The following is a 138,382-nucleotide window of genomic DNA, read 5'->3' as shown; positions in this document are numbered from 1 at the left end:
TGCTAGCACGGACGCTGCCCCGGCCGGAAGCAAGCGTGGTGCGAGGGAGCTTGTTACGGTCGTCCTGGAAACCGCTTCGGTGACGTCACCTCTGTAGATACCGTAGCCTCCGTGGGACAAAAAAACCTCCTACGCGTTTCGGGGCCTTATCGGCCTATAGTTTCCGGGCTCTGTTTTTGGACCCTTTTTGAATATTGCCACCACATTTGCCATGCGCCAATCCTGTTGAAAACTCCCTGTCAGTATAGAGTCCTTACATATCAGAAATAAGGGCCTGGCTATGGCATTACTTAATTCTCTTACGATACCGGAGTGTATGCCATCTGGTCCTGGCGATTTGTCTATTTTAATCTTTTTAAGACGCCGCTGTACTTTTTCCTGGGTCAGACAGGGAACTTTTAATGGGGAATTTACTTTTATATTCTGCATTTCATATGACAGTTTATTTTCCTCAGTGAATACAGTAGAGAATTAAATTTTTAATAGCTTTGCTTTCTCCTCATCATTCTCTGCAACTCCTCCCTGATTATTTATTTTATGCACCTATATAGCCCTACTATATTCCACAGCGCTTTACAGACATTAGCATCCAACTGTCCCCAATGGGGCTCACAATCTAAGGTCCCTATCAGGATGTCTTTGGAGTGTGGGAGGAAACCCACGCAAACACGGGGAGAACATACAAACTCCATGCAGATGTCGCCCTTGGTCGGATTCAAACCTAGGACCCCAGCGCTGCTAGGCACCAGTGCTAACCACTGAGCCACTGTGCTGCCCGTACTCTGTAGAGGGCCGAAACCTTTAGATTTATACATTTTACGATTTATATAATTGAAGAACATTTTAGGGTTAGTTTTGTCTCTTTGGCTGCTTTTCTTTGTTTTTTTTTACATATTCTATTTTTTTTCCTTATAGATTTTCGGTGCTTCCTCACTAGCCTCCTGTTTTAGTGATTTAAATGCTTTCTTTTTGTCATTTATTGCTTTCTTTACAGTTCTATTTATCCATATTGTTTTTCTTGTTCCTTAACCTTTTATTCCCAAAAGGTATGTACGTCTCACAATTATATTTTAGGATGCTTTTAAAAATATCCCATTTTGTGGCTGCATTTTTATTTTTGAGGACTTTGTCCCAGTTAGTTAGGCCTATGGCCTCTCTTAGGTGGCTAAATTTAGCTTTTTTGAAGTTTTCTATTTTTGTTCCTTCCTGAAGAAACACTCTTTTGAATGACAATTGGAATGTTATTACTTTATGGTCACTATTTCCCAGGTGTCCCACAACCTGCACATCTGTTGTTCTGTCAGGTCTATTGGTTAATACTAAGTCCATTATGGATGTCCCTCTAGTCGGGTCCTGAACCAGTTGGGAAAGGTAATTCTCATTGGTTATTGCCAAGAACCTGTTTCCTTTATGAGATATACAGGTTTCAGTTTCCGAGGCTATATCTGGGTAGTTGAAGTCCCCCATAATAACGACCTCATTATGATCCGCCGCCTCGTCTAGTAGCAGACTTAGGTGAATGAATTCAGTATTTATTTCTGCATCTTTAAAAACATTTAAAATTAGGAATCCGAAGTACGGTTTGGTACCGAGGTACCAGCCAGTAGCGAATTGATCCCCTGAAGTCTCGCGCAACTTCAGCTGAAAGGAACTTTGCCTCCACAGAGGTAATACATTTAAATGCTGTATGAAGACAGCAATAAAACGAATCGACTTCGGATCAATGATCCAAAGCTTGATTCGCTCAAGTAATAATAATGTTTTAAAATGCTTTCTGGGGTTTGTTTGGCTGTTATTAACTTTTATATATATTTTTTTTAAAGACTAAACAAACTCTAAATGCGAATCTGTCACCAATTCAACGCCTCCTCTATAGCACAATACTTTTCCTTCCTGGTAGCGTCTACAGCTTCGTTCTCCCTCCACACTTTGAATGAATCATAACCTAAAGCCTTAAAAGCTACAATAAAATAATTAGAAGAAAACCATATTCTTTACCATGGATTAGAATTATGTTGTGCCGTAGACTTTAGCGGCTTCTTTGTGGCATTGACCCGAGGAAATGAAAAAGCTTTTCTAATTGTGGCGTAGTTACACTTTCATTAGAAAATGCTATAGGGCAAGAACTTTTGTTTTGCAACCAGTCAAGCTACTCATAGACATTACACAGATAGTGACAGTTCTTGTTGGGAATTACTGCCAAATCTAATCTCTTTAAGGGCACGTGTACATCTTTAGGTGTTCATTCTTATGGGAAAATCCATAGACCAAGTTTGTGCTTAACCCCCTCAACCGTGTATTAATGAGAGGACCAATTTACCTGAAGAACTGATCTGGTGTCTGGGCCCACAACTGTCTGAGATGATGCACACAGGCTTTGCATAGCAGGATTATAATTCTCTAGCTTGAATGTGTTCATTCATGTTTTTAATGGGATAACAAGGAAATTGTTGAAACCAGAGTTCTCCCCTAGTAGTTAACCACATAGAGCCTCCATACACAAAAGAATTGTCCAAACTGATCCAATCCTGAGAGTATTAGACAGGGAAATTAACTGATACCAGAGGTGTCAGGCTTCATCTTACTCCCTATTGACAACACCTACATAGATAAATGTGCAGTCTGCCAAGCAAGTATAGGTATGGAGAAGATGGGAGGAATAGCTGTCAGTTGAACAAATATTTGGTTGAGAGCTATTGAAGGTGTACGGGGACTTTTATAACAAAACAACAACAAATACAGGTGCACTCTGCGGTCTCACTAAACCCTCAAACTGATTTTAAAATTGAGAGATTAGTCAACATGTCCTACGGTGTAGATCATGTCTAAGCCCGGGCACCACGTCAAGGTTTCTCAAGTAGCCCGGGACCTAACGCTCTCCTACCTGCGCCGTATGGGCGATACCAGGAGCCAGTGGGCAAATTACAGGAGCATGAGGCCGACTCACAAACAGCTCACCAGTTACCTCCAGCATGTAACCATGCTTGCAATGGGAGGAGGGAGGAGTCTGTGAGTCCCACTCAAGACTGACTGATATGGGCCTGGGCCATATCAGTCAGTCTTGAGTGGGACTCACAGACTCCTCCCTCCTCCCATTGCAAGCATGGTTACATGCTGGAGGTAACTGGTGAGCTGTTTGTGAGTCGGCCTCATGCTCCTGTAATTTGCCCACTGGCTCCTGGTATCGCCCATACGGCGCAGGTAGGAGAGCGTTAGGTCCCGGGCTACTTGAGAAACCTTGACGTGGTGCCCGGGCTTAGACATGATCTACACCGTAGGACATGTTGACTAATCTCTCAATTTTAAAATCAGTTTGAGGGTTTAGTGAGACCGCAGAGTGCACCTGTATTTGTTGTTGTTGTTTTGTTATATTGTTATATTGATTATTACATCCGCACTTGTTACCTTGTGTGAGATGTCTATTGTGGTACTTGTGGTTCGCCGCGGGCATCCTCCACCGTATGCATTTTGCTGGGGATCGCCATTAGCAACGGGCCACAAGTGCAGGATTTGCTCCCCTATATATATGCACGACTGCATGTGGGTTTGAGCACCTCCTGCTAATGCCACCTTGTCTTTTTTGGTTTGTATATATAGATTCCTGGAGGTGTATAAACTCCAATTCAAATGTGCCTGTTTTCCATCTACAGGCCACATTTAGGTGCACCTGTGAGGCCTGGGCCATATCAGTCAGTCTTGAGTGGGACTCACAGACTCCTCCCTCCTCCCATTGCAAGCATGGTTACATGCTGGAGGTAACTGGTGAGCTGTTTGTGAGTCGGCCTCATGCTCCTGTAATTTGCCCACTGGCTCCTGGTATCGCCCATACGGCGCAGGTAGGAGAGCGTTAGGTCCCGGGCTACTTGAGAAACCTTGACGTGGTGCCCGGGCTTAGACATGATCTACACCGTAGGACAAGTTGACTAATCTCTCAATTTTAAAATCAGTTTGAGGGTTTAGTGAGACCGCAGAGTGCACCTGTATTTGTTGTTGTTATATTGTTATATTGATTATTACATCCGCACTTGTTACCTTGTGTGAGATGTCTATTGTGGTACTTGTGGTTCGCCGCGGGCATCCTCCACCGTATGCATTTTGCTCGGGATCGCCATTAGCAACGGGCCACAAGTGCAGGATTTGCTCCCCTATATATATATATATGCACGACTGCATGTGGGTTTGAGCACCTCCTGCTAATGCCACCTTGTCTTTTTTGGTTTGTACGGGGACTTTTAGGAGTCATTTAGACCTCAATATAATTAATGTATGCAAGCACTTAGCTTGCTCTGCAGTGTATGAATATGTTGTCCAGACCCTGAGGTGACCATATTGGATCTCAATGATCTTGGGAAGACTAGCAAGATCACAACTGCTCTACAGAAACACTGGTTAAACATATTGTAGATGCTTCACAAAAGATAAGCCTATTTGATGAATCTCATTTTCTTTTACATGATACCGACAGTTGAGTGTATGTGCAGAGCTTACTTGGGGTAAGAGATGGCACCGTGATGCCCTATGGGAAGAGGACAAACTGATAGAGGAAGTGTGATGCACTGGGAAATGTTCTGCTGGAAAAACTTGAGTCGTGGCTTTCATACGGATGCCACGTTGACATGTACCAAATGCCTAAACATGGTTTCAGACCAAGTACAGCCCATGGCACCGGTGTTACCTAATGGCGGTGGCCTCTTTCAGCAGAATCATGTGCCCGGCCAAACACTGAAATGAACACAACAGAGTTTGAGGTTTTGCCTTGGCCTCAGATTCCCCAGATGTCAATCTGATCAAGCATCTGTGGGAAGTGCTGTAAAATTAGGTCGGATTCACAGAGACCTGCCAATCACAATTTATAGGACTTAAAGAAGACTTGTCACAGGATTTATTTTCTAAAACAAATACCTTCATCTGTAGTCCTCCAGCAGGTTCCCTCATGTTTTTTTTCTATGCATTAGCATAGTAGGTGCCAGAATAGAGCAGGGGTCATAGCAGCACAACGGAGGGGGCCAATCTGAGAAAAAAAAGCGCAATAGCATCTACTGGAGGAGGACTACAGATAAAGGTATTAGTTTTAGGGGGAACACTCCTGTAAAAGGCCCTCCTTAACATCTGCTGCTAAACTCTTGGTGCCAGATACCACAGGACTCCTTCACATGTCTTGTGGAGTCCATGCTTTGATGAATCTGAGTTTTTTTGGTGGGACGAGGAGGACCTACACAATATTAGAATGATGGTTTTAATATTAAGACTGGAAATAAAAATCAACATAACCTTGAAGTTCATAAAACCTTACAGTTATAATACTATCCTGAGCTGTGGAAGTTGTATATTTGTGATGGAAGGGTTGTGTTTAGGAGGAAGTAAAAACTGCAAGGACAAGTTAAGGAAGTGAGGAAAAGTAGTTCTCCTTAGATACATTGGGAGTTGACGTGTTAGAATTTAGATATTCAGCTTTTTCTGATGGACCAATCTTCAGATCAGGCCTTCTCATACAGTAGGTCAGGTAAGATATAGGTCAGAATTGACTGGCTTGTAATAAATTTCATTTATATGAGGAAAAACCTGCTTTTACACTATTTAGTCAAGGAATAGCCATTACTGTAATGTAGGGTGTGTAAATCTCATCAACACTTACCCAATATATAAACCAGCTGCACGGGGAATCCAGTAACAAAGTCAAGAGGGACTTCTAGATCATTGCTGGAAAAATTCATTTAGTGTTCTGGGGTTCTGTTAAAAATATAAATTCCTCCACCAATACAGATTTCTTAATTTATTTATGGAATATTTGCCAAACAAGTATTGAAGAACTATAATTACATTTTATAATGCTTTTATCATGCTTTGTTTTTATGGTGGGGATTTTCTGACTTGAACAAAATGTCATGAAGTTCATGTGTTTTATGGGAGGTATTATTTAAATTACATTTTTAACACCCCAAAAGTGAAGAAAAATGGTACAAACAAAATCCCATTGTTTGTAGTGTGTTTTAAATTTCACTGCACACTACAGAAGAGTGCAGCAAAAAAGTTGTGTTTTTCCTAAAAACTTTACATCCCTGATTCATCAAGACTGGCGAATGCTGCATCAGTCTTGATGGGGCCTGCCCTGCCAGATGAGGCCCAAATTACATGCCTCCTCTGGCAGTCAGTGTGCCAGAATAAGATCTATGGCAGCACAGCATTGCCGTAGATTTCAGTCATTATTTACACCAGTTTTTGGCATAAATAATGATGAATGGGCCAGGGCCGAAAGCTCCACCCCACACACCATGCCCCCTTTTAGTGAAAGTAACAAGGGCAGAGTTAAATGCAAATTGCGCCTAGAAAAGTCTCAAACACTTTGAAAAGTTGTAAATCTGTTGATTCACAACTTGTTTACGCCAAATAACTGAGTAGGGGGGAATAATTAATTTCTCCCTTTGTGCGAAACCCCCGTAATGGTCCTAACAAGCCTATCAAACCATGCAAAACTGATACATCTCACACTCTGCCTCCCACACTTCTTCTCAATGACCACTTTTGGGCAATGTTCTGCCTGTTGGGGAGGGAGCAGATGTATTACATATGGGGACTATGGACTGCTGACTGTAAATAACAAATGGCATATGCAGCATGATGCAGATACTTGGGCAATATGCTTTTAACCCCTGAATGACCATGCTTGAAAAGGCTTTATTGACCACTCTTTTACGATTTAGCACACGTGGTTTATTGGCCTAGATTATTTGTCATGGGCTAAAAAATGTTTTTCACCAAACATAAAGCTGTTTATTAATGTTTTTTTAGAGAAATTTAACATTTTGGAGTGTGGATGACTTTTTATTCAATGTCGAATAAGCAATTTGGATTTCTTTCCTGTTCTGCTGTTCACCGTTTGTTATAATTAAGTTTATACTTTAATAGCACAGGCATTTTGTGGCATTACAATACCTATGATCCTTATTTTATAGCTTTTTTTTTTTTTCTTTTAAATATGGAGAATGTTTACATATATTTTTTAAACTTTTTTTTTGTAAAGTCCCCGGTGAGGAGTTGAACCTTCAATCATCAGATCACTTCTCCGATACACTGCAGTTAAAGGGCTTCTGTCACTCCACTAAAGTGATTTTTTTTTTTTTTGGGCTAGTGAAATTAGTTATATTGCGATATATGACAATATAATTGTGTTACTTACTTTGATCCAGCAGTTTCTGCAAAAAACGAAGTTTTATCATATGTAAATTCGGTCTCTAACAGCAAGTAGGGCGTTTCAAAAATCGCGCGCCTCTGTTGATTCAGCGCAGGCGCTCTGAGATGAGGAGGCTCACTGAGGAAGTGCTGAGGAGACGAGCCTCCTCATCTCAGAGCGCCTGCGCCGAATCAACAGAGGCGCGCGATTTTTGAAATGCCGACAGGGCTGGCCGGAGGAGGAGATCCCGGCTGGCCCTGTCAATCAACACGACGAGGGGGCGGATTTCTGCAGCAGCTAGCAGCCGCCCTACTTGCTGTTAGAGACCGAATTTACATATGATAAAACTTCTTTTTTTGCAGAAACTGCTGGATCAAAGTAAGTAACACAATTATATTGTCATATATCGCAATATAACTAATTTCACTAGCCCAAAAAAAAAATATCACTTTAGTGGGGTGACAGAAGCCCTTTAATTACTATTGCAGCCTATGGGAATTTCATTATTTTCCACAGGCTCGAAGACCCCACAATGAATGACCCCGTCCCCCGTGCACGCTTTATGCAGGGGAGCTATTCCAGCCCCAGGAGAGCAGCGCTCCCAGAGAAAAAGCCTCTCTGATGCCGTGGACACAAAGGAATACAGCATCTGAGGGGTTATATGTCCATGATGAGCATTATCGCCTATCACAGACATTAGCTCTGTTTAAAACAGCAGAAACCTGGCGGCAATGGTGCCCACTTAGCTTCTTAACAGGTGCCATGTTCAAATGCCAAACTTCCGTTGTACATGTATGGTGGAGGTACTGCTCAGTTTTGGGTAAAGGTCTGTCCAACAGGAGGTTTTTTTCAGGCTGAATTTGGCCACTGGGGGGCTGCGTGGAAAGTCTCCCATTGTTTTCAAAGGGAGGCCTTGATTTATGTCCATAAATCATAACTGCACTGAAAATATTGGGAGCTGGTTTCCGCACGGCCACCCCTCGGCTTTCTGGCGTGGAATCTGTATGAAATTCAGCCTACAAACAACTCTGTGTGGATGAGCCCTAAGAAGTTAACTTACCCTTTGTCCTGTCCTTTCATTTGAAGCAGTAAGACTTGTTTCCCATGTTGATCTTAGCTGTTCCACTGTAAAATTAGCAAGTCTCCTTAATTTTAGAGAGGTCTTAAAGATTCCACTTGATAAGTAAACATTATGCAGTCACGTGCCCAATGAAACCCAAAAACAGACCCAATCTATATATGGAGAAGAAAAATTATTGTTCAGACAGCTGGCACTCACACTTGACTGTCTCAAAGAAAATAGAAAGCCTAATTATGTAAGCAGTCAAGGCGAGCCACTGCCAGTTAAGTTTGGAAGCTGGTTATAGGAATAAGCACGTACAAGGTGTCGACAGGGATATTGTATTTACTGCCATGTAAACAACTGCTGTGGTTGGTTTTCTACATAGGTTTGGCTGTGAGCGATGGTGACTTAAAGGGTTTGTGAAGAATTTTTAGTTACTCTAGCTTCTTCATAATGCTGTATAGTAAGGTTATCAATTTCTCTGTAATACACTAGATTTATACTGAATTTCTTAGGCTACATTCAGATCTTCTGGCAGGCTGTTCCGGCAGAGAACAGCCTGCTGGCATTCACCGTATCCAGCATTGCCGGATTCAACAGATCACTACTGGATTCCTACTGACTATAATGGTTTCCGGTGGTGATCTGGCTGCATTCCGGCATAAATGCCAGGTTTCGGCTGGACAAATACTGCTGCATGCAGCGTTTTTTGTCCATACGACAGCCGGAATTTATGCCGGATCAGACTGGCAGATGATCTCTAATGGAGATGTGAATGCAGCCTTAAAGGTTATCTGTCACTTCTGGCAGGACCTAATAAGTACAGTAATACATGTATAGAATACCTTACGCCGACTCCAGATCAGTAATTTGTATGTAAAAAAAATAAATAAAATAAAAATAAAAAAATGCAATCACAAAAAACTGAGAGGACTCCAGAAGTCCTCTTTATGCATTCTACGGCCATTTTGTGGGTACATAGATGAGGAAAATCAACATCACATTTATTGATCTGGAGTCAATGGCAGGTGTTCTATACATGTATTATTGTACTTAATAGGGCTTGCTGCGGGTGACAGATTCCCTTTAACCTATTCCCAACCAGCACCGTACATACGAAGAAGTAGGAAGTGATTTCCGGACCAGTCCTGTACATGTACGGTGCACTGATTGGATGGGCACAGGAGCTATATCTCACAGCCAGACCCCAGCTGCTGGCAGATTAATCCCTTAGATTCTGCTGTCAATGAGGACCGCTGCATTTAAGGGGTTTGCAGAGGGAGGGAGCTCCCTCTTTCACTCATTGGCTCTCCGTTATGTGATCGCAGAGTGCCAATGGTGCCTATGGTAGCCTGCGAAGCCCAGCTCCCACGCTGGATTTCATAGGTGAACTGTCAGTGCAAAACAGAGAGTTCTAATGCAGTACAATACAGCATTGTAATACATTGTAAAAGATCAGAACCTCAAAAGTTTAAGTAAAAAAAAAAAAAATTTGAAATATATAAAAAAAAAAAATTGTATGTACCAATGATAATGGCAACTTATCCCACAAAAAATAAGCCCTCCCAAAAGTCCTTTGAGAGAAAAATAATAAACGTATGGTTCTTATAAAATGCCTGTACTACCACCACTCATGCTGTCCGAGAGCAACATGGCTCCTGTAAACCTATCCAAAACTATGTGTTGCAAAAGCAAAAAGGTGGTATTTTTCTTCTTAACCCTGCAGAGTACCCAAACTGCAGTTGAGGTCCACTTTTATGGCATTTCTGTAACCACTGGAGCCCACCTAATAACTTAAGCTGCAAGGTGTATCTTATATGTGACATGCTGGGCACAGCACATAGGGCACTGGAATTTAATATCTGTGGAAAACTTGCAATTTTCATTTTGCAAAATACCTGTGGTGTCAAAATGCTCACTCCATCACTTGATAAAACAACTTAAGGGGTGTGCTTTCCAAAATGGGGTCACTTATAGGGCTTTTCCACTGTATGGGTACCTCAGGGCTCTGAAAATGTGATGTAGTACTTGAAAACCATTCCAGAAAAATCCATGATCTAAAGGTCAAATGGCACTCCTTCCCTTTTGAGCCCTGCCATGTGCCCATATAACAGTTTATGTCCCACAGGAATCGCCTTAAAGGGAATCTGTCGGCAGATTTGTACCTATGAAACTGGCTGAGTGCATGTGCGCAACATTGCTCCTAGAGGCTCATTTCATAGGTACAAATCTGCTGACAAACGTCCTTTAACAATTTCAGAAGTGTGGTGCAAGTCCCAGTTGGCACCAGCTGGGTGCAACATATTGGGCTTAATGGTAGAAAACTAGCAATTTTCATTTTGCATGGTTCCCATACATTAAAGGGGTTATCCCATCTTAGACAATGGGGGCATATTGTTAGTATATGCCCCCATTGTCTGATAGATGAGAGTCCCACCTCTGGGACCCGCACCTACCTTGAAGGGTGGAGTTTCCAAAATGGGGTCACTTCTCAGGGGTTCCATTTATTATTGCACCCTAGCGCCCCTACAGGTGTCAGCACAAGATGCATAAATCACAACATTGGGCCCGAAATGCATATGGTGCTCTTACTCGTGAGCCCTGTTTTTTGTCCAGGCACATGTAGGGTGTTTATAAAACCAGGAAGCACCGCATAATAAGATGGCTTACCTTTCCCATTGGCATACACTGGGCACAACATATTGGGTACTCATTTGCTATATTTGTGGAAAAATTGCAATTTTCACTTTGCATCATCTACTGTGCATTAATTTTTGCAAAACACCAGTAGGATCAAAATGCTCACTACACCCATTGGTAAATTCTGTGTGGGGTGCGATTTCTAAAATAGGGGCACTTTAATTTATTTAACCTCATAGCCTCTGCAGTTGTCGGTCAGTGCAGTATAAATAACCAATCTATGCCTCAAATGTACATGGTGCTCTCTGTCTTCTAAACCCTGTAGTGTGCCCAAACAGCAGTCTATTATTTAAACCCCTCAAAGTCAATTTAGAACTTAAAAGGGGTTCTGCAGTTTGTTTAAACTGATGATCGGCGGGGGTCCGACGCCCAAGGATAGATCATCAGTTTAAACAAACTGCAGAACCCCTTTAATTGGTCCTTTAAAAAGTCTGTTTTTGAAATTCTCTTGAAAATTTGTAAAATTGCTTCTAAAATTCTAGGCCTTTTAATGTCCTAAAAATAAAATGACATTTACAAAATTATGCAAACTTAATGTAAACATGGACTTACAGTATTTCATTTTTTCAACCGCATGTAACTATTTTGTGAGGAGTCGCTGTCTTAAAAGCAGAGAAAGCCAAATTTAGAAAATTGGGAATTATTCCACATTTTCTGTAAATGTAGGTAAAACATATCGACCAAATATTTACCACTAACAAGAAGTATGATGTGTCATGAGAAAATCTCAGAATCGCTTGGATAAGTAAGAGCATTCCAAACTAATTACTGCATAAAATGACCATTCAGATTTGCAAAAATTGGCTTGATCAGAAAGCTGAAAAAAAGTCTGTCTGTCTTGAACGGGTTTCCTACAGGATAGGTGATAAAGTAACAGACTGCAGATCAGACGGCTGTTAACCTGACCCCTGAGAATGGAGCCCACTTTAAAAATGGAATGGGAATATGAATTTCGATTCAGTGCTTTATTCACATCTATCGACTGCAAAAGCAATCTCTACATTAGCCCCATCAAAGTGAATGGAACAGTGGAATAATGCTGTAGGGTGGTCCAACAGGTAATGGCAAAACAGAGAATCCCCTTCCGGTAAGACCTTATTCACATCTATGTTGGGAGATCTGGCAGGCTATTCTGACACCGAGCAGTCTGCCGGATCGCTGTTGCCAGATTCTCCACTTCACCGCCAGATCCCCATTGACTAACGATTTCCAGCGATGATCCGGCCACTTTCCGACATGAATGGCAGGTTTTCGGACAGACAAAACCGTTGCAAGCAGGCAACCGAATCTCAAAAGGGATTCCGTCACCTCTTTTTACCCTATAGAGATGTGGACATGCACGGCTAGATCGCCGCTAGCATGTCTGCAATATACCTGTACCATATCTCTGAGTGGTTTTATTGAGTGTAAAAAATGATTTTTATATATAAATGTAAATCAGCCTGATAAGGAGCCCAAGGGGCTGTACTAACGTTCTGGAGCCCAGCCATGCCCCCCTGTGAAGGAGCCCAGCACCGCCTGTATTCAGAAATCTCCTCCTTGCTTACGAAGTCAGATCGATGCGAGCTCGCACAGTGTCGGCATAGTGTTCCTTTTCTGTGCTGGCATCAGCCTCAGGGAAGGAACTGTGCATCGTGAGATTACGGCGATCTGACTTTGTGAGCAAGGAGGAGATTCGTGGATACAGGTGGTGCTGGGCTCCTTCACAGGGGGCATGGCTGGGCTCCAGAACTGTTAGTACAGCCCATTGGGCTCCTTACCAGGCTGATTATATATATATATATATATATAAAAAAATCATTTTTTACACTCAATAAAACCACTCAGATATGGGACAGGTATAATGCGGACATGCTAGCGGCGATCTACCCGTGCATGTCCGCATCTCTATAGGGTAAAAAGAGGTGAAAGAATCCCTTTAACAAAGATGTGAACGTAGCCCAAGGCCCCACATATCACGGTTTATGGCATTTTGCAGTAAGACTCATATATCCAAGTAGGTTTTTTCTGTAAGCCCCAACCAGCTGAATGGGACAGTAGCAGAAATTTCTGCCGTATGTGAACATAGCCTCAAATAGGCATGTCTCATGAGTACCTGGAAAATTACCCTGCTATAATGGCTTTACGTGGACATTGGAAATCACAGAAGCAGTTTCGGTTGGAGTGCTTACACTTTATTGCAACTTCAATACACGTTGCCAATAGAAGAGGCACCTAAAATTACTATACATTTGTACATAAACTTAATAGTCACCAAACTTGAGCTCTGTCAATAAAAAGTAACTTAAGACAAACATTTTTCATATTATGTATTTATATTTACACGGTAAAGCAGTAACTATGAGGATCATACATATTAGAAACAATTAAAAAAAGTTAACTAAAAATGTACATCATTACACTCCTATGTATAGGTTTTTGTTTGCTTTTTCTTGTTTTTGCTTTTTTTATTTTTATTTTTTACACAGGTAAAAAGGCATATAAAAATTACTACAACAGGTTTTACTTTTTAGTATACAGATACATAGTGAATATATTTTAGGCACTTTCATTTGTTAATGTAAGCAATAGCTGGAGTAGAAAAAAAAAAAAAAAAAAAAACCTCCCCCCCCCCCCCCCAAAAAAAAGCCCATAAACCTCAAAAATAAAATAAAATGTATGTTCAAGACACTAACTGAACGGAACTGGTTAATCCCTTACCACAGATACAAAGAAATCAAATGGTTCTGAACAGAGTGGGAGAGCAGATGAAATGTATTAAAGGATATTATGATTCACTGTTCTTTCTGCGGAACAAAAAGCAAATGACAAAAGAAATCCCACATTAATATAGTAGAACAACTTCACTCATTGTAATATATTAATAGCAACCTTCCTTCCTCCATCCAAGCACTGGGGGGGGGGTCCAATGTCTGCAACCTTTGCAGTTCAGTGAAAAAAAATAACTTTCCAGTGATTCACGTCTTTATTATTTTTTTTTTCAGAATTAATATATATTTTTTTTCTCTTTGCCATGGCTGTGACTGGTACTGCAGCTTATCCCAATTCAAGTAAATGGTGCTGAGATGCAATACCATACGCAGCCAATGGACAAGGGTGGTGCGGATTCTGAAGGAACAAGCAGACCCTTTAGGCTACCTTCACATGCTGTGGAGAATGGCAAGTAACTGTATAAAAAGCTTTGCTTCAATCTTGCTCTGATGCTGAACTAAAAGCCCATTCTGGTTCGCCCCAATGCTGAGTCTGAGCTCACACACCCTTACATTTTACCCGCTTGTTCATAGTCTTTCCGAGCCTGGTCTGGAGATTTGCACTCTGCCGCTTTTCAGCCAGACAGTCGGCATTTCTGACGGAACAGGCTGCCGGATCGCCTAACGCGCCTTCACTCCTCCTCTACGTTCCATGTGGAGGGATAAAGATTTGCTATTGAAACATTACTATGAGTGGAGTTTTTTAAGCTAAGCTGAGGATAGGCGGCCAGTGACTGGCTAGGCTTAAGAATAGCAGACAGTAATATGACGAGAACTGTAGTGCAAAAAGTAGCCTATCCTTCTGGTAGGCCTTGTGAAAGCATCACTGCCGTATGATGAACACCGCATCCCTTACACCGCACATAAGACGCCATACCCCCAGACACACCAAATTTTCTCTATTACGTTCACATATGAACAAACCCAACCTGCTTAGTGTTGTTCCTCATCAATTAACGAGAGCATGTCACCATGAAATGCAGTGCAATCTCCAGGCAGCATGTTATATAGAGCAGGAGGAGCGGAGCAGATTGATTTATAGTTTTGAGGGAAAAGATTCAGTGTGGACTTACAAAACTGATCATTCTGGAAGCAAAGAGGACCTGTGGTCAGCTCTCTTTACAGGTCTGTTTTAGTAACTTCCCAAGATATAACAATTCTGGATAATCTTCTCAGAGCTGTGTGGTTCTTCTCTTATTACTCCTGGCAATGTATGGATCAACCGACAGCTGGGTGTTACCAAAGCCATTGTCAAAAAAGTGTCCCCCTACAGAATCTGACACTGATAAATCCATGCGGACAGCGACAGGACTGTATAGACACACTACCTGACTGGCAAGGAAAAATGGTAACGACCAATTATCAAATGATTGATAGATTTGCAGGAAGGACAACAGGACAAATGCTTCACAATTTTGCCCCCAAAGGTGTACTTTATTGCTTTGTACTCATTTTAAGCTAAAAATGATTTTTTCAATTGATATTTATTAAAAATGTCGAGCCTCTTTCTTTCTACAGCCCTGAGATTCTCCAGTAGCAGGCTCTGTATTTTTACTGCTTCCAGTTAGCTCAGCTGATGGCTCCCTATAAAACACTCATTATAGCTCAACTTTTATCTTACTGATAAGAATGGGGCTTAAATAAGTGTCTAGGACCATTTAGTAATTTACAGATGAGGTTTATTAGGCGATCAGCACAAACTGAAAGTAAAATTAAGCAAGACAAGCAGTTAACCCTTTGCGACAGAATGGCTCAATATTTATTTTTAATAAAGACCAAGTGAAAAAAATATTTTTAGCCCAAAATGAGTAAAATACAATCATAAAAACAAATTGCCCCCCCCCGGGAAGGTGTACATAACCTTTAAAGACTATGTCAGGAGAGCTGACAGATCTACTTTGAGCTCCAAGAAGGAAACCTGCAAGTCATGTTAGGGTCACATGCTCCTTAGATTAGGCCACTTTCAGACAGCCAGGATACGGATGCATTTCTGCACCCTGCAATGCAATACCTGCCCCAACTCACTCTAGGTAATCAGAAGTGGAGTTAGTGTACCATAGGCTTCTATGTGCTCAAACTCCAGTCCTGAGGAGTGTTGCGCCTGAAATACAAGCACACGAATCATGTCCGTCTGAACGCGGCCTAAATGTTCACACACCAATCACATTTGAGATATTATGAAACTTTTCCTATTAAAAGGGTCCTGTAATGAACAGAAAAACGGAGCACACAAACTGCAGTTGGCAATGAATGGGTTAAATGGACCTCTTGTACAGATTTTCCTAATGGGAAATTAGAATCCAAATCAAAATCTACTTGGCATAAAACAAAAATCTCTTTAAGACTAATGTCAATGTGCAATCAGAGGACGGGGAAAGGCATGCACCCGCTGGCAATTTACTGCAAAGAGAAGTTTATGGCAGGAACAGAAATGCCAACTTTAGGAAGCCAGTCCCCAGCTGCCTCGTAAAATTCAGATTGTACTATGCTAGTAAGCTAGAGCCGTCTCAAGATATATAGATTTATATATATTTATAAGTATATTTATACGTTCAAGATACAAAAATTATTTGGCTAAATCTTGCAATATAATTTTGTTTAATAGTAAAAAAAATAAAAATAAAATAAAAAATATAATAAGTAAAGTTTCCCCTTCTTCATTATATACAGGCCTCAAAGAAGACCGACAGAACAACAGCATCAATCTGTATGTGCCAAGGCTGCAAGTATCGTCGTCCCATCCCAAAAGTGCAGCCCCACGGACAGTAGTACTTGCAGATACATTGTGACATGGTTGGCCATCATTACAGGTTGGCAGGGTCTACAGGTATTTGTAGTTCCTCAACAGCTAGTTCACCTTCCAGCCCCGCTCAAGAAATCTCACACCACATTTCCCTTTGTACACTAAAAACACGGACTGTTTAGCGTCCCTTTAAATGTGCGAAGGCTTTGAGGCAGGGCTGAGCAACCTCCGACTCTCCAGCTGTGGTGAAACTACAACTCCTAGCACGCACACTCGCTTGACTGTTCTGGAAACACCCATAGAAGTGAATAAAGAATGCTGGGAGTTGTAGTTTCACAACAGCTGGAGTGCTGGAGGTTGCCGACTTTGGCTTTAAAGGGTCCGTTTTCACTGACACAATAGAAAACGGATCCGTCCTCCATTGACTTTCAATGGCGTTCAAGACGGATCCGTCTTGGCTATGTTAAAGATAATACAAACGGATCCGTTCTGAACGGATGCAGACGGTCGTATTATCTGAACGGATCCGTCCGTGACGAATCCGCACAAAACGCGAGTGTGAAAGTAGCCTTAGAGGTATGGCGCCCAGAGCCTCTCCTGCACAGCACCAGTGACTTCAGATTCTGTGAGGAGAGCCCCAGCAACACTGGAGGGGAACCCCAAACTTTACAAAATGGCTACAGACTGCTGGTCATAACGTTACCATTTGGAAGATTTCTAAAATGTAATCTAAGGCCGCATTCACATAATGCAGTTTTTCACTGCGTTTTCCTTAGCCAAAGCCATCGGAACAGCGTAAAGGAAGGTTCACGCCTCTCCTCTTTTCTGTACCCAGTCCCAGTTTTTCGCAAATAAAGAGGCATTCAAAAACTGCATCAAAACCGCACTATGTAAAAAAAAGGCCTGGCGGAAATGTGCTGATCTCCAACTAAAATCACCTTTTTAATGCTATTAAATGAAGTTATGAACAATTCCCTGCTGACTATAATACATGCAGCTGAAGCATCACTGAGGTGTGCCCCAAACCAGACATGGATCTCCGCTGGACAATCGGGATCTTAAAAAGGATGGATGAGATTAGAAGGGGCATGTCCGATTACAGCGCCACCCTTGTCTATGGGTTGTGTCTGGTATTGCAGATCAGCCCTTTTCACTTGAATGCGGATCAGACACGGATTCAAAATACTGTGGTGTGCATGAGAGCCAAGTGTGGAATGGTATAGTAAGGCGCTGCATTTCCTGCACACTGGCAATGACCCTTGGGAACTGCAATGTGCACTGGTAGGATGGAACTGGTTTATAGACGGAAGCCAGCCCAGCACCCTTCGTTATATATGGAGGATGCATATGGTTTCTACATCTTTGGATCCGTTTTTTAGGCCAAATATACAAGGCTTGCTCCCGCTTCCCATTCCTAGGAGGGGGCTGAGGCACAAGCTAATCAGCTGCAAACTTTAAAAAGGATTTTCCAGGACTTAAATATGGATGAAATATCCCCAGGATAGGTCCTCAATACCAGGTACCACCACCAACGAGTAGTTTGAAGGGGCTGCAGTACGCAGACAAGCACTGCAGCCTCTTCATAGTATTCGAAGCACCGTGCCGTGTATTGTAGCTCAGTCCTATTCACTTTAACGGGACTGAACTGCTCAAACCCCCCGTGACTGATGGACCTGAGATCATAGGCAGAGGTTGCAGCGACCACCAAATCACCATGGCTTATTCCAACAGCTGATTGGTCGGGGTGTTGGGAGTCGGACCATTACCCATCAGATATTGCTGACATATTCTAAATCAGGAAGTCCCAGAAAGCCCCTTTAAGATACTGGCCACCTTTAGGCTACCCCGTGAGATATATTCCAGCATGCTTGTTTTATCCGCTCTGCCAACCCACACCAGGCACTTCGCTTGTGGCGCTGAAGAATCTTCTTGTATAATACAAAATCAATGGTATATTTCAGAGGGAAATGAGGAGTTCTCCTAACCTGAATATTAAAACTTTCATCTCTAGGCAAAAAAGGTAAACATTTATTTGCCAATTTAGTGAGGCCAAATACAGACTCGATGCGATCGAGCCATGAGCTCTTCTACTGAAATTGACAAGAGCATCAAGGTAAAGGCTACTGTGGTATCGTCTTGTACCAACAGGTTGGGGCCAAGTGTACAGGAAAAACACAGCCAAACTGCAGCATGTTAAAGGGGACCTCCAGTGGGAGCTATAGTACCTATTCTGGTGTTTTTCTTGGACGCACCTTCACTTTTAGTGAGCATTAAGACAGGGCAAGATGGTATTGTTTGGGGGTTATGAGCTGGGACCCCCCCATCAATAACTGGGAAGATACCTGCGGTCCTCTACATGGCTCACAGGTCAGAGATTTCCATATCTCCAACCAGTTCTGCAGTCCCTGTCGTACTGGCGATCATAGTCTGGTCCTATCCACCATGCCTTGAATAAAAATGAAGGTACACCTTACAGGGCATCTGTCAGCAGATTTGTACCTATGACACTGGCTGACCTGTTACATGTGCGCTTGGCAGCTGAAGGCATCTGTGTTGGTCCCATTTTCATATGTACCTGCATTGCAGAGAAAAATGAAGTTTTAATATATGCAAATGGCCCTCTAGGAGCAATGGGGGCGTTGCTGTTACACCTAGAGGCTCTGCTCTCTCTGCAACTGCAGTGCTCTCTGCACTTTGATTGACAGGGCCAGGTATGATGATGTTTTCACTGCCTGGCCCTGTCAAAGTGGAAAGGTCATTTGCATATATTAAAACATCATTTTTCTCAGTAATGCGGGCACATATGAACATGGGACCAACACAGATGCCTTCAGATACCAAGCGCACATGTAACTGGTCAGTCAATTTCATGGGTACAAATCTGCTGACAGATGCCCTTTAAATCACCCCAGTGCTTCTTACCCGAGACACAAAGCCATGTCCAGAACATTACACGAGGACACAGTCTTTCACTTTTGAGCAACCACTCAACATTACCTAGACCAGAGAAGACATTATGGCGATACAGCAGACAGCCCTGTACACCCAGACTGTACTTCAGTACTAATCTTTTGGCCATCAATGCAACCCAAGGCAGATTACAAAAGTGCTATACTGCGCTATAATGTGGTGGCAAAGAGTCATAGGGAACTCGGAAAAGCAAGGAAAAAAAACAAAAAAAAAAACTTTAAAAAAAACAAAAAACCTCTTTGTATAAAAAAATTTGCAGCAAAGACAGTGCAAAGCAAATCCGTAGTATCGTTGTATGCTGGACCGTTATCATAAGGCAAGTATTTACAAGTTAGTGTCTTAAACTACAATGAGCTTGTCTAGAATAGAAAGAGGGACCTGTTAGACTGGCCATCACAAAAAAAAAACTAAAAAAGCACCTTGTGCCGTCTTACACCTCTTTGTGGTGCCTATTCACTCAAAAAGAAAAAAGGCAAAATGCATTTAAAAAATTGCGCAAAGGGAAACACGAGCCATTGCCCACAGCAACCAATAAAATCTCAGCTTTCATTTGTCCAAGGCAAGACATGGTTGGCCGTCACGCTACAGTTTCCCTTTGTGCGACTTTTCAGAAATCTTCCTAGTGTAAAAGGGGTGGGACACTTGCATCTAAAATACAATGCAAAAGGAAAGTGGATGTAAGGAAAATTCCAGATTATAGAGAAAAATAAGAAAAAAGGGGGAAAATAAAAAAGCCTAAGCTCTTACAGGCTGTCGACAGAAGTACATTATTACATACAGAACTGTGAACAGTAACACATTCTCTTAATATAAGAACTAGTAATTTGGCTACACCAGCTTAAGGGTCTCCCTAATTCTGGTCCGCCTCGCGAGTCTTCAGGAAGGAGCGAGCGGCTGAGAAATATCTATTATACAAACCGCAGAATACATGTTTTATCTACAATAGCTTTTTTCTTTTTTGTCAGCTGCCATTTTAATTTTCTGCAACATAACTTATACTACCGTGTCCAAAAGTGTAGTGTTTGGTAGGGCAAGAAAGTAAAAAAACACAACAAAAACAACAGAGACACCCAAACAAGCACACGGAGCAAATGGAAAAGAACTATCAAATAAACCGGAAGAAAAATGGATAACATGTTTAGGAAATTAGTAAAATATTCCATTCCCTTTCCATGAGAAACAAGAAAAACAAAACAAAAAATAAAATAAAATAAACTTTGTCAACCTCTATAGTCACCAGGATTATTAAAGGGACTGTAAGGAGAGCGTATATCATGACAACACCCACGACCCATGTAACTGAAGGGAGTGTTTATGTTCTTCTATTGTAGCAATTAATCCTTTATAAATTAAGAAAAAGCGGGGATATCGAATTAAAGTATGAAAAGGTGGGGAAAAAAAAACCCTGAAGGAAATGGTAATGGACATAAAATACTACATACGTATAAATAATTGGATTTTGGCATAATAGAGAAAGAGCAATACTGCATTATGGTACTCTTGTTACCCTAGGTTATAAGCACAGAATACCTGGCTGCAGATTAAAAAATTAGTTTAACATTAACCATTTTGCTTCCAGGGCTGTCCAACCCTCCTTTCTCTCATATGGCGTTTGCATACCACATCTCTGGAAGTGCCAAGACTATTTACAGGTGACGCAACGCGGCCGAAACGGCTCGACAGAATCGACATGTCCACATCCCATTCACACAGCTTAACTCAGGTTAAATGCCTTGTTACGTGTTTAGTGATACGGCTTTCCAAGCTGAAAGCGAGTTCGCTACGAACCGCCACTGAAATTCTTGTGGCTCGGTGCAGCTAGCTCGGAAGCTTGGGCCCCTGGCACCCATATTGTTGGGAGTGTTTCGTGCCAAATCGCTTCTTAGCAAACAGTTAACAGAAACACATGGTAGAACGTCCTGGCCCCGCACCCGTCAACCCACTGCTTTGTGTTTGCCGCCACAGCACCCGCACATGACACCACAGGTATAACAAGCTCGAAGAGGGAGGTAACAGCACATGCCTGGGGCAATGATTGACAAAGGGACGAGCAGCATCCACCGGAGGCAAAACTTTTCATCACTGGTGTCACACGAACAAGCATCTGTGTAGTCTCCTTCCGAGTCAGACATGCAGTGGTAAAGGACACAGTCTGCGAATCCCATGCAGCTGACCCGACGGATGCAGTTTCGGACCGAGTCTGGAGCATCCTGACATTTTCCCCGGCCATTTTCATCATGGTTAAACATGTCTCTGCAATATACACATCTGGACCTTTCGCCATCTTTTCTCCTGGACTTACATCGGCTGGGCTGTGTATTTATGACGGGGCCCTTAAGGTCCTTGCACGTGCCAAAGTCTGTGTGGTCTACGTACGGATAGTTGTAATCGTGTTTTGAGGATTCGTTTTTGGCAAACCGAACGTACGAGTCCGTGTTCTCGGTCTCCAAGTATTTGCGTTGGACTGGTGCCTGGCGGTAATCCTCATAACCGGTGAGCCAGTTTCTTTCCCTTGGGTTGATGCGGACAATCTCGTCATCGTCATCTGGAAAGCTGACATGACGAGGTGGTCTAGGTAATGACTGAAAGAGGTAGACCTTGGTTAGGAAGCCATCTTTGAGAAGTACAGTCCTCAGAGACAGACATTTAAAGAAACAAATTAGAGAAATCCACTCAACATAAATATGGATGAACAGGTTGCATGGAAGCTAATAGATACTGTACAAAAGGGCTCGACAAATCCTTAGGCGGCAGGTCGTCATGGCGATCAGGAATTTGATCCTGGCGCTTGGGTATTTGTCAGCCCGTTTTCAAAGGTGCATGGGCGACGGGTGCGGAGCGCCAGAGGGGGGCCTGTTCTGTCCAGAGGCAGCAGGAGTGGAGATAAGCGCCTCCGTTGTGGAAGCGCTCATCTCCATATTCATCTGTATCGCCGTCCTCAGGAGGAGCAGGGGAGAGGCGTCTCCCTTGCCCGTTCCTCTGATAGGCTACAGGCCTTAGGCCTGTAGCCTATCAGAGGAAGGTGCAGGCGGCGCAATGTCGTCATCGCTCTGCCTGAGCCGTACAGTGCGGGACACAGGCCGGAAGAGGCCTGCATCACATCACTGACAGCAGCATAAGGTAAGTATATGAGTTTATTGTCTTTATTATTTATAGTATACTGTGGCAAGAAGTGGGGTGGAGGCCCTATATACTGGCACAATATGGGGGGGGGGGGGCACTATGGAGAAGAGGGGAAGCACTATGGGGCCCTATATACTGGCACAATATGGGGTGCACTATGAAGAGGGGAAGCACTATGGGGGCCCTATATACTGGCACAATATGGGGGCACTATGGAGAAGAGGGGAAGTACTATGGTGGACCTATATACTGGCACAACATGGGGGGCACTATGAGAAGATGGGAAGCACTATGGGGGCCCTATATACTGGCACATTATGGGGAGCACTATATACTGGCACATTATGGGGGGCACTATGGAGAAGAGGGGAAGGAGCACTATGGGGGCATCTACTGGGGGCCCTATGTACTGGCATGCATTATTGGGGGGCTCTATAGAGAAGTGTGGGGGTGGGAGGAGCACTATGGGGGCATCTACTGGGGGCTTTATGACGCGGCTCCGCCTGGCTCCTAACTTTTTTAGCTGGCTCCTAAATTCCAAGGAAATTTGTCAAGCCCTGCCGTACAAAAAGGATATTAGATATAACTGCAATAAATACACACTCTTCACATAATCCTCTACATCAAAAGTCAGGGAAAATAGTCTGTAACCAACTTTTCATGATTTACACTGCTTACATTGCGTTCTTGCACACACAGGCACCAGAATTATGGTAACTTTCTTGTTTTGGTCAATTCTGTAAAGCTGCAAAAACGAGGTTATAATGGTATGCACATGAGAGCTTGCAAGTGCCCAGGGGCGGTGTTCTTGCTGTCAGTGCCCCGCCTCTAGGCGCTTTGCGTGCATAACTCCTCCCCAGTGTATTGTCTGGCTAGCCCTTTCATAATGTTACATGATCCTCTCTAGTTCCCGCACGTGCACAGTTCACTGCGGGGCCCGGGCATGTGCACTCAGATAACCACATTGCAGCTGCTGTCTCTGCCCGCTCCACCTCTTCCATCTTTGCCAATTTTGCGCCAGTAGCTGGCGCATGCGCACTGCTGCAAATAAAGCCGTTGCCCTCAGTGGTTATTGAAGAGCGGTTACCCGGGCCCGGAAATGAACTGTGTACACACATCATGAAAGGGCTGTCCAAACAATACAATGGGGCACAGTTAGGTGTGCAAAACGCCTAGGGGCCTGGGCACTTACAGCAAGAATTCCACCCCTGGGCGCTTACGAAGTTATAATGGCATGTAAATGAGGGCTAGCTTCTGCAGCATTACAAAATTGGACAAAAACAAGAAAAGTACAGTTATTATTGTGCGTGTGCAAGAACGCAATATAAGCAGTGTAAAACATGATAAGTTGGTGAAAAACACCACTTAAATATCTATTACGTTGTGCCTACAGCCCCTATGCAGACCTATGTCTCCTTTGTAACAGACTTGAAGACTGGTCCTTCAGCTACATTGACATCCATGAGTCCCTCAATTTTTGTTAAAGGGGTTACCCAGGAATGGATGATGACCTATCCTCCGGTCAAAGTCCCGACACTGCCGCGATTTTGCTGTTTCAGGGATCCGCTGCGCTTACTGGAAATCCGATGAGCGCAGCCGGTCCCCGGCAACTCTCCAACCACAGCGCCTGTGCTTGGTATTGCAGCTCAGCCCCATTCACTTTAATAGGGCTAAGCTGCGACTAGTTCATGTGAGCAATGTACAATGACGTCACATGGCCTAGGCCTCACAGAGCGACTGCCTATTCTAAGATCCGATTGTCAGGGGTGCCGGGAGTTACCGGATAACCTCTTTATCCTACCAAGTAAGAAAGGACAGAGAGTGGTCTGTATAACTGCAGGATCAGACTACACTGGGTTTGTTTGTAGTCTGTTACTATGGAGACACAGGGCAACCTATGAGCTGTGGATACAAAGCTATTTAAACGATTAGAAAAGTGGCTTCACTTTAGATGGAATTTGAACAATAAAACATAATTGTGACAGTGGAGCTTTCCATTATGTAGACAGTTGTATTCATTTCTAGACTATATTAATACCTACTTGTTCTGGAGGATAGTGTTCAGAGCTGTAGAAATCAATGTGACTCACGGTGCTGTATCGGCAACCACCACCAGTCAGAGGAGAGGAGATGGTCCTCACTGGTGCCTCTCTCTTCTGTGAGGAGTTTGAGGAGCTGTCTGTACCAGTCTGCAAATTGAAGAAAAGAAAGAATTGCATCATACAAATCACATTCTTGAGCTGGAAACATTTGAAAATTCCCGCAACTTGAACAAATAAGCTATAAAAGCAGCTTTAAAGGGGTTGTCCGCTTTACTCATATTGATGGCCTATCCTCAGGATTGGTCATCAATATCAGATCGGCGAGGGCCAGACTCCGTGCGAGCGCTGCCTTCTCTTCATTGTTTACCTGCTCACTGGTGGAACTTCAGCAGTGAGCAGTGTAATTCCACCCAAGCCGTCTTATGCGTTTCCATGGGACCTCTCCTTCCTATGAAGGAGCCCATAGAAGTGAGATGTAATTACACCTGCTCATCCTGCCGATCTGATATTGATGACCAACCCTGCTAGAGTATATGGCACTGTGCTTGGTAGCCTGTGAGGCGGCTGTAGCACCCAAGAGTGCTGTGGCCTCTTCAAAAAGCTGATTAATGGGGGTGCTGGCAGTCAAAAACCCCTTTGATGGATGCACCAAAAGAACTTTCTTGGCACATACAGTAAATGGACCCTCAAGACACAATGTGAAAAAACTGCCGAAGTGATCTCCCAAGGCAGGCAGGCATCCAAGAACACCACAAACTACAAGAGAATATGAAAAAGCATACCATGTAACAACTAATTAGGGTTTAGCATTTTTCTTTTTTTAAATATTGCAATAATAGTCTTGCCCGCCATATCAGACTTGGGTACATTGGGCTCAGCTGGTCAACCGATTCTGAAGGTCCACACTCCGACTACACAATACTTGCATGCCTACCTATATTACACTGCAGACTTTGTTGTTCATCACACATTCAGTGCATCATAAATGGGAACCTAGTGAGAAGGTAAAGTGGAGATGCCCTCTACTGAAGCTCACGGGCCCTTTTCTGATGGATCAGAACCTACATGCCTGGTAGTGGAGCTGTTGGTAAGGCTTTGGCAGAATATATATTCAATCAGGTGGTGTGACTGCATTTAATAGATAGACAAGAGGGTAAGGCCCCTTTCACACAAGCGAGTTTTCCGTGCGGGTGCAATGCGTGACATGAACGCATAGCACCCGCACTGAATCCGGACCCATTCATTTCATTGGGCCTGTGTACATGAGCGTTTTTTTTTTCACATAGAAGTGAATGGGGCTTTAGTAAAAAAAAACGCATTGCATCTAGAAGCAAGTGCGGATGAAATGCGTTTTTCACTGATGGTTGCTAGGAGATGTTGTTTGTAAACCTTCAGTTTTTTATCACGCATCACGCGCGTGAAAAACGCATTAAAGCGCATTGCACCCGCGCGGGAAAAACAACGCAATAGCAGACAAAACTGACTGAACTTGCTTGCAAAATGGTTTGAGTTTCACTGGACGCATCCGGACCTAACCCATCAGGCTCATGTGAAAGGGGCCTAAGACCTCCTCTATGTAATCCCATATGCTTGGAAGTAGTCACTAATTAAGGGTCATACAACCACAGGCCGAAGACTACTCCTTCTGGATGGCAAAACAGACCAACTCAAAACACTAATTCCCCACATACTTGACCCCCATTTTCAGCAGCCAGGCATTTCTGCAATTTTAAAATGAGTGATGATGACTTTCAAGATACCAGTCCTGGAGAATGCAGTCACATTCCAAGCATTTATCAAAGAGCCAGGAGAACAGAAGTTGGGTAGATATTTGCAGCTTGCAAACTATGAATCACAGCCTGCATTTCCAGAAACGCTATCATTTATAAGAACATCTGAGGCCCGGGCCACCAGCAGAGACCAGGAAGCATCCACCCCCATCCATAATGATAGCTGCTGGTAAACAAGGAATGGTTTTATCTAAAATAACCTCAATGCGCCAACACGTAGTCTTCACTGGATGATTTCCTAGGCTGGAATAATATAGAAGACAACTACAACTAGAGAAAACTTTCAGGCCATGCATCCCATTTGCATTCTGTCCAGCGTTCGAGAAAAACATCACAACCGGCAGGCTGCATTAATGATGCCTGCTCCGAGTAGAAGCTTAGGCTGGGTTCAGCAGTTTTGCTTGGGTCATTTTGGAAGTAATTTTGGGGTTTAATTGTTTTTGAAGGGAACCAGTCATCATTAAAATGCAATCGAATCCACCAGCATCACGTAATAGAGCATATTTTGGGCTATTCACATGAGTGTATTAGACGTATTAGGCTAGTTTCACACTACAGTTAAAATATTCTGGTATTGCCGGACACTGCCTTTCACCGCCGGAGACCATTGACAATAATGGAACCGGGCCTCTAGGATTCAGGCACTAATTCCCTGAAACAGGACCGTATGCCACTTGTAAGATTCACAGACCTGGGTATAAAATGATTTGCAGATCTTGTATTATTAGGAATGGCAATACTTCTACCGCAATATTTTTCATGCCGACATTTTGTGTTGGATGTAGAGCTGGCCTTTTTCCATTTTAGATTCACCAAAACATATCCAACTTAGGCCTGAATCAGAAGACAGTATTTTCCGTCCAATGGCCGACCTGACTAAGTCCGGACAGCACACAGAACCATTAAATTATATTTAATGCGGCTGAAATAGCACAGAGATAGTCATCGCTCATACAAGTTCCTGTTCCCAATACAAAATCACAATCTTAAATACATCCCATCTGTTAGTATGGTGTGTGTGTGTAGAAGACAAGCTCAATGCCATGAGGAAACCCACACAAGGAGAATAAACAGATTCCATGCAGATGTTCTTGGTGAGATTCCAATCCAGGACCCCAGAGACGGAAGGTAACAGTGAGGACCAATATGGGGTACAGTATGGTCCTGTGGCTTTCCACTTACAGATAAATAAATCTAAAATGTATTCAGTCCTCTAATACAAAGAAGATGCACAAAATCCTGGAATACCTGTGGAAAAATCCATACTCACCTGCTCCGTTCCAGCTCACTGCCTCTTCACTGGTCTTCTGGTCCCAGTCTTGTCAACATCCTTATAGATGGGGTCAGGTGCACCGCTGCAGCCAATGACCGGTCTCAGCAGCGATCCCCTTATAACTGCTGGGTCCTGTGGTTGAGAACACACCACCGCTGAGACCAGTTTGTGGCTGCAGCAGTGCACAATATTCAGTTTATGCAGACGTTGACAGAGGCAGGGAGCCAGAACAAAGTGGTAAGGAGCACGTGAGTGTGGATCTTAGGCTTCAAATTTAAAGAATAAAAAAGACAGCTCGTTTAAAGGTGTTGTATAGCAATTAAATACTGATGACCTATCCTGAGGATGGATCATCAATATCTGACCAGTGGGGATCAGACTCCCGACACCCCTGCTGCTCAGCTGTTTGAAGAGGAGGTTTTCAAACAGCTCATCGGCGGGAGTGTCAGGAGTTAGACCCCCATCGATCAGACACTGATGACCTATCCTAGTCTGAAAAGTTAAAAAAGCAACGCAACCCAAAGAGATTGCATTAAAATGTCTAAACAATGACCTGCAAATCACTGGTTTCCAGTAGCGTTACACGTCTACGGGACTGGCTGTCTTTCAGAATGATAGAAAAACAAATCTGTGGCGACTCCTAAACGTTGCTTGACGCAGGCATTTCCCACACTGCAGGCAGAGGTGGTATTTTAAGATCAGCCAGTGGTCACTTATAGATGCCTGAGATCACCACCCTGTATTTTCACTTGGAGCAGACCTTAAAATAGACGGCAACAGCTGATGCAACCGAAATGCCCAAAATATCCTTGTACTACGATTTTAAACCACAGGAAATAGCTTGACTGAACAATGCCAAGTGGAACACGAGATATTTTAATATTCACGGTGCCCTGAACCAGACCGGCAGCTCACTGGCCCAATGGGAATCGCATTACTCACCAAAGTGCCCCTCGCTGGAACACAACGCCCTTGGCTGCTCTTGGTTCACACCCGTGCGTTACTCTCTGCAGCTCTCGTCCGTGTAAATCGGGGATTACTGCAGAATCTAAAGAAGCTGGACTTAGATGTATAAGACGCCTTCACACGCGCCAGGTTTTGTGCATGATTTCTGCAAGCCGTATCGGATAAATGGAATTATTTGCTGCATGAGACTAGCCCCTTTATGTCTTATGGAATGGGGGCTCAGATTGTCAAGCCCTGTGCCTCTATTTTATCCTCTCCATGGTGGGACTTTCTGCTCATGTCCCAGTCATTTCACCGCAACGTCAGGGACAAAGGCGGATTTTACATAGGATTTCTGAGGCAGATTTCATTCCTAGCAATGAAAGGCCTCTTTCACACGAGTGAGTTTTCCAACTGGATGCGATGCGTGTAGTGAACGCACAGCATCCGGACTGAACCCTGACCCATTCATTTCGCGCATCATCTCTGGGTTCAGGAGGAAAAAACAAAAAACTCAGGATGTTCTATAGGGCAATTTCCAGGCACCAGCTGCGTGCGCGCACCGTATCACTTAAATGGGTCCACAAACCGGAAGATATGGAGTGGAGGGCTGCGGAAGCACTACCGCAAAAACATAAAAAAATAGAACATGCTCTATTTCTTGGCGGATGGATCAGGGACCCATTCAAGTTTTAAGGGTCTGCATCAATCATGCATTGGGGACCAAAATTTGCATGAGCCCATATTGTGTGTGTGTGTTTTTTTTTTTTTTTTTCAGTTTCTCAGTGACGCTGCATTCATTTTATAATTGGGAACCCAGTTTCAACCTGGAGCCAAAATCGTCACTAAGGCTACTTTCACATCTGCGTTTTCCCTTTTCCGGTATTGATCAGTCATAGGATCACAATAGCGGAGGAAAACGCTTTAGTTTTGTCCCCATTCATTGTCAATGGGGACGAAACTGAACTGAAGGGAACAGAGTGCGCCAGAATGCATTCCATTCCGTTTCATGGGTTCCCATGACGCACACAAAAGCGCTGCAAAAAGCATTTTTGAGCGCGTACTGGGATGAGGAGCAAGACGGATTCGGCATGACTCACAATTTAAGTCAATGGTGCCGTATCCGTTTTCTCTGACATGGAAGAAAACGGATCCATCCACCATTGACTCACAATGGTTTTAGAGACGGATCCGTCTTGGCTATTTTAGAGATAATACAACCGGATCCGTTGATAACAGATGCAGGCGGTTGTATTATCGTGATGGGAGCGTTTTTGCTGATCCGTGATGGATCCAGCAAAAACGCAAATGTGAAAGTGGCATAAATCGCTCCGCTTATCTTCCTAAACTAAGAAAATCCAAAACAGTTGTCTAAACAAAGAGGCAGTGGTGTAACCTAAATCTGTAGAGGGCCTCCCATTATTATGCATCATTTAGAATACTGGTCTCCTCAAATGGGGCCGAGGGACTGTACCTGCACCCGTTCTAGTAACACCCCTGCAAAGAGGAGGGGGGTAAGCAGCTGCATCATCCAACAACCCAGATATCTGCAGGAGGAGTCGAGGTCTGAACTAGGTCTCCTCTGCAGAAATCCTGCCTGTAAGGCCCAGGGCTGCTGCAGCGCTCACACTTGACTGTTTTCCAAGCTCCAGATGTCGGAGAGTCTTTCCGCACAACTGGGGAGTGCAGTTTTTTTTTTTGTGGGCTAGAGAGTGCACACTGCTGCTGGATACAATGATGCAATGTGTACATAGAGGAGAGATTCCAGCATTCCTATAGCTCCGTGACTCCCTCTCTGGCCACCGCTCTGTGCACTGAAAAGCGCTTCTAATCTGCTAACAGGAAGTTGTCAATCATCCCGCTGTCACCGGGCCAGCATCCACTGCTCCGCAGCAATTGTGTGCGCCGCCTGCACAGGGTGTCACCTTCACATCGCCACACACAACGGAAAGAAAGACACCGGGACCTCATGTCGCCAAATTTATCCAGGACCTCCACTGAAAATCAGGCGTTTGGTTGAACTTCTTCACACATCTTCCAAGTTAGGCTACTTTCACACCTGCGTTCGGTGCGGATCCGTCTTGTATCTGCACAGACGGATCCGCACCTGTAATGCAAACGCTTGTATCCGTTCAGAACGGATCTGTTGTTTTTTTTTTTAAAGAATAATGCAAAGTCTAAGTCTAAACGGATCCGTCCTGACTTACACTGAAAGTCAATGGGGGACGTTTTCAATTGCACCATATTATGTCAGTGAAAATGGATCCTTCCCATTGACTTACATTGTAAGTCAGGACTGATCCGTTTGACTCGGCATCGTCATCCCATTTCCGTTATGCAGGAGAGGACTCCCCTGCATAAAAGAAACGGGACTGATCCGTTTTGCAGCCCATAGACTTCTATTATGACGGAATGAATAACGGAAAGCCTCCAAAAGGCATTCAGTCATAGAATTGCGTTATGGTCCGTGGTAACGGAATCCATAACGCAATTCACCTTTTACCACCAAACGAAGCGTGAACGAATTTCATAACATGACCTAATCTCAATCAAGACCTGAAAATACTGTCTGAATATTCCCTCATAAAGACAACAGAGTAGTCGGGGCAGGTCGACTTTCACCATCCCTAGACATAGGGATTCATATATTTTCACCCCGCCAATTTTAATTTTTTTTTTCCAGAAAAATCTTTCTATATTCCGAGCTTTAATTGTACAAACGTTGCCATACCAGTAGTTTTTACGGTTTCCCTGATAATCGATCAGAACTTCTATGTAGACAGAACGCTTTATTAAGAGCGCAGACGCAGACCACAATGCAAATGGGATCTAGAGAGTCTTCATATTTAATGGGGGGGATTGGGGTGATGTTTTAGAGCAGGGGTGCACAACCTGCGGCCCGGGGGCCACATGCGGCCCTTGATACCATTCTGTGCGGCCCCTAACCATCTGGTAACAGACATGTATGCCTATGTCTTGTGGCTGCTCACATGTATTTTTCATGTATTTCTCCCATTAGATGGGAGTCCTGGAGGTATAACTAGACATTAATGGTATATAATGTGTGTTCAATATGCCATAAGTACAATATTTCAGTTGTTAATACACCTTTAAATTTTAATTTCGGCCCTCGTCATTGGTTCAGTCTGGCAATGTGGCCCCCAACCAGGAAACGTTGTGCACCCCTGTTTTAGAGGGTACCTATGCACCCTCTAGCCACACATTTTGCTTTTTAGAGTCGAGAGTCGGAGCCTTCTTGCAGCCTCCGTCACATAGACTCAGGTCACTTTCCGAAAAAAACTGCAGCTGCCAAAGCCAAACATTACAAACTGGAATCAGCAAAAAAAAAAATCTGCTGAAGAAAACAGGATGTTTGGTAAGAGAGTTAATAGAAACAAAGACAAGTAACATAACAAGTGTTGCCTGCTGGAGCCGGAGATGCGGATTCCATCTGAAGTCATTGAAAGGGGGGTGCAGTCATAAACAAGCGGAGGTCGGTGGCAATGCTTTATAGGATGGGTTAGCGGTCACGACTGCTGTATACAGGGATATTCTGCTAAAGTTCTGGCGGTGGCCAGTGCCGAGGAATAGGAATCTGTCAATCCTGTTGTAGAGACGTTTTACTACCAGCAGATTCGATCCTATATATGTGTCCCTGACAACTCTCCAATGGACATTTATACTATTCTGACAACTATGTCTTTGCTATATCGACAAGTGATTGATTCTATGTTACTCTGTGAACCCCTGGACGATATCGAACACCTTCCCAACCAGTTAGTTAGGTCTCAATGTGCCCAAGATGAAAAGTAAAGTACCGCCGCGAGCAGTATTGATTCAAAATATACTACCATTTTGTGTCCACAGCTCCTATGCAGATCTCTGTTTCCATGGTAACATACAAAAACTAAGTGTAGTCTTAGGCCTGTTTCACACATTTGTTGTGGCATTCTGGCAGAAAAATCTTAAAACTGGATCAGTGCCACTTAATACATCCGGATGCATCAGTTTCGTCCGGATCCGGCTGTATTAAATCTAAACTGAACAAAACAGATCTGGTATGAAAATCATTGTAAGTCAATGGGGGTGGGGGTCCGACACCTGGGACCCCCGCTGATCATCGCCGCGGTCTTCTCTCTGTTCAACAAGCGCCATACATTGCATAGTGGCTGTGCCTAGCATTGCAGCTCAGCCTCATTCACTTCAATAGGGCTGAGCTGCGCCTAGGCCACGTGACCGATGAATGTAATGACACGCGGCCTAGGGTAACCTGCGAGAAAACTGCAGCGCTACCGCCAGCATCAGTGCCTGCTCTAATAGCTGATCGGCGGCGGTCCCAAGTGTTAGACCTCCACCAATCAGATCCCAGGGACACAGGATCAATAAAATGGTTTAATACCTTTAAAAAGGACTATGAAATACCCGGCATACTACTCTTGGCCTATGTGAGCAAGCAGCCTAAAACTATAGCTCCAAAAATGCACATTTACTTGCCTGTTCTCAGAACTCCATAGAAATAAATGGAGCATGCTGGGAGTCATAGTTCCACCACACAGCTGGAGCGCTTAGCCATCATTGGTATAGGCCAGTGGTGGCTAATTTCCGGCACTCCAGCCGCGGTGTAACTACGACTCCCAGCATGCTCCATTCATTTTTATGGAGCTCTGAGAACAGCCTAGCGAGAGTACATCTTGGGAGTCATAGCTTTACCACAGCTATGTGGCGGAGGTTAGCCATCACAGGCCTATTCTATGGAGAATAAGCCAACTTACATGACTCCATGGAGGTGGGGTGTAGTATGTGCACTGACAGAGTTGCGCCCTCGCGGACAGGTGTAACGTTGCATTTTGGGAGGCGATCCAAGTAGCTCTTTATTAGGTCCTAGCTGTGCTGTATTACTTTACAGGTTTCACTTTAGCTCCGCACAGAGCCCTGTGCAGTTAGCACTAAGCAAATATAACCCGCCTTGTGGAAAACATAATCCTGACAGCAGATTGCATCGTCTCTTCCCGGAATCCACTAACCAAACCGGCTCTCGATGCAAAATGGGACTGGATGACACCCTTTCCTGCTTCACATGACTGTGGATCCTGTATAATTTCCTGCACCTTCAGGAAATCCTTCAGCACAGACTACAAATAACCTGCGTTATTATTCACGTATACTAGACGCTGCAGTATCGGGTATGTTCTGCCTTCTCTCAGGCTGGCCGCACTTCTCAGTGTCTGTCGGGGTATACTTTGGGGTTGATTTCCCAATGTATACCCCCCTGATGGATGCCACTATACATACAGTCCATCAGATCCTACATAGCACACAGTATACGTTTTTTTTACTGGATGAGACTGTATAAAATTCACTTATTGTGCCATTCCGTACGGCATAAAAAGTTATATGGCTGCATACCAGCCCAATGGGGGTGTCACAAATGTGCACGCGTTCAATAAGACAGGCCACGAGGGGCACTCTGGCAGTCACTTTACCCGTAACCTTGGATGGGACCTGTAAGAGGGAAATCCGCTTTCACCCTTGCTAATGCATTAGGCTACCAAGGAGCGAGGTGACCTGCCGAAACAAGTCAACACATCCACAAACGCCGCTGCTACTATCCGTCAGTACGGCCGACAGAACGCCACGGTTAGAAATGAACAGCACCCACAGGAAAGCACTGCGTTCTAGCATACCACAGACCTTCAATCGTAACACAGCAAAGCGGTACTTAGTGGGTGTGGGTACACTTAGAGCAGCAAGGAGTGACGTATTAAATTTAAAGAGGTTGTCTCATCTCGCTGTTAAGGCGAGATGAGAGAGTCCCCGACCGGGAAACAGCAGTGCGCTCCGGCGCGCTGCTGTATCAATAGCTCCCATTGCTGTGCATGAGAGCAACGGAAACGGTATAAGCTTGCTGTGCTGTTTCCGTAGCTTTCATGCACCGTAATATGGTGACCCCATTCTTGTTATAAGTGGGGATCCCAGCGGTAGGACTTGTGGCTAGGGGATAACGTTCTATAACCAGAACACTCCTTTAGAAGTAGTAAACGACAGTGTCGCCTAAACAAGCAAAACTAATATCTTCTGCCAGTGCAAGCTACTGGTTTTTAGGGTGACATTTCTTTGAAGATCTTGTGCGTGACTTGAACAAAATTCTGGTCTGACACACACACAAAAAGGCCAGCTCTGCCCCACTGCAAGTTTACTTTTCATACTGTTTGCATAAGGGAACACTGCGCTATTCATCGCCGCCTTGTGCTTCAAAGGCTCCACAGACACAGAACAGTGAGTTGCTTCATCGGCTTTAGTAGGGAAAGACAATAGGGCTGAAATTTCACAAGTCCAGGAGCAAGGCTGGAGACGTATAGGACTTTGACTGTGGAATCTTCACCAAACACCAAATTCATTGAGGCATGAAGAACGACCACCACCAGCATCACAAGAGGAAAACGCAGGCATTTTCAAAAGTGCCATCCTTCAATAAGTGAAAAAAGAGGGCGGCAATTTGTCAGTTTGTATGATGTGCTACAGATATAGTTGGCAAGTCTATGCAAAAGGAAGTTACTCCCATGTGAGCCCACTGTATTACCCGAGCAAGACTGATAAGCCTGGCCACTTGATTTACATAGAAAAAACTAAAATGGCCTGATTGGTGACTGCGAGGCTGTTCTGTGAGAGCAGACATTTGTTCTCATCGATGACCTAACCTGTGGTGGCGCTGCAGGGAAAAACACTTTCTGCTGAAACCTTATAAACATATTTTGATCGAGATACTCCTGGATAGCATCTCTTAGAAAACATTTGGTTTTCCCACAACAGATGTTAAACTTACCGGCCTATAGTTTTCGGGCTCTGTTTTAGACCCCTTTTTAAATATTGGCACCACATTGGCTAAGTGCCAAGTGTATGCCATCTGGATCCGGTGATTTGTCGGTTTTAACCTTTTAAAGATGCCGCTGTACTTCTTCCTGATCAAACGGGCCACATTTAATGGGGAGTTTATTTTGGGTCTGCACAATTACAAGAAAATATACTGAAAATAGAAGTATACTGGCTGACCATGACAGAGCATGAACAGCCCATGTACAACTAAGGGCACACCGGTTTGTAGGACTAGCCTTCGAGCTGGAAGTGCTAGAATTCATATGAGACCTGTGGAGTAAGTACAGCCATTCTTGCTCATAGAAGGCTACAGCTCCATCCCCTCCCCTATACTGTTCCATAAATCAATCTGGCAGGTAGCTGGGAAGCAGCTGCTAATGATAGCTTAACTCTGGAGCAGAGGAAGTCACCTTTTAACCTAGCCTGCTGTTGTTTGTCTTTTAAAACTGGGACAAAAGAACAGATGGGAAGAGAATGCCAACTGGTGAAAGAATCCGGTCAGAGAGGGTGACAAACCTGAAAGGACCCTCTAACACGCAACTCTCAGCACCACTACCCCGGCTTTCTCTGCAGCTCGACTGCCATGCAATGCACAGCTCATATAGGCAGGCTAATGAATTATTGGTTAGCTATGCAGTAGTCTCGTTCTATCCTTTCAAGTGCACTTGATATGCCTGCTGAGGAAGAAAGGGTGTTACATCTAGAAGGAAGCAGATGACTCACTGATTCAACAATACAGATAATACGCTCCTCCCTTGTATTGCCTTGACCTTGGTTGATCTGACCATTAAGATCATGTTCTCGTCAGCTTTTCAATGATTCATCTACTACAGCGGAGTGGAATGTGATGTTGCCTTAAAGGGAGAATGTTTTTTTTTTATTGAGCTACCAAAAGTGAAAAGGAGTTTAGCCTGATTACAAAGCCTAAGGGCCGTTTTCCACATGGCCGAATGCTCATTCCCTCCAATTTGTGTAAAGGTGCCACCGATCACACAACAAACGAACAGACTGTGCAGCTACTGCCCAGCACCTGCACATAAGAGGATGCCGCCAGGGACAGAAAAGAGGTCACACGAGTAAATACCATGACCACCAAAATCTTGGTGGCCATGGACGGGGAAGACACGGCTCACACTATTTACAAAGTCTATGGACAGGCAGTTTGGCCTTCTGACCATCTGCTGAGGTGAATGAAACATGTTCTTGCCACATTATATATATTATATACATACAGACATACTGTATATGATACCATATAATTCAATACCATATTTTACTCAAGCTGTGCATAAAAATTTATAAAAAGATATAAAACCATATGTTCATCTAAGGCTACTTTCACACTAGCGTTTTTGCTGGATCCGGCAGGGTCCAGTGAAACCGCTTCCGTTACTGATAATACAACCGCCTGCATCCGTTATGAACGGATCCGGTTGTATTATTTTAACATACCCAAGACAGATCCGGCATGAACTCCACTGAAAGTCAATGGAGGACGGATCAGTTTTCTATTGTGGCAGAGAAAACGGATCCGTCCTCATTGACTTGCATTAGGGGTCATGCCAGATCAGTCTTGCTCCACATCCTATGACGGAAAGCAAAATACAACATGTTGCGGTTTGCTCTCCAGTCTGGGAACGCAACTAAACTGAACAGAATGCATTTTGGAGCACTCCGTCCTGTTCAGTTCAGTTTTGTCCCCATTGACAATGAATGGGGACAAAACAAAAGCATTTTTTTCCGGTATTGAGACCCTATGACGTAACTCAATACCGGAAAACTTTAACACTAGTGTGAAAGCACCCTAAGGCCTCTTGCACACAAAACGTATTTTCATTCAGTGTCTGTTACTATTTTTTTTTTTTTTTTGTGGACCGTATACGGAACCATTCATTTCATAGGGTCCGCAAAAAAACAAAAACAAACAAAAAATAAAATATAAAAAACCCCACAATGTGCATTCCCGTATTTCCTTTCCGCAAAAAAAAAAAAAATAGAACATTACGGACAACGATATTACTGTTCTATGAAGGGCCAGCTGTTCCGTTCTGCAAAATATGGAATGCACATGGATGTCATCCGTATTTTTTGTGGACTGCAAAATACATAGTCGTGTGCAAAAGGCCTAAGGCTGAGTTCACACTTCAATTTGGTCAGTTATTTCCATCAGTAACTGTGAGCCAAAATCACCCATCAGGGGAGGGGGAAGAAACAAGCTTAAAGTGTACCTAACCTTTCAATAAACTTTGCTTTAATCAATAGTACAGTGAGTGTACATGAGGAATAACACTATTTCTGGCATTTGTAGCAGTTTTCCCCTGAGCATGCTGAATGTCTAGTTTGCAGTTCTCCCAGAGATGGTCGGTGGAGATTAGCGGTCATTCAGTGCACACAGAAAATAGAGGAGAATCTGCTTTCTAACCTTCTGTTACTCACTCAGAAGCAGCCCCAGGATCATGGAGGACATTACAGAGGTACTGACCTGTATGGCTGTGACTAAGCCTCTCCCCCACCAACTCCTCTGGCCTGAACTCAATCCTTTAGTAGTCCCAAACCTGAAGCAGATCGGCCGGTGTTCTGCCAGATTTCTATAGCTTGCCGAAAGTCTATAGCGGAAGTGACGTGGTGTGCTGCGCAAGCGCACAAGCGTACTTCAGCGAAGCATTCCTGCTGCCTCCACTGGAGCAGTTCGCACACCGCGCGTGCGCAGACTTAAGGTTATAGATTTCTTAAAGTGACAGTCATCTCCATTAATCTACATGAATTTGTACCCTCGCGGGCTCGCTTCGCTCGCCACGCATCGGGCTCGGCCTCGCTGCGCTCGGCATTTAGTAAAACTGACTCTATGCCGCCATTGATAGTAAAGAAGGAAACGGATGGTAAAGAAAGAGATGGATAGTCTCTTTCTTTACCATCCATTTCCTTCTTTACTATCAATGGCGGCATAGAGTTAGTTTTACTAAATGCCGAGCTCAGCGAGGCCGAGCCAGATGCGTGGCGAGCGAAGAGAGCCCGCGAGGGTACAAATTCATGTAGATGCTGTATTTTACTGGAGGTGACTGTCACTTTAAGGCGATGATTCGGATGATTTGTGGAAGTGCGCTTGTGCGCTTGCGCAGCGCACCACGTTACTTCCGCTATAGACTTTCGGCAAGCTATAGAAATCTGGCAGAACACCGGCACCACTCCTGTCAGTTTAATAATTGCTCAAATCCTACCGATCACAATCAACAACCTTATGTGTCACCCCCAATTCCCCATAGATTGTAAGCTCTTGCGAGCAGGGCCCTGACTCCTAGTGTTTCAGTTGCATATTAGTCAGTTAGTTTTGTTTCCTACATGAACCCTATGAATTTGTAAAGCGCTGCGGAATATGGTGGCGATATACAAATACATTTTAGTATAATATTATTGTGCTGTGATATAAACCTCCTATTGAGCTACAGAAGTCTCTTCGTCTGTGCCTGTCTCTTCTGTCTCACTCTCAACCAGACTTGTAGTGACATGTGTAATCTAATACTTCAGCAAAGCTGGTCCTATCCCGGACAGTTTTTAAGCATATTTCAAAGTTAAAAGAAATTAGCAAGGGGTAGTGGAAGAGAGGTAAACAGCCAATAACATGGGAGCGACATCTCACTGATAAGACGTATTACAAAGTTTCTTGTACTTGCTATTGATTTAAATCAAAGTTGTGTGAAAAGTTTTAAGGGTTACAGTCCCCGATCCATATATAAATCAAAACATAAAAACATTGCTGCAAAATTAAAACACAGGATTGCCATCAACATACATACACATATTATTGATAATAAAAATATATCTAAACAGGTCATCAACAAGGCACATTAGCCGAAACGCATCCTTGTATACATGATGTACTATTGGGAATACAATTAAAGCACAAGACTTTGAAGCAAGCTACAGTTGCAGGGATTTTCTTTTCACTTGATTGCAACGTTCATTAGGGACCAGGTGCTAACCGGATTTTTATATATATATATATATATATATATATATATATATATATATATATATATATATATATATATATATTTATTTTTTTATGTGTTTTTGGACAAGCAACCGACCAAAATGTCTGCCCCTGTAATCACAGCTTTTAACTCTCATATCTCCAGTTCTTAGGACTTCCAAAAATATTTACACCCATGTATGTGAGCTGCCTTTATAAGTGGCACCGTTATTCAAGCTGATTTTTAAGTTTAGCGCACCTTTAAGAAAAAAATGAAATAAAAAATTGAAACCATTTTGAAAACACGGTAATTACTTACTGCAAAAACATCATCGTCTCCAAGTTCTGTCTCATTATGGATTGTGGATGATGATGTTGTGGATCCTTAAAAAAATAAAAAACAGTACATGTAAGACTCTATGGTTTATTATAACAATTTAATAATAATAAACTACGCAAAGTTAATTCAGGAAAGAGCCTTTCCCTTATGAAACTGGGGTGTGGTAATCGCTCTCGATATATAACTACGAACAGTATACCTGTAGGGCAAGTAAATGCATACTGCCTAGCACACCCAAATAACACAAGTCACTTCTGCCTCGTCTTCTCATGGTGTGTTCGCGCATGCTGCAGGAATCGGATCGCGTTCGGCCTTCCACCCTAAACCTATCGCTTTACTTGTCAAGCACAGTTTTGCATTGTTAACAACAAAGTGTGTAGCTGTGCATAAAACATCTAATGTATGTAACAAAAAAAAAAGGGACTATAAAGGGCAATTAAAAAGAACCTATAAATGTGAAGAGTCAAAAAGTAGCAAAGGATCGGTCATCAGACTATGGGGAGCATAAAACGGAGAAAAAGGTGCTCAAAGCCTGTCACGCTGTTAGAAACCGTCCATTTTGGTTATAAATCTATAATGTTGAAGACTTCTCCGCACAGAGCAAAAGTTTAAGACACCTGACCTACTGATGGACCAGCACTGATGACATAGGGCTGGGATGTCAAATTGGTGACCCTCCAGCTGTTGAAAAACTACAACTCCCAGCATGCCCTGATAGCTGTGGGCTGTCTAGGCTTGAAGGAAGTTGCAGTTTTACAACAGCTGGAGCACCATGAGTGACATCCCTGACATAGGGGCTGTGAGAGTGCTGAGCTGCAACATCAAGAAATTGCAGATAATGAAGTAGAAGTGGCATGAATCCCAGGGCCTTGCAGGTTCCATGAAGATAGTACCATTTTATGGGTGAAATGAATGTATTTTGTGATTTTTAGCATCTTTTTTGGCACTTTATCTATGAGTCCCATGTGGCCAAGTCTGGGTCTTTGCAACTTGTAAGCAATGTTTCCATTCCCAGGATTTATGTGATGCACTTTTTATGATTTTAAGCACTTTTACCTTTTCTGTCTGTGTTTTTTGTTCAAAGGTTTTTGAGTAGACATTTGTGTGTGCAGCCAATGTGACTTCCACGTACCATCTTTTGTTTGCTGTCTCTATGACTAAACATGTGTTGTGTATAGTCATATTTTAGGTTTGGACTGGTGGGTCCACTTAAAGGGAACCTGTTACCATGAAAATGTGAAATAATCTGCAGGCAGCAGGTTATAGAGCAGGAGGAGCTGAGCAGATTGATATAGAGTTTTATGGGAAAAGATTCAGTAAAACTTGTATTTTATACATCTAAATTCCTGCTCATTCCGGGCTTTGAAGTCCAGGAGGCGGTCCTATCAGTGATTGACAGCTATCTCTGTATACACAGTCATAGAGGGAAGGCTGTCAATCACTGATAGGACCGCCTTCCGGACTTCAAAGCCCAGAATAAGCAGGAATTTAGATGTATAAAATACAAGTTTTACTGAATCTTTTCCCATAAAACTCTATTAATCTGCTCAGCTCCTCCTGCTCTATAACATGCTGCCTGTAGCTCAGACACCATGTTCAGCCTGACAGATTCCCTTGTACTGTGTCAGCTGCTCTGGATCATTAAAGTAGACTGACTATTTTAATCAGAAACTGAATGCAATGGAAAAAGAGGACCAAGTCCAGCATTGATGTAACATTAGGTTTGAACATGAAATTGCTAATCGGAAAGAAACGCATTCAAGTCCTTTGGCTCATTTATAAAGAGTTTAAAAAAACTAACAAAAAAAACCACAATGACCTTGACTCCAACTCGTCCTCCGCCAATAGCTGAGTAACGAATTTGGACGTTTAGTAAACCAGCATCTCCATTAATTTGAAAACACTTCATCGCGGGGAAGAGATGCCACAATAAGCGATATATTATCATGCTCATTAAAACTGTACCTTTCTTTTATCTGTTTGATAAACAGCAGTTTTTTTCATTATGAAAATGAGCACTTTGAGCACTCAGAGGTGGGGCTGAATATTCTGAGCACCGCTCTGTAACACACCCTGTGCTCTGCACACGCTCCCCGACCCTTGATTGACAGGGCTAGATATGCTGAGGGCAGAGCTTGGTCCTGGCTTATACATGTTTACTGTATATATGTGTATTATACACACTATGTACTATAGCTTCACCACACTGAGATCTACTCAAAAGCTAATCTACATATTACTGCTATGTTCACGGACAGATCTTAGGAGAGAATGTGAAGTTTTTTTCATCAGGTATTTTTTTTTCTTCCACATTTATTCCATAAGAAAAGTCTATGTCCTTATTACATTGGGAATAAAGTTTTATTTTTTATTTTTAAAGCTAATAAATATTACTGGTTTCTTCATAATCATGTATTGTGTCTATGAATAAAGCAGTAACACTATTCTCAGTATAGTAAGGCATTATTATTATATATTATAGCATAACCTTTTAATATGGTTTTGAATAAAATAAAAATAGAGAGAAAAAATAAATAAAAATGTATCTCTCTCCCGGGACTTGAACCAAGGATGTCTATACTCAAGGCCGACCACTATACCACTAGCATTACCACGTAGAGATGCTTGCTTTTCTATGCTTATCAGCTATCACATATGACTGGTGTCTGTATAATACATTCTGCCTGTGAACACAGCAGTAATATGTAGATTAGCTTTTGAGTAGATCTCAGTTGGGTGAAGCTATAGTAGAGTGTGTATAATACACATAGATACAGTAGATATGTATAAGCCAGGTCACAGCCCTCCCCTTAGCACAGGGATGTCAAACTCGTGGCCCTCCAGCTGTTGCAAAACTACAACTCCCATCATGCCTGGGCATACTGCAGCTATCAGGGAATGCTGGGAGTTGTAGTTTTGCAACATCTGGAGGGCCATGAGTTAGCATATATAGCCCCATCAATCAAGGGGAGGGGGGCGCGTGCAGAGCACAGGGGGTGTTACAGAGCAGTGCTTAGAATATTCAGCCCCGCCTCTGAGTGCTCAAATTGCTAATTTGCATATGAATAAAAACGCAGATATCTCTGCAGCCGTTTAACATACAGACAAAATAAAGGTACAGTTTTAATCAGCATGATGAGCCCTACCAGGCAGTATGTCTGGTTAATAGGGTTGATCCTGGTGACAGAGCCGCTTTAAAGGGGTTGTCCCATGAAAAATATTCTAGATTTCAAACCAGCACCTGGATCTGAATACTTTTGTAATTGCATGTAAAAAATGATAGCTACTTAGTTAAAATATATCTGTATAGCGCCACCTGCTGTTTTTTTTTTTTTTCTTCCTTATTTCTTTGTCCGGCTCACTGAGAAGGCCGCACATGCTCAGTTTCATCCTTCACGGGCTCCTGAGCTGTGATAGGGAGAGAGCTAAAGAAAGACAAGCCCCATGAGAAAGGACACTCCCTTTGAGATACCAGCTTGAAATAAATTTAGCAGAGCAATAAATGGGGAGATCTCTGGACCCATGTGAGGAACAGGGCTGGTTCTGGCTTTGTTAGAAAGAGATTGTCATGTTCTAGGTGATGTCCGATTTTCATTTTTTTACATTAATCATGGAAAAACCCCTTTAAGTCATTAAAGGGATATGCCAGCTTTAGGTAGCAACTTTTCACCAATACTGCACAGTGCCTAAAGAAAGAAATTCACTTGCCTGCTCCCCACCGCTCGGTGCAGCCCAGAGGCTCCTCTCAGCGATGCTTCCCAGGCATGCCAATGACTGGCCCGAGCGGTGACGTGTCCTAAACGGCAGATCACTACTGTGGCACGTGTCTCCTAGGCTACATGCACACAACATGAAGCTTATGCCGATTTCTGTGTGGATTTCCCCTGCTTTTCTGCACCAAATCCATGTGTTACTTGCTGATTTTGCTGTGGATTTTAACATGGATATGCCCCAGGTCTCATCCTTTGCATTGCAAAACGGACAAGAATAGGACATGCCATATTTTTTTTGCGGGGCCATGGAACGGAGCAACGGATGCGGACAGCACACTGAGTGCTGTCCGCATCTTTTGCGGCCCCACTGAAGTGAATGGGTTCGCATCTGAGCCGCCAAAACTGCAGCTCGGATGCGGACCACAAAAACAGTCGTGTGCATGAGGCCGTACCGTGCAATAGTGGCCAAAAGTAAAAAAGTTGCCTACAGCTAGAAAAACTTCTGGGTATTTCCTTACATTGCAGGTAAGAGCACATAAGATCCACACGAATTCCCGTGCGGATTTATGTGCATTTGTGCAGCATATTCGCACCAACATCTGCAATGTCTAAATGTGTTTTTTGGTGCGGATTTGATGCCGTTTTGCAGCAGATCTCACCCTTCCATTGTAAAGGAGTGAAATCTAAAACCTCAAACACAATTGACATGCTATTTAATGTGAAATCCGCGTGGCAGGTCAGTTTCGGCACAGAAAAAAAATTCTAAAAGTATGCATGAGATTAGTAGAATTTCATACACTTTGATGGTACTGTAATACGCTGCAGTTTTTCTGCACCGAAAACATGTGAGTGGCCTTAAAAAGTATGTATATATAGGTGATATCTGCCATTCTAATCCTGCTTGTAACCATAAGCAGATAACTGCAGTAAAGTGATGTGTACAGATGAAGAAGTGGCTCCTATAATTAGGCCTAGTGGCCAGTACGAAAGCTGCAGGATTTTTTTAAACTATAAATAGTGGCATGGAAAATTTAAAATAACCACTTAAAATTCTTTAAAAATAAGTATATCATAAAACCTTCATTCAAACAATAGTTAATTTCTTGTAATTTTTGGTAAGCCTAGGAAAAGACACAGGACCATCAAGTCCAGGGCAAAAAAAACACCTCTATGGAGGTGGATGCCAACTGTCCCATATTAAAAGGGGTTATCCAAGACAATAAAATGCTCCCCCATATGCCGGGCCGCTCCCCGTGCGTGGGTGATGCTAGGGAGGCTTGTCCCCGTCTGCCACTGGCTGCTCCCAAAGACCCCCTCCCCGTCACTGGAGGTTTTCATCCGCACATGGGGAGAAGCAGCAAGTCGCCGTGCGAGTACCAAGAGCGGCACGGGGAGCCAGGTAAGTATATTCATTGTAAGGGGCCTGGCATATGGGGGACATTTTATAGTCTTGGATAAAAAATACCTTCCCGACTTTATTAGACTAAATCAACTTCCCGTCTTCAGTAATCTGCGACTCCTAACCGGCACAATTTTTTTACATTCGACCTTGTTCAATGAATCGGCCATCAATACATGGCAGAGAGCTGCCTAGACTTAGTAATCTTACAGTAAGGGTACGTTCACACAGCAGATTTTAACGCTGCCAAAATCCATTGCGTACTCAGTGGCAGAAACCACCACAATTATTCACTGTGAAAGCCATGGAACTGCTTGCGCCCACTGAAAGGAGCAAAACCGCAAGCAGACATCTGTCCAGGCACAGCTCCAAGAAGAGACATTGGAGGAAGACACCACCAGTGGAATTTTGCCGCGGTGTCCTTAAGAACAGGCCCTAAATATTCCCAATCTATGTTGATGATGAAACTTTCTTTCCTCTACACATAGAGAATTCCCTTTTGTCATGGTTACAGGCATAGATATAAAAAGAAAGACCTCTATGTTATCCATTCATAGCTTAGGGTGATCTAATTACAGAGTAATCAAACCCAAGTTTCAAAACCTACCTCGACACTGCAATTAACCAATTTCTTTAATGACCTTGGTTGCCTTCTTCTGTGTCCACTCTAGTTCATCTATGTCCTTCTCATACACAAAAAAACTACGTTCTTGCCATTAGCTTTTGGACCTCTTTTGAGGTGTCCCATGTGTTTTTTTGCCTTGGCAGCAGCTGCCTGGCATTGGTCATTAAGCTAAAGTCTTACTGTCCACCAATACCCACAAGTCATTTTCAGTGTCAGTTTTCCAGTGTTTTTTACTGTTTAATGTTTCCTTGGCCCAAGCGCATGAATTTACATTTATCCACAATGAACTTCATTTGCCATTTCTCCGCCCATGCCTTCAGCTACCCCAAATCTCTCTGCAATGTCATACTATCCTCCTCCGTGTGGATTACACTGCAGAGCTTAGTATAATCTTCAAGGACTGAAATTCTACCATGGTAGCCTTATACAAGTTCACTAATACATATATTAAAAAGAATACTGACCCCTGTGGCACCCCACTGGTGACCCACTCTGAGGCTATACCATTAATAACCACCCTTAGTTACACAAACCTAATCCCATCATCCCTAATATATGTACCAACCTGGTGGTGTAGTATCAAACGACTTCAAAAGGTCTAGATACACAACATCCACGGCATTACCCTGGTCTAGTCTGGAACTTAACCTTCTCCTAGAAACTGATCAGGTTAGTGTGACAGGACAGATTCCTCATAAACCATGCTGATGCAGTGTTATTGTAGAGATACTCCAGGATATTATATCTAAGAAAACCTTCAAATATTTCATCCAGAGATCAAACTTACCCACCTATAGGTTAACCATGTATTTCTGGTATGGAAGTACAAAATTAGCTACTGTAAGGTATGTGGAATCCTCAGCAGTCTAAGGCCTCTTTCACACGGGCGTTGCGGGAAAATGTGCGGGTGCGTTGCGGGAACACGCACAATTTTTCCTCGCTAGTGCAAAACATTGTAATGCGTTTTGCACTCGTGTTAGAAAAATCGCGCATGTTTGGTACCCAAACCTGAACTTCTTCACAGAAGTTCGGGCTTGGGATCGGTGTTCTGTAGATTGCATTATTTTCTCTTATAACATGGTTATAAGGGAAAATAATAGCATTCTGAATACAGAATGCATAGTACAATAGCGCTGGAGGGGTTAAAAAAAAAAATATATAAAAAAATTTAACTCCGGTCATCACATGATCCACCACATGATCTTTTACCATGGTGATGGATCATGTGATGACCGGAGTGACGTCACCTCAGGTCCTGTTCCTCCACACAGCTAAGATGAAGACAGAAGGAGATGCCGGCTTCGCGATCAAGTAGACTAAGGGGAGTTACATTTTTTATATATTTTTATTTAACCCCTCCAGCGCTATTGTACTATGCATTCTGTATTCAGAATGCTATTATTTTCCCTTATAACCATGTTATAAGGGAAAATAATAATGATCGGGTCTCCATCCCGATAGTCTCCTAGCAACCGTGCGTGAAAATCACTTGCTTGCGATTTTCACGCAACCCCATTCATTTCTATGGGGCCTGCGTTACGTGAAAAACGCACAGAATAGAGCTTGCTGCGATTTTCAAGCAACGCATAAATGATACGTGAAAATCACTGCTCATGTGAACAGCCCCATAGAAATGAATGGGTCGGGATTCAGTGCGGGTGCAATGCGTTCAACTCACGCATTGCATCCGCGCGGAATACTCGCCCGTGTGAAATGGGCCTAAGGCTGATAATTGGATATCTGCTGTGGATTTGCAGTTGGTCATGGCCCCATGCAAGGATAATCCACATGTGGCTACAAACCACAGCAGCCACATGTGCGTTAGCTTCAAACAGCTAATCAACAGGGGTGGCGATAGTTGGACTTCCACTGATCACATATTGGTGACCTACCCTGAGGATAGGCCATCTATATTGAACTCCGGGAAAACCCCTTTAACGTAGTTGTCCCATCTCGTCGCCTCCACAGGTGTTACAGAAGCAGCGTAGCTTGACTACAATAGGAGTTAGAGTACCGGCGGAGGCCCGTGCAATAAGGTTAATCCACACGTGGCCACAAACCACAGTTTCCGCGCAGAATTCGCTTTATGGTAACACGTACCAGCTTTATTTTTCACGATGCAGATTTCAAATTCACGGTGGAAAATTTTGCAGCCTTATGAAGGGCAGTGAAGATTTTTCCACTGAAAACTATGGGAATACGTGCGGAAATCTGTATGAAAAATGTGCCAATGGAAGATGACGTTAAGTATTTTTCTCAGGCTGAGGATATATTTGCCCCGGAGCCGTCCTTCTCCAGCTGTAGACAGAACTTGCTCATAGCAGGAACTATTCAGCTTAAGTAAATAAGGGGATGTCATATAATACCCGAGCTTGTGTACTTCCATACTGGCGGTACACTTATGGTCTTAACACTCAGCACTGGCAAGAGAAGAGATTAATTGGCAGATTAATGCCCGGTTCGTTCCCCATCCTCGAGGGGTTTGTGTTTACTTTCTCCTTTCGTCATACACACAACAGACAACCTGGGCCGAAATTAGAAGAAAAAAAAAAAAGTCATCCTTTCTTTGCCTGCCAACGTTCATCCAGCTTTAGGGTTTTTCTAGTATCAGCAGCATGAAAAATGATCCGTGGAATGTGACGGATCGTGCAAGTTCCACACCCCAAGGCAAAGAATAGCAGGAATGCAGGTCTTAAGTTACATTACCTTCTGTGAGGTCTTCAATCGCCTTGCGTACTCCTCTGTCAAAGGCTCGTGCATCAGCAGGACTCTGAAAGGTGAGACCAAACCTCCTGTCGTCAACAGACCAGTGGTGGAAAGTTGGAGTTGCCTTCTGATACACTAAGTCCTTCTTTAAGTAGCATTCCAGCAACACCTAGCAGATTAATAAGAAAGAGGCAAATCAATGAGACAAAAAAAAAAAGGCGAACTTTACAGTCACCGGACATCTCCAGTCTAGAGAAAATAAGGATAGGAACAATTGATCGGTCAATACTGCTATTCAAAATGCATATTGCGAAAGGTGTCTATCAGGAGCAAGAGAAGGTATTCTGAATCTTAAAGGGGTTCTCAACATTGATGATTTGGACCTCTTATGTGCAGCACTAATCAGGCATTACTGCAGATAATAGTCCAGGATCATGGTGACCAATTCCATTAAAATATGGCACCGGCAGTGATTGAAGGGTAGCAAAACTTTTGATGAAAACACAGAAGCCCTGCTAAGATCGCTCTCGACTTTTTTGGCTTTCATCAGCTCTGTTCTTAAAACATGTGGACTACAGAGCCATAGAAAGTATAAGGGAAAGTATTTGGAATCTGTACTCCATGAGCCTGAAAAGCCAGATGCTTTGAGCAGCTCTTCTGCCCCTTTGTGCTTTCAACAAAGGTTTAGGTACACTATAAATTACATTTTTTGAGAATAAAACCACTGGAGGAGGCAATTAAGGACACCGTCGGGGACATGAGGAACAGAATAATCAGGTACTCCAGGTGATTAGAGGGGCAATAGGCACACATTTTTCATGGTTAACTCCATATCATACAATCCCCAAAAATTCTCAAGTCACTTTATTAAGCAGAATATATAACCAACTTAGAATACAATACTGTACAAAGCGGGTGCTCCAGAAGAACATCACTGGTAAGACTTTTCAGTTCCTTGTAAGGATATCTAGCATAGATGTTAGGGATATAATGATTACTACCAAAACATTTATCAACGTGTGTGCATGTTTTAAAAGTGTTTTCCTGGACTTTTATACTAATGACAGACCTTCTGGATTGGCGAGGGTCCAACTCCCAGGACCCCCATCGATCAGCTGCACCGATGCTCGCAGTAGTGTTGCGGCCTTCGCTCAGCTCACCAAGCAGAGCGCCGTACACTGGGGATAAGCTGCACCCAAGCCACGTGGCCAATGAATGTGGATTCACATGGCTACACAGAGAAGGCCACGGTGCCACTATGAGCGTTGGTGCCTTCTCAAACTGCTGATTGGTGGGTGGGTCCTACCCCCACCAGATACTGATGACCTATATCCAAAGGATAGGCCATTTGTATAAAAGTCCTGGGAAACCCTTTAAAAGAGCATGCGGGGATGACACCATCAATACATTACATACATGACCATAAAACAACTAGCACGGGTCAACTAAACATTTCTCCTACTGAAAGTGAAATGTATAAATCTGTATTACATGAATAGAGATAGCAGAGCAACCAATGAGTTCTAGTGAGCTGATGTCCATTGTCCACATGACAGCCCCTCTTCTCATGGAGAACAGACCACTATACACTGTACCTATACTCTAACAATGGTGCCAGGACAGGGAATCTAATTTCTCGTGGTGTTTCTCTCGGTATTGTGAGTAACTGCATTATCTGCAATCCTAATAATGAAGCAAAAATTCACCAAAAGGAAATCCATCGGAAAGGAACGAATCCTGACCAATTGTCATTACTGTAGCGTGATCATAATGTAACGCCCCCAAAATAAAGCACAAAGCATGGCTCAGTGTTGCAAAGATAGGAACATGTAATCCTGTCAAATTGTTCCCAGCCTGGTAAACCATGTGTGCGGTATTATCTAGGTGACCCCATTACAAATAAGCATTTCTAACGTTTTGAGAAAATCCCAGCTAAAAAAAGAATTCGCAGTAAATTATGTCTGTCGGACCCTTAAAGGGTCATTATCGTCTCCTACAATTATTGCATATTTCTAGGATATGCCATTACTTTTCGATTGGGGGGGTCCCGAGAATGATTCAGCGCTATGGTCCATTTGCAGTGGCACACTGACCACCCACTGTGCAGGGAAACCGCAACTCAGCGTCATTCAAAGTGCCCTAAACTGCTGGTGGTCGGAGTGCTACTTACTAATAATTCTTAGGATCGTTGGGGGCCCCAGGGTTCAGACCCCCATGATCATAAAATGACGACTGCACCCTGGCGGGAGCCCCCCCCCCTCCCCCACGTCTCTAGTACGGTAAGTAGCATGTTAAATCATAAAATAAATGGCAGTGCGAGAAAGCAAGAAAGAAAGAAACCGACATACAGGAGCGGGGAATTGCTACAGGCAAAAAAAAAAAAAAAAGAAAAAAACTTGCTTAAGCTATAGGTTAGGTTACTAAATAAAGGATTTTATAGGTGGGGTGTGTCAAGCCAAAATCACTCGCCCTTAGGGTTCAACAGCAGGACACACCTAGGGTGTGTATAACTCGGATACATGCATAATCCTGCTGGCAGAATTATACTTAAGGCTAGTTATAGCAAGCAAGTTCAATGCGAGAAACGCACTGCGTGTGTAAGCGCGATTCCCTCTTCTGACCGCCGCTCCTCGGACAGGATCTCATAGCATTAGAAAGATTTATAATACCGTGTGCTGCGACCCTGCCAGACCTGTATATACTGAATTACACTGACAGCATTATGTCAGAACGATTCTAGCAGGGACACACAGCATTATAAATCATTAAAATGCTGTGTGATCCTGTCAGAGCAGCAGGATCACGCAGGGAATCCCGCTTACACACGCAGCGCGTTACTCGTCTATAACTAGCCGCAGTCCTACTTCGAAGCGTTCCTTCCCGACAGTCGGCTGCTTGTTCATTGGGGGTGAAGCGCTGCATTTACATGTAGTGATCACCTCCACAGTATGAGGAACAGGAATCGCTTTTGCGATCGCTCGCCCTCATACGGCTGCATTGCTTCCGGGGCAGCAAATCGCTGTTTAGACCGCACAATCTGCTGCCCAGAAACAGTCATTTATGTGCGGACACTAATGATCACTTCACCCGACGAACGAGTGTTGCGCTTTGAGTGTTCATTCCCGAATATCGGCATGTCCAAATCCACCTTTAGCAGAGGACACTCGTAGTGAGAAGTTTTTTTTTATTTAGTATCCAGTACCGTTCCCGGGCCGGCCTGCAGCAATAACGACCCTCGCTAGCGAGCCGTCAGACTCCTGAACATCGACTCAAATAGGACAATCCTGGAAAACACTAAGGCTACCAGCACAATGCGCTGATTACTTTTCCACGCAGATTTTTGTGGGCAAAAACCGCAGTGTAATACAGTAGCAGTAACGTGTATGAGATTGCAGAAACATTAAGACAATTAGTTTTTTTTTTTTTTACACTTTGCTGCAAAAATTTACCTGCCGTGTGGATTGTGAAATTTGCTGTATGTAACTTTTTCTTGTGCAGATTTGACCTTTTTAAGTGGATGATAACTGCGGAAAATCCGCATCAATCCTGCACCCAAAATTCCATTAAAAAAAAAAAAACGCACAAAAACAAGATATATAGTGCAGATTTAGGTCAGTGGATAGGTTCTGCATATGCGCTGGGAAATGGTATGGGAAATACTCAGAGTACCCTTGTAGCGTCCACTGGGCTGGTATGTGTCAGTATACAGCATGCTTTACGGCTGTAGTCTGGGAGCATACCATTCCGTGAATCCGACCTATAAGTCAGATGTACGTCCTGATGTGTATGTCAAATGCCTTAAAAGGGGTTAGCAGAGTTAAAAGAATAAATGGCAGAGTATATTACAATACTATTAAAATGACATTCACTACGCCGAACCATCTGTTCCAGTGCCCTTGCCACCATATTGTAATGATTTGGCTGCAGCGATGACAGGTGTGACCGCTTCAGATAAAATCGCTAGTCTCATCCGTATATGGCCCAAAACATCTGAGGCCAGTGATAGCGGTACGTGACCACTGCAGCCAGACAGCTACGTCACTGCTGCAGCCTTGTACACAAGCTCTGTGAGGATGACCGGAGCTGCAGCAGTGGAAACGGCGAGGGAATAACAGGTCAGTATAGGCTCAATTATTATTTACTTTTTTATGACATTTAGTGGCTTTTGGAGAGTTTTTTTTTTTTTTTTAATAACTCTGACCCCTTTCATGGATAATTGTTATTTTCATAAGGAAGAAGCAGGAACGATCAGCGAAGCACTGTGCTCCTCCAGCAATGATAGAAAGCGGAGGCAGAGCCTGTAAACCGGCAGCGCCAGTGGGTAAAGTGCTCACACCACGATCTGCGCCGGTATTACGAGCAATTGGTTAAACCTACAAGAAGTTTTGCACGTCAGAACATATCTCCCCCGGACACTGGAGCAAAGCGCTAAAATGCAGCAGTCCGGAAAGCGCTAGTCAAATGCAAATGATTATATGAAAGTTCAAACGATAGTCACTCCGTCTAATACGCCTTTCGAGCCGCTGCCTCATTCACACCTCTGCGATGACATGCGTGGCAAGATGGTCAGCGGTGGAGAACGTTTTTTCATCCTTATGCCACGAACATGGCTAGGCTGAAAATTACAGGACATCTACCAGAGGTCCGTGAAAATCACTGACAGAACACAGATGCCATGGTTATCAGTGACCTGTAGACTCCAATGGGTGCGTTTGGTCTGCAAAGCAGTGCATGTCTCCGTGGTCTTTCCACAACACATTAAAATCAATGGGCAGGTGTGCAGTCCGTGATTCACGGATGTGCGAAAGAGGTCTTACATTTCTCACGAAGACAACCTAGCTTACACCCAAGTCAGGGAAAAAGGAATAAAGCGGCCCCTGGTTTACTCTGGGAGTCCTAGCCTTCTCACAAGCAGAAGGTAGTAATTAAAGGGCCTATGTCCTCCTGGATGCTTTACTTAACAGACCGTTTTATTTTACTTCAGCGCCTTTTCAGCGTACATTTCTATTATCACACACAATAGTGTGTTATGAAACCGCTCTGCTATGCTCCCTGAACAGGATACAACTGCAGCCAGTGAGCAAGCGCTGCCAAAAATGTATAACTATGTTTGATTTGGACACAGAAGGAAACTATTGCAAAAAGCACAACAAAAAAAGTCTCACAGTATTAGGCCTCTTTCACACTACAGTATGTCGATTTCAGTGTTTTGCGGTCCGTTTTTCACGGATCCGTTTTTTTTTTTGCTTCCGTTGTGTTTCTGTTTACGTTCCGTTTTTCCGTATGGCATATACAGTAATTACATAGAAAAAATTGGGCTGGGCATAACATTTTCAATAGATGGTTCATAAAAAACGGAACGGAAATCATACGGATGCGGACCCATTGAATTGAATCATGGACCGTGATTTGCGGGCAATAATAGGACTTGTTCTATCTCTGAACGGAATGGAAAAACAGAAACGGAATGCATACGGAGTACATTCTTTTTTTTGGACGGAACCATTGAAATGAATGGTTCCGTATACGGAACGCAAAAAACGGCCCGCAAAACGGAAACAAAAAACGGTAGTGTGAAAGAGGCCTTAGGGGAAGGCAGCAGTCATATACATAAAGGCCATCTAAATGGTATGACCACAAAAATAAAATAGTTTTTATTACCAATTTATCTTTTATTCGTTCTCCATGAATGAGAAAGTCACTTCTTCCGATGCCTTCTGGGTACACTTTTGAGACTCCAACCCGACTGATTCCGCCGCCTTCATGTGGTAACCAACCCCCGCTGGAGTCATCTCTGCTCATAACCACAGCCTTCACACGCACTATGTAGTTGTCACTATTGAACAGAGGAAAAAAAGAAAAAAGGTTAAAATAAGCAACAGGGAACAAACACTCACAGCAGATACATGGTGCACAGATAAAAGCCCTAAATGCACGCGTAATAAAACAATGCACTTAGAATACAAGTTTATGGTTTCTATGCCATGTAGGCTGGCACATGGCAACAGGCACCACCATGAAAATATTCAACTGGCAACCCCATCCATGATGTATCCCTATGATAACATACGATTAAACAGTTGTACTGGTTCACATAAAAAAAAAAAAAAATACACCAAAAACAGCCTATACACTATACATGGGATGATGTACCACAAATGTAATGATAGACCATAGACTACTGAAATAAATAGACTGCATATGTAATATAGGCACGTGCGTGGTCCTGGTTGATCCATGTCCTTTTTTTATGGGGGAACCACGTCCTAATGACTCAGAATGCCCCCTTAGGGTATCTAGAATAAGACTCGATCACCGAGTATTTTTTTGGCATGTTCAATCAAGATCATAGTGAAGATTTTATAGTCAGCTGTTAAAAAGCAAATTCCATATGGGCAAGCAATATGGCTTCACTTTGGCTACAGCTCTAACTTCAAGTCTACTAATCTATGGTACTTATGAGAGGAAAACCTGTTTAATAGGTTTTTCCTATGACTATTATGGCATCTTGATCTGTCAAGAGCCTCACCGATCCTCAGACTAAAAGGACTGCAGGGCCGGTTTAGTGGATGGGGCTGTAGTACAGTGTCCGGTGTAGGCAGTGATCTGCAGCGGCGGTTTAGTGGATGGGGCTGTAGTACAGTGTCCGGCGTAGGCAGTGATCTGCAGCGGGGGTTTAGTGGATGGGACTGTAGTACAGTGTCCGGCGTAGGCAGTGATCTGCAGCGGCGGTTTAGTGGATGGGGCTGTAGTACAGTGTCCGGCGTAGGCAGTGATCTGCAGCGGAGGTTTAGTGGATGGGACTGTAGTACAGTGTTCGGCGTAGGCAGTGATCTGCAGCGGGGGTTTAGTGGATGGGGCTGTAGTACAGTGTCCGGCGTAGGCAGTGATCTGCAGCGGGGGTTTAGTGGATGGGACTGTAGTACAGTGTCCGGCGTAGGCAGTGATCTGCAGCGGCGGTTTAGTGGATGGGGCTGTAGTACAGTGTCCGGTGTAGGCAGTGATCTGCAGCGGCGGTTTAGTGGATGGGGCTGTAGTACAGTGTCCGGTGTAGGCAGTGATCTGCAGCGGCGGTTTAGTGGATGGGGCTGTAGTACAGTGTCCGGCGTAGGCAGTGATCTGCAGCGGCGGTTTAGTGGATGGGGCTGTAGTACAGTGTCCGGTGTAGGCAGTGATCTGCAGCGGCGGTTTAGTGGATGGGGCTGTAGTACAGTGTCCGGTGTAGGCAGTGATCTGCAGCGGCGGTTTAGTGGATGGGGCTGTAGTACAGTGTCCGGTGTAGGCAGTGATCTGCAGCGGCGGTTTAGTGGATGGGGCTGTAGTACAGTGTCCGGTGTAGGCAGTGATCTGCAGCGGCGGTTTAGTGGATGGGGCTGTAGTACAGTGTCCGGTGTAGGCAGTGATCTGCAGCGGCGGTTTAGTGGATGGGGCTGTAGTACAGTGTCCGGTGTAGGCAGTGATCTGCAGCGGCGGTTTAGTGGATGGGGCTGTAGTACAGTGTCCAGTGTAGGCAGAGACCTGCAGCGCCGGTTTAGTGGATGGGGCTGTAGTACAGTGTCCGGTGTAGGCAGTGATCTGCAGCGGGGGTTTAGTGGATGGGGCTGTAGTACAGTGTCCGGTGTAGGCAGTGATCTGCAGCGGCGGTTTAGTGGATGGGGCTGTAGTACAGTGTCCGGTGTAGGCAGTGATCTGCAGCGGCGGTTTAGTGGATGGGGCTGTAGTACAGTGTCCAGTGTAGGCAGAGACCTGCAGCGCCGGTTTAGTGGATGGGGCTGTAGTACAGTGTCCGGTGTAGGCAGTGATCTGCAGCGGGGGTTTAGTGGATGGGACTGTAGTACAGTGTCCAGTGTAGGCAGAGACCTGCAGCGCCGGTTTAGTGGATGGGGCTGTAGTACAGTGTCCGGTGTAGGCTAGGCAGTGATCTGCAGCGCCGGTTTAGTAGATGGGGCAGTAGTATAGCATCCTGTGTAGGCAGAGACCTGCAGAGCTGGTTGAGGCTATGTTCACATCACCGTTATAGAGAACCGGCAGGTTGTTCAGGCACAGAGCAGCCTGCCGAATTCATTACTTCACCGCCGAATCCTCACCAACTGTAACAAAGCCAGGCAGTGATCCAGTCACTTTCTGGCATAAATGGCGCGTTTTGGCCAGACAAACCCTGTCGAATGCAACGTTTGTTTGTTTTTTGTCTGGTTGACAGTCGGATCTCCCTAACGGAAATGTAAACGAGGCCTTAGTGAATGGGGCTGTACTAGAGTGCCCTGCAGAGCTGGTTTAGAGGATAGTGCTGTAGCGTAGTATCCTACATAGGGAGTAGTTAGGAAAAGTTGTAAAGGGGCTAAATCCTGAAACTCAGAGCAGGGCAATTTTTTTGTGCTGGGAATTCCCTGTTACTTCCCACCTATAGAATGTGCCCATTCCTGTACGACTATCCCAGGGGCCACAGGGACTTCATGCACACGCCCTTATACATCTCCTTTCTTTAGGAGCTCCTCCTGGTTTCTGCAGAACGTCCGATTTATAGTTCATATAAACACTGAATGTAATTGTCAGAAAATCTGCACCAAAAGGACAGTTGGTGCAAATGAATGGAGCTTTTTATTACCCTCATTCACAGGTAGTGGGAAAAGAAACGGATTTCGGAGCATGCTGAGCATCAGATTCTAGGCATCAGTGTTATTCAGAGGGTGTCCGTCAACTGTGACCTAAATAAAGGGCCTGGCAGAGGAGTAGCGCAAATACTTTTAAGGCCCAGTCAGCCGCCAGTGTTTGCCACCATATTTCCATGCCCTGTACATACAAATTGAGTTGCTTTTCTCTTTGTACACAACAGGGATGCTCCCCCATTGAGAACGGCAGGAAATTAAGGATTACAGAAACCAAAAGTGTTTTGTAAAAGCAGCTGCTAAACAACATTGCCGAAGGCGTGCTTAGAGATGTCACCCTGCCCGAGAGCGGTGGAGAACTGCAAGGAACATACAGACTGCATACAGATCACGGAAGTAACGCAGGGAACTGGCTCTTTCCCTGCTCCACTCACCACTAAACCAAGCATATGAAATTCTCCGGTTGCTCACGATTCAACAGACGGCTCTCGTCCTCATTCTGTAAACAAATACAAAAGGGACGGCGAATTGCAATCTATTCAATAGTGTGAACCCAGCCTGACCTAGAAAGCAAACTATTGCCAGAATTTACTTGAATTTGCCTAGTTCGGTTAAATTTACAATTCTGCACAAAAACGGAGCACAGTGGCCCAGTGGTGGGCACCAAGGGGGGTGGTGGGGGAGGGGCTGGCACTGGGGTGGGGGAGAGCTGATGGCACTGGAACTGATGCACTTGGGCTGATCTCACAGGGGAGAACGAAGGGTGTTGGGGACTGATGGCAGGGGGTCTGATGAGTTTTTATAAAGGAAAACAGTCTATTAAATCATTTTTTCTTATTAGAATACTCGATTAATCGTAAAAAATAATAGTTTACTGCAGCCCTAATCTGCATGTTCTCCCCGTGTTTGTGTGCGTTTCCTCCGGGTATGCCAAAGACATACTGATAGGGAACTTAGATTGTGAGCCCCATTGGGGACAGTGTGATGCTGATGTCTGTAAAGCGCAGCAGAATATAGTAGTGCTATATAAAAAAGATAAAAAGCCTGTATACATGAGTTGGAAGCAGGTGGGACCAGTCAACCATCTAAGGGCTCGCTCACATCTCGTCATGTTGAGATTTCCAACACCAACATATCTGTCTTAGGGCACTTTCACACTTGCGTTATTCTTTTCCGGCATAGAAGTCCGTCCTAGGGGGCTCAATACCGGAAAAGAACTGATCAGGCATATCCCCATGCATTCTGAATGGAGAGTAATCCGTTCAGGATGCATCAGGATGTCTTCAGTTCAGTCGTTTTGACTGTTCAGGCAAAAGATAAAAACGCAGCATGCTACGGTTTTATCTCCGGCCATAAAAAAAACCTGAAGACTTGCCTGAATACTGGATACGGCATTTAACATACCGGAATGCCGGGTCTGTTTGTCCGGAAATGTGAAAAAAAAAATGAAACGGATCAGTTTGTCCGTATGACAGACAGACGGATCCGTTCTTGCAATGCATTTTTAAGACGGATCAGGATACTGATCAGTCTTAAAAGGCAATCAGTTTGCATACGTTTTGCCAGATCCGGCTGCCTGCCGGATTCCTCTGCCGCAAGTGTGAAAGTAGCCTTATTTTGAGCGTCAGTTGTTGTCAGTCTGTATCAGTTTGGGTCAGTTCATTCATACATCAGTTATTTGTGATGGGAGAAAAAGTAAAGCAGGACTTTTTTCGGCAGTCAAAAATAAGGCTACGTTCACATCTTCGTTAAGGAGATCCGATGCAAATGCTGGCTGACGGCTGGAGAAAAAACGTTGCATGCAAGGGTTTTTGTCTAGATGAAACCCCCACTTATGCCGGAAAGTGGCAGGATCACCATCAGACGTCACTGAAGTCCATGGGGATCCGGTAGTGAAGTAGAAGATCTGGCAGGCTGCCCGGTGCCAGAACAGCCTGCTGGCTCTCCTAACGGAGATGTGGATGAGGCCTAACCAATGTCTGAAAGAACTGACCACAACTAATGCTCAAAATCAGTTCTCGTGCACACAACTGTGTACATTTTGTAGTCCGCATTTTTTTTTTTTTCCGGGGCCACTGACTTCAACGGGTCTGTGGTCATGTTCTATATTTTGCAGAACAGACATACGGATGTGGAAAGCACATGGATGATCCGTGTGCGGTCAGCATCCGTATGTCTGTTCTGCAAAAGGCTAGAACATATCCTATAGTTGGCTGCAAAATGTGGACCACAGGACTTATTGTCAAAGAAGTCAATTGGTGGGCAAAAAATGTGGATGCAACACGGACAGTATTCGCAATTTGCGGATCGCAAAGTACATACAGTCGTGTGCATGAGGCATATAATGGATACGTTTATTTATTTTTTACTTTTATGTTCTTCTGACAGATCAAAAGAACGGAAAGCTCAACGCAGATGTGAACTCGGCCTATTGTGTTTGGGGCGTCCCGAGTCTCCCCATGTCAGGGAAGAGGAACCAAGAAGCTAGATTTCAACATGGCCGAACATTTGTTACCATCAAAGGAAGGACTCTGACAGCTTATATCCACCTCCGCACTCAAAGCACAACGTGTATGGGTATCTTACGTTTTTAACTATGCTTAGCCGAAAAGAAACCGAAAACTTCTACATCATCAGACTCAAGAACAGGTGGAAGACTAAAGTTCACTATACACATGAGATCTGCATCTCAAAATCCCAACAAGATTGGTGCCCATCTAATGTCTATGGTGGCCTCCCAACATTCCCCTAGCGACTGATGTTGGGGGGAGATGAGGATCGTGCATGTTGGATTTCAATGCCTGATCCTTTTCTTCGAGGCAGTGGCATTTTCCCCTTTTCTGTTCACTAAATGTGCACACTCGGCCAAGCAGATATATTGGCACAACACTGCTGGGTCATGTCATCACTGCAGACAATCAATGGCTGCAGCGGCCCATGCCAGAAGTTGACATGCAAAGACCAAAGCACAGTGAGGACAGTGGTGGACCCAAGGAGCCCAAACCAGGCATCGGGAAGCAGGTAAGTATACTTCTCTGAACAGGTCTGCTGGGTGGGGGTACTTAAAGAACTATATAAAGTTTAATCAACCCCTTTAAGCGGGTCATACATTTCAAGTAGATGTCAGCCATGGGCTTGTCCAACCGAAATACTACTCCTGACCCCTTCATACACATGCAGGCTTTGCTCAGCCCTATTTTCTGAATGGGCAGAGGGAAGAAAGCTGCTGCCAGAGCTTTCGGATCTTTTGATTTCTGCAGTGTGGGGAGAGTCGGGACGTCCCCATATTTCCATTCAGAGATCCGGCAGGCTGCTTTGGCACAGGGCAGCTTACCGGATCTCACAGGATCTGGCATTACCAGATCCTCTACTTCCCTGCTGAATCCCAATTGACTGCAATGAGGTCTGATTTCAGGCAAAAATGCCGGGTTTCGGCCAAATACCGTTGCATGTATAAATTGAAACCACAGGGAATTCAGACAGTGAGCCCACAATGGGACCGACGGCCATCTCAGTACAGAGCTACAGAATAGATCAGTGCTAGATAGGCAATAGGAAAGAAATCGCATGCAGGGGTTTAACATGTCAAGTGGCCATAGAGAGATTTACCTGACTCAAGAAAGTTTTTATTTCACATAAGAAAAAAAAAAAGCTAGGTCGTTAGGAAGTATCCAGCAGGGCAAGGGTTAAAATAACCTGTCTAGGAGGATTAGCCTAATAGAAAAGCTACCTGTCAGAGCTGAAAGGACAGACATGTTACGACATCAGAAAGGAGAAAGACTTCTTTAAGCGCAATGTTTGCAGCTTGGAAAGAAAGGTCAGGAACTGGTTCAGTGAAGCGCCAAGTAAGCCTGGGCGGACGGACACGTCTCCGGACAGCACAGAGCTTGGGGCACTGTAATAACACTAGCAACACCGCCTGGAGAGTCACCCGTCCTTCGTCACGTGCCATCTCCAGAGGAGGTAGGGGATGAACAGAACAGAAAGTGACTGGAGCTTCTGGTGCAATGGCAACACCCTCAGTGCCCCAAGGGGCTCATTTGCATATACTAAGAAAGCCCACGTATTAAAGGGGTTCTGCAGTTTTTTTAAACTGATGATCTATCCCCTGGATAAATCATCATCTGATCGGCGGGGGTCCGACACCCAGGACCCTTGCCGATCAGCTGTTTGAGAAGGCAACGGCCCTGGCAGGAGCGCCGCAGCCTTCTCGCTGTTTACCGCAGGCCCAGTGACGTCATAATTAGCATCAATGGCCGAGGAGAAGCTAAGCTCCACTCAAGTGAACAGAGCTTAGCCCCGGCCAGTCGATTGATACTAGTCGTGACGTCACTGGTTCTGCGGTAAACAGTGAGAAGGTCACGACGCTCCTGCAAGGGCCACTGCCTTCTCAAACAACTAATCGGCAGGGGTCCCGGGTGTCGGACCCCCGCCGATCAGATGCTGATGATCTATCCAGAGGATAGATCATCAGTTTAAAAAAACTGCAGAACCCCTTTAAGTTAAAAGTTCATTACAATCAGCTGACAAGTGCACATACCGACAGGAAGAGGTTTTCATTTACAGGTGACAGACACCCTTTAAGGGTATGTCCACATGCAAGTGAAATGTTGCAGATCTTCCGCAGCATTTCTGCCGGAAATCCAAATGGTATGTTTTTTGGTTGTAGATTGCATTGTGGAAATGCTGCTGCTGCCCTGGATGACAACTGTTAATACGTCTTTTCAAGTTACAGGTACTGTACATGACTGCAGTTTCCTTTCATGTGGCAAATCTGCAATCTGCAGCATTTGTGGCTATTCCGTAACGGTATACTCAGACGTAGCGGTCAAGAACTGCACATGAATAAAACGGTAAAACCATGTGCAGTTTCCCCATGCAATGCTTGGCTGCACAACTAGAACTACAGCACAAGAGCTACGCCTAAATATACACCCTAAGGGCAGACACAGACGAGAAACTAGCAGCGTGTGGCAGTGCGAGTTCCCGTTCTGACTTCTGCTCCTGACAGGATCGCACAGCATTATAATGATTTATAAGGCTGCGTGTCTCTGTGAGACACGTATCTACAATATTACACTGATAGATTCCAGGTCTCACAGCCTTATACATCATTATAATGCTGTGCGATCCTGTCCGGAGCAGAAGTCAGAACGGGAGCTCACACTGCGAGTTTCTCGCACTGAACTCGCTCGTCTGTGTCTGGCCTTTTACACTGGACAGTAAAATTAGAGTGAAAAAGTTGTCATATTGAGCAAATTTGCAGAATTATTTTCATTTTCTAGTTCACGTAGGAGACGAGGAGGATAAGTGATAGAAGTAAAAAAACAAAAAACACAAAAAAAACTTACATATACCATAAGCATATCTTAACGCACTTTTGTGCCTTGCAACGCACTTTTGACAGGTTTAGGGCCGTTTCACACTAATGTAATCGGTCCAGATTTTTTAATTTTTTTTAAAGTATCTCCCAAGCCAACCGCGCTCCCCTGATCTGACTATCATAGTGTTTTATGTTGCAGTCAGTTCATATCTGATCATGGATCTCTTGTACTAAACTCACATGATTATGATTTCTTTTTTAAGACTTACAAAAAAACTAATCTTTTCAGAACATTTTCTTTCCTATGAAAATCATTGATGATCGTATTGTAAAACAGCATTTTTCTGTATCTACATTTTCCCTGCAGGTCCAGCTTTTTAACATTTTATATATACTTTCTAGAGCAAGGATGCCCAACCTGCGGCCCTCCAGCTGTTGCAAAACTACAACACCCAGCATGCTTGGACTGTGGGAGTTGTAGTTTTACAACAGCTGGAGGGCCGCAGGTTGGGCATCCCAATTCTAGACCAATGTTTGTTTGTTTTTTGTGGGTGTGGGGATGGCGGTATTAGGAAGTTTCCAATACCATATAGGAGAGAGAAAATTCATGGAGGCATAGACATCTATAAAAGTTGTCTGATGACTTGCACATTATTCAGGTTCTTGCATGTCGGGCTGCACGAAACAGCTTGCTAAACAGATACAAACCCCCCCCCCCCCCCAAGGATTACAAGGATTATGAAGATAATAGTGTTTTGAAAAGCGAATACAAAAGACCTAAAATCTATACAAAATGAAAAAAATATATATAATTGGTGATGGGGGAAGGGGTTTTGGATATACACAGCATTTCAGAATCTTAAACCGTAACTGACAAACCAACTAGTGATCTCTATGGAGAAAAAAATTCAACCCTTTGACTAACACCCAGTGAAGTCCTGTCCTGGAGTGTAATGGTCCAGGATTTCACAGTATGCAAAGAGGTATCTCCCAGGGAAGAGTCCAAGTCCGACTTTTTAACAAGCCTTGAAACATGACAATGGAAAATAGCCAAGCCAGATATCCATCTGTAGACAGCAGTTTCAGGTGCTTGCCTCTCATCAGTACAGAGCAGGATTCTGGCTGGCTGAGAGCGATGCCCGAGAGGGTGCTGGCTCTCCTTAAAGAGACCGCCTGTGTAGGGTGACTTATTGGCAGTGCTCAATAGGATATTTGGCTTGGCTATTTTCCCTAGTCATGGTCCAAGACTTGGTAAAAAGTCAGACTTTGACTCATAGGGTGCCACTTGCAGAAGGTGGCGCTAGATGGTTCTCTTTCCCTGGGAGATACCTCTTTGCATATTTTTATTTCCCATGAAGCATTGCCATGGAGTGCTGCTAAAAAGTCTCCATACACAGCTGGTCTCTTTAGGGGACCCACCACCCTGCCTAAATTGGATTTCACAGAGGAACACAGAAGGAGACATTAACAAGGCTTTAGCGGCAATGTAACAGCCATCATTAAACGCATCTTGGAGAATATAGCTTCCTTCCTCAGCACAATTCTACATCCTCAAGCAACAAAGAGTGGCGTGTGGATGATTCATTACTGGCTTAGATTATATGCTCCTTCTGTGATGCCATGTAGATAGCCATTGTCGCTGCCACACTGTCCATGGCACAACATGCAATGCGCCTTCTTCAAAGATATATAGCACATCGATCAAAGATTTAAACGCAGCAGTCACTCTCCGGTATGGGGATGAAGAATGATTGTTAGCACAGTTTACATACTGCTGGCAACGCGTCCCTGTTCACACAAAGATGTGCTGCCGAAAAACGATCATATTTATGACTGAATAATGAGATCAACAGCGGACATGTTTACATGAGGCAATAATCTAGAACAAGATCCTTTGGCCCATCACTGGCCTATGTGAAAGGGTCTTCAAGGAGTTTTGCCACAATGCAAACTTTACGCTTTGCACAGGATAGGGGATAAATATCTGATTGGTAGGGGCACAGCAGTCGCACCCCCACCAATCATCAGAACGGGGGTTTTGTGACCCCACGCTCTGCTGGACTGCCATAGACAGCAGAGTAAAGCACTTGGCTATTTCCATCAGTCCCACAGAGAATGAATAGAGCGGCAGGGCCCATGCTTCACCTGAAGCTCCATCAGGATGAAGGAACTAGACCCAGGTTCTCGAGACTGAGGGTCCAAGCAGTCAGACTCCCACCGATCAGGCACTTACTTATTCCCTATCCTGTGGATTTTAGTTACTACTTACATCCATATGTAATAACTATGTTGTGCCAGTGGTTTATTATTTCTTCTAGAAGTTATGAATTACTAGAATTTGGAATGAAGGTCCAGATGTGGTTGTGCCCTGCACAGTCTGACACTGGCAACACTGATAATGTCAGACTGTGCAGGGACACACCTGCAACTGGTAACACCCGGCTGGAGCTTCATTGCAAACTGCTACCAATTAAACTGCTGGTGTGATGATCTCGGGAGCAGTCACATATGACAGTCACCCCTGTGGTAGTGATATGAGGAACACTAACAGGTCAGCGATATGTGCTGGACATCCTGCGTCTACACATGTGCTGCCTCTCATGGCAGGGCGCCCAACTTCCAGCTGTAACATCGGTGGGCAAATGTGCTGCAGGATACCATACAGAACCTGTATGCCTCCATGACCAACCATATCTCAGCTTGTATCCAGGCTAGACGAGGCCGAACAGAGTCCTAGAGCCTCCTTTCAATTGTACAGATCTCCCCAATAAACTTCTCCTTTCCCTCTAATATTGCAATCACTTACATACATCATCATCATTACTAGGGATGAGCAAATTTCATATTTTGAAATTCGTTTTCGGTTCGTGTCGTGGCATTTACTGAATTGTGTTATGGATTCTGTTACCACGGACCATAACGCAATTCCATGCCTTTAGAGGCATTCCATTATTCATTCCGTCATAATAGAAGTCTATGGCCTGCATAACTGATCCGTCCGGTTTCCGCTATGCAGGAGAGGACTCCAGCGTATATGAAGATCCTCGCAAAGAAATTTTAAAGGAAACCTATAAAAAAATGTTGCAGTAATAGCAAACCTTCCAATCCTGCACCTTCTGCAAGGGCCACATACAGACATGCAAAGTACCTGTTCATGTTCTGGGTGCAAACATTGGTGGGAGCTAAACGGACATCATCCAAAGATCCCAATAGCGATACTTTAGGAATAGAGACCGCTAAAAAACTAAATCTAAATGAGGTCATAGTGGTGGCCAGTCTTTCACATCTAAAAAGCTGGCTATAGTTAAAAGGGATTCTGTCATGAGATTTGAGCCCTATAAGCTAAACATATGGCCATGTCCGTACTAATCACATGAATCCTAAACTGCCCTTATTAAACCTGCTTGTGGCTCTATTAGCCCAAAAAACTGTTTTTTATAAGCTGTCACTCACCTACCTAAGGTGTCCAAGGGGTTTGACGTTAATCCAGGGTGCCCGCCCGCACCCCTCGCCTGCCTGATGCGCATGCGCACTTCACTCAACTAAGCCGCTGATAGGAGTCCGCGACGCATCAGGCTGAGCCTAGAGCGCAGGCGCCAGATCTAGCAGAGGGACGGGAGGATTGCGGAGGCGGGGCTGAGGAAGGTGGCGCTGGGCACCAGACGGCGAGGGGTGCGGGCAGACACCCTGGATTAACGTAAAACCCCTTAGACACCTTAGGTAGGTGAGTGACCGCTTATAAAAAACTGTTTTTTGGGCTAATAGAGCCACAAGCAGGCTTAATAAGGGCAGTTTAGGATTCATGTTATTAGTACGGACATGGCCATATGTTTAGCTTATAGGGCACAAATCTCATGACAGAATCCCTTTAAAAGGGTTACTCCGGTTATAGCAAGTTATCCTCTACCCACAGATCGGTGGGGGTGCTACCGCTGGGATACTCACCGATCAGAAGAATGGGGACCCCGTACCCTTCGAAGCCCCCCCAGAAATGGACGGAGCTGCTGGTCGGAATTGCGCGCCACTGCTCTATTAATTTCTATGGGGGTGCCGGAGATAGCCAAGCGCTGTCCCTCAAATCTTATAAAGGCCAATACTGTGGTCATTTTTTGCAAGATAAGTGGTCCCCACACGGGTGTGTGTATGTCGCGCCTCCCCATGAGGAACAGTCGCAAAGTGAATTCTCAATTTTAGGTCTTGTTCACATTAGAAACAGACCCACGTTTACTTATGCCACAGAACCTAGATGCTGTCGTAAAACTGTGCCATTTGGAGCAAATTAGTCAATTTAGGATAAGGCCTCATGTGCATGATCTTAAGCGTTTTGCGATCCACAAACCACGGATCTGCAAAACAAGGATCCTGCCTGTGTTCATGCCGCCAATTTTTTTACCCCCTATAAAAAAGGTCCTATACTTGACCGTTTCGTGGACAAGAATAAGACACGTTCATTCTTTTAGCAGGCAGCGGAATGGACAAAATAGATGCGGACAACACACGGTGTGCTGTTCACATAGTTTGTGGCCCCACTAAAACGAATGGATCCACAAAAAAATGTGGATTGGATGCAGACCGAAAATACAGTCGCGTATATAAGACCTTATAGAAACCCTCTGTGCTCACCAAGAGGTCGTGAACAACCAGGAAAAGGAGTGTGCCTTGCTGGGAAAAGGGAGCGTGATCCAAGATTTGTCATTTTGCTAAAATATTGTGCCACAATTCTGGCGTAAAATTCTGTTGCAAAATAAGACAACCAACGGCCGGTTATACAAAACATCATCCAGCCTGAGCCACCATGGTAAATCTGGGGCAGGTCTAGATAGCCGAAGGGTACATCTGCCCCAGTGTGACTTTATGGATACAAAAAGTTCAGTTGTCCGTCATCAATGACATCCGTTTGAGAACTTCATTTCCATATCTGATTTGGTCACAAATACTGAGTGTGGACCAAATAAGCAGTATACTGTCAGATTGATCGCATGCGTACGCTCATTGGCACTTATCAGATGATTTTATTTTTATCGGGCAGTGTAACTCAGGCTTTAGGGCCCATGCAAGCAGTACTGATGAATGTGCAGACCACGTACAACCGTGCAGACCACGTACAACCGCGCAGACCACGTACAGCCGAAGGGTACAACCGCCCCTCTTCGTTATTCAGCAGTGACAGGATTTTGTTAAAAATAAATAAATAAAAAATTCCAACAAAAACTGAAAGCTTATATCACATAATTAAAGCAGAAAACCATCTCAGTCAAGTGATTGATGGCGGCGGTGGACATCCAGGCGACGAGCTTGTTTACCCCAACACAATGCACCAAAGTGGTCATTGACCAGCACAAAAACAGCAGCAATACTTCAGGCCATCCTCTGATGTGCGCCCTTATCTGGCCGGCATAGGAGCGTGGAATGTTTCAGCCAAGGGTTCAAAAGAGGAGATATTTAAAGAACAACACTGGCCGGAAACATTTCTCATGTCCTTATTGTCTCCAAAAAGCAGCAATACTGACAAAAAATACGTAATGTGGAGGAAATAGGCACGCTAAGAAAACAGGAAGAGCTGGAAGCTTATTTTTGTCATTTTTTGGGTGTGTTAGAAATTGACGTTCTGAAGGTTTCATCCTAATGTGACGGAGTTATAAAAAGCAATGCTTCACAGCCTACAGTGAGGTACAAGGGCGCCAGGGGATAGACAAGACAAACAGATGCGCAATATCTAAGGGAAACCAAATGATAGGCAACGTTACTCTGCCCTCTGCGACTCCATGGTGCGATAATGTGTCTCCGAGAAATATTCAAGGTAAAAATCACACTGCGCCTGAATCTTAATACTTTTGTAATTGCATGCAATAAAAAATTGTCTAGCCACGGAGTTATTCAATAAAAAAAAATATATATATATAAAAAATAAAAATCTATCTGTATAGCGCCACCTTCTGTATGTTCTTTTCCTTAAGTCTCTGTCCACCTCCCTGGGATGGACTCACGTGCTCCGTTCCATCCTTCAACTGTCACCATCTGTAGCTACTGTTAGAAGCTGTGGCAGTTAAAGGGAGAGAACTGCAGCAGAAAGTGCACGGCCCCTGAGCCGCAGCAGAAAGTGCACGGCCCCTGAGCCGCAGCAGAAAGTGCACGGCCCCTGAGCCGCAGCAGAAAGTGCACGGCCCCTGAGCCGCAGCAGAAAGTGCGCGGCCCCTGAGCCGCAGCAGAAAGTGCGCGGCCCCTGAGCCGCAGCAGAAAGTGCGCGGCCCCTGAGCCGCAGCAGAAAGTGCGCGGCCCCTGAGCCGCAGCAGAAAGTGCGCGGCCCCTGAGCCGCAGCAGAAAGTGCGCGGCCCCTGAGCCGCAGCAGAAAGTGCGCGGCCCCTGAGCCGCAGCAGAAAGTGCACGGCCCCTGAGCCGCAGCTTAATATAAATCTAGCAGAGCAATGAATTTTGAGATCTCTGGAGGTCCAGGGCTGGTTCAAGTTTGTGAGAAAGAGATTGCCATTTTTACACTAATCATTCGGATAACCCCTTTAAGATACATTAGACTAGATTATTAAAGGGAATGAACATTCGAACGAACACTCGTCCTGATAAATTGACCCATTAAAAGGTGGCACAATCACTAGATGAACGAGCAAAACGCTCGTTCACTGGGGGCCATTCATTGTTTGTACCAGCACATTAACTCATCATTTCTGGGCAGCAGATAGTGGAGGTTGATCACTGGGGTCCCAACTCGATACGCGCTATGATTGGCTTGAATAAGGGCTCATGCACACAAACGTGTTTTTGGTCTGCACCCGATACGCATTTCTTGCGGGTCGGAGGCGGAACCATTCACTTTAATGGGGTCGCAAAAGATGTGGACAGCACTCTGTGTGCTGTCCGCATCCTTATGCATGTTCCGCGGCCCTACAAAAAAATAAAAGTTGAACATGTCCTATTCTTGTCAAGTTAGGCTAGGGTGTTCAGCGTTTTGCGCATCTGCAATTTGCGGACAGCAAAAACTGATTAGTGCATGAGCCCTAACAGAGCAGCTAACTCTAATTCATAGGCTGATGGGCATCTTTTACCAGGATGAAAGATGCCCGATTAGCGGCAGCACATACATACAATCAGGTATGTGCTGGGGGGGGGGAGGAGAAGCCATGTGACGTCACCATACATCGGCCAGGAGGCCTGGTTGCAGCTCAGCCTCATTCAAGTCAATGGGGCTGAGCTGCAAGACCAAGCACAACCGCTATATGGCACTGTGCTTGGTAAGCGAGTGGGAGGCCACCACACTTGCCACAGCTGTGGCGAGCGTGGCGGCTTCCACAAACAGCTGATCGAGGGGGGTGCTGAGACTTTGACTGCCACAGATTTGATGTTGTGTATAACCCCTTCATATATAACAAATGCGCACATAGCTACATAAAACACCACAAGCGCGCCCTTCACTACATATATAAATGTTCTTCTAACAAAATAAAGCTTGTAGTAACTGGTCGTTTCTAAAGAAATCTTTTAAGGTAAAAGTATATTTCCTGCAACTCCGGTTATCATCCGCTTTTTGCAGTCAAACAAACCGCACGCATCGTGTAGCTGGTTTTTTTTGGGAGGAGGAGGAGGAATGGAGCTTCATCTGCTCTCAAGGTTGTATCCCATATGCAATAATAATCATGCTGACCCTACATTTCCTTACTTCAAAGGCACATCTTTAGGCGATATTTAATCAAAAACACACGGGCGGCTTTTCCGAATCAAACCATTTTCAGCTTTAGGAGGAAAACATGAAAATAAATAACTGAAATAAAAAAATGTGTCATTTAGCCGCAGAATTTCACGAAGATCAGACAATACTAACATAACAACGCTTCCACATTCTGGGTCCTTGCACACAAAATTTGGATCTGGAGTTTTTTTAACAGTAAAAAATTTAAATATAAATAATAATAATATCAAATAATAATAGTGCCTTTTCTTTTGCCACCTATCAACTGCCGCAGCCTCTCCACTTTGAGGGCTGATTCAGACGACTGTATCCGTTTTTGCGGTCCCCAAAACACAGATACCAGCCTTGTGCGCGCCGCATTTTGCTGTGCTTGCTTTTTTCGCGGGCCCGAGGAATGGAAGTACGGGGGCGGACCGCGCACGGTGTGCTGTCTGCATCTTTTGTGGCCCCATGGAAATGAATGGGTCCGCACCCGTTCTTCAATATTCAATATTGCAGAACTAATGTGGACACAAATACACGGTTGTGTGAATGGGCCCCGATTGACAGGCGTGATCTGTTTTCACTGCCTGGCCCCGTCAAATTACAGAGGGAGCAGCAGTTGCAGAGAGAGCAGAGCCTCTAGGTGTAACAGTAACGCCCCCGTTGCTCCTAGAGGCTCATTTGCATATTTGAAATCTTCATTCGTCTCAGCAATGCAGACACGTATGAACATGGGACCAACACAGATGCCTTCAGCTGCCAAGCGCACATGTAACAGGTCAGCCAGTGTCAGAGGTACAAATCTGCTGACAGGATGCCCTTTAAATAATACTGTAAATCTAAAATTTGCAACTTTTTGCATTCTCCTCTATCTTGTCTGTTACAGAGGGAACCATCCGCCAATGACAACCAACCATTTGGCAGATACAGATACTTCCTCTGATGGGAAGCTAAAGATGCTGTGACCTCCATCACAATCGGCCAGTGTGGAATCAGAAAACTGAGGAAAATGTCCCATGGAAAAACTTTCCGCTCATATTACAGACTGTAACAATTCCTCATTTCCCTGTATTAAAAAAAAAACAAAAAAAAACAAACATACATCCCATTCCACCACCCTTGCAGACGAGCATGTCCGGATGCGTTGCAAATGCGTTCAGTGAAAAATGCAATGCGATTTAAAGGGGTTGTCCAGGTTGAAAACCCGAACATACCCTTATTTTCACCCAGGCAGACCCCTGAGGCTAGGATCAGAGCATCTCATGCTCCGAATCGATGCGCTCCCTTGCCCTGCGCTAAATTGCGCAGGGCAAGCAATCTTTTATTTACAATAACACTGCCGGGCGGAAACTTCTGTCCGGCAGTGTGTTCGGTTGGTGACGTCACCAGCTCTGATGGGTGGGCTTTAGCACTGCCCCTAGCTGTTTTACTGGCTAGGGCAGCTCTAAATCCCGCCCATCAGTGCCAGTGACATCACCAGGGTTCCTGGCAGCCCCATGGAGAGCCCCGGTACGTCACCGGATCTCCCAAAAATGCCTTTAACCTGCGCGGGGCAAAGGAGAGCATCGGAGGATGAACTGCTCCGATTATCCTGTCAGGGGGGCTGCCGGGGTGAAAATGGAGATATGTCCAGGTTCAGCTCTGAACCCGGACAACCCCCTTAATGCGTTTTGCACACGCGTGATAAAAAACTGAATGCATACAAACATTCTCTCTTAGCAACCATCCGTGAAAAATTCATCGCATACGCGCTTGATTGCGGATGTGATGCGATTTTCATGCAGCCCCATTCACTTCGATGGAGCCAGCATTGCGTGATAAAAAAAAAAAATATATAAAAAAAATATATATATATATATATATATATATATATATATATATATATATATATATATATATATATATATATATATATATACACACACACACACACACACACACACACACACACACACACACTGAATATAGAACATGCACGCAACGCACAAGTGATGCATAAAAACCAAACGCTCATGTACACAGCCCCATTGAAATGAATGGGTCCGGATTCCGTGCGGGCGCAACGCGTTCACATCACGCATTTCACCCGCGTGGAATACGCGCTCGTGTGAAAGTCTATAAGAATTCTAACACACTAATTCGCACTAGCGTTTAGTTTTTTTTTCCTTTACCACCAAAAATGCCTGAATAATCTTGTGGTTTTTTGGGGGGGTTTTTTATGGCCACTCGCGTTTTTTGCAGAAAGTGTTTTCCCACTAGCACTTTTCTTGTAAGGGTACTTTCACACTTGCGTTTTTCTTTTCCGGCATAGAGTTCCGTCCGAGGGGCTCTATACCGGAAAAGAACTGATCAGGCATATCCCCATGCATTCTGAATGGAGAGCAATCCGTTCAGGATGCATCAGGATGTCTTCAGTTCAGTAGTTTTGACTGGTCAGGCAAAAGATAAAACCGCAGCATGCTACGGTTTTCTCTCCGGTGAAAAAAACTGAAGACTTGCCTGAACGCCGGATCCGGCATTTTTCCCATAGGAATGTATTAGCGCGGGATCCGGCATTCAGAATACCGGATCCGTCGTTCTGGCATGCGCAGATCGGTAAAAATGTGAAAAAATGGACAAGACGGATCCGTCTGTCCGCATGACAAACGGAGAGACGGATCCGTCTCACAAATGCTTTCAGTCAGCGGATCCGCCGGATCACACTGTCGCAAGTGTGAAAGTACCCTAAAAGCCTTTTTCCACACAAGGGTGTGGGCAGTCTTGGAAAAATTCCACACAAATTTCCGTGAAGATTTCTGTGCTGCCACACCAAAAACAGCACGTGTCACTTGTGCGGCCTGGCAATTAGCTGTACTTTGCATGCGGATTCCAGGCCTTAGGGCACGTTCAGAGACATTTATTGTTGCACAGATAACGCTTCCAAAAATGCACACAGATCTTCCCAACTGATTTTAATGGAGAATCTGCATGTGATTTCACACTGTGCTTTTTTTACTTGTTCGTTATAAAAAATAAATTTAAAAAAAGCACTCCGTTCATCTGAATGGGGCCATTTTGGCTGCAAGCACATGGATTCCTGCAAGCCGATATTCAGTCACAGACATTTTCTGCAATAAAATCTGCCGTGTGTGAAGGCGCTCTAACCCTGGGTTCACACCTGAGCGTTCTGAAAGGAGCGCTCTGTATGCGCGATTGTACGGGCGGTTACAATCGTGCCTACAGAGACAAGCGAACGCCCATTGTCGCACGTTCCCGAAAGTCTATGTACGGGAACTGCGCGACAAAACGCCCCAAAGAAGCTCAAGAACTTTTTTGAGCGTAGGGTGTTTTTCAGCGTGTTCAAGCGCGCTTAAAACGCTCAGTTGTGAACCCAGTGTTAGGCTGAAAACACACAAAGGTATCTTGTGGTGTTTTGCTGCACATGAAGTTTTTTGGTGTGTGTTTGGCATTAAAATCGCCAGCTCCAAATGTTAGCTGAACGTTAACTGCAAAAACGACGAGCGGGGCAGACAGCCGTTTTTTAAAGATATATTTTTGCTGCGTTCATTTTTTGCCAAATTGGTGGTGTATTTGGTCTCTGGCAATTTTTTTTTTTTAAACACATGGCTTTTTTTCAGGTTTTTTTCCATCCCCTAAGGCTACATTCACATGACCGTATGTGTTTTGCAATCCACACACAAAAAAAAAAAAAAAAAAAAATTGATTACGTCCGTTTTTTTTTTTGCGGATCCATTGTAACAATGTCTATCCTTATCGGCAAAATTGACTAAAATAGGACATGTTCTATTTTATTATTTTGGCGGGGCTACGGAACGGACATACGGATAGCGTAAAGTGTGCTGTCCTAATTTTTTGGGACGGACACAAACAAAATACGTCCATGTGAAAGTAGCCTTATCCATAGAAGAAAAAACAAAAAAACAGTGGTGCCACAATACGACATGCTGCTACTGCGACAGTTGCAAGAGATCCATCCAAGTTGGATATTTTTGCCATTGTCGCCTCGCACTATGTTGCACTGTGACACCATTGACCATCATTGCTAAAAAAAAAAACGGCAAAGAACTTTTCAGCGACAAGCAGTCACGAGACAAATGTTTCCGTATAGCTGTAGCCTTTTTGGTTGTGCTACACATTTCGTCGTGTAGAAAATAATGGAGCGGCTGCCCACATGCCCGACCAGCTGCTCCGCACATTTAAGGGGGACTGCAGGGGAGACGGAGACCCTGTTCTCGTGATTGGTGGGGGTCCTGGCGGTACGACCTCCACCGATCTAATAGTTATCCCCTACCCAGAATACCCCTTTAACGCTTCCATCATAATAATACAACCGTCTGCATCTGTTCTGAACGGATCTGGTTGTATTCTCTCTAAAATAGCCAAGACGGATCCGGCTCTAAAACCATTCTAAGTCAATGGAGGACAGATCCGTTTTCTATAGTGTCCGAGAAAACTGATCCGTCCTGACTCACAATGTAAGCCAGTGGGGACGGATCTGTCTTGCTCCGCACCACATCGCGGACAGAAAAAACGCTGCTTGCAGCGTTATTCTGTCCGTGATGGGGGCGCAACCAAACGTAATGGAATGCATTCTGGAGCACTCGGTTTCTTTAAGTTCAGTTTTGTCCCCATTGACAATGAATGGGGACAAAACGGAAGCGGTTTTCCCCCATTATTGCGATCCTATGACGGATCTCAATAGAGGAAAGGGAAAGCGCAGATGTGAAAGTAGCCGAGCTGAACTCTTGCTATTGGGGGAAACTAAATGTGCGTATTATTAGGAGCAGATAATGAACGTGCTGCTGTCTGAGAGCCTTGCAATGTCAGGCTTAAAAGGGATCCAATTCTGTCTCATCATATATCTGCACCGCACTGGGAATACATACAGATGCCCTCACGTAATATTGGATTTATACATCATGTCGTTCAAATGAAAATAAACTCCTATAGAAAAGATCAAGTCCCAACAATTAATCTCCATTCCGTGAAAAGTTTGTCTTTCATCCGAATAAACTGGTAATGACATACTATAGGAAGGCATCCAGTGACCGGCGCATTCTGGGACAGGCCGTCCCGTGCTGCACTCTAAGGTCCGTTCCCACGGTCAGGATTTCGCGCAGGAACCTCCCCATTGAATCTGCTAACTTACAGCATTCAATACAAGCGAATACAGCATTTTAGCCCCCATTCACATGCAAAGGAAAAGAATTTACACAGATTTTTGTTCATGTGGCGGAAAATATATATATTTTTTTTATTCTTCTCCCCTATTCCACATGTAACAGCTATGGATTAACCCCACAGAACGCTGCACATCCGCCGAGATCTCGTTCACACTTCAGTGAATCACTGATGCTTGCTTTGCATGTTCTCCATGGACAGGACATGGAGCCATTAATTATTTTATGTGCTTGTTCACACATCAGTGATTTTCCACTGATGTTGGGGCAGTGGAAATCTCACGGAAGCATGCACTAGTTTGGTCTGTGATACTGACCAAACATGCCCATTGAAGTCTATGGATCTCTGAAAAACCACTGGCACGGATAGCAGTTATAACCTCCCCTCTGACCCTCAGCTGTGTCATGTGACCAGCACTCTGACTCTCCAAATGATACAAGACAGGAGGTCAGTTACTTTTCTATTTATTCCTATGAGACTGACATTGAGGCTCCCATAGGAATACACAGAGAAACTGACTTCCCGGCCACACACAAGATGCCGTGTTATTTGGAAAGGTAGAGTACTGGTCACATGACATAGCCGAGGATCAGAAGGGAGGTTATAAGGCCCCTTTCACACAGGCAAAAATTCCGCGCTGGTGCAATACGTGAGGTGAACACATTGCACCCGCGCTGAATCCGGACACATTCACTTCAATGGGGATGTTCAGATGAGCGGTGATTTTCATGCATCACTTGTGCGTTGCGAATCGCAGCATGTTCCATATTCTGTGTTTTTCATGCAACGCAGGCCCCATAGAAATGAATGGGTCTGCGTGATGAAGCAAGCGTGGATGCAATGCGATTTTCACACATGGTTGCTAGGAGATGAGGTTAGTAAATTGATAAAAGTCAATTTACTGTATTATTTTCCCTTATAAACATGGTTATAAGGAAAAATAATAGAATTCTTAAATACTTTTGAGGGGTTAAAAAATAATTGGAGGGGTTAAAAAATAAATACTCACCTTATCCACTTGATCGCACAGCCGGCATCGTCTTCTTGCTTCTTTTAGGACCTGCAAAAAGGACCTTTGATGACGTAATCGCGCTCACCACGTGGTGAGTGTGGCGACGTCAGCGCAGGTCCTGCTGAATGAAGGTAGAAGGATCTTCTATCTTTATTCAGCAGGACCTGCGCTGACAACGTAGTGAGCACGATTACATCAAAAGGTCCTTTTGCAGGTCCTTAAAGAAGAAGAAAGAAAGAAAGAAGGAAGACGATGCCGGCTGCGCGAACGAGAGGATGAGGGGAGTTAATTTATTTTTTTAACCCCTCAATCCACATTTTCGTAAGCATTCTGTATTAAGAATGCTATTATTTTCCTTTATAACCATGTTATAAGGGTAAAATAATAAAATGAATAGAACATCTAAGCCAAACCGGAACTTCAGTGAAGTCCGGGTTCGGGTCTGGGTACCACATTCAGGGTTTTTTTTTCACGCGCGTGCAAAGTCACTGGTGAGAAGATTACCTTCACTACAGGTCAGAGAATAAACATTTTTGTGGGAGAGCTTCTTTACTGTTCAGCTGAGCAGTGTCCTTGGAATCCAAATGACAAACGAAGAGCAGAAAATGGACACAGACAAAACACGGACATCAAATGTGAACGAGGCCTTAGAAAGGCAGCAAAGTGAATTGGTTTTTGATAATTCCCATCCGTGCTCCGCAGAAAAAAAATCTCCTGTATGTATTTTAAATCTGCAACATGCAGATTTTCACCCCTGGGGGTACATTCATGCGTTGCAGAAATGCAGCAGATTTTCTGCAGCAAAAAAAAAACAAAACTAAAAAAAAACCTAAGAGTTTATGGTGGGGAAAAAAAATATATATATATTTTTTTTTTAATGTGGATTTCATTGCATAAATGCTGCCGACTTCCCTCTTTGCATCACAAAGGGTGAAATCGGCAATGACAATCCACAACATAAATTCACATGCTGAAGACTCAATCTGCACCACGGGTCAATTTCCTCAGCTGATTTTTCGCAGCATGCGGATGAGAATTGCTAAAAAAAACTCATTTACTTTGCCAATACTGTAAAATGCTGCAGATTTCCTGCACGCAATTCTGCGACACGAAATCTGCAGTGTGTGAACGCACCCTTGCAGTGCAGAAAGTGAAATTTGTGTGAAATCAGTAGCATTTCCTCAACGAAAAACTATGAAAATTGCGGCAGATTTCGAGCAGAAATGCTGACTATTTTCTGCTGCAGAAGATCTGTAGCATTTCAGTCACATGTGGCTAAATGTACACGATCAGGATTGCGTGCCGATTTTCTGCGCGGAGTTGCAGAAATTCTCAGCTTCCGCTGGCTTTCATGTCCGTGCCTCCGCACGCCAAAAAATAAGACTGATATGACTTTTGTCGTATCTTGTGGATCTACTCAAGTCAATGGGCCCGCATCTGCGCCCGATGCCCATGCATTGTGGACCTCTATGTGCAGTCAGCAGCACAGGCAAGGAGTCAATGGAGGTCGGATCCGTTTTCTGTTGTGCAAGATTGTGTCATGGAAAACAGATCCGTCCCCAGTGACTTACATTGTGTGCCAGGACGGATTCGTTTGGCTCAGTTTCATCAGACGGACAACAAAGCGGAATGGAGGCGGAACAGAGGCAAACTGATGCATTCGGAGCGGATGTATTTAGATTCAGAATGCATTAGGGTAAAACAAAATATTAGGTATAAATCACCCCTTTCCCCAATTTTTACTTATAAAATATATAAACAATAAATAAATAAAGATCACATATAGCCATGTCGAAAAGTCCAAACTATTAAAATGTATCTATATATGAAAAATAGGGCTGCAACGATTAATCGATGTAATCGATTATATTCGATAACTGGATTCGTTGTCGACGAATCCAGTTATCGAATAATCGCCGATTCGTTGCTATTCGGGCGGGCGGGCGGGCGCTGCATCTTTATTTTACCTTTTTACAATGACGCTCCCGCTCCTGTAACAGCCAGGCAGAGCGGACGGCGGCGTAACGTCACTCAATCACGTGACGCGCCTGCTCCGCCTCCTTCATTCATGAAGTGGGCGGAGCAGGCGCGTCACGTGATTGAGTGACGTTACGCCGCCGTCCGCTCTGCCTGGCTGTTACAGGAGCGGGAGCGTCATTGTAAAAAGGTAAAATAAAGATGCAAGCGCCGGGGCTGTTAGGGGGAAGGGGGGTCTGTGTATAGCACTGCTATGGGGAGGGGGGAGGATCTGTGTATAGCACTGCTATGGGGAGGAGGGGGGGTCTGTGTATGGCACTGCTATGGGAAGGGGGGTCTGTGCACTGTTATGAGGAAAGGGATCTGTGCACTGTTATGCCCATAACAGTGCACATATCCCCCTCTCCATAACTACGCCGTCCACAGATCCCCCATAATAGTGTCGTCCACAGATCCCCCATAAGTGTCGTCCACAGATCCCCCATAAACGCCGTCCACAGATCCCCCATAAACGCCGTCCACAGATCCCCCATAAACGCCGTCCACAGATCCCCCATAAACGCCGTCCACAGATCCCCCATAAACGCCGTCCACAGATCCCCCATAAACGCCGTCCACAGATCCCCCATAATAGTGTCGTCCACAGATCCCCCATAAACGCCGTCCACAGATCCCCCCATAAGTGTCGTCCACAGATCCCCCCATAAGTGTCGTCCACAGATCCCCCCATAAGTGTCGTCCACAGATCCCCCATAAGTGTCGTCCACAGATCCCCCCCCATAAGTGTCGTCCACAGATCCCCCCCCATAAGTGTCGTCCACAGATCCCCCCCCATAAGTGTCGTCCACAGATCCCCCCCATAAGTGTCGTCCACAGATCCCCCCATAAGTGTCGTCCACAGATCCCCCCATAAGTGTCGTCCACAGATCCCCCCATAAATGTCGTCCACAGATCCCCCCATAAATGTCGTCCACAGATCCCCCATAAGTGTCGTCCACAGATCCCCCATAAGTGTCGTCCACAGATCCCCCATAATAGTGTCGTCCACAGATCCCCCATAAGTGTCGTCCACAGATCCCCCATAAGTGTCGTCCACAGATCCCCCATAAGTGTCGTCCACAGATCCCCCATAAGTGTCGTCCACAGATCCCCCATAAGTGTCGTCCACAGATCCCCCATAAGTGTCGTCCACAGATCCCCCATAAGTGTCGTCCACAGATCCCCCATAAGTGTCGTCCACAATTTGTTTTAATATGGCCTTTGAACATAATTTTTCAAGTAAGATCATATAAACCTCTGTTTTGTAATTTTGTCGTTTTTCCCGATTAATCGATTAATCGTAGAAATTAATCGGCAACTAATCGATTATTCAAATAATCGTTAGCTGCAGCCCTAATGAAAAATCTCCTATGCGGTGAACGCCGTAACAGAAAAAAAAATAAATAAAAAAAAATAACTAAGAATTACGTGATTCCCTATTTTCTTTAGTCACCTTGTCCCCGCAAAAAATAGGATAGGACTGTTCGATTATGGGCCGGATGTTCCATAAAATGCGGAATGCACGCAGCTCTTATTTTTTTTTGCGTGGTATCGAATGGTATTGAGTATTGCAATACTTTTTTTATGGTATTGAAACTGAATCAAAATTTGGGTATCGCAACAACCCTAGTGGGAAAAGTGACCGCTCACTGTGTGGACTGCACACACATACTGTGTGCAGGTAGTGAGAGCGTCAGTAATGCCTATAACGTCATGGTTCTGACTGTAGATTGCTGCACTAACGTTATCAGCAGAAATATCCATTGTGTCTACAAATAATGGACTTTCTACAGAATGGAAAGTGAGAAATAGATCTGCTGATTACAGGCTGTAGCATACTGTAAGGCAGCGTTTTGGTGTCCGCCTCTGGAGCGGAATGGCGACTGAACGGAGGAAAACTGATGCATACTGAGAAGATGCTTTTCCATTCAGAATGCATTTAGGGCAAAATTATCCGTTTTGGACCGCTTCCTAAAGCCTATGACTGATCTCAAAAACGGAAAGCCAAAACGCAAGTGTGAAAGTGGCCTAAGACTCACCATGTTGTGGATTGGAATGAAATCTTACTACCAAGTTCCAGCAGCCTATATGCAAGTGGCTGCTAGCTGTGCTGTGTAAAGGATGCGGGGGGCGGGGCAGCAGAGCTTGTGCTGATGCATGTGAAATCCACAGGATGCCTCCACGGAGCAAAACTCATAGAAGAGCATTTCTGAGGGCATATGAAGCAAAGCTGATACCAGTAAACAAACAAGCGCAATTTTATTATGTGCTACATTACAGTAAGATATGGTGTTATTGATTTTTAGTGCACAAAGGTGTCCATAGCCTTTTAAGTCTCCATTAGTTTCTCCACTCCGGATTAAAATACCCCAAAAAAAAAAAAAAATATTATATATATATGTTTTATTTCAATTTATGAATAGTTGAAAAAAAAATAAAAAATTTAAGTGATAAAACATGAATAACTTTATAAACACGTAACGAGCTAGATTTAGCTGCAAATTCCATCGAAAGGAAAAACAAAAAAAACACTAATGTGAACGCAGACTAAGCAAAGTAACTAAACTGAACCAGAGCACATTCCTCCGACTATTGTCCCCATGCTTAACACAGCATCCTGGCTTTCAGCAGGGCAAAGTCTGTCAGGAAGCAATAAGGCTTATCTATCGATCACAAGATAATTATACTTGATCCCTAAGGGGAGGAAAACTTTAGAAACAAAAAATTGCCAGGTATTTTAAGTGATTTCATTTCCTGTGTTTTTCATGTGCCACTTTAATTATGGTGTCTGAGATTAGAACTAGAGATGAGTGAATTTCATATTTTGAAATTCGTTCACGCTTCGTTTGGTGGTAAAAGGAGAATTGCGTTTTATAACTTCCGTTACCGCGGACCATAACGCAATTCTATGACTGAATGCCTTTAGAGGCATTCCGTTATTCATTCCGTCATAAAAGAAACGGGACGGATCCGTTTTGCAGCCCATAGACTTCTATTATGACGGAATGAATAACGGAAAGCCTCTAAAGGCATTCAGTCATAGAATTGCGTTATGGTCCGCGGTAACGGAAGTTATAAAACGCAATTCTGCTTTTACCACCAAACGAAGCTTGAACGAATTTCATAACATGAAATTCGCTCATCTCTAATTAGAAGCAACCTCTGGCGGAAACTAAACCTTCTGCATAATGACAGAATTTTCTTTAAGTAGAGGTAATTCTACCCAGATGTCCTTCAGGCACCAAACACACAAACATTTCTTTACGAGGCAAATATGAACGTCTCGAATGTCTATGGTTGAAGGAAATTTCTAAATGTCAGATTGAGGCCAGTGGTACACATACCCAATTTAAACTGTGGTATTGCACCAGCAACAATGGAGATCCCCATGGTTCTACTGAAGACGGACCATACACATTAGATGTACATCACCCCAAACCAGCCAATATTGGCAGGGCCAGCTGACCATCTAATGTGTATGATGGGGCCCTCCGACATACCTCTAAGGGCAGATGTCTGATTACCACATGCCCGATCCTTTTGTTCTCGAGGAGATAAAATGTCTGCCAGAGGCTTAGGGCTGAGGATCAGGACAATCACCAGAGATGAAAACGCTCGCTCCTGATAATCGCACCAGGTAAAGGTGCCGCCGATCAACCACTCGTGGGGAACAATCGTAGCACTGATCGCTCATCCCCGTACGTAGTGGGTGAGGAACCACTTTTTCACCCAACAGATTTGACTGTATTACACCAACAGATGATCTGACAGATTTTCTGACCAATCATTGGTCAGATAGCCGATTACACATACAGATTATTATTGTTTTATAGACACCAACTATTGGTCTGATTGGATAGAAATTGGCCAGATAATGACCTTAGGGCTCATGCACATGACCGTATGTTTGGTTTGCATTTTTTTGGAGTGGGTATGGACCCATTCATTAATTTTAATGGGGATGCAAAAAAACTGTGTGCTGTCCACATCCGTATGTCCAGTCCACGACCCCACAAAAAAATACAGAACATGTCCTATTCATGTTCGTTTGGCGGACAAGGATAGGACATTCTATTGAAGTGCAGAAGAAAATAGCAGCATGCACACAGCCGGGATCCAAGTTTTGTGAACCACAAAACACTAACCACAGTGCGCATGAGGTCTTATACAGGGAACTGGACTTCGCTGCAGAGGAACCACCAAGTTGCTACATCCTGGATTGGTCTGTGTGATTGACAGCTGACCCAAAAGGGGTCAGAAACATCAGTACAGGGCAACGAGGGGGGGTCAGGCTAAATCGTAGACAGGGACTGGCCAAGGGTCAGGGCTGGCGAAGTGCATGCAATACGGAAATTGGTCCAAGGTCAGGGTAGACAGCGCTGTCAGACTGAGGTCGGGTGACGCAGCATAGGATCACAATACAGTAAACAGGCAAGAGTTGGTACATGGGCAGGAAAGATACTGCACACCTGTGCAAGAACCGGAGGATGCGCGCCCTATAAGCGGAGGCCTTGCCAGCAAACAAGTCGCAGCCTATATGGAGGAACAGAGCACACCCGGCGGCCGGACCTGCTGGCAAGAAGGCAGTGGGGGGCAGGTCTGGACAGTAAAATTTACGGCATATCCTTTTTAAAGAAGGTTAAATATGAAATTAAATAATTTCTTAATTGCCATATATGTGTGTTTGTGATTGGCAGCAGTGGTCACATGCCCACAGACGGTACGCGATCCGTTCCAGTGAGGGCTAGAAGCCCTAGCGCTTGAACTTTCAAAAAGGTGAATAATTTTTTTATTTTTTTTTTATTTTTTTTATCATTTTTACTGATTACTCTATGGCATGTCAATGCCGCAGGCAGCCCCATTCCCGAGTTCTGACCTGACTCCACATTACAAGGATGAAGCTTTCCATCCGGCGGCCATTCAGCTAATTTTAGACATCAGCAGCTTTGATGATAAAAGGCGACAAAGGAACACAGTGCCCAGAACCAGTAGCAGAGCGCCAGGCGTATTCACTGCGGATAGTTGAGCACAACATCTAACAACAATTAACTGCGCAGTCATGGTGCTCGTTGGCATCCATGCCACGTGATGGCCTCAACTCGCTGCAAGAATACAACTTTCCCAACATCTGTCGAGCATTAGACCATAGACCATATGCACTTTATTTCATTAGACAAGGTGCCGTCTGTCGCTTTCATCTTAGATCACAGGAGCCGCAGCTACAAAAATTTTCACAGCTGCACACTAGTCCAGGGGCCATGAACGCAGCCCTATCACATGCCCGCTGCCGGCCATGGATCCACGATACTGGACTTCTGTATGCCTCCTATTTCCTACATTCACAAGGAATCCATGAGAAAAACTGGTACACCGTCACCCAGATGGGCACTTTTCTTTGGGCAGAACGGTGTTCTTAAAAGGGGTTATCAAAACCCTAGAATTCCCAGGCACCTCATACAGGTTATACTTACCCCGCTCCCCTCCTGATGCCCGCATGGCTAGTGGCTACCACTGCAGCTCCCCATCGCTAGAGGTAGGGAAGCCAGTAGCACGCCACAACGGGGACGAGCCTCCCTAGCATCACCCAGAGACGCTGCGGCAGCCGGGCAGGGGTAAGTTAACCTGTATTAGGTTCTCAGGTGTTGGATAACCCCTTTAAGTTACGAAGAATGGGTTGTGCGCACATTACGAAGGCACATGTACCACGGATCCGTTGGGCACTGATTGCCATGTGTCGTCTTTTCATTTCTCCCACAAAAATAGAGCCCAGGCCTCGTTCCTCAGGCACATGACTTATTCTTGGAGAGCCCATCTACAAATATCTCTAGCGTGGAAGGACCAGTCACAGGAGGACAACCTGACGTATTAATAGTCATACACTGTGTGTATTGCATCATGTGCACCAAGCTGAGGCACAAGCCAAATGGTCAGATGAACTAAGGGTGGGTTCAGATACAGCTTTTGTGCACCTTGGTGTTTTTGTAGCATTTTTTGCCGTCAGAATGCCAGCATATTTCTATGGGACTTAGGCTTTAGGGCTCATGCACACGACCGCTTTTGTCTTGTGGTCAGTTCCATTGGTCACAGATCCATTGTTCCATATCTGAGGGTTTTTTTACTCTCCGATTTAAATCCTTTTCCGTTCCATTATTCCACAAAACATATCCGTACGCGGTCCATTTTTTGCGGAACGGAAACAGTAATTTATTAATCACCACACACATGTAGCATTTCTACAGTATGGATCCGTAAAATACGGATGTGTTCCGTACTTTCTGCGGACCCATTGACTTGAATGGGGCCTTGGACCGTGATTTGTGGACAATAGGACATGCACTACTTTTTTGCAGGAACGGAAATGGAATGCACACGGAGTACCTTCCGTTGTTTTTGCGGACCCATTGAAGTAAATGGTCCTGCATACGGACAAGAATAGGACGTTATATTTTTTTGTGGGGCTACGTAACTGAGCAACGGAGGCGGACAGCACACAGAGAGTGATGTCTACATCTTTTGCGGCCCCATTGAAGTGAATGGGTCTGCACCCGAGCTGCAAAAACTGCGGCTCGGATGCAGACCAGAACAACGGTCGTGTGCATGAGGCCTTATTCACACAGTCAGTGTTTGGTCAGTCATTTCCATCCGTTATTGCGAGTCAAAACCAGGTGCGGGTCAAAAACACAGAACAGGGGCAAATCTTTCCCTTAGGCTCCATTCACACGTCCGCAATTCTGTTCCAGAATTGCGGACCCATTCATTTCTATGGGGCCGCACGATGTGCTGCCCGGATGCGGAATTGCGGATCCGCACTTCCGTTCCCGAAAAAAAAATAGAACATGTCCTATTCTTGTCTGCAATTGCGGACAAGATTAGGCATTTTCTATTAAGTGCCGGCGATGTGCGGTCCGCAAAACACACACGGACGTGTGAATGGACCCTGAGGCTACCTGCACGAGAGATCCACACAAATATCCATGCGTTTCCCTAGCATATCCACACCAACATCCGCAATGTCTAATTGCGGCTTTTGGCATAGATATGATGCGGTTTTGCCGCACATCTCGCCCTTCCGTTGAAAAGGCTAAAATCCGCAAACATAACTGACATGCTATAAAATTTGGAAATCCGCAATGCAGGTCAATTTCCGTACGGAAAAAAAAAATCTGCAAAGTGTACATGAGATTTGAGTAATCTACACTTTGCTCGTACTGTAACACGCTGCGGTTTTCATGCTTGGGAATGTGCACAGAAAAATGAACGCGTTCACAAAGAAGAAAAGAAAAAAAAAAAACTATTAAACTAGGCATACTGTCTGGTAGGGTTGATCCTGCTGATTGGGGCTGGGTTCACATGTGAATGAATAGCTATGGATTTGCCACCAAGGATATTCGTGCGCCAAATTTGCAGTGTTGTACAGTAACAGCAAAGTGGATGAGATCTTAAGAAATCTCATCTACGCGATGCATATAAAGCTGCAGCGTAACTTGACCTGCTGCGGTTCTCCGGATTTTACACCTTTGCAAGATTTTACACCTTTGCAAGAGACAAGGTGAAGTCCACTAGATCAGGCATGCTCAACCTGCGGCCCTCCAGGTGGTGTAAAACTACAACTCCCACCATGCCCTGCTGCAGGCTGTCCAGGCATGCTGGGAGTTGTAGTTTTGCAACAGCTGGAGGGCCGCAGGTTGGACATCCGCAGATTATCCGCCGCAAAAACTGCTTGTGAAAAATCGGTTACGGCGTTTTCGAAAAGATACCTTCTTTGTACGTTCTGCATTTTTTCTCACTCCCTTCAACAGAAAGGGCTATTCTCCACCGCAATATAGACCCCAAGTATCCTCAAAAAAATGTGGAAGTGGGCGTGGCCCCACAGAACTGGTCAGTGCGTTATCCGCGAATAGCGCGAGGATGAACAATACGGTTGTGTGCACGGAGCCTCACCCCATCTGGATGGGGTCTGGATGCACTGATAAAATTTAGAGAAAGCCTGCTGGCAGCAAATACCTGTTGTACAATAATCGCTGCGCTTCGAGGTTTATCGTACCGCAGCAGCCAGTCTCCCCGTGACCGTCGCTGTACAATCACACGGCTACACAATGGAGGGAGACTGGTTTTCCTATGTGCTACAACTTGAAGAAACTTGTCAGAAGGTGATAGTAGGTGTGGAAATAGGTGAAGAGAGGCCCGAGGGAGAACAAACTGTGCAAACACATCTGAAAGCGAGGCTTCTGTGCGCACCCAACCTGTAATTACCGAGGCGCTACATGGGTCGTATAAATAGCTGCGTGAGGACAGTGGGCTGCTATGAGCTTTTCACTATAAATAGGGGAAGCCGAGCAATAATTTGCTGCAAGTTAATACAGGGCAGTGGAGGAGGAAGGGTAGAAATGGCTGCACTGGAGCCGCACGGGACTTCAAATAGACACTGACGATGATCCATGGCTCCCACCGATGCAACAACTTGGAATCCCTGACCAAGCGCTGCATCAAACCATTTGCTGCAAATGTCTTAAAACGGATCACACACCTTGGATATATGTCTGTGGACCCCGATGCTATCTAAGGGCTCTTTCACAAGAGCGTGTCCCTGTGGGAGGGATCGTGCGGCACTATACTGATTTATAATGCTGTGTGCCCCTGCCTGACCCTCCTGGAGCAGAATCATACTGACATAAAGCTGTCACTATGATTCTGTTACAGAAAGGTCAGGCAGAGGCACACAGCATTATAAATCAGTATAGTGCAGCGCGCTTCTGTAGTCCAGACTGCACAATCCCTCTCTCACAGGGAGCGCGATTCTCGCAAGGGACACGCTCATGTGAAATAGCCCTAAGTCTGTGAACTACAGGTGTGTGCTGTCCATGGACTTTAAAGGGGTTATCCAGTAATCTATAATGATGACCTATCGAGATAAGGCCTCATGCACATGACCGTATGGCTTTTTCAGTATTTTGCGGTCTTTTTTTAACGGATCCATTGTTCAGTTTTTTGTTTCCGTTGAGTTTCCGTTCCATAAAAAATCTCTGTATGGTTTCTGTATGCGGTCCGTTGTTTGCGGATGGCAAATGGAAACATACAATTTTTAATCATTAATGTAATGTACAGTAATATATTTTAACAGTATACACATGGGCATAGCGGGTATGTATCCGCAAAAAAAACGGACAACATATGGATGTTTATGCGAAAATGTCGGGCGGCACTGCGTAACAATGTGGGTGCTCGGTCAGCGGGTGTCATCCCAGATAAACCAATGAAGAGAAAACCGGCACTCCAATGAATTGCTGAATGGTTCTTTTTAATGGTCACTTATGAATACAGTGACGCGCGTTTCGGTACGCACATGTGCCTTTGTCCAACGGTGAGTATACAGCTATAAAGAACCATTCGGCAATTCATTGGAGTGCCTGTTTTGTCTTCATTGACATATGGATGTGTTCCGTATGCATTCCGTATTTTTTGCGGACCCATTGACTTGAATAGAGCCGCGGATCGTTATTTGCAGGCAATAAATAGGACAAGTTCTATCTTTCAGCGGAACGGAAATATGGAAACTGAATGCATACGGAGTACATTCCATTTTTTGCGGAACCATTGAAATAAATGGTTCCGCATACAGACCGCAAACGGAATCCACAAACTGTGCAAGAGGCCTAAGGCAAAGGCGCTCACAGGAGTGTTGGGGCCTTCTCTAAACAGCTGATCGCCAGGGGTCCTAGGTGTCGGACCCCCGCCGGTCAGATGCTGACGACCTGTCCAGAGGATAAGTCATTAGTTGCAAAGAGTTGGATAACCGCTTTAACAAGAAGTTTTCACACTGAAATCAACAGAGATGATTTGCAAGCATTTTTGGATTTTATTTTTTATTTTTAAGTACACAAGAGCCACGTCAAAACAATCTGCATGAACTCTCAGAAATGCTAATTGTCGGAAATGAGCATTTCTATAAACATTTAAAATCCACTTTTTTTTTTACCATACTGCAAAGGTTTATTTCAGTTTTTGCTCACTTTTTTCTGTACCCTTGGGGAGATTTAGGGTGGCTGCACAAACCGCACATAAATCTGCGCTTTCTTTGTAGTTTTTGGTGCGGATTTTCTGTTGCTGTTAACAACCCCATCGAAGTGTATGAGGAATACCACTCTACAGAAGGTGCAGAACCGCACCAACAACTGACATAACACAGATTTTAAAGGGGTTGTCCAGTAGTTTAATACGGGTGGCCTATCCTCAGTATATCAGATGAGAGGGGGGTCCCGATACCAACCCCCCCCCCCACACCCACTGATCAGCTCTGAACGCCACAGGTCTGACTATCGTGTAGTAGATGGAACTGCTCCCCATCACTTCAATAGGAGAAGCATCAGCAACCAGCTCCAGTGGCTGAAGGTCTGAGGGCCGGGTCACACAGAATTGTTTGACACGGATATTGGAGCAGGTCGGTCTCAAAATCAGCTCCAAAAATGCCTCAAAACAGTCTCCTATTTGTTTCAATGGGAAACTGCCCTTTTATTTTATTTTTACACACATCAGTGGTGTGAACTGGACATTAGGGAAACCGCTCTTTTTTTGGCTCCTGCAGTTCTTTTGTTTATCTGCCTTCTTTTCACAAATACAGCATGCTGGAGTTTTAAATCTCTCACTATCATGGGAAAAGGGGAGAGAAAAAAAAATAAGTCCCGCGATAGATATATATATAGACATGCAAGAAAAAAACCACAGACTTTCAGCGAGTCATCTGTAGCTGCCATAAATACCACCATTCAAATTGGGGCCCACTTGCCCACAGCAACCAATCAAATCGATGCTTTTTTTTTCCAAAGGAGCTCTGAAAAACGAAAGACGGGTTCCGATTGGTTGCTATGGGCACCTACAGCAGTTTTCACCGGTGAAGCCTGTCCTGACCCTGTTTGTGCTTCGATTTCATCTTCTTATTAAAGTCTTTTCGCTGCAACAGAAATCCGTCGCTCGCACGACCAAGTGCCGACAAATGATAACGGGTGGATCTCCCCGCACATTCACACAGCGCAGGGCAGCAGCGGCGGCCGCCGTGTGACAGGCGCCTGGGAAGAGGCCGCGGATTTTATGAATGGCCGCGGTCACGTGACCCGGAGCGACTCCGCTCTATTCACAAATACGCGGCCCGAGTCACAGGCGTCAGCGCCATCCGTCCGCCTCCCTCCCTCCCTGACCCGAGCCTCCCCTCGCCCGGCCGCACTGCACACTTTGGGACATGTACACACCGAGACTAAAAGGCAGGGCAAGGTGGGGGAGGGGAGGAGGCGGCTCCGGCCTCGTCGTCTGCAGCTGCCGGGATCTTATGAATGAGAAGTGCAGCAGCATGCAAATGCAGAAAAGATGGCGGCCCTGGGGGGAGGCAGTCTGGTATCCGGAGCGGCACTGCTTACAGACACACGTGTGGCACAGCTGCCAGTCCATTAGCTCCTTATATACCGGCCATGCATGGCTGCAACAACATGTGGCCCCTCAGCCTTGGTTTTTTTAAGGTTTATTTATGTGACAAATTTGCGACTGCGCAGTAAAGCGCATCAACACAGTAGTCGCAGTAAAGCGCATCAACACAGTAGTCGCAGTAAAGCGCATCAACACAGTAGTCGCAGTAAAGCGCATCAACACAGTAGTCGCAGTAAAGCGCATCAACACAGTAGTCGCAGTAAAACGCATCAACACAGTAGTCGCAGTAAAACGCATCAACACAGTAGTCGCAGTAAAGCCGCATAGTGTTCTACAATGCAATTCTGTGTAAAAAAAAAAAAAAACGCCACAAAGCTGCACTATTTCCACCGCGCTTTTCAAAGCCGTAGTCTGAGAAAAACATTTAAGCGCTGCAGCGTACATTAGGTCCTATGTGAACAGAGCTCAAGATGCTTTGTGGAAACATCTAACTGTTCTCAAAGAGGAAGGAGCTACAGGGAGGATTGGGGAAAATAAACCATATACTTATATTTTTTTTTTTAAAGGGATATTGATAGGCGGTGGGATTTTCCAGGAGTTTGCTGACAATGGCCTATCCCCAGCACCGGATGGTTGGGCGCCCATCAGCTATTTGAAGAGGAGGAGAGCTCATTTTTTTCCTCCCATGCCGATATCTTTATACAGGATCTGATTATTATTATTTTTTTTCTTCATCATTCTGACGGATCAGAAGAACAGAAAGATAAGCGGTGATGTGAACCCGGCCTTACACAATTTTATTAGGGTGGTTTCCCATATAGCAATTTTTGGAAATATACTGGACCCTGAAAAGTTCCCAGACAGTCGGCCTGATGAGGATTACATACGGAGATGCTCGGGTGGTCGTGGCCAGTCTGACCGGAGGACCAGACTGGAATTTCCTACAAAGTTTAGCATACTTCATTTCCATATAAAGAGCAGGAAATGGGGGTTGGTGGTTCTACCATCACTTTATTGCCAGATGTTCATTGAAGGCCTCCCCGGCAATCCCAAAGCTGTGCACAGAGCACACCCGCATCCTGATACCTGAAAGTCAAGTAATCCATGGTGACTTGAGTTGTCCTCGAGATGTTAGGGGTAATACCCCTGGAACAACAAGAAAAAATAAAATAAAAACCTGAGACAACCCATGCGCCCACCATTACTGCTCCAACGTGCGTTGTCACCTAGCCTTCCTAAGGTTCAGAAGCGTAAACCAGCCTAGCCACGCTCTCCGCTGACTATACCCCTGCACCCCTAGGCAGAAGTCAGGAAAGGGTGGCCGACACCGTGTAGGGAGTCTAGTGTTGGCGATATTTGTCATCACCCAGCTTTCCTAGGAACAGAAAACTGCTGCATTCCAAAGGGGCAAGAATAAGACATGTTCTATATTTTTGCGGGGCCACAGAACGGACATGGACAATAACTACGGTTGTGTGAATGAGCCCCAATTCTCATGGACAGCCTTTTGTTAAAGTTATACAGAAACCCCCAAAAAATAAAAATTCTAGGAAGTAAAATGTATTAGACTACTTTCACACTCACGTTTTGGTTTCAGTTTGTGAGCTCCGTTCAGGGCTCTCACAAGTGGTCTAAAACTGATCAGTTTTGCCCTAATGCATTCCGAATGGAAAAGGATCCGCTCAGAATGCATCAGTTTGCCTCCGTTCCATCTCCATTCCGCTTCAATGTGCGTCTGACGAAACTGAGCCAAAACGGATCAGTCCCGGCACACAATGAAAGTCAATGGGGTCGGATCCGTTTTCTATGACACAATCTGGCACAATCGAAAACGGATCCGTCTTTCATTGACTTTCAGTGGAGTTCATGATGGATCCGTCTTGGCTAGGTTACAGATAATACAAACGGATCTACACCAAACGCAAGTGTGTAAGTAGCCCAAGCAAGACCCCCTAGGAGCGACCCAAGACATCGCTCTGCTATTCCTATCAGCATGCACAGCCCAAGGGTCGCTGATGATAACCTCTGACTTTACAGGAAGGATAAAGGACCCGACTTTAGGAGGAGATTCTGTTAGTGGTCAAATAATAAGAGCTTCCATAGGCGTGAACAGAAAATAACTGAAAAGGGCAGGCGTCAGCAGAAAATTAGGCATATTAGTTCCCCGGCCCCTGGGATTCAGGCCTCCTTGTTCTTTAGTGCCAAAATATTATTACTAAAAAGCGTCAGAAAGCAGTAGCCGTGGTACATGTGGTATGGAGAACGCCGTGACAGAATTCCGTACACGACTACTCACCCGCTCCTCTGACTCTGCAGTCTTTAGGTCCCTGTCGCATAAACTTCCAGATGGGCAGGGACCTGTGCGCCGCTGCAGCCAATGACTGGCCTCGGATGACGTGTCCCCAAGTGGCACATGAACCAGCAGTGAATGTGTTGCTTGGGGAGATGCGACCACTGAGGCCAGTGACTGGCTGCAGCGTCACATGTGTCCTTGTCCGTTCAGAAGTTTATAAAGACAGCCAGACAGATGGAGAGGCAGGGAGCAGGGATGTGTTTTTTTCCCCCCAACAGGTACTGCAAGCTGGGGTTCAAATTTTAAAAAAAACAGCCCAAAACATGGAAAACCCCTTAAATACCGGGCCCATTTTCATTTTTGATTTTCCCTCCCCAAGTTCCAATAGCCATAACTTTATTACATTTCAGTTCACATAGCCACGGGGGCTTACTTTTTGCGGGACAAGATGCATTTTTAATGAGGTCTTGGAAAACTGTAAATAAAAAAAATTAAATAATTTGTAGAGTTAAAAAAAACAAAAACAACCCCCCCCCCCCCCCCAGGCAATACAGGCACCACAGTCATGTGCATGAGCCCTAATAGAGACCCATTAGGTGAATAAGAATCTTAGGCCTCATGCACACGACCGTTGCTTGGATCCGCGTTTTTTTGCAGCTCGGGTGCAGACCCATTCAATAAAGGGCAAAAAAAAAAAAATTGTGCTCTTAGCAACCGTTGCTCCGTTTGGCTGGGCCGCAAAAAAATGGCTGGAGCAGTGCATGTGACCATGCGCATGGCCAGCCAGATGTAAAGAGGGGCAGCATGGACCACCGGAGTGGTGTGGAGCAGATACATACGAATCTTCTGTTTCAGGGAGCAGGCTGCAGACACTTCATCATTTCTGTTTGACCACCCTAAGGCCCCTTGCAGACGAGCGTGTGCGGAATAGCTCCGGATGCGTTGCGAATGCGTTCAGTGAAAAATATGCGATTTTGAAAACAAATTAATTTAGTTTTGTCTGTGATCGCGTTCAGTTTATCACGTGGGTGCAATGCGATTTAATGCGTTTTGCACGCACCTGATAAAAAAAGCGGAACCATCTCTGAGCAACCATCCGTGAAAAAAATGCATCGCTTTCCGCGCTTGCTTGTGGATGCGATTTTCACGCAGCTCCGTTCACTTCTATAGGGCCAGCGTTGCCAGAAAATAGCAGAATATAGAGCATGCTGCGATTTTCACGCAACGCACAAGTGATGCGTGAAAACCAACGCTCATGTACACAGCCCCATTGAAATGAATGGGTCCGGAATCTGTGCGGGCGCAATGCGTTTTCATCACGCATTGCACCCGCGCAGGCAGCCTCTTTTACACGAGGGTGACGGATTGGCCCCGGATGCGTTCAGCGAAACTCGCACCATTTTGCAAGCAAGTTCAGTCAGTTTTGTCTGCAATTGCATTCAGTTTTTTCCGCGATAAAAAAACTGAAGGTTTACAAACAACATCTCCTAGCAACCATCAGTGAAAAACGCCTTGCATCCGCATGTTTTGCCTTTTTCACTGAAGCCTCATTCACTTCTATGGGGCCAGGGCTGCGTGTGAAAACCATAATATAGAACATGCTGCGTTTGTCACGCAGAACTGATGCGTAAAAAAGAAAAACCGCTCATGTGCACAGACCCATTGAAATGAATGGGTCAAGATTCAGTGCGGGTGCTATGCGTTCACATCACGCATTGCACCCGCGTGGAAAAACTCGTTTGTGTGAAAGAGGCCTAAGGGAGCCTGCACACGGGTGCGGGTCATCAAACACAAATTCTCTGCGAATTTCTGTGTATTTTTGGCACCAAAATCCGAATGTGTTAGGCTATGTTGACAGTAGCATTGGGAATCCGATAGCCTGATCTCACTGTATCCGGCGTCACCAGACAAGACCATGTAAGTGCTGGCGATCCGACTCGTTTTCCTGCACAAATGCTGGGTTTTGGCCACACAAATATCGCTGCGTGCGGAATACATAACTGACAGCAGACATTTATTCCTGAACAGCCCACCAGGTCAGGATGCCAGACTTCCAATGCTGCCCTCACTTTGCATTCCAAAGAGTGAAATCTGCGCAAAAAAGATGCACCAACACGTCACACGCTGAAGGTTTCTACATCCACAAGGCTGGTCAGCTTCTGCCGTGTACATGTGAGTACTGTACTGTACTGCCTTTTCTAAGGCCCCTTTCACACCAGCGAGTTTTCTGTACAGGAGCAATGCGTGAATTTAATGCATTGCATCCGGACCCATTCATTTCTATAGGTCTGTTTATATGAACGTTGTTTTTCCCACATCACCTCTGCGTTATGTAAGAACCGCAGCATGTTCTATATTCCGCGTTTTTCACACAGTCCCTGGCCCCAAAGAAGTGAATGGGGCTTCAGTGAAAAACGCATTGTATCCGGATGCAAAGCATTTTTCATTGATGGTTGCTAGGAGATTGTTAGGCCTCATGCACACGGCCGTATTGCGGCCCACATACATGCACCCCGCACGCGGACCCATTCACTTGAATGGGTCCGTTATCCGGAAGGTGCAGCGCGGAATGGAGGAACGGAACCCCATGGAAGCACTATATGTGTTTCTGTCCGTGCCTCCGCAACGCAAAAAATATATAACTTTTTACAGGTTTTTTTACAGTGCGGACGAATCACAGACCCATTCAAGCTGAATGCCGCGCGGATGGGGCCTGTGCATTGGGGACTGCAAATTGCCGTGCGCATGAGGCCTTATTCTTTTTTTTATTTTTATTTTTTCACGCATGTGAAAAATGCATCAAAACTGAAAGCATCTGCGTGAAAAAAAAACCAAAAAAAAAACCTAAACGCAATTGCAGTGCGAGTTTCACTGAACGCATCCTGACACAATCCGTATTGTTCGTGTGAAAGGGGCCTAAAGGTACGGCCACATGAGAGAGAATTTCTGCCGTGCATTTTGCATCGTTGTGTGAGGCCACTTTCACACTAGCATTTCTCCTCTCCGGTATCGAGATCCGTCGTAGGATCTCAAAAGCGGAAGAAAACGCTTCCGTTTTGTCCCCATTAATTGAACTTTACGAAACAAAGTGCTTCATAATGCATTCTGTTCCGTTGCGTCCCCATTGCGAACAGAATAAGCGTTTTTCTGTCCGCGATGTGGTGCAGAGTAAGACGGCTCTGTCCTGACACACAATGTAAGTCAATAGGGACAGATCTGTTTTCTCTGACACAATAGAAAACAGATCCGTTCCCCATTTACTTTCAATGGAGTTCATGACGGATCCGGCATGGTTATAGAAGACATAATACAACCAGATCCGTTCATGACGGACGCATGTGGTTGTATTATAGTACCAGAAGCATTTTGCAGATCCATGACAGATCCGCAAAAAAACGCTAGTGTGAAAGTAGCCTAAGGCTACTTTCACACTGGTGTTTCTGGGTCCACTTGTGAGATCTGTTTCAGGGCTCTCGCAAGCGGCCCAAAACAGATCAGTTCAGCCCTAATGCATTCTGAATGCATCAGTTTGCCTCCGTTCTGCCTCTATTCCGCTCTGGAGGCAGACACCAAAACGCTTCTGGCGATGCGGAGCCAAACGGATCCGTCCTGACTTACAATGTAAGTCAATGGGGACGGATCCATTTTCACTGACACAATATGGTGCAATTGAAAACCTCCCATTGACTTTCAGTGTAAGTCAAAACGGATCTGTTTGCATTATAATGTTCATGTAAATGCAAACAGATCCGTTCTGAACGGATACAAGCGTTTGCATAATAGGTGCGGATCCATCTGTGCAGATACCAGACGGATCCGCACCTAACGCAGGTGTGAAAGTAGCCCAACGTATATTTGTTATGGGTTTTGCAGCAGATTTCACTCTGAGGCCTCATGCACACGAGTTGTTTTTCTCGGCCTCCGTTCCGTTTTTTTTTTGCGGATAGGATGGGGACCCATTCATTTCAATGGGTCAGCAAAAAAATGCTAATAGTTCATCCGTTTTTGTTCCGCTTCCGTTGTCCGTGTTTCCCTTCAGCAAAATAAATAGTGCATGTCCTACTTTTTTCACATTTATTACAAAGGATCTGTGGAAAAAAACGGATCCTCCCAAAAAAACAGATGCCGCATCCGTTTTTTTTTGCGGACGTGTGCATGAGGCCTTAGGCTACATTCGCATGCAAATATTTTGTTTCCGTGTCCGTTGCGTGTTTTTTGCGGATTGCTTGTGGACCTAATCATTTTAATGGGTCCGCAAAAAATGCGGACAGTTCACAGTGTGCTCTTCGCATCCGTATGTCCATTCCGTAGCCCCGCAAAAAAAAATAAAAAAATAGAACAGGTCCTATTCTTGTCTGTTTTGCAGACATGGATAGGCATTGTTACAATGAATCCGCAAAAAATAAAATAAAAAAATAATGGATGCCATGCAAATGTCATCCATTTTTTGGTGGATACAGTGATACGAATCTAACCTAATGCATTGCAAACTGTGAAATCCACATAAGGCCTCTTGCACACGACCGGTATTTAGCGGTCCGCAAAAAATACGGATTACGCCCGTGTGCATTCCGTTTTTTGCAGGACGGAACAGCTGGCCCCTGATAGAACAGCAGTATCCTTGTCCGTTATTCGGACAATAATAGGACGTGCTCTATCTTTGAGTGGAACGGAAATACAGAAACGGAAGGCCTACGGTACCTTCTGTTTTTTTGCGGATCCATTCACACAACGGATTTATGCCACGGATTCCGCTCCAAAAACACATGCAGATCTTCCCCATTGATTTCAATAGGGACCTCACCTACGGTGTCCTTCTCCCATACCATGTAGATTGTAAGCCCTCACGGGCAGGGCCCTCTCTCCTCCTGTACCAGTCGTCTTGTTCATGCTTCGTGTAATTGTCTGTATTATGTATGTGCACCGCCTATCATATGTACAGCGCTATGGAATGAATGGCGCTTTAATAATAAATAATTCCATATGTTAATTTAAACAATGCTTTTTTTCCCCGCTTGCAGTTTTAAAAACCACACCTCGGAAAAAGAAGTGTCCTGTCCATTCTTGACATGGAATTCCCATTGAAAATGGACACCAAAAAAAAAAAAAAAAAAAAGCATCCAAAAAACCTGACGGACTTATACAGCAGTGTCCCCAGCAAGAAATTCCCCTCTATGGACAGGGTTCCCCTGATGGGACTGCCGCTTTAAGAATAATGGTTTGTATGTAAATGGTGGCCCAGAGGGATCACGTGACAGGATCCGAGGCTCCTTCAGCAGAGCGGTGCCACGGTCAGTTGTTCAGATGGGGGGGGGGCGTTACATACAGAACATGCTTCTGGCCTTCAGCAAGTTACATAGTTAATACGGTTTAAAAAAAAAAAAAAAAAAAAAAAAACATAAGTCCATCAAGTTCAGCCAAGGGAGAGGTGGGGACGTGAATTTTAGAAAAAGGGGAGCGAGCATCAATGTCATTTACTTTTCAAGATTCCTCTAAGCTCATTTTTAAAACCGTCCACTGTTCCTGCTGTGACCACGTCCTGAGGAAGTCTATGCCACAGATTCACAGTTCTTACAGTAAAGAAGCTTCAACGCTTCTGGAGACTACCTTTCGGTCGGAGGCCGTGCCCTCTTGTCTTTTGAGGGGATTTTACATGGAACAGTTCTTCATCATATTTGCTTGTACGGCCCATTTATATAGGTCAGGGATGCTCAATCTGCGGCCCCCAGCTGTTGCAAAACTACAACTCCCAGCATGCCCTAATAGCTCTAGGCTAGGGATGGCCAATCTGAGGCTCTCCAGCTGTTGCTAAACTACAACTCCCAGCTGGCCCACACTGCATACAGCTATCAGCCTACAGCAGGGTATAGTGGGAGTTGTAGTTTTGCAACAGGTTGGCCATCCCTGCTTTAGGCTGTCCAGGCATGCTGGGAGTTGTTTGGCTACAGCTGAAGGGCCACAGGTTGGGCATCCCTGGTATAGGTTAATCATGTCCCCTCCTTAGGCCTCATGCACACGGCGTTGTGCGTTGTGAATGGGTCCGTGATCCGTCCACACCACAAAAAAATACATGTTCTATTTTTTTTAGGTGCGGAGGCACGGACAGAAACACCACGGAAGTACTCTGTAGTGCTTCCGTGGGGTTCCGTGCCTCCATCCTGCACTACAGCTCCAGATTGCGGACCCATTCAAGGGGAGCACACGGTGTGCATGAGGCCTTAAGGTGGATTTCCATGGCCGAATATCGGGCAGATTATTGGGAACAAAGTTTCCTGCGAACGCTCGTTCCCGCCAATCACCTGATGAATGAGGAGTGATCCCGTCGCTCGTGCAGGCACATCAATCATCGTTTCTGTGCTGTCTAAATAGCGATCTGCCACCCAGAAACAGTGCAGCCGTATGAGGACGAATGATCACAACAGAGATCCCTCATACTGCGGAGGAGATCACTGCACGTCACCTCCACTGAGCCAGCAGCCGACAGTCAGGAAAGTAGTGTCCCTTCCTGACAATCGGCTGTACATTGCAGCGTGGTTCTCTTCTCAAGACGTATTGAGCAGCAATATTACCACACAGTAAAACAATAGCGTATACTGACACATACATCCCAGCCAAAGGGACACTCATGGGAAACATCTTTGTCAGTGGTGCCCCATGTATGTGAGGCATATGCATATGGGGGCTTCCCAGCATACAAGCCGACCAGGGGGGCTCCACATGGCACGGGCCCCGTTATTGTGATCAGCGGGGGAAGTCCCCATGGTAGGAGCCCCACTGATCTTAGTTATCCGCTATCCTGTGGATAGGGGATAACTTTTGAAAACTGGAATACCCCTTTAACGTCTTATGTTCAACACAGCGGCGGTTGGCCATAGCAGGCAATCTTTAGCGCAAGTGCTAGCAAATATATATATGTAAAAATTAGTCGCCATGCATGACCCCTTTACTTTTCCCTCTGTGTGTGTCTTGAAGCCCATTAAAAGGTGTTCTCAGAGACTGGGAACGCATTTTCATATGGTGGGAACATAGAGCAGTTTTTAACCCATGCAACCTGCTGCCATCTATATACAGGAACCTGGTCTTGGAGGATCCCTTTAAGGCCTCTTGCACACACGTATTTTCATTCAGTTTTTTTTGTGGACCGTATACGGAACTATTCATTTCAATGGATCCACAAAAAAAAAGTAAGGTACTCCATGTGCACTCCGTTTTCGTATGTCCGTTCTGCAAAAAAATAGAACATGTCCTTTTATTGGCGGACAAGGATAGGACTGTTCTTTTAGGGGCCAGCTGCTCCGTTCCGCAAAATACGGAATGCACACGGACATCAGTCTTTTTTGCGTATCTGTTTTTTGAGGACTGCAAAATACATACGGTCGTGTGTAAGTAAGATAAACCCCGACTCAAATAAAACACCAATGCACAGAAAACCATCCAAACAATATACGTGACTGAGGCGAATTTCCGGGCGCATCGACTACCTGGCTCCAGGGACCTGTCCCCAGGCTCCACAGACCAAACACATTATTATTATTATGCATCCGCAGTCCATAAAAACCTCACACAACAACAACCAGCAAGATGGAGAAGCATTTTATTGGCGACAAGTCACACATTATCTCCCCTCAGGGGCTCTCACGTCCATTGAACCCGATGAATGGCTCATAATTACACGGTAACCAAATGCCCGCGATGAATGGAAGGCCTCCAGGTAACCCAAACACAAGGTCCTGCGCCTGGACGAGGAGGACAACGTCAGGCAGCGTAGCAATGCCAGCAGAAACAATGAACGTGAGAGCCGAGCTCAGCACACGGGACACGAGGGTGTGAGGCACCCAGCAGCAGCTCCGCTCTAATCTGACATCTTTTTTTTTGTGAATGGCGGTGGCTGCTCTGTGTTTAGTCTCAGTTCACTTCCTGAGGTAAAGTCGCTTTCACCGCACCTGATGCACAGCAACGATGTCAAAGAATATCGACCACAAAGTAGATCCTAACGTCACTCGGGGAGTTCTCTTTGGTCTAGTGCTTAAAAAATTCTACATCCGAACTGGAGAAAGCTGAGCGACAGCAAATACGGCCCCCACGACAGCCCAGCTTTCCAAGAGCCCTGAACATCAAAGCTGCCTCATCGCACAGTGGTATGGGGGCTTGGAAAAGGCTGAACGGGAACTGTAATGGCGCCCATATTTGCCATCACCCAGAGCTTTAGATAGGCCTTAGGGCTCATGCACACGACCGTATGCATTTTGCGGTCGGCAAAAAAAAAAAAACACAGATGACGTCCATGTACATTCCGTATTTTGCGGAACGGAACAGCTGGCCCCTAATAGAACAGTCCTATCCTTGTCCGCAATGCGGACAATAATAGGACATGTTCTATTCTTTTGCAGAACGGACATACGGAAACGGAGTGCACACAGAGTAACTTCCTTTTTTTTTGCGGATCCTTTGAAATGAATCGTTCCTCATACGGTCCGCAAAAAAAATTTAAATAATGAAAGAATACATTCGTGTGCATAAGCCCTTCTAGTTACCACAGGTCTTATTTTCCAAAGTGAGGATCTCCACAACTACCTTTACTTAACGGACATGCGCGATTATTTACGGACACAAGTCCACTATATACAATGCCGATGTCACACAGCCGATCATATGGAATTGAGCGTGCAACACGTCCAGAGTGTTCATGTCTATAAACATGGCGTCGCAAACCACCGGAGTCACACGGTACACAGTAAGGTCCTATATTCACACAACTACATTTTTTGGGGACTGGATGCAAACCCATTCATTTCAGTGGGGCCACCAAAAATGCGGACAGCACACCTGTGTACTGTCCACATCCGTATGCCCGTACCGCAGCCCCGCAAAAAGATAGAACATGTCCTAGTCTTGCAGACAAGATTAGGCATTGCTACAATGTTTTTTTTTACGTCACAAGTATTTTTGCGCGTCCGCAAACACACATACGGTCATGTGAATGGGGCCTAAAGAGTATACTGTGTGATATGTATATGCTAGAGTAGTATATAGACATAAAGCCATGAAGTATATGATTATATACAAACATTAGTCTGACCGGCATATCAATACTATGTATAGGAATGTGCAGTGCAGACCCACAACCAGGCGGCACACTACAGCGCGCCACATCCATATTCTACACTACTGGAGCAGCAGACGATTATAGGACATACACATGCGATATAAAGCCAACAGTAGGGCCTCGTGCCAGCACGTACACCACACGGCTGCAGAGTCCTCAGGAGCGTCGACCGCCCATCAGACAGATGAACCCTCTACAACCGCCATACAACACCACTGATTCCTGAAACCTTAGAAGAGGTTCCGCAGCAGCACAAGTCCAGCGTACCTCACCTGCGCAGGTACTGCGCTTGCAAACACAGGGGCTGTCACTGTCTGCCGCATGTTAAGGGACGGTAACAAAATAAAGGGCGCCCTATGTCCTGGCTACGGCACACAATGGCGGATCCCTCGCCAATGGCTGAAAATAACTAAGTGGCAATACCTTTCTGGGTCTGTATAGGAGACAGTATTACAATAATCGTTACATAATGTCGCCATATCCTGCACATACACGGCATAGCAGGTCTCACCTGTTGCTCGCCGCCAACTTTGTTGCACTGAGCACAGACAATGGTGATCAGCAGGTAAGTAGGTGTACTGTACATGGAGGCATGATCTGGGCACACTTGAGCAGGAGTTGCCACCCGATGCCCACACCATGCCAGGATCACTATGCTCAGCATGCACCCCCTGGCATGGGTAGCATGGCAACAGCTCTGCAGGCCGATGCATGGCTGCACACCGTGCCATGCTGCAGACATCAGGAGCACGTAGGAGGCCCTCGTCTGCAGCAATGCACTGCAGCCCTGCAGCAGGGAGGGGAGCCCGCTGCCAGCCCTCCCCATGCACCCCGACAACGAGGGGGGTCACTTACTCCTCAGGGGGGGCTTCCTCACTCATCTTGTCCCGATCACCGTCGTCTTGCACCCGCCTCGGGGGGCTCCGAGCCGCTCATTTTTCCCAGGCTGTATGACTAGCTATCCCCCTGGCTTGTGCAGTCCTCCCGTGTACGAGCGGCGGCGGCAGCAGCAGTGTGCACCTCCCGGGGACTGGCTTGTTATAAGCAGGCGGCTGCTGCGCCCCGCCCGTGTGGCTGCTGGTGGTGGCCCCGTCCGAGCCCCATCTTCGGTTACTCCATGTTGGCTCCAGGTCCGGCCGTCACTGTGTGTACAGTATCTGTGTGAGCGCCTCTCACCAGCCGCAGGGACGAGGAGGAGAGAGGGAGACGGAGAGGAAGTGGGGCGGAAGCGATGACGTCACCCTCCCCAGCAACAAGCAGCTGCGAGGACACGGGAGGGGGGGAGGAGAGAGAGAGCAGACACCGCGCGGACTGGGGAGGGAGGAGAGCGGGGGTACGGGGGAAGAGAGGGGAGAGCGGGGGTATAATACCGGGGGGAAGAGAGGGGAGAGCAGGGGTATAATACCGGGGGGGAGGGGGGGAGAGAGGGGAGAGCAGTGGTATAATACCAGGGGGGAAGAGGGGAGAGCAGTGGTATAATACCAGGGGGGAAGAGGGGAGAGCAGGGGTATAATACCAGGGGGGAGAGCAGGGGTATGATACCGGGTGGAAGAGGGGAGAGCAGGGGTATAATACTGGGGGAAGAGAGGGGAGAGCAGGGGTATAATACCGGGGGAAGAGAGGGGAGAGCGGGGGTATAATACCGGGGGGAAGAGAGGGAGAGCGGGGGTATAATACCGGGGGGAAGAGAGGGGAGAGCGGGGGTATAATACCGGGGGGGAAGAGAGGGGAGAGCAGGGGTATAATACCAGGGGGGAAGAGGGGAGAGCAGTGGTATAATACCAGGGGGAAGAGGGGAGAGCAGGGGTATAATACCAGGGGGGAGAGCAGAGGTATGATACCGGGTGGAAGAGGGGAGAGCAGGGGTATGATACCGGGGGGAAGAGAGGGGAGAGCAGGGGTATGATACCGGGGGGGGGGGGGGGGAAGAGAGGGGAGAGCAGTGGTATAATACCAGGGGGGAAGAGGGGAGAGCAGTGGTATAATACCAGGGGGGAAGAGGGGAGAGCAGGGGTATAATACCAGGGGGGAGAGAGGGGAGAGCGGGGGTATAATACCGGGGGGAAGAGAGGGAGAGCGGGGGTATAATACCGGGGGGAAGAGAGGGAGAGCGGGGGTATAATACCGGGGGGAAGAGAGGGGAGAGCGGGGGTATAATACCGGGGGGAAGAGAGGGGAGAGCGGGGGTATAATACCGGGGGGGAAGAGAGGGGAGAGCAGGGGTATAATACCGGGGGGGAAGAGAGGGGAGAGCAGGGGTATAATACCGGGGGGGAAGAGAGGGGAGAGCAGGAGTATAATACCGGGGGGGAAGAGAGGGGAGAGCAGGGGTATAATACGGGGGGGGGGGGAGAGAGGGGAGAGCAGTGGTATAATACCAGGGGGAAGAGGGGAGAGCAGTGGTATAATACCAGGGGGGAAGAGGGGAGAGCAGGGGTATAATACCAGGGGGGAGAGCAGGGGTATGATACCGGGGGGAAGAGAGGGGAGAGCAGGGGTATAATACCGGGGGGAAGAGAGGGGAGAGCAGGGGTATAATACTGGGGGGAAGAGAGGGGAGAGCAGGGGTATAATACTGGGGGGAAGAGAGGGGAGAGCAGGGGTATAATACGGGGGGGGGGGGGAGAGAGGGGAGAGCAGTGGTATAATACCAGGGGGGAAGAGGGGAGAGCAGTGGTATAATACCAGGGGGGAAGAGGGGAGAGCAGGGGTATGATACCGGGGGGAAGAGAGGGGAGAGCAGGGGTATGATACGGGGGGGGGGGAGCAGGGGTATAATACCGGGGGGGGGGGGAGAGCAGGGGTATAATACCGGGGGGGGGGGGGAAGAGAGGGGAGAGCAGGGGTATGATACCGGGGGGGGGGGGGGGAAGAGAGGGGAGAGCAGTGGTATAATACCAGGGGGGAAGAGGGGAGAGCAGTGGTATAATACCAGGCGGGAAGAGGGGAGAGCAGGGGTATAATACCAGGGGGGAGAGCAGGGGTATGATACCGGGTGGAAGAGGGGAGAGCAGGGGTATAATACTGGGGGAAGAGAGGGGAGAGCAGGGGTATAATACCGGGGGGAAGAGAGGGGAGAGCAGGGGTATAATACCGGGGGGAAGAGAGGGGAGAGCAGGGGTATAATACCGGGGGGAAGAGAGGGGAGAGCAGGGGTATAATACTGGGGGGAAGAGAGGGGAGAGCAGGGGTATAATACGGGGGGGGGGGAGAGAGGGGAGAGCAGTGGTATAATACCAGGGGGGAAGAGGGGAGAGCAGGGGTATAATACCAGGGGGGAAGAGGGGAGAGCAGTGGTATAATACCAGGGGGGAAGAGGGGAGAGCAGGGGTATGATACCGGGGGGAAGAGAGGGGAGAGCAGGGGTATGATACCGGGGGGGGGGGGGGGGGTGAGCAGGGGTATGATACCGGGGGGGGGGAGAGCAGGGGTATAATACCGGGGGGGGAAGAGAGGGGAGAGCAGGGGTATGATACCGGGGGGAAGAGGGGAGAGCAGGGGTATGATACCGGGGGGAAGAGAGGGGAGAGCAGTGGTATAATACCGGGGGAAGAGAGGGGAGAGCAGTGGTATAATATCAGGGGGAAGAGAGGGGAGAGCAGTGGTATAATATCAGGGGGAAGAGAGGGGAGAGCAGTGGTATGATACCGGGGGGAGAGAGGGGAGAGCAGGGGTATAATACCGGGGGGGAAGAGAGGGAAGAGCAGGGGTATGATACGGGGGGAGAGGGGGGAGAGCAGGTCTATAATACTAGGGGGAGGGGGGGGGCAGGAGTATAATAATACCAGGAGGAAGAGAGGGGAGAACTGTGAGGGAAGAAATGGGAGAGCGGGGTTTAATACCAGGGGGAGAGCAGGAGTATAATACCAGGGGGAAGAGAGAGGAGGGCAGGGGTATAATCCGAGGGGGGGAAAGAGTGGAGGACAGAGGTATAATACCAGGGGGAAGAGTGGGGGTATAATGCCAGGGGGAGGGGAGGGCTGGGGTATAATGTCAGTGCAAAGAGAGGGGAGGGCTGGGTTATAATGCCAGGGAAAGAGCAGGGGTATAATGCAAGGGGGAAGAGAGGAGAGAGTCAGGGGGAAGAGAGGGGGTGGGGTATAATGCCAGGGAGAAAGATGGGGGTATAATGCCAGGGGGAAGAGAGGGGAGAACGGGGGTAAAATGCCAGGAAGAAGAGAGGAGAGAGTCAGGGGGAAGAGAGGGGGTGGGGTATAATGCCAGGGAGAAAGATGGGGGTATAATGCCAGGGGGAAGAGAGGGGAGAACGGGGGTATAATGCCAGGGAGAACAGCAGGGGTATAATACTAGAGGGAAGCAGGGGTATAATACCAGGGGGAAGAGCGGGGGTATAATGTCAGAGGGAAGGGCTGGGGTATAATGCCAGGGGTGAGAGCAGGGGTATAATGCCAGGGGGGAGAGCAGGGGTATAATGTTAGAGGGGAGAGCCAGGGGAAAGAGAGGGAAGGGCTGGGGTATAATGCCAGAGGGGAGAGCGGAGGTATAATGCCAGGGGGGAGAGCAGGGGTATAATGCCAGAGGGGAGAGCCAGGGGAAAGAGAGGGGAGGGCTGGGGTATAATGTCAGGGAGGAAGGTGGGGGTATAATGTCAGGGAGGAAGGTGGGGGTATAATGCCAGGGGGAAGAGAGGGGAGAATGGGGGTATAATACTAGAGGGAGGTAGGTGTATATTACCAGGGGGGAGAGTGGGGGTATAATGCCAGGGGGAAGAGAGGGGAGAATGGGGGTATAATACTAGAGGGAGGCAGGTGTATATTACCAGGGGGGAGAGTGGGGGTATAATGGCAGGGGAAAGAGAGGGAAGAGCAGGGGTATAATGCCAGGGGGAAGAGAGGGGAGAGCAGGGGTATAATGCCAGGGAGAAGAGAGGGGAGGGCTGGGGTATAATGCCAGGGGGAAGAATGGGGAGATCAGGGGTATAATGCCAGGGGAGAGCAGGGATCTAATGCCAGGGAGGAAGGCGGGGGTATAATGCCTGGGTGGAAGAGAAGTGGGAGAGGGGGGAGGGGTACGAGGCAGAAAATGGGGGTACAGAGCCAGGTGAAAGAGCAGGAGTAAAGGGCCGGGGGTGACAGAGGTGTATAGGCCAGGGGGAAAAGAGGGGAGAGCAGGCGTATTGGTCTGAGAGTGGAAGATTTGGGACACCAAGCCATGGGGAAGAGCAGGGGTAGAATGCCAGTGGGAGAGAGCGGGATTACCAAACCGAGGGGGAATGCCAGGTGGGAAGAGACGGGAGACGGACGTACTGAGCCAGGGGTGAAGAGGGGGAGTGCAGGGGTACAATGCCAGGGAGGAAGAAAGAGGAAAATGGGGGGGCATGGCCGGAAGAGGAAAAGGGCAGTGGGCGGGACATAAGAGAGGGGAGCAGGGGTAAATAGCTGGGAGGGGGAAGAGCAGAGAGAGCTTCCCCCATTCATTGCTCCAATTGGTCTGGTAGATTTATTTCAGCCTGAAAGCTCCGGGGACGTGTCCTATAAGTGTCACAGCTTCTATCAGTAGATATGGTGGCAGTTGAAAGATCGAATTGAGCATGTTTGACCACTTCAGGTGGATGTTCACATCACTATACAGATTAAACACCAGGGGGGGCATCATTATACTGAAAAAGGGAATATCTCACAACTGGAGCATTTTTGTAATTGCCAAAAATAACCTTTTTCTTGCTGAATTACCATATTTCATTCACACCAAGGTTAGAGGAGGGAAATTAGAAAAAATATATTTTGTATCAGTCCTCATATCAGGCCCCATATCAGACCTCAGATCAGGCTCCCATATCAGACCTCAGATCAGGCCCCCATATCAGACCTCAGATCAGGCTCCCATATCAGACCTCAGATCAGGCTCCCATATCAGACCTCAGATCAGGCCCCCATATCAGACCTCAGATCAGGCCCCCATATCAGACCTCAGATCAGGCCCCCATATCAGACCTCAGATCAGGCCCCCATATCAGACCTCAGATCAGGCCCCCATATCAGACCTCAGATCAGGCCCCCATATCAGACCTCAGATCAGGCCCCCATATCAGACCTCAGATCAGGCCCCCATATCAGACCTCAGATCAGGCCCCCATATCAGACCTCAGATCAGGCCCCCATATCAGACCTCAGATCAGGCCCCCATATCAGACCTCAGATCAGGCCCCCATATCAGACCTGGACTGAGCACTGATCCAGTGGGTAATTTTCTGTAGGGACCATTTGACGCTGAATGCAATAGGGAGAACCAGGGACCCATGAATATGAGGACTCCTGAGTTTGGGCATTGCATTGAGCAGACTCCGGAGGTCGGCTGGAGCTGCTCAATACAGATTTTTGAAAAATTACTGGGTCAATTCAAGAGAGCGACCCAACATTTTGCCAGGGTATCTGTCTCCAGTTTATGTTGCCCTCAGATTCCCTTTATTTAGGGTTATTATGATGAGGAATTCTAAGTCTAAGTTCAGGGCACAGGAGGGACAAAAATTCCTTCATAACGACTTCCCTTTAGAGCATAAAAACGGTATCTGTCCTACATATACTTGGCACGATGGAGCAGACTATTTATGAGGTCGGACTACATCTTCCAGACAATAGCAGGACAACTTCATTCGCCAATTTCTGCTTCTAATTAAGTGTTCCCTCCTAATTATATGGCGGAAAAAATGTCCACATGTGTTGATGCAGCGTGTGCAGAATAATTCCATGTATGTGCTTCCAATATACGTTTGCTTTGCTTGCCAAGTTCCAGGAAATCTTCCGCTGGGCCTACACCGAGATTTTGGCCGTGTCACACAGCTAACTATTGCAGTAGAGCGCACGAACATCGCAAGTAATCGCAACTGATGTAAGTGAATGCAGCCGCAACGCGACCCAACAGCCCTGCTGAATTTCTTCTGTTGTATCGTGGTTGTGACGTTAGCTGTACTACATTCTGTGACCAAAGTCGCCGTGTAGCTCCGAACTTCTATATGGGTTTGTGGACAGGATATATGGACCTACCTCATTCCTTAATAAAGTACTATAACAAGGCAAAAAAAAATATGGCAGCGCTTAAAGGAAAAGTGTCACCAAAATGTTATCTGCCAGTTAAAACCAGATAGCAGCACATACACTTTTTTCTAATTGCAGATTTATTTTATTCTAATTTCTGAACATGATTATGGGGGGGGGGCCATCTTGCCTGAGCTGTTCTTAACAGCATTTAGAAAACATGAAAGGGGTTGTCTCACTTCAGCAAGTGGCATTTATCATGTAGAGAAAGTTAATACAAGGCACTTACTAATGTATTGTGATTGTCCATATTGTTTCCTTTGCTGGCTGGATTTATTTTTCCATCACATTACACCATGCTCATATCCAGGGATTACGTCCACACTGTAATCCAGCATTGGTGGTCGTGCTTGCACGCTATAGAAAAAAGTGAATGTTGTAAAAACAAAAATAATACAAAAAACAAGCCGTCTTAAGGCTAGGTTTACAGAAAAAAAGTTATGGCTCTTGGAAGGCGAACAGGAAACGTTGCTGTCAAAATTGGCAGCGTTCTGAAGGGGTTAAAGAGGTTGTCTGGTTTCAAAGGGAAATCGGACAACTTGGGATCAACCTGTAATATAGGATAGATGATCACCTAGCTGACATATGCGCTGCTGCTTTGGTTCTCCTGGCTGCAGAGCCGACGTCATGTCTACAACGCATTACCACTGCAGCCAATCACTGGCTTCAGAGTGCCTGAGCAGAGAGAGGATGTTCCCGCTGCTCAAGAGGCTTCTCCCTGCTGCTTTATTGATTAAGCCGGACATCTCACCCGGCCCTGACAATCTTGCGCTTGTGTCCGCTCCACTTTCATGATGATGTTTAAACTGCTTGGTCCTGTCAATCAAAGTGCAGAGGGAGCGACAGTTGCAGAGAGAGCAGAGACTCTAGGTGTAACAGCAACACCCCCGTTGCTCCTAGACGCTCATTTGCATACAATAAAACTTCACTTTTCTCAGCAATGCGGACACATGAATATGGGCGTAATAGGAGATAAATGAAAACAGCGGCACTCACCCGTGTGCTTCAAAAGACTTTGGCAGCTTTATTCATTCCAGGATTACATCAGGCAGGGGGCGGATGTACACAGGCACGCATTGATCAGCGGCGGCCGTTTCGCGCTAACTGCGCTTCTTCTGGCTGTGCGTACATATGAATATGGGACCAACACGGATGCCTTCAGCTGCCAAGCGCACATGTAACAGGTCAGCCGGTGTCATAGGTACAAAACTGCTGACAGGATGCCCTTTAATAAGTGGAAAGATGTTCTGAAATGTGTCATCTGATGCGTCCAATATCTAGTGAGGCTGCATTATTCTCTGGAGATCCTTCTCAGAAGCAGACCCTAGAAGGCTTGTGAATGTAGAAAAGTACAAGGAAATCCTGGAGGAAAACCAGAGTGTTCTGCAGAAAAACTTAATTTAGGAATCATGTAAAAATACCACCATTGGCTGCGATTCTCCCGGCCGCTATTTCATTCAGAAAAGGTTTGTGTGACTTGAAAGAGAAGCCATCCACAGATATCCCATTAAAAGACTGTTAAGGGTATATCTGTGGTCTGTGGATGACGCTGTTATGGGGGCATCTGTGTGAAATATGACACTGTTATGGGGGATCTGTGGATGATACTGTTATAGGGAGATCTGTGGATGACGCACTGTTAATAACAGATGCCCCCATAACAGTGCCATCCACAGATATCCCCTTAACAGTGCGTCATCCACAGATGCCCCCATAACCGTGTGTCATCCACTGATGCCCATAACAGTGCGTCATCCACAGATCCCCCATAAGTGTCATCCACAGATCCCCCATAACAGTGTCATCCACAGATCCCCCATAACAGTGTCATCCACAGATCCCCCATAACAGTGCGTCTTCCACAGATCCCCCATAACAGTGTGTCATCCACAGATCCCCCATAACAGTGCGTCATCCACAGATCCCACATAACAGTGCATCATCCACAGATCCCCCATAACAGTGCGTCATCCACAGATCCCCCATAACAGTGCGTCATCCACAGATCCCCCATAACAGTGCGTCTTCCACAGATCCCCCATAACAGTGTGTCATCCACAGATCCCCCATAACAGTGTGTCATCCACAGATCCCCCATAACAGTGTGTCATCCACAGATCCCCCATAACAGTGCGTCATCCACAGATCCCACATAACAGTGCATCATCCACAGATCCCCCATAACAGTGCGTCATCCACAGATCCCCCATAACAGTGCGTCATCCACAGATCCCCCATAACAGTGCGTCTTCCACAGATCCCCCATAACAGTGTGTCATCCACAGATCCCCCATAACAGTGTGTCATCCACAGATCCCCCATAACAGTGCGTCATCCACAGATCCCCCATAACAGTGCGTCATCCACAGATCCCCCATAACAGTGCGTCATCCACAGATCCCCCATAACAGTGCGTCATCCACAGATCCCACATAACTAAGGAGAGACAGAAAGGAGGGGGAAAGAATCTGCGGAAGAAAGCAGAGGACAGCACAGCAGACGACAGAATAGCTTATTTTCTAAGTAAATTGTTTTATTATAAATGTAGTTTAATGTCTGTTTTGTCTTTTATTATATTCTGGCTTTTGCTGAAAGGGACAGTAAAAAAATGTTGTAGTTTTTTTGTTATGTATGATGCCTTTTGATAATAAATAAATGTAAATGTAGTGGTGCTGCAATGGGGACCCCAGGCCTCTCTGATGTCCTGCAGGCTGGGCTGGCGCTGTGGCAGCATACGGTTGGCCAGGCAGCAGAAAGGCTCTGGGGCTGTCATTGTGCTCTGGAACTTTCCCCTTCACAGCCACTGCTCTCTCTCTCTCTCTCGTACAGTGCAGACTCTGCAGGAGGCATTCCGTTTGCTCTCCGTCCTAATAGAAGCCTATGGCAATCAAAACGGATCCATCTGGTTCCCGTTATGCAAGACGGAAAACAAAGTCGACAGGACTTTGTTTTCCGTCTTGCATAAGGGGACCCAGACGAATCCGTTATGCTTTCTAATAAACTTCTATTAGGACAGATCAAAACGGAATGCCTCTTAAAGGTTTCTGTTTTGCATTCCATCTCGCCATTCCGTTATAGTCTGTTTAAAACGGAACCTATACCGGACTGGCATAACGCAGATGTGAACCGACCCTTAGGAATAGACTGTTTCTGAATACTCAAGCGTACCGAGGAAGAAAGGAAATCTCTTTAAAGCTTGTCTTTTAAGTATTAGGTTAGTACAATAAAAATGTACACACTGTTATGGAGGATCTGTGGATATAATATATATACATACATACACACGCGCGCTTGGCGTGTGTGTTTGTGCTTTAGGGTGCACACCCTAATGCAATAGGCTGTGCACGCCTATGTTTACCTATACCTGCCTATGACAAGAAGAAGGGATGGCCGATCCTAGTAACTTTATTTCCCTAGTGGGGCAGATAACGTGTACATACAACTCCCCTTTTTAATCCCTCTTGCAGTTTACAGCTCCTTTATTGAGGACAACTGGGAACTTACACTATACTGCTGGCAAAACCAATTTCTAAAACGTGTGAGCACCTCCTACTGCCTCCCAGTGGTTACTACAACTCAATAAACAGCTATAATACCAGTGAATGCAGCATACATAATAATGGAACATAGTTATAAACATTGGAAACAGTTCTACAGTTTGTATATGATTTGCGTCAAATCCAGTAAGAATTTGCACTGGCGCATGTGAATTTAGTGTACGTGAAAAACACCAGTAATACTGCTGATGTGTCTTGGTTTTTGTTTTATTGGCATTCACCAAATGGTGTAAATTACACTGTAACTTTATTCTGAGGATCATTATAATTACAGCAAAGTTATATAGTTTTTCCAGGACGTCCTCCTTGACAGCACCCATGGAGGATGTCCTTATTGGCTTCTGTAGGGACAGGAAGAGAGACAGTTTAAAAGGCCCCTCCCCACCCCCTCTCTCCAGTGTTCTTCCTGTCCCTACTGAGATAGGGGGAGTGAGACAGCTCCCTCCTGGCAAGTTAGGTAGGGAATGGGGCGAGTCTGGTCGGGGGGTGCTTACCTCTCCTCTTCAGACTCCTGCCGCCCCTTAACCAGCACCCCTCTGGGAAGTGGTCCCCTGGTTTGGACCCCGATACCTTTTCTGAAGCATGGCCGGAGGGATCGGGGACGCCGAAGTTGCTTCTCCCTCTAGGAGCTCTGGGCTCGGCAGCGGCTTCTGCGCTCCCCTGCGCACGCTAGGCCTGGATTGCTGAGCGCTGCCACGTGACCGGAAGCCAACACGCGTCACCGGAAGTGTCATGGCGGCACTCATCGGCATGCTGGAGACCTTCCGAATCAGGAGGTCTCGCATGTCTAGGGGGTTGACTCTTCCTTGGAATGAGTCCCCCCGTGAAGAGCAGGAGGAGGTGGAGCCAGGCGGCGACGGGCGGACCGGTAAGTGAAAGACCTATTTAAATGTCTGATGGCAACCTGGTGAGGTTGCATCATGGAGGTCCAGGCGTCTAACAAGCAGGAGACTTGCTCAGACTCCCCCGTCCAGGCCCCTGTAAGAAGCAGCCTTTATGTGCTTAGACAGTTTTTTTTTTAAATGGGAATCTTTGACTCTTAATATAGTCTTTTATCCGTTTTCCCTTAGACTACAAAAGAGTCAGGGCACAGATCACATGGAGACCCTAAAAAGAAGGGAAGAAAGTGTGCGACCTGCCGAACAAGGCTTCTGGAGCCATTAAAAAACAATTATGCCCAGAATGCCTGTCCAAAATTCTTAAGGCCGAGCGGTCATCTCTACTCTCGGATTTAGGAGCTATCGTAAGAGAGGAGGTGCAGGCGGCAACCTCGGGCCAGAACCCAGACCCAGTACCATCTTCCCCCCACTCTAAAAGAGCTGGATCCAGTTAGACTCTGATTCAGAGGAGGAGGGATTATGTGCTTCAGATGAAATGGAAGATGAGGACTCGGTGTCCTATCCTCAGGAAGAACAAAGGAGATATTTATTTTCATCCGAGGATCTAGACCCCCTACTCACCGCCATTAGACAGACCATGGCTATTGAGGAGGAGGAACAGGCACGCTCAGTTGAAGACAAAATGTTTGTGGGCCTTAAAGTCAGGAAAAGGAAGGTCTTCCCAGTAAATACAAATTTAAAAGACCTCATTTCAGAAGAATGGGCAGATGGAGAAAAGAAGCTCTTCATTCCCAAATAATTTAAAAACAGACTGCGCTTTGATCCGAAGGACACTAATCTCTGGGACGAGGTCCCAAAAGTAGATATCCAGGTGGCCAAGGTAGTAAAAAAAGACCTCAATCCCGTTTGAGGATTCGTCGCAGCTGAGGAATCCAATGGATCGGAAGTTGGATGGTCTACTGAAAAAATCCTGGGAGTCTGGGGCGGCTGCAATTAACACTAACATTGCTGCCACTTCAGCTTCCAGAGCCTTATCCTATGGATAAATCAACTAGAGAATCACCTCAGGGCTAAGGCGTCCAGGGAAGAGATCCTAGAGTCCCTCCCTTTGCTAAAAATGGCCTCAAGTTTCCTGGCTGACGCTTCAGCGGAATCTATTAGATTTGCAGCTAAATCACAGTCTCAGACTAACGCTGAGTTAGTCCTGGTCCGGGGATGTAGCATCTAAAAACAGACTCTGCTCCATACCATTCTCTGGTTCTTTCATGTTCGGCCCAGTCTTGGACTCTATCCTCCAAAACGCGGCTGATAACAAAAAAGGGTTTCCTGAAGAAAGACCTAAAAAACCGCAGCCCTTTCGTAGAGCCTCTGGCCAGAGACAGGCCAAGTCTTATAGAGGGAAAGGTAAATCAGGCCGTTGGAGCTACCCAAAAGGGGGCAGGAGAAGGGGTTTCCTCTTCAACCCCAATATCAACACAGGGAAACCATGATGCCAGACCGGTAGGGGGGAGACTTCGTCACTTTTGGGAAAGGTGGAAGCGAGTTACCCACAATCAGTGGATCCTGGACTCCATCAGGGATGGCTTCAGGATAAATTTCAGAAATCCTCCTCCACAAACCTTCCAGCTGACTTACTTAGAGTCTCCTCTCCTTCTGCAACAGCTGCTGTCAGATGTACAAAAGCTTCTGGTTCTGGGAGCCATCACCCAGGTCCCTCCTCCCCAGCATTTCACAGGACACTATTCAAGACAATTTTTTGTGAAGAAGCCAGACGGGTCGGTAAGGACAATCATCAATTTAAAATTTCTAAACAGGTGGGTGACCTACTACAGGTTCAAGATGGAATCAATAAGGTCCACTACTCCTTTGATCCCACCAGGTGCTCACCTTTGCACATTGGACCTCAAGGATGCGTACTACCAGATTCCCTTACATCTTCAACATCAACAGTATCTAAGGTTTGTGGTCAAGTACAAGGAGGAGATTCTTCACTACCAATTTCAGTGCCTGCCGTTTGGGATTTCATCTGCCCCCTATCTCTTCACAAAGATAGTATCGGAAATTATGACCTACCTTCGCCAGAGTTCGATTACAATTGTGCCCTACTTGAACGATTTTCTGCTGATAGCAGATTCAGTACAAAAGCTGGAGGGGGACATCCATCAGACTTTGGCCCTATTCAAAGATCTGGGGTGGATTGTGAACTATCAAAAATCGGACCTAGTACCAGACACGAGGAAAGAATTCCTGGACACGAGGACACAGCACTCCTTTCTGCCGGAGAGGAAACAAATCAATATAAGAGAAAAGATGGAGTTGTTCAAAAGGAAGAGAACCCACTCAATCAGAGAAGCTATGCAGATCCTGGGACTGATGACCTCCTGTATTTCAATTATACCTTGGGCCCAGTTCCACTCCAGGAGGCAGTATTGACAGCCTGGGACAGAGACCACCGCTCTCTGAACTCCAAGATAAAATTGCCAGACAGAGTTTTGAAATCCCTGTCCTGGTGGATAGAACCCGAGAATTTGGAGAAGGGGGTCCCGTGGAATATGACTCCATCCATAACAGTTACCACGGATACAAGTCTGAATGGCTGGGGGAGGGGGGGGGGCATGTGTACGAACATCTCTTCCAAGGTTCTTGGGTGCTTCGGGACAGAATAAGGTCCTCAAATTACCGGGAACTGAAAGCAGTGCTGAAGACTCTGAGAGCAGCCAAGCACCTTCTCCAAGGTCAACACGTCAGGATATTATCAGCCAATATAACGACAGTATGTTATCTGAAGAGACAGGGCGGAACCAGATGCCCGCTCCTTCAGGATCTAGCAGATCAGATTTTCACATGGGCAGAGAGGGAAGTTCTGTCCATTTCAGCGACCCATTTAAAAGTGTCTCAGAACTCGAGAGCTGACTTCCTAAGCCGTCACAGGATCGACGCGGGGGAATGGAGCCTGAACAAGCAAGTTTTCAAACAGATCTGCAAGGTATGGGGCCAACCAGAGATAGATCTCTTCGCGTCCAGGGAAAATTCACAGCTGGACTGTTTCTACTCTCTAAACCCCAGTGGAAATCCAGTGGCAGTAGACGCCCTACCCAAAGATGGGACATGAAACTGGCATACGCCTTTCCTCCTTTGCCCCTAATCCCGGTAGTCTTAAAGAAGATAAGGACCAGCTCTACCACTCTGATCCTAATTGCGCCAGACTGGCCCAAGAGAGCCTGGTACCCTATCTTAAAGGAGATGTCAGTCAGAGATCCGTTTCCCCTTCCATGCAGGAGAGACCTGTTAACGCAAGGGACTCTGGAGCATCCCAATCTCAACAAGCTGAGACTGACTGCCTGGATCCTGAGAGGCAGACCCTGAGGAAGAAGGGTCTCTCCGATCCGGTAATATCAACCCTGCAACAAGGCCGTAAACCAGTAACTTCAGCCATATATCTGAAAATATGGAAGAGATTCTCATCTTGGCTAGCCCAAAATCACCCAAGGACTGAAAATCCGTCTATAGGCCACATACTAGATTTCCTCCAGAGAAGGTTTGCTATGGGTTTAAAACTTAGCACACTCAAGGTGCAGATCTCGGCCTTAAGTAGCTGCTTAGACTTTCCCTTAGCATAACACAGGTGGGTTAAGAGGTTCATTAAGGCAGTTTCCAGAATGCGGCCCACCTTAAGACAGACGGTTCCCACGTGGGACTTAAATGTACTGAACAACCTATGTGATTCTCCCTTCGAACCCATTGAGAATATATCTGACAAACTTCTATCCTTTAAGACGGTATTTCTACTAGCTATCACTACTGCCCGTAGAATAGGCGAGATTCAGACCCTGTCAGTTAGGGAACCCTTTTTGAAGGTCCTAGATGATAGGATAGTTCTTAAGTTGGATCATTCCTTTTTACTCAAGGTTGTCTCAGTGTTTCACAGAGAATAGGAGATAATACTCCCTTCATTTTGTACCGCTCCAGAAAACATACAGGAGGAACGGTTCCACTGTCTGGATGTGAGAAGAGCAGTCCTAGCCTACATCAAGCAGACGAAACCTTGGAGAAAATCACAAAACCTCTTCATCCAATTCGGTGGTAAAAACAAAGGATGCAAAGCCTCTAAAACCTCTTTAGCCCGCTGGATCAAGGAGACCATCAGGGAATGCTATAGACTGCAGAATTTGTCTTGCCCCATAGCTTTGAGGGCTCATTCCACCAGAGCCATGGCTACAACCTGGGTGGAGAAAGCAGGAGCTTCCATTGATCAGATCTGCAAGGCAGCAACCTGGTCTTCCTCCACAACTTTTGTCAGACATTACAGACTAGACTCAATGGCCAATCAGGACTTAGCTTTCGGCCGTAAAGTCCTACAGGCAGTGGTCCCCCCCTAAGATTACGTTCTAAGTTGTTAGTTCTCCATGGGTGCTGTCATGGAGGACGTCCTGGAAACATATATTTAGTTTACCGGTAAAGGGCTTTCCAGGAGTCCGGAATGACAGCACCCAATACTACCCCCCTCCTTTTTTGTACACTATTTGGTGTGTATGACTTGTACTGCTACTGTATACAGTGTGAATTAACATTGTTTTCAAAATAAAGATGTGGCAGACTATCCGGTGTAGTAAGTTATAAGAACACTGGAGAGAGGGGGTGGGGGGGAGGGCCTTTTAAACTGTCTCTCTTCCTGTCCCTACAGAAGCCAATAAGTACATCCTCCATGGATGCTGTCATTCCGGACTCCTGGAAAGCCATTTACCGGTAAACTAAATATATGTTTTTCTACTTTTGCCCAAAAAAAACACTTTTAACACTTTAAAGAAAATAATTTATTTGTCTGTTGCTGCATTCATGGACCATGACTAGGGATGAGCGAACTTCTGGAAATTCGATTTGGGTCTTATCTAACCATATCAAGCGTCTGAATCGATTCGGACCCTATTCGAACCAAATCGAAAGTGCTTTAATCTCTCTGTTAATGACATTCAGGTGTGTTCTCTTGCTCTCTCCCTCCCTTGCCAGTGTTCTCTTTTTCTCTCTTCCTCTCTCCTTTTCTCTCTCTCTCGTCCTTTCTCTGTCTCCCCCTCCTTCTCGCTCACTCTCTCCTTCTCTCGTCCTCTCTTTATCTATCTCTCCCTCTTTCCCCTTCTCTCTTCTGAATTGAATCACATAAAAATTCAGATTCTATAGAATCTGAAGATTTGGAAAAATGTGGGTCGTATTTTTATTCTACAGAATCAATTTACTTATCTATACTCATAACCTTCTTTTTTATGAGGGCTTGTGTTTTTTTGTACTATGACTTGTACTATGACTTTTAGTATGACATTTTGGGGTACGCTCGATCTTCGGATCACTTTTAATTCCTTGTTTTGTGAAGCAGGTTGAACTCCAAATAAGATTCTAATCCCGGCCATTAGAGCCAGGTGGCAGCTGTGTAATAGAGTTGGCGATCTCGTGTGACCAAGTATTTACAGTATAGGGGTGCAGCCATAGAAATGAATGGGGTTGCAGCGTGTCTCACACATTTGCCGCAACCGCAACCCCAGAATTGCAAAAATCCATAAAGTTGGATTTTTTGTGATTCTAGAGTCACAGTCGCAGCAAATGTGCGAGTCCTGCTATAACCCTATTCATTTCTATGGCGCACCCCTACACTGTGACACCTGTTGCCAGTGTCGGACTGGGGTGCCTAGAGCCCACCAGTAAAATTTATTTTGGGGGCATTCAAATATTTCCTGCTCGCACAGCAGCAAGATGCTGCCAGATGATTAGATATGGGGGTCCCTGCAGCAACTTTGAGAAGGTAGGTCCTGGGGAAAAGAGGATACTGGTAGCTTTCCTCTATACCTAGAAGTCATCTCAGCTCTGATAGTGTCTATAATAATAAACTGGGAGTTTCTCTAATGCTCTTATCACGTTTTTTTATATGAACATAGACTGGTGGAGGTGCTGTACATTGAATATATGTATGCAGTGCAGTAAGTCTACTGTGTTATGTGCCACTTGTGCAGGGGGTGGGAGACTAGGGGCCCACCTCACTTAGGGGCCCACTGGGGGATTTACCTGTACCCCTGTGAACCAGTCCGAGCCTGCCTGTTGCTCTTAAGATTGCTGTGTAGCCTTCGCTGTAGACTGTGTTCACTTCTGTTTTGGAAGCTCCATAGCCGATTGCATCATGCCTGCAGCCCTTTTTTTCCAGTCAAGACGACAAACACTATGCCAAAACCCAACGGATCCTAGCATAAGTCAACATGGTTATGAACCGAAGCCACAAAGCATATGTAAACAGGGCCATATGGAGGTATTTCTCAAATGAATATGTAGGAAAAAAAATAGCTTGTCCCATCAGATGGTGTATTCTCAAGGGTATTGTCCCCTTGAAGGAATGCTCATGGATGTCATGGGTTCCCTGTAAGTCCATTAAAAAAAAGTGTAGTGATTTACACCCTGTCTTGTCCATGACACACTGTCCTGTGGTTATAGTATTTTTTTTGTTTTTTTATGGATGTTTTTACTTTATTTCAAACAGCTGTGTAATGATATACATACAGTATATATATATATATATATATATATATATATACAGTCATGTGAAAAAATTAGGACACCCTTTGAAAGCATGTGGTTTTTTGTAACATTTTTAATAAAAGGTTATTTCATCTCAGTTTCAACAATACAGAGAGATTAAAGTAATCCAACTAAACAAAGAAAACTGAAGAAAAGTCTTTTCAAGATCTTCTGTAAATGTCATTCTACAAAAATGCCTATTCTAACTGAGGAAAAAGATAGGACACCCTCACATGTATTCCCTCTTAAATTGGCTCAGATCTCACACAGGTATATCACACCAGGTGCACATAATTAGTAGATCGTTACTCTGCATGTTGAATGAGGCTTGCCCTATTTAAACCTCAGACATTTAGTTTGGTGTGCTCCTGACTGTTGAAGTGAGAGTGAGCACCATGGTGAGAGCAAAAGAGCTGTCAGAGGACTTCAGAAAAAAGATTGTAGCAGCCTATGAGTCTGGGAAGGGATTTAAAAAGATCTCAAAAGATTTTGAAATCAGCCATTCCACTGTCCGGAAGATAGTCTACAAGTGGAGGGCTTTCAAAACAACTGCCAACATGCCCAGGACTGGTCGCCCCAGCAAGTTCACCCCAAAAGCAGACCGCAAGATGCTAAAAGAGGTCTCCAAAAACCCTAAAGTGTCATCTCGAGAACTACAGCAGGCTCTGGCTACTGTTGATGTAGAAGTACATGCCTCTACAATCAGAAAGAGACTGTACAAGTTTAACTTGCATGGGAGGTGTGCAAGGAGGAAACCTTTGCTTTCCAAGAGAAACATCGAGGCCAGACTGACATTTGCCAGAGATAAAGTTGACAAAGACCAGGACTTCTGGAATAATGTTCTTTGGACAGATGAGTCCAAAATTGAATTATTTGGACACAACAGCAGAGGACATGTTTGGCGTAAACCAAACACAGCATTCCAAGAAAAGAACCTCATAACAACTGTGAAGCATGGAGGTGGAAGTGTCATGGTTTGGGGCTGCTTTGCTGCAGCAGGACCTGGTCAGCTCACCATCATAGAATCCACGATGAATTCTACTGTGTATCAGAAGGTGCTTGAAGAACATGTGAGACCATCAGTTAGAAAATTAAAGCTGAAGCGGAACTGGACCATGCAACATGACAATGACCCAAAACATACTAGTAAATCAACCAAAGATTGGCTGAAAAAGAAGAAATGGAGAGTCCTGGAATGGCCAAGTCAAAGTCCAGATTTGAATCCCATTGAGATGCTGTGGGGTGACTTGAAAAGGGCTGTACGTGCAAGAAACCCCTCAAACATCTCACAGCTGAAAAAGTTCTGCATTGAGGAGTGGGGTAAAATTTCCTCAGACCGATGTCGAAGACTGGTAGATGGCTACAAGAACCGTCTCACTGCAGTTATTTCAGCCAAAGGAGGTAACACTCGCTATTAGGGGCAAGGGTGTCCTATCTTTTTCCTCAGTTAGAATAGGCATTTTTGTAGAATGACATTTACAGAAGATCTTGAAAAGACTTTTCTTCAGTTTTCTTTGTTTAGTTGGATTACTTTAATCTCTCTGTATTGTTGAAACGGAGATGAAATAACCTTTTATTAAAAATGTTACAAAAAACCACATGCTTTCAAAGGGTGTCCTAATTTTTTCACATGACTGTATACTGCTCACAAAAACTTAGGGATATTTAGCTTGTTGGTGAAATTTCAGGATGAACTTAAAATGCAGTCTAACCTTTCCAGGTGAACTTAATGTGACCTTCTCTAGACTTTTGGATGCACATGTCCAACTGTTCAATGTTCCAGTACTTTTTGCACAACTTGCTGTTCTCTAACAAGGAGCTTACTGGCAAAGTTCACAACAGGTGTTTGATCCATGAATCACCCAATAACTTTCCTGGTTCAATTAGAATTGATATTAAACAGTCCTCCTCACCATGCTGTTCACATTTTGACATCATGAGACCAAGACAACACCTAACAATTGATTAATAGTACCTCGCCATTGCAAGGCCTCAAGCAGGATGTCCTCAGACGGAAGTGGCCACTGAGCTTAGAGTGTCACAGATTGTCATCAGCAGGTTTCAACAGAGACACAGAGAGACTGGAAGAGTCACAGAAAGGCATAGAAGTGGACATTCTTTGACCACATCCCACACTGATGACCGCTTAATTGTGAACAACGCCCTTGCAGAACCGGATGATGAATGTGTCTAGTCAATAAAGAACTGCCCTACACTTTGTGAATGGTACAGGAACATGCCCATACTACTTGAATAACATCAATATTCCAGTCATTGTGCCTCTGCATGAAAGACACAGGCCTACTTTTATCTTCATGCGCCAGCTCATCGAGGTTGCATCATTAGGGAACAACTGCTGGAGACTGGGGTACCCCAAATGGGGTGGTCTGCACTTTCTTCAGACCTGAATCCCATTGAAAACCTATGGGATCAGCTGAGTCGCTGTGTAGAGGCTCATATCCCTATACCCTAGAACAGGCATCCTCAAACTGCGGCCCTCCAGCTGTTGTAAAACTACAACTCCCACAATGCCCTGCTGTAGGCTGATACCTGTAGGCTGTTCAGGCATGCTGGGAGTTGTAGTTTTGCAACAGCTGGAGGGCCGCAGTTTGAGGATGCCTGCCCTAGAACCTCAATGACCTAAGGGCCGACCTTCAAGAAGAGTGGGATGCCATGCCTCAGCAGACAATAAGTCGACATGTAAACAGCATGACACATTGTCAAGCTGTAATTGATGCTTAAGACCACATGACAAGTTATTGAGACATTTACATTTTGTGGGGGTATACCCACTGTTGTTGGCTTTTGTTTCAATAAATTGTATTAGATTTCACCCAAAAGACAAATATCCCTAACTTTTTGTGAGTAGTGTATATATACCACATTTCTCCCCCCAAAGTGGGGGGGAAAAGTCAGTGCGTCTTATAAAGCGAAGGTGCCTAAAATCAAGATGGCCATAACTATTGCAGGATAGCAGGAGCTGTTGCTAAGCCTGCTTCTGAGCGTGCTAATCAAGTGTGGGGCGGGCGGAGGCGGCAGTCAAACATTCAGTGATGCTGAATGCCGCCAGCCCGCATGTCCTTACCACAGATCTGCCGGCCGGGTCTGTTCCATAGCGGAGAAGGAGAAGAGCAGTTCTTCTCCTCTGCATTGCTGCCCACATGCATGTAACGCTGATTGGTGGGGTGCGCCGGCGGACACTGCTGCAGCTCCCCTGTCTCCACCAATCAGCCTACTCCCTCCCATTGCCGTATTATGAGCACCACTGTTACAAAGCTCCGCCACTCCTGCTGTGAGAGAGAAAGCAACAGAATTTTACTGGCCCTCTGTCGCTCTGTGCTATTCCCTCGCCTGTCACCTAAAGTCCTGGGTCAGCGACAGCTCAGGGGCCCGCCTAAAAATGAAATGTGTGTTAAATATGACTACAACTCCCCATATCTATAGGAATGCACCAATGTACTGCAGTACAAGGATGAGGGGGGTTTATAGGCATAATTAATAAAAACACTGTCCAGGGGATTTTCTGTAATTGGCCTAAGGCTACATTCACACGTCAGTATTTTTCTATATCCCGAATTTCGGTCTGTTGTTCCTGAAAATGTTTCCGTATGTCATCCGTTTTTTGCGGATCCGCAAAAAACGGAAACATGTATAAATTTCACAAAGCAAATAAAGTTGTTTGGATTTTTTTGAAAAAAAATTGAAAAAAAAAAAAAGTGAATAAGTCATTTCTGTGGGCAGGATTTAATTTCCAGGAACGGATTCCGCATAAAACGGATGACATAAGTAATGACATACGAATGTCTTCCGTTTTTTGCGGAACCATTGACTTTGTATTGTACCAGGATCCGATTTTTGCGGAAAAGAATAGGACAAGTTTTATATTTAATCGGACATGCGGAACGGAACAACGGATACGGACAGCACACATTGTGTTGTCCGATTTTTTTTTTCCAGGACCCATTGAAAATGAATGGGTCCAGAACTGGTCCTGATCTGTTCCGCAAAAAACGGAACAGATCAGGAAAGAAAAAACGGACGTGTGAATGGACCCTAAGTGTTTATATTAAATATGACTATACCCCCCCAGCCATAGAAATGCACCCATGTACTGCAGTACATTGGTGCATTCCTATGGATGAGGGAGGTTATACTCGTATTTAATATAAACACTTAGGCCAATAATGGTACAGTCCTTGGGCAGTGTTTATATTTAATGTGACGATACCCCCCTCATCCTTAACAATACACTAAGGTACTGCAGTACATGGGTGAATTCTTTAGGATGATGGGGGTTATAATCACATAACAGTGCATAATCCACACATCCCCCATAACAGTACATCATTCAATGGTCCCCCCCATAACAGTGCGTCATCCACAGATCCCCCATAACAGAGCGTCATCCACAGATCCCCCATAACAGTGCATCATCCACAGATCCCCCATAACAGTGCGTCATCCACAGATCCCCCATAACAGTGCGTCATCCACAGATCCCCCATAACAGTGCGTCATCCACAGATCCCCCATAACAGTGCGTCATCCACAGATCCCCCCATAACAGAGCGTCATCCACAGACCCTCATAACAGTGCGTCATCCACAGATACCCCATAACAGTGCGTCATCCACAGACCCCCATAACAGTGCGTCATCAACAGATCCCCCATAACAGTGAGTCATCCACAGATCCCCCATAACAGAGCGTCATCCACAGACCCCCATAACAGAGCGTCATCCACAGACCCCCATAACAGTGCGTCATCCACAGATCCCCCATAACAGTGCGTCATCCACAGACCCCCATAACAGTGCGTCATCGACAGATCCCCCATAACAGTGCGTCATCCACAGATCCCCCATAACAGTGCGTCATCCACAGATCCCCCATAACAGTGAGTCATCCACAGATCCCCATAACAGTGTCATCCACAGATCCCCCATAACAGTGCGTCATCCACAGACCCCCATAACAGTGCGTCATCCACAGATCCCCCATAACAGTGCGTCATCCACAGATCCCCATAACAGTGCGTCATCCACAGATCCCCCATAACAGTGCGTCATCCACAGATCCCCCATAACAGTGTGTCATCCACAGATCCCCCATAACAGTGTGTCATCCACAGATCCCCCCATAACAGTGTCATCCACAGATCCCCCATAACAGTGCGTCATCCACAGATCCCCATAACAGTGCGTCATCCACAGATCCCCCATAACAGTGCGTCATCCACAGATCCCCCATAACAGTGAGTCATCCACAGATCCCCATAACAGTGTCATCCACAGATCCCCCATAACAGTGTGTCATCCACAGACCCCCATAACAGTGCGTCATCCACAGATCCCCCATAACAGTGTCATCCACAGATCCCCCATAACAGTGCGTCATCCACAGATCCCCCATAACAGTGCGTCATCCACAGATCCCCCATAACAGTGAGTCATCCACAGATCCCCCATAACAGAGCGTCATCCACAGACCCCCATAACAGTGCGTCATCCACAGATCCCCCATAACAGTGCGTCATCCACAGACCCCCATAACAGTGTGTCATCCACAGACCCCCATAACAGTGTGTCATCCACAGATCCCCCATAACAGTGCGTCATCCACAGATCCCCCATAACAGTGCGTCATCCACAGATCCCCCATAACAGTGAGTCATCCACAGATCCCCATAACAGTGTCATCCACAGACCCCCATAACAGAGGGTCATCCACAGACCCCCATAACAGAGGGTCATCCACAGACCCCCATAACAGTGCGTCATCCACAGATCCCCCATAACAGTGCGTCATCCACAGACCCCCATAACAGTGTGTCATCCACAGACCCCCATAACAGTGTGTCATCCACAGATCCCCCATAACAGTGCGTCATCCACAGATCCCCCATAACAGTGAGTCATCCACAGATCCCCATAACAGTGTCATCCACAGATCCCCCATAACAGTGTGTCATCCACAGACCCCCATAACAGTGCGTCACCCACAGATCCCCCATAACAGTGTCATCCACAGATCCCCCATAACAGTGCGTCATCCACAGATCCCCCATAACAGTGCGTCATCCACAGATCCCCCATAACAGTGCGTCATCCACAGATCCCCCATAACAGTGTGTCATCCACAGACCCCCATAACAGTGCGTCACCCACAGATCTCCCATAACAGTGTCATCCACAGATCCCCCATAACAGTGCGTCATCCACAGATCCCCATAACAGTGCGTCATCCACAGATCCCCCATAACAGTGCGTCATCCACAGATCCCCCATAACAGTGAGTCATCCACAGATCCCCATAACAGTGTCATCCACAGATCCCCCATAACAGTGTGTCATCCACAGACCCCCATAACAGTGCGTCACCCACAGATCCCCCATAACAGTGTCATCCACAGATCCCCCATAACAGTGCGTCATCCACAGATCCCCCATAACAGTGCGTCATCCACAGATCCCCCATAACAGTGCGTCATCCACAGATCCCCCATAACAGTGTGTCATCCACAGACCCCCATAACAGTGCGTCACCCACAGATCCCCCATAACAGTGTCATCCACAGATCCCCCATAACAGTGCGTCATCCACAGATCCCCCATAACAGTGCGTCATCCACAGATCCCCCATAACAGTGCGTCATCCACAGATCCCCCATAACAGTGTGTCATCCACAGACACCCATTAGATCAAAACCCACCAAAAGCACACCATTTGTTCAAACCATTTTTTTCTTATTTTCAAAGAACCTATGTGCGTCTTATCATCAGGTGTGTCTTATAAATTACAAAATTACAAAAATACTATATATAAATATATATATATTTATATATATATTTATATATATATATATATATATATATATATGATATGTAGAGTCCATGTTCCACCATATAGTGTCACTAATATGGTGTTATTTGCTTCTTTGTATTTCTGTTTGAGCGTACAAGGACCTTTATATCAACATCTGCAAGATCAGTGAGGAGAAAATGGAATGCATCCTGTATAATGGCATGTTTAACTGGTTCCTGACCAGCGCCAAAAATGTATGTCGCAGCCGGTTGGTAGTTCCAGCTCTGCGATTTGCATCATGCTAATCTTTTTGCATGGTGTCATGGCAGCTGAGAGATCAGGGGTATCGCCTAAATTGTGCTGGCCATGACTATTAAAATAATATGTAATTTATACCGCATGGTGAACGGTGGAAAAATGTTACCCATAAAACAAAGCTCATACCTGTACACTAAGAGACTACTCTTTCTTTTCACACTCGACCCCTGAAAAAAGGTTATTCAATGGACGATATGTACCCCAAAATGAAAAATGAAATTTATTCCCCAAAAATACAAGAGAAGATAAAAAAATGAAAAAAAGGATTGTTAAGGCCTGGTTGTTAAGGGGTTAAGATGTACTTTAACGTTAAAATCTGCATTGTCAGCTTAGAATTGCGCATTACAGCCACTGACTCACCTGAAGGGGTGAAATTCAAGCTGCAGAAAGTGTAATGTGTGACTATTAACACCAGTATGAACTAGATTTTATACTTCGTTTCATCAACTAGGGATGGAAACCAATGCCTAAAGCCTCATTCACACGACCGTTGTTTGGGTCCTTATCCGAGCCGCCATTTTGGGGCCGCAAAAGATGTGCTGTCTGCATCCGTGTGCTGTCCGCATCCGTTCCACGGCCCCGCAAAAAAAATATAACATGTCCTATTCTTGTCCGCGCTTTGCGGAGAAGAATAGGCATTATATTGACGGCTGCCCGTTCCGTACCGCAAATTGCGGAAGGCACACGGGCGACTTCCGTTTTTTGCTGATCTGCAGTTTGCGGACCGCAAAAACAGCACGGTCGTGTGCATGAGGCCTAAATAAAATAATTTATTTGTCTGTTGCTGCATTCATGGACCATGACTAGGGATGAGCGACCTTCTGGAAATTCGATTTGGGTCTTATCTAACCATATCAAGCGTCTGAATCGATTCGGACCCTATTCGAACCAAATCGAAAGTGCTTTAATCTCTCTGTTAATGACATTCAGGTGTGTTCTCTTGCTCTCTCCCTCCCTTGCCAGTGTTCTCTTTTTCTCTCTTCCTCTCTCCTTTTCTCTCTCTCTCGTCCTTTCTCTGTCTCCCCCTCCTTCTCGCTCTCTCTCTCCTTCTCTCGTCCTCTCTTTATCTATCTCTCCCTCTTTCCCCTTCTCTCTTCTGAATTGAATCACATAAAAATTCAGATTCTATAGAATCTGAAGATTTGGAAATATTTGGGTCGTATTTTTATTCTACAGAATCAATTTACTTATCTATACTCATAACCTTCTTTTATGAGGGCTTGTGTTTTTTTTGTACTATGACTTGTACTACGACTTTTAGTATGACATTTTGGGGTACGCTCAATATTCTGATCACTTTTAATTCCTTGTTTTGTGAAGCAGGTTGAACTCCAAATAAGATTCTAATCCCGGCCATTAGAGCCAGGTGGCAGCTGTGTAATAGAGTTGGCGATCTCGTGTGACCAAGTATTACAGTATAGGGGTGCAGCCATAGAAATGAATGGGGTTGCAGCGTGTCTCACACATTTGCCGCAACCGCAACCCCAGAATTGCAAAAATCCATAAAGTTGGATTTTTTGTGATTCTAGGGTCACAGTCGCAGCAAATGTGCGAGTCCTGCTATAACCCTATTCATTTCTATGGCGCACCCCTACACTGTGACACCTGTTGCCAGTGTCAGACTGGGGTGCCTAGAGCCCACCAGTAAAATTTATTTTGGGGGCATTCAAATATTTCCTGCTCGCACAGCAGCAAGATGCTGCCAGATGATTAGATATGGGGGTCCCTGCAGCAACTTTGAGAAGGTAGGTCCTGGGGATTTACCTGTACCCCTGTGAACCAGTCCGAGCCTGCCTGTTGCTCTTAAGATTGCTGTGTAGCCTTCGCTGTAGACTGTGTTCACTTCTGTTTTGGAAGCTCCATAGCCGATTGCATCATGCCTGCAGCCCTTTTTTTCAGTCAAGACGACAAACACTATGCCAAAACCCAACGGATCCTAGCATAAGTCAACATGGTTATGAACCGAAGCCACAAAGCATATGTAAACAGGGCCATATGGAGGTATTTCTCAAATGAATATGTAAGAAAAAAAATTTGGGCTTGTCCCATCAGATGGTGTATTCTCAAGGGTATTGTCCCCTTGAAGCAATGCTCATGGATTTCATGGGTTCCCTGTAAGTCAGTAAAAAAAAAAATGTAGTGTAGTGATTTACACCCTGTCTTGTCCATGACACACTGTCCTGTGGTTTTAGTAGTTTGGGTTGTTTATAAATGGATGTTTTTACTTTATTTTATACAGCTGTGTAATGATATACATACAGTATATATATATACACACAGTGGGATGCGAAAGTTTGGGCAACCTTGTTAGGCTACTTTCACACTAGCGTTCGTCGGTCCGCTCGTGAGCTCCGTTTGAAGGAGCTCACGAGCGGACCCGAACGCCTCCGTCCAGCCCTGATGCAGTCTGAATGGATGCGGATCCGCTCAGACTGCATCAGTCTGGCGGCGTTCAGCCTCCGCTCCGCTCGCCTCGGGTGTCCGCCTGGCCATGCGGAGGCGTGCGGATCCGTTCAGACTTACAATGTAAGTCAATGGGAACGGATCCGCTTGAAGATGTCACCATATGGCTCAATCTTCAAGCGGATCCGTCCCCCATTGACTTTACATTGAAAGTCTGAACGGATCCCCGCAGGCTACTTGCACACTTGCGAAATTTTTTAAAGTTATTAATGCAGACGGATCCGTACTGAACGGAGCCTCCGTCTGCATTAATATGATCGGATCCGTTCAGAACGGATCCGATCAAGCGCAAGTGTGAAAGTAGCCTTAATCGTCATGATTTTCCTGTATAAATCGTTAGTTGTTACGATAAAAAAATGTCAGTTAAATATATCATATAGGAGACACACACAGTGATATTTGAGAAGTGAAATGAAGTTTATTGTATTTACATAAAGTGTGCTATAATTGTTTAAACAAAATTAGGCAGGTGCATAAATTTGGGCACCACAAAAAAGAAATGAAATCAATATTTAGTAGATCCTCCTTTTGCAGAAATTACAGCCTCTAAACGCTTCCTGTAGGTTCCAATGAGAGTCTGGATTCTGGTTGAAGGTATTTTGGACCATTCCTCTTTACAAAACATCTTTAGTTCATTCAGGTTTGATGGCTTCCGAGCATGGACAGCTCTCTTTAAGTCACACCACAGATAAATTATATTCAGGTCTGGGGACTGAGATGGCCATTCCAGAATGTTGTACTTGTTCCTCTGCATAAATGCCTTAGTGGATTTTGAGCAGTGTTTAGGGTCGTTGTCTTGTTGTCTTGGCTTTGCTAGCTGACAGGCTGCCTGCTTCTAGGTCTGCCTTGAGCGCCGAGCTGATCACTCGGTGATCGACTTGTCTGCCTGTTAATTCTAGGTTCCTGGCTATTTGTTGGACTACTGAATACTCACCTTTGCCTGCTCCTCCTGTACTGCGCATCCCTCCTGGTATTGAGACCTCGGCTCCCATCTGACTACTCTTTGCGGACTCCTTTGGTACTTCTCTACTCTCCTGGTATTTGACCCCGGCTTCTCCTGACCATTCTTTGCTTAACCCTTTGTACTTCGTAGCTCTCTTGGTTCTGACCCGGTCCGTTCACATTCCGTATTTTGTCTTGTCTGTCTTCCCTGCACATATCCTAAGTAAGGGACTGTTGTCCAGTTGTCCCCTGTCATCAGGACTCGTGAGGCAAGTAGGCAGGGCCAGGGGTGAGGGTGGAGCGCAGTGGTCACTATCCTTCCCCCTGTGTTTTGACGTGACCGTTACAAGTCCCTTGTCCTGCGGGCATTGTGTATGTAGCATTGTCCTGTTGAAATACTCAGTCGTTACCACACAGACGAGGGCCCTCATTCATGAGGAATGCTCTCTGCAACATCTGGACATAGCCAGCGACCGTTTGACGCCCCTGCACTTCCTGAAGCTCCATTGTTCCACTGAAGGAAAAAGGACCCCAGACCATTATGGCCCCCCCCCCCCTCCACTGTGGCGCATAGAAAACATCTCAGGTGGGATCTGCTTGTCATGCCAGTAACGTTGGAAACCATCAGGACCATCAAGGTAAATTTTTTTCTCATCAGAGAATAAATCTTTCTTCCACCTTTGAATGTCCCATGTTTGGTGCTCTCTTGCAAAGTCCAAACAAGCAGTTCTGTGGTGTTTAAGGAGACGAGGTCTTTGAAGACGTTTTTTGTTTTTGAAGCCCTTCAGTCTCAGATGCCGTCTGATGGTTATGGGGCTGCAGTCAGCACCAGTAAGGGCCTTAATTTGGGTCGAGGATCGTCCAGTGTCTTGACAGAGAGCCAATTGGATACTCTGGCTCAGTGCTGATGACATTTTTTGGGGATTTCCACTTGACTTTTTGTTCCATAACCCTCAGGATCATTTAAGAAATTCTTAATGACTGTCTTACTGCGTCCCACCTCAGCAGCGATGGCGCGCTGTGAGAGACCCTGCTTATGCAGTTCAACAACCTGTCACGGAATGTGTACAGGTAACAAGGCAAAACAACATGCATAAATGACTCGCTGGATCCAACAGCTAAGGAACAAAAGGGAGACCCCTGTAGAAGACCTGGCACTTTCCCTGGCTGCTTAGCCTATGCATAGATCCGAATGGTGGAGGTATGCATATCCACGTACCTTGACTATATAACCCCTGAGCACCCTACAATAGTGAGGGGACACGACCACCGGCTCCCTACACCAGACACGGAGGGAGTCAGGGTCACCTGGGATCCAGCAAACAGAAAATAACAGATAACAGTTCAACACTTAACTTTGTAGAGGAGAGGAGAACCAGATGGGCATGCACACATACTCCAGGAAGAAATATAAGCCGCCCAGAAAAGCCTTCTGGGGAAGAATTTAAAGGGAAGCAATTAGTCCAACACATGACAGCTGAGAGAGGCTAAGGAGAGGAGGAGCTGAATACCACAACACAGAAACTCAAAGAGGAGGTTCTGAAAGGCCTCTGTCAGAGCTTCTCAGCTGTCTGGTTGTGACAGTACCCCTCCCTCTACGAGTGGACTCCGGACACTCAGAACCCACCTTCTCAGGATGGGACCTATGGAAAGCCCTGATGAGACGAGAGGCTTTAATGTCCGTCACTGGGACCCACATCCTCTCCTCAGGACCATACCCCTCCCAGTGAACAAGGTACTGAAGAGAACCGCGGACAAGACGAGAATCCACAATCCCAGAGACCTGAAATTCAAGATTCCCATCAACCAAAGGCGAGGGTACAATGGGTTGAACATAAGGTTTCAATAAGGACTTATGAAAAACATTATGGATCTTCCAAGTCTGAGGAAGATCAAGACGGTATGCAACAGGATTGATGACAGACAGGATTTTGTAAGGCCCAATAAACCTAGGACCCAACTTCCAGGAGGGAACCTTCAATTTAATATTCTTGGTAGACAACCACACCAGATCACCAACATTCAGGTCCGGACCAAGCACACGTCTCTTATCAGCCACACGCTTATATCTCTCACTCATGCTCTTTAGATTATCTTGAATCTTTTGCCAAATAGATGACAAAGACGAGGAGAATCTGTCCTCATCAGGTAAACCAGAAGACCCCTCTCCCGAGAAAGTCCCAAACTGTGGATGAAACCCATATGCACCAAAAAATGGTGACTTATCAGAGGACTCCTGACGACGGTTATTTAAAGCAAACTCAGCAAGGGACAAAAAAGAACACCAATCCTCTTGATTCTCCGCCACAAAACAACGCAGATATGTCTCCAGATTCTGATTGACGCGCTCTGTCTGACCATTCGACTGCGGGTGGAAAGCAGAAGAGAATGACAACCGAACCCCCAAGCGAGAACAGAAAGCCTTTCAGAATCTGGAAACAAACTGCGTGCCCCTATCAGAGACTATGTCTGAAGGAATACCGTGCAATTTGACAATGTGATCAACAAATGCCTGCGCCAGCGTCTTAGCATTGGGCAAACCAGGAAAAGGGATGAAATGCACTATTTTGCTAAAACGGTCCACCACCACCAGAATCACAGTCTTCCCCGAGGAACGAGGCAGGTCCGTTATGAAGTCCATGGACAGATGTGTCCAAGGACGGGAAGGAATGGGTAAGGGAAGGAGAGGACCTGATGGCCGTGAATGAGGGACTTTGGCACGAGCGCAAGTCTCGCAGGCTGCCACAAAACCCTCAACCGACTTACGAAGCGCAGGCCACCAGAATCTCAGAGCGATGAGATCCAGTGTGGCTCTTACCCCCGGGTGCCCAGCAAGGACCGTATCGTGGTGTTCTTTAAAAATCTTGTGTCTTAAAGCGAGAGGCACAAACAACCTCCCAGGAGGACAAAGATCAGGAGCCTCTGACTTGGCTGCCTGCACCTCTGCCTCCAATTCAGGAAAAAGAGCAGAGACCACCACACCTTCAGCCAAAATGGGACCCGGGTCTTCAAAATTCCCGCCTCCCGGAAAACAACGTGACAGGACATCTGCCTTCACATTCTTAACTCCAGGGCGGAACGTGACAACAAAATTAAACCTAGAAAAGAACAACGACCATCTGGCCTGTCTCGGGTTCAGACGCTTGGCTGACTCCAAGTAGGCCAGATTTTTATGGTCAGTAAATACGGTAATAGGGTGTCTGGCTCCCTCTAGCCAATGGCGCCATTCCTCAAAAGCCAACTTGATGGCCAACAATTCCCTATCTCCCACATCGTAATTTCTCTCTGCGGAGGAGAGTTTTCTTGAGAAAAAGGCACACGGTCGCCAATTGGCAGGAGAGGAACCCTGAGACAAGACCGCCCCCACACCCACCTCAGAAGCATCAACCTCAACTATGAAGGGTAACGAAACATCAGGTTGCACCAAGATGGGAGCGGAAGCAAAACTCTCCTTGATATCAGAAAAAGCCTTACGCGCCTCTACTGACCAAGAAGAAAAATCTACCCCCTTTCTGGTCATATCAGTGAGTGGTTTAACAATAGAAGAATAATTCAAAATGAACTTCCTGTAATAATTGGCAAAGCCCAAAAAACGCATCAGCGCCTTTTGATTCTCAGGAAGCTCCCACTCAAGCACAGCGCGGACCTTCTCGGGGTCCATGCGAAAACCAGAAGCGGAGAGAAGAAACCCCAGAAATTGAATTTCTGGAACCGCAAACACACATTTTTCCAGTTTCGCATATAATTTATTCTCCCGCAGAATGAGCAAGACCTGACGTAAATGTTCCTTATGAGTTTTGAAATCGGGAGAAAAAAATCAAAATGTCATCCAAATACACCAATACAAATTTTCCCATCAAATGATAAAAAATGCTGTTCACGAAATGCTGAAAAACGGCTGGGGCATTCATCAAACCAAAAGGCATAACCAAGTTTTCAAAATGGCCCTCAGGGGTATTGAAGGCCGTCTTCCATTCGTCCCCTTCTCTGACCCTGACCAGGTTGTATGCCCCTCTTAAATCTAATTTGGAAAAGACTTTAGCCCCAACAACCTGGTTAAATAGGTCCGGGATCAGAGGAAGCGGATAAGGGTCACGAATTGTGATATTGTTCAGCTCCCTGAAATCCAGACAAGGTCTTAAAGAACCATCTTTTTTCTTAACAAAGAAAAAACCAGCGGCAACAGGTGACTTCGAGGGTCGTATGTGTCTCTTTCTCAGACTCTCAGAGATATAAGCACGCATAGCGATCCTCTCAGGTTGGGAAAGATTGTATAAACGAGATTTAGGCAGCTTGGCATCTGGGATGAGATTAATAGGGCAATCGTACTCCCTGTGCGGGGGCAAATCCTGAACTCCACTCTCAGAGAAGACATCCGAAAATTCAGAGAGAAAAGATGGTATAGTCTTAGTAGCAACCTCAGAAACAGATGTCATGAGGCAATTCTCTCTGCAAAAGTCACTCCAACCATTTATTTGCTTCGCTTGCCAATCAATAGTGGGGTTATGCTTAGTGAGCCAGGGCAGCCCCAACACCAGAGGGGTGGGCAAACCACTAAGGACGAAACATGACACATCCTCAACATGAGCATCACTCACAATCAAACGGATATTGTGAACTATGCCCTTTAATGATTTCTGAGAAAGTGGAGCGGAATCGATAGCAAAAACAGGGATATCCTTTCTCAAAGCGCACACCTGGAAACCATGAGTTATCGCAAATTTATTATCAATGAGATTGACCGCTGCTCCACTATCCACAAAAATCTCACAAAAAATGTTCTTGCTCTCTAGCGCCACCCTAGCCAGCAGGACAAAACGGGAACTACAAGCAAACGGAAAACCTTCAATTTCCGCCGCAACCCTGCCAATAGTAACAGATGGAACATTTTTCAAAGATTTTTTCCTCTTTGTTATACCCAGAGAACTGCCTGAATCTCCTAGAGGGACAAATATTTGCCAAATGATTAATACCTCCACAACAAAAACAAACCGTCCCATGCGGGCTGAATCTTCTATTGTCAGAAGCAATCAACCCCAGCTGCATGGGCTCCTGCTCAGAAGGGGCTGACAGCGACTGAGACCCCTGCGCACAGAATGGGACCGCTGCACAGTCCTGGGACCGAGTATGACATGAAGGAGAGATCTCTCCTCTCTCTCTAAGACGCCTGTCAATACGAACGGCCTGAGACATAGCAGAGTCCAAAGAAATAGGCTTTTCATGAAAGGCAAATGCATCTTTCAATCCCTCTGAAAGACCATGGCAAAATTGACTTCGGAGTGCAGCATCATTCCAACCAGTATCAGCTGCCCATCTCCGAAATTCTGAGCAGTATATTTCTGCGGATTGTTTACCCTGGCATAAGAGACGTAGTCTAGACTCCACCAGAGCAATACGATCCGGATCATCATATATCTGACCCAGGGCTAAAAAGAATTCATCCACTGAACGGAGAGGCTGTGCCCCCTCCGGCAGCGAAAAGGCCCAGGACTGAGCGTTACCTCTGAGCAGCGATATAATGATCCCCACCCTCCGTTCCTCATCTCCAGAGGAAAGGGGAAGAAGGCGAAAATGGAGTTTGCAAGCCTCTCTAAAACGCACAAAATTCTCACTACCCCCGGAGAACGTATCCGGGAGCGAGATCTTAGGCTCAGAACAAGCTCCATGAACGCAAGCTGAACCGGTCACTTGAAGCTGAGAAAAAGTCTTACGGAGGTCAGCTACCTCCAATGAAAGACCCTGGAAGCGTTCAGCCAAAAGTGAAACCGGATCCATGCTTAAGACGGTTTTGGCGGCTTATAATGTCACGGAATGTGTACAGGTAACAAGGCAAAACAACATGCATAAATGACTCGCTGGATCCAACAGCTAAGGAACAAAAGGGAGACCCCTGTAGAAGACCTGGCACTTTCCCTGGCTGCTTAGCCTATGCATAGATCCGAATGGTGGAGGTATGCATATCCACGTACCTTGACTATATAACCCCTGAGCACCCTACAATAGTGAGGGGACACGACCACCGCCTCCCTACACCAGACACGGAGGGAGTCAGGGTCACCTGGGATCCAGCAAACAGAAAATAACAGATAACAGTTCAACACTTAACTTTGTAGAGGAGAGGAGAACCAGATGGGCATGCACACATACTCCAGGAAGAAATATAAGCCGCCCAGAAAAGCCTTCTGGGGAAGAATTTAAAGGGAAGCAATTAGTCCAACACATGACAGCTGAGAGAGGCTAAGGAGAGGAGGAGCTGAATACCACAACACAGAAACTCAAAGAGGAGGTTCTGAAAGGCCTCTGTCAGAGCTTCTCAGCTGTCTGGTTGTGACACAACCCGACCACATTCAAAAAGGGAGAGTTTTTTTGTCTTTGCCATCACAACGTGTGACTACCTGACAGAAAATGACAATGAATCCACATCTTTGCACAGATTTGGCCTTTTAAAGGCATGTGGTCCTAAACTTTTGATCAGCTGAAAAACAGCCTGTTTCAGTTTTTTCGTTGTTTTCATTAAATTGAATGCTCAAAAAATGTTTTGTCTCACTCCCATTTCTTCTTGTTGCACGTTGAAGCTCTACTTGGAACCTTGTTAAGATCCAGCCATGCTAGATATGATTTTTTGCCATTTTTTAAGTGGTCTTAAACTTTTGATCAGGACTGTGTGTGTGTGTGTATATATATATATATATATTACTCACAAAAACTTAGGTTGCTAGATGGCCACTAGCACATTCACAATACCCAGTCCCCATATACCTATGTCCTCAGCTCTATACCCAAAATCCAGGTGACAGGTCCCTTTAAAATGCAGTCTAACCTTTCCAGGTGAACTTAATGTGACCTTCTCTAGACTTTTGGATGCACATGTGTCACAGCTGAGGATGGGGAAAACCCTCAGCCGTCCGATGCCAGAAGATGGATGGTCGATGCAAGGCCAGGACAGGAATCAGGTCACCTCCTATCAATCCCTAATTCTGACCCTGTCTCCTAGCCGTATGAGCCGACCCTGATGGTAGGAGGGCTCATCCTACCTAATATTCCTACTAGCCCTCAGGGTGGCCCTGGACTAGGAGCAGGGTAAGACGACCTGTTACTCCCAGATACGGACGAACAGGAGTCTCACTGGCCAAGCTATAAAGTAAGGGGAAACATAAACAGACATATGGCAATGGCAGGTAAGTTAAACTAGTACCACACCTACCTGCCACAGACACACAACCCAGAACCCATGTACAAGTGCTGCTGTTCACAACAACACAAAGGACACAGCACACATCACACGGGAACCCAGGAAACCATACGCTGCAATAATAAAAGAGACCAAGGCAACATCTACACAACATCGTACATAAACCTATGACCACAAGGGTGGCCCCCACTGGCAGATGGTTAATCACAGGAGGATGACTCCAGCTAGCCATGGCTGAAGTACCCCTCAGACTACTGATCACAGCAGAGGCTAAATAGCCCATGTAGCCACACCCACACACAGACACACCCAATGCACACAAACTAGGAAGGAAGTTAACCCTTCCAACACAAGGCAAGGGAAGACGGCCACTTAAAAGGGAATAACACACATGAAGATCGCACTCCACCTGTTACCGCGGGCAACGGCATGCGTGGCAACCATGTCCTGGGGATCAGCCAGAAGGCCGAGACACTGACACCACATGCACACAACACCAAACGGGCACCGAAGTGAAGGAAAATGTCACTAAGCACACCATAGGCCGTGACAACATGTCCAACTGTTCAATATTTCAGTACTTTTTGCACAACTTGCTGTTCTCTAACAAGGAGCTTTATGGCAAAATTCACAACTGGTATTTGACCCATAAATCACCCAATAACTTTCCTGGTTCAATTAGAATTGGTATTTAACCACCTCCGGACCGCCTAACGCAGATTCGCGTTCCGGAGGTGGCAGGCTGGCGCACAGTCACGCATATATGCGTCATCTCGCGAGACGCGAGATTTCCTGTGAACGCGCGCACACAGGCGATAACCCCCCCCATTGATAACCCCCCTGTAAGGCTCCATTCAGACGTCCGCATGTGTTTTGTGGATCCGATCCAATCATCCATGGATCCGTAAAAAATCATGCGGATGTCTGAATGGAGCCTTACAGGGGGGGTGATCAGTGACAGGGGGGTGATCACCCTGATCACCCCCTGTCATTGATAACACCCCTGTAAGGCTCCATTCAGACGTCCGCATGTGTTTTGTGGATCCGATCCATGTATCCATGGATCCGTAAAAAATCATGCGGATGTCTGAATGGAGCCTTACAGGGGGGGTGATCAGTGACAGGGGGGTGATCACCCTGATCACCCCCTGTCATTGATAACCCCCCTGTAAGGCTCCATTCAGTCGTCCGCATGTGTTTTGTGGATCCGATCCATGTATCCGTAAAAAATCATGCGGATGTCTGAATGGAGCCTTACAGGGGGGGTGATCAGTGACAGGGGGGCGATCACCCTGATCACCCTGATCACCCCCTGTCATTGATAACCCCCCTGTAAGGCTCCATTCAGACGTCCGCATGTGTTTTGTGGATCCGATCCATGTATCCATGGATCCGTAAAAAATCATGCGGATGTCTGAATGGAGCCTTACAGGGGGGGTGATCAGTGACAGGGGGGTGATCACCCTGATCACCCCCTGTCATTGATAACCCCCCTGTAAGGCTCCATTCAGACGTCCGCATGTGTTTTTGCGGATCCGATCCATGGATCCGTAAAAATTATACGGACGTCTGAATGGAGCCTTACCAGGGGGGTGATCAATGACAGGGGGGTGATCCGGGAGTCTATATGGGTGATTACCCCCCTGTCCTTGATCACCCCCCTGTCCTTGATCACCCCCCTGTCATTGATCACCCCCCTGTCATTGATCACCCCCCCTGTCATTGATCACCCCCCCCTGTAAGGCTCCATTCAGACATTTTTTTTGGCACAAGTTAGCGGAAATTTTTTTTTTGTTTTTGTTTTTTCTTACTAAGGCCTCATGCACAC

At 45.6% G+C, this 138,382-nt stretch overlaps 1 protein-coding gene across 1 annotated transcript; it reads right to left on the bottom strand.

The window, feature by feature from the left end:
* Positions 1-19,241: 19,241 nt before the first annotated feature.
* On the bottom strand, positions 19,242-102,002 carry SPRED2 (sprouty related EVH1 domain containing 2). The gene is made up of 6 exons (XM_044290764.1): positions 101,685-102,002; positions 53,858-54,032; positions 48,197-48,365; positions 39,733-39,797; positions 24,563-24,709; positions 19,242-21,979 (listed from the first exon to the last, which is right to left on the bottom strand). The coding sequence occupies exons 1-6, from the start codon at positions 101,708-101,710 to the stop codon at positions 21,332-21,334; spliced, it is 1,230 nt and encodes a 409-aa protein (XP_044146699.1). The 5' UTR covers positions 101,711-102,002; the 3' UTR covers positions 19,242-21,331.
* Positions 102,003-138,382: the final 36,380 nt, after the last annotated feature.

Source organism: Bufo gargarizans, chromosome 4 (assembly GCF_014858855.1).
Source record: "Bufo gargarizans isolate SCDJY-AF-19 chromosome 4, ASM1485885v1, whole genome shotgun sequence".
NCBI classification, from domain to species: domain Eukaryota; kingdom Metazoa; phylum Chordata; class Amphibia; order Anura; family Bufonidae; genus Bufo; species Bufo gargarizans.
The sequence above is the reverse complement of the archived record's forward strand: the minus strand, read 5'-3'. Positions and strand labels throughout refer to the sequence as shown.

Excerpts from the sequence above, each read along its gene's own strand:
- SPRED2 (XM_044290764.1), bottom strand. The coding sequence starts at position 101,710 with ATGAGTGAGGAAGCCCCCCCTGAGGA. Across the intron at positions 48,366-53,857 it reads AACGAATAAAAGATAAATTG|GTGTTGCTGGAATGCTACTT; the intron begins GTAATAAAAACT and ends TTAATCTGCTAG. Across the intron at positions 39,798-48,196 it reads GATTGAAGACCTCACAGAAG|GATCCACAACATCATCATCC; the intron begins GTAATGTAACTT and ends TATTTTTTTAAG.